Source organism: Bombus fervidus, chromosome 5, assembly GCF_041682495.2.
Source record: "Bombus fervidus isolate BK054 chromosome 5, iyBomFerv1, whole genome shotgun sequence".
Taxonomy (NCBI): domain Eukaryota; kingdom Metazoa; phylum Arthropoda; class Insecta; order Hymenoptera; family Apidae; genus Bombus; species Bombus fervidus.
Window position 1 is genome coordinate 352,756 of NC_091521.1, and position 103,667 is coordinate 456,422.

Consider the following 103,667-nt stretch of genomic DNA (forward strand, 5'->3'; position numbering starts at 1 on the left):
CCATACATTCCGAATTCCGTTACTGTCTACGTCTTCATAGTATTTCCTACGTGGTCTAAAGCAATATTAGTTACACGCGACAAATACAAATTAACGTAGTATCACTACTTTTTTGTAGAATACTTGAAACATGTAACGGAGAACTTTGTTGTTTATGTACTAGTGCAATAAGCAAGCACGTACAATATCATACATCCGAGTACGTGTATTCGAGTTTGACGCTTTCAAACGTCTTTGTTAAGAGATTGTTTGTTATAATTTGTTATTTTCAAAGTAGAATAAAAATTGATACAAACAGAGGTCTGGTTAAAATATTTTCTTTTTCCGACGTTCCCGAATAAAAATGTTTATTGTACCATAATGCATTCTGAGCGAAGCATGTATGACGAAGCGTAAAGGACTTGTTTCATAATGTTCCTTGTGTCTGACTATAGAATGTTCTCAACTACTGCGTGCACACACAATGTGTACTTACGTCAAGCAGTCATCTGTTATAGCTGCGATTATAGTTTCAAAGAATGTTTGAAGAATATATTAAGAATAATATTTATTTCTTTATTTATAAGTTATGAAATTTAATCGAAACAGAACATTCATATTAAAGAAGATTTCCTATATATGAAAATTTCAAACCTTTTACCAAACGATATCGATTGTTCTTTTCTCGGCTGTATCACAAAAACTATAATTATTATTTCATGTTTTAAGCAAAATGAATTTGACGAATTAGTTTAACATTGTACTTCAACATTGTATAAAAAAAATACATAAAATTTATGTGAAATTCGTTATAGTATTTCATAACTTGTCCTAAATACATACTTACTTATTGTAATCGAGCAAATATGCTTATACCTTTGAACGAAACTGTATGTAATTGTTCAATTGGCGAATTAAATGCGTCATGAAAATAATAGTGAAAATGATGTTCTGGGGGTTGAAACATAATAGGTTTAATTTGTAAATGTTTCTATCTTCAACATTATTCCACATTAACATTAACATATTGTTCGTGGTGTTTATGGCGTGCGAAGCTTTAGGCATAGTTGCAGTTCTACATTTTACTAATTTATGAATGTAAATATTAATGTCAACTTGTTATTAAAAATTTAGTCAAGTTATCCATAATACCATCAGAATATCACATGTTATTTTAAACTGATACATTGTGCATACAAAAATTTGTAATAGGACATGAAGCTTTTTTTATAGAATTAATTCACATAAAAAAGATAAGGAATCATGATATTACGATGTTCTATAAAAATTTCAATCACTTTCATACGTATATATGGTTAACATCACGCCTAACTATTTAATATCTGTTAAATAATAAAAATAAGAACAGCGAGTGAATAAAATAGATATAACCATAAAAAGAAAGAGAAGAAGAAATCTTTCATTTCTAAAATAAAAATAAAGAAATGAATGAAAATTATAATTTTCGCCTGGCACAACAGGAATTAGGAAAACACGCTCTCCTCTAGAGGAATAAAGATGCATAATTTGTAAAGCTCTAATGCAAAAGTAAACGCTAATGAGGTCAATTACTGAAGATTGCCAAATATTTCTGGTAGAAAGCCACTAAATATTCTGGCCAATGTTCGATAACAGATATTCGGGCTTTCGATCGAATGGATCGCAATGTTATTTCACAGAAGAAATAATGAACGAATAAAACAACGGACGATAGTTTCCGTTTGCAGATCCTGTGTACATAGATACAAAGCTTTTTTGTACGTCTGATAAGATCGTTGAGATATTTTTCAATCTATCAAACGTCGAACTAACGTTATATTCTACCTATAATAAATGAGGTACTATTTAATTGCGTTAATTAGGTATTGTAAAACTTTTTAAATAGGAAGTGATATTATTAAAAACAGAAATTCGCATTAATAACTAATATTATGATGGGAACTATATTATACGCGTGGAGTGGTTAGAACGATGATTAATCAACTTAAATTCCTGAATGTACGTGTATATTATATGCATTAAATTTGCGTAATATAGCAAATTTATATATAAAACGGTCTCCTTTTCATCTTCAAGGGATTATATTTTTATACCTGTAGTAAAAAATGATCAAAATACTAGCATAGATTTTGTAATTTTATACTTTTGTAAAATGATAATTTCTTAATAAAAAATAGCATTGCTTTCCTAAAAAAAAATTATTAGGTACTTTCCATTGGTAAATATTTGATAGATGGAAAATATAGTTTTGTTGGAAAAATGAGGAAACGTTTATGAAGAAAAACAAGATGGAAAATGTGCATGCAACAATGTTTTGACGTACAGACGAACTATTTAATGTTCCAAAGTATCCGATCATTCTAAAGAACGAATTTCTAGTACTTTGTATATCAATTTTTACATAATAAGTAAAAGTATAAAGCGTTGCAAGTATGTCATAGTAAAATGTAAAAAATCGCGAAAGAAATGGTCCGTGAGAGAAAGGAAAATATATCTTATTACGCGCGTGATTTTTTTTTTAAGGAACCAACCATAATGGCACAAAAAGACACTACGAAGAAGTCGGCGTAATTTATATGTGTTTGCTGCAGCTATTATCGAGCACGTGCGTCTTCCACGTGTACCAGTGATCTTGATGTGGTATATGAAAAACTGGGTATCTACTGCTACGGATTACTCGATTGGAAGATGAAGGATGCTCGATGTTAAAACGATTCGATATCGGGCGGATGTTGGAGCAAGGTATAGCATAGAAAATCAGGGTCGAGAGGAAATAGAGTAGGATAGGGTTGAAGCACAGGAGAGAGGAAAAAAATGGACATGCCAGAAAATCAGCCCGCTGAAGGTAATTCCCTGTCTCGTTTCGACATCTATTTTCATCTCACTCGGCCGATCGAGGCGGTTGTAGCTTTCCGTGGCCACCCCTTGTCACACTTTTGGTATCATCTCCGCCTAAAAAGGTAGATTGGCCCCGGAACTAACGCGGTTTCTTATTGGTCAAGAAGACCGTCCAATCGTTGAGCTCGTTATATTCTAGGATCACGTTGCACGCGCTTATATTGGGAGCCCCCGCTCGTTTCCCTGACAGAACGGCTCTCTAACGTAAGTGCAAAACGTCGGTGTTCGTCCGATTGTTAGATTTTTTTCTCTTTTTGATTACACGACACACAACATTAACGCTCGATACTTGGAACGGCAAATGGAAAAGAAAAGCGAAAAGGGAGACGTATAGAAATCGTAAAGACGAATAGAAGAACTTTAAAGAAACGAGATCGATTCCAATTTGAAGAAAAAAAAAAAAAAAAAAAAAAAAAAAAGAAAAGAAAAGGAAAGGAAAGGAAAGAAAAGAAGGAAACAAAAAGTATAACGAACTCGTGATTGTGAGAGAAGCCTAGGGGATTTCGCCAGGACTCGTTAATATGCAACCTAGTCTGACCCGCAGTGTCTAGTGATCTTATAGTCCACAGTCTTGCAAACCACCCTTTTTCACGAAGGATTTTTTAGGTAAAAAGGGAAAGTGTGATTCATCGTTTAGTAATTACTTTTTCTCTTAGTAGTGGAAAGGGGGAAATAACTGTGGATAGAGTTTAGATCTCGCTAGTGATATTCGAGCTTAAGTCTCGAACGTGTGATTGACGTTAATCTTGAGGTGTAGTCCTTATTTTATTACCGAGGAACTGATATCGTTTCAAGAGAGGGACAATTTTGTGTGTGGTCCTTCTTTTGGTGACAAATGAAACATAACAGGACAGTGATTTTTTTCCATCTTCTTCAAATTTTTCGCTTTCTCTTCGCGATTTTTCCTCGTTTATAATACACGTATCCGTGAGCACAAAACACAGTGGTACTTTCCGGATTTCGCGAGTTTGAACGGTCATCGGTGACGTCATTGGTGATGAATATCCGGGGAACAGTGCGACATTACGGTGTATTCTAACGAAAGGATCCTGAAGGCAATGCAATGCAATTTTCTCATCCAGAGATACGTACCATCCCATACAATACGAAGCGTTCTTTGATTTTCCTCTTCTTTGACGAGCCAGCGCGCCCTTTATAGGCTAAATAGTGCGACGCAATGTGTAAAAATTTCAAGTTACAAGAAATTTCAAGGAATAAGTTTGCATCTCAAGACTTGGTTTTCCTTCTTCTTCCGCATTTTGGAAAATTTCTCATTCTCTATCTCTGATATCACATTTTATGCGAGACAATTTCTTTACTTTACTTTAGGGTAAAGTTCTTTTCTCACGATATTTAGTGTTTTCATACCGTATCGAATCAGAGAGAAATCCATAGTTTTCGAACGTGTGTGAAATTGAAAACACGTGATCCGTAATCGAGAACAAGATGTAGTGCGCCTGCCATCTTATTTCCGTTATGCAGCTCTAGAAGCATGTTACTTTTTTTGGACGGGTTCGAAACCCGGTGTCTTGTTTCAACGGCTCAACTGATTCTCAATTTTTAAACAACATCATTCTTTCATTCGTTTATTCGATTTCAATATTTTCTACACAATGTAAATTATGACTTTCTCAGAATTTCTTTGAAACTTTCTCGAAACTGGAAACAATTGTTTCCAACGGAATTTATTTCTAATTTTCTTCTTTCGCTCGAGTTATTTCCAATACCTAATGCATTTTGTTATGTAATTATTTCTCTTTTAGTTTGATTTTCGTGATTCTACCGTCCTTCTTTTCTACATGCGGATATATTTCGTACGATCGGTCATATCCAAATTTCTGGGTTTTCTTCATCTACCTGTTTATTTCGCTTACCTACTTTTCAAGTAAAAACTTATGCAACAAGATGATTATGAAAAAGTGGAAAAGCATATACATACTACATATTACAAAATTAATTTGAAAATTGAAATATATATGTATATGTACAGGAGTCTCCCTTTTTCTTTCCTTTTAACGTTACGTTATTGCGTGACTTTTCTTCGACTACCGAAGAACGATATCGTTACGCAACCTGTTTATAATTGCAACGTCTTTTAGACGTTAAAAGTTTTTCATACGAATAATAATTACCAATATTAACGGAAACTATTTAACGATATAATAATATAATAACAACAACAACAACAACAACAACAACAATACAATGATAGCACCTACTTTCGATTTAAACAAAACGTACAATAATTTACGTGTTATTAACTATATATATATATATATCAATTAATCTAATAATACTAATAATACTAATTGATCATATATAAGAGGGGAATGTGTGTATGTGTGTGGCTTCGAATATAATTCATACGAGCATCGATTAACCATATTGTCAAATGTTCTCTGTATCGAATTGTACGAGTTATTTATGTTAATTGGCAGTATCTTTAAATTTCTTCGTTATTATATTATATTAGAAAGAACTTTCAGACCTGCAGATAATATTGTACAAAAGTGTAAAGAATCGATTTATCTATCATTCGAAAGAATAATACTAGCAAAATGAAATTTTCATAAGACTGCCAGACGAGAAAAAATATTTACATATTTCGAAATTGTTATCCACATTCTGATAAATAAATCTTCTATATTTCTATATTTCTATATAAACATTTTCGGAAAATTTCCACTTTGTAGTTTGTTTTTATCGAAAACACAATTTCGCGTGAAAAATCAAATTAAAAAGAATAGAAAACGGAGAGAATAAAGAATATAATGCTATTAGCATTTACTGTAATAGAGTAATTACTGATAATATCGTTGTGCCGTGTATGATGTATGGTGTATCGTATATTGTGTATTGTGTACCGTGTACCGTGTATCGTGTATCATATATCATATTTTGCGTCTGTAGATAACAATTCACAAGAAAGACGAAGAGGTCCTCGTGGAAATAAATTAATAATAACTGACGGGACTGATTGTTTGTAAAATAGGGCCGCCCAGATCGTGCCGCCAGAAGTAGTCCGTCCGCCGCCGAATTCTCCGAGGATCGAGAATAAGAGCGAAGAAACGAAGTAACTAGGAAGTTTCTTCCCACCGTGTGATACGTGGGAAAACAACGACGTAAAAGGCACGTAGACCTTCCTGGGAGCGAGAGGAGGATAGAAGTAGAGAAGTAAATTATCCAAATAGAAAGGAAATAATCGAAGATGCCGAAGCCGAAGCCACAAGAAGGAGAGGATCCTGATCCAACCCCGTACCTCTTCGTCTCCCTTGAGCAGAAGAGAATCGACCAGACGAAACCATACGATGCGAAAAAGGCGTGCTGGGTGCCGGATGAGAAGGAAGGCTATGTTCTTGGTGAAATCAAGGCAACCAAGGGTGATATCGTTTCCGTCGCGTTACCTGGCGGCGAGGTAATTTACCTTTCACCTTTTAGTTTTACATCTCTCATATTTTTCACCTTTCCTCGATTTAAATTGATCCAATAGAAAATATCCAATTCCTCTGCAAGTTCGATACAGTAGTCGATACATTTTTTATTACGAACTCGTTGAAACATTTTTAATTTCGTGAAACAGCGATTCGCGAATTACCAAGTAGGAAAGGAAGAACAAAGCAATTATTTTCTTGATTCGTATCTTTTCCTCTATCGCCTAAATTGGATAGAGTTGTAGTATGTATGGCAGGGTAGAAGCCAATGCTTCCTACGTGTAAAAAGAAACCAAAATAGTAGAGGTTCATCGTATCAGACTCCGTCGAAACGCTATTTTTGGCAGAGGTAAAAACCGCTCGGTAGCTATTAAGCGTTTACTATCATTTAACGTTCCGATATTCAAATTTATTAAAATCCAAACCTTTATAAATCAAGGCAGACCTATCGGAAAATGTATAGATGTAAAATTTTAATAATTTATCACGAATCGAGATTACTACCGGAAGTTTTCAAGCTCGATATAAATAGGGAGAAGTGTGCTATATTCATATCACGTATGTACCTATATATGTATGTATATATGGTTTCTCTCTCACTCTCTCTCTCTCTCTCTCTCTCTCTCTCTCTCTGTCTCTCTCTTTCTCTCTCTCTATTAGATTTTTTAGTTGTGTTCTCTGTGATTTCGGGGGTAGCGGTTATTTTTGTTCGGCTCGGGACACAGTGATGTACAAAATGCCTCGCTTCTACATGTTGGATTACATAATGGTTCAGCAAACCCTACCTTCTCTTCGTCAACCAATGCTGAATGCTATTGTTAGCATCCTCGCTACCATTGGTAATAATAAATTGAAACGTCACTTCACGAAACGCGGGTCGACATATTTTTAGAGCATCGAAAACGAGAGAGAGAGAAAGAGAGAGAGGTATTAATATATTTATCGAAAGAGATAGAATTAGGGGATATATGAAACCTTTACTCAAATTGGATTCACGATATATTAAAATAATAACTAAAAATACATTTATATATCTTGAAACCGATGTGAAATATTTTAATCTAACGTTCGTTTAAAATGATTTACTCGATTAAACACGAGTTGATCCGAGAAAAATTTCATGGAAACTAATTACCAACTGTTTGCTTTTACAAAAGTATTCGGCATATCGGTCATTAATGCGAGGAAATTACCAGTTATTTCATAATAATATTCTCTTAATTCTTAACGATAGTTATTCGTAATAAAAGTACTGCTCTTCTTCCTCTTTTATTTTCTGATAGAAAAGATACAAGGTGCTAAAATTTCAAACCAATTTTATCGAAGAAATACAGGTTTATCGTTTAATTACATAGTTATAATAATTCATTAAAATAGAGTTTCGTAATTAAAATAATGAAATGCCAAGTATTACCATTTTATGCGATTAATTAATTGAAACATCTGCAACGAAACATTTTCCAAATAACGTGACGATATCGTCAAATGTCCGTGATAAGTTTTAAACGGTCGAATCGTACGATAAAGAAGATTAGAATGAAATATTTACACAAAAAAGGAATGCCCGTACAGACGAAACAATTCCGCAAGGACCAATTGGCACAAGTGAATCCGCCGAAATACGAGAAATCCGAGGATATGGCTGATTTGACGTTTCTGAACGAGGCGTCCGTGTTACACAATTTGAAACAACGTTACTACAGCAACTTAATTTACGTAAGTTCAATTTCTTCTACTTTTGCTAATCGAGATATCTTTTTTCTCATTAAATTAGAGCAAGGACTTCAAAAAGGACCAGCTGCAGCAAGTAAATCCACCGAAATATGAAAAAGCCGAGGATATGTCAAATTTAACTTACCTCAACGATGCTTCGGTCCTCCACAATTTGAAACAACGTTATTACGCCAAACTCATCTACGTAAGATTATTTCATCCTCGGAGAGATTCCCCTTTGCTGTTTTTCGTGGCATCGTATCTACATTTTCTTTCTTTTTTTTTTTTTTGTTTTTTTGGTTTCTTCATTTTTGCCTTCCTTCGCTTTCCGTAAATGGAAACATTTGTTGCTCGAACATCGAAAACGTTGGATAAAGCACCTGGACGTGCCACCACGTTTTTCCTCCGAGCTCTTCCTCTTTTTTATCTTCTTCTTAGAGAACTTTACCCCGAACTATGATTCGGATGAAACTGCATGTTAGAAGCTGAAGACATCGGTTACAGGTATTTCGACGGACTAAAATGTCATTGATGTTTTCCAATTCGTTTGGTTATCCATCATGCTGGGAATACGCACGAACCTTCGAATTTCCGAGTATTGTATTTTCTTCCAAATGCATGATCCCCTTCGTCATACGCAGCATCGTTTGATAAACGTCGTCTGATAAAACACTTATACGTGTAGCGACGCATTGCTGCTTCCTTCTTTGTTTTCAAGAAAATTGCTAAAAAGTGGCCAATCGAATTTATCGAGTCTTCTTTATGATCGTTCTTTACGCAAATTGTTTCCTTTCTTTCAGAGATAATAAAACAAACGTGTACCTATATATATATACGACAAAGTTCTCGTCTCTAAACACGAGTTATAGATGGAGTAAAAATCTCATTCGCGTTTTTATTCTAAAACAACACTCTTTTTTATTAACGAGTATATCGATGATCGTGTTGTTAAAATCAGTGATGTTAAATATTTTTGTAAATATACATACAAAGTTGTTTTAAATGTAGTTGTAAATTTTGAAACTAACAAAATTAAGGTATAAAATTGGTTAAATCGAGATATTTATTAAAAAATGTAGTTATATTTCACTTGCATATACGAATGCATATATCGATGGACGCATATGTGTATGTATGCGTAAAGAATCAAACACCGATTTCTAAATCATGTAAAATACGACTTTTGCTCGGCTTACGGTACGAATAGACCGAGTTTATTCAACTTGGATGCTGTTTCTTACAAAGCCTTCTGTGATTTAAAATTGTGAAACAAATTTTGACTAAAGGAAATGGTTGTTAAACAGATTTTCTTTATTATATTTTATTATATGAAAAACGTTGTTTTTTAACGATTTATCAAATTCGAATGGATGAAACCTATTTTCGTACAATGTTCGATTGTTATTTTCAGACGTACTCTGGCCTCTTCTGTGTAGCTATCAATCCCTACAAAAGATTTCCCGTATATACTCATAGATGCGCCAAACTTTATCGAGGCAAAAGACGTAACGAAGTGCCACCGCACATTTTTGCCATTTCTGATGGAGCTTATGTGAATATGCTTACCAGTAAGTATTACTCGAACTGTTGCGCTATCGCTACTGGTGGGGTCTCGAAGTATGCCGAAATAAACGCTAAACGATGGTGTTAAAAAATTTCATCCGTGTAACTGTAATTCGTTTCCTTTCACAGACAGTGAAAATCAATCCATGTTGATTACCGGTGAATCTGGTGCCGGAAAAACTGAGAACACGAAGAAAGTAATCGCGTATTTCGCCACTGTCGGTGCCTCGACTAAGAAAGCCGACGATACCTCCCAGAAGAAAGGTTCCCTAGAAGATCAGGTGGTGCAAACCAATCCTGTCTTGGAAGCGTTCGGTAATGCTAAAACCGTCCGTAATGACAACTCCTCGCGTTTCGTAAGTCTCTTTTTATTTTTCCTTTCAATATTAGACGCAACAATAACATTCAAATTATTAACAAATTATTAGAAGCGATATATAGATTTTCAATTTTTACATTTGCATTTAATCACAATTAATCGTATAAAAAAGAAATATAACGATGCATAAAGCTCGACTAATAAGTTGAATAACGTTATATCTATTATCTTCGATCAAAGACAAATTTAAAAAAGGCTTTCCTATTATCGAATAGGGTAAATTCATCCGTATTCACTTTGGACCCACTGGAAAATTGGCTGGTGCCGATATCGAGACCTGTAAGTTTTTACTTGAAATTTTCCATATATATACATACGTCAATTGCTATCGGGGTTCTTCGCACGATAAATAGGATAGAATCTCGAGTTAGAGAGTCCGATCGATCATATTTGTAATAAATCTATACATATAAGTATGTATAAATAGTTTAATTTTAACAGAAACGTAGTTGGCTTCGATCCATTATCGCTTTTTTTAAATAATATAATCGTTGCACGTACGTTTTATCTTATCGCAATTTGCATCATGCATACCATACAGAGACGATTGCACCACGAATGATATTTCCGAATGACAAACGCAATTACAAACGCAATTACAAACGCAATTACAAACGCAATTACAAACGCAATTACAAACGCAATTACAAACGCAATTATCAAGGCGTTTAAACTTCCGTAAAAGCAATTCTTTATCTTCTATAATTACAAATAAATCTATTTCTCTGTGTACAGATCTATTGGAGAAAGCTCGTGTCATCTCTCAGCAAGCTCTGGAACGTTCTTATCACATTTTCTACCAAATGATGTCAGGCTCGGTCCCCGGTTTGAAGGGTAAGATTATTCAGTTCATAATCGAAAGATTATAAATATGCAGAAAGATATTATTTTACGTTATTCTATCGATATATTTAGTAACAGATGAGACTTTTTCATACAGTGACTCACTTGGTGCATCGAAGATCGTTTTTAGGACGAAAGACGGTCATCGTCGATCTTATTTCGGAACCTTTTATTCTGTCGTGATTATGTATTTTGTGCGTGTGAGCATACGCATATTAGGGTGGTAGTCCGATAAATAAAATTGGACAAATACGAGATAGGAAAATTTGAAAACTTCCAACGAAGACCAAGCGAAACTATTTACGAAATTTTAAATTAGCGATATATCTTTAATATCGTTCACAGATAAAAATCGTTTCAGAGACTGTCCTATTCTCTCCTGCCCTCATTTCCCAATAGAAAGAAAAACTCTAGTTTTTAAACTAGAAATTCGAAACTAGAGAAAGCGTCAGGTTGTAGCAGAAACTGTCTCGGAATCGAAAGTATTCGATATATAGTCGGTTGAACCAACGGTATACCAACTATTCTGGATCTACTTTTTTCATTCTGTCAGATTTTTCTTATTTCTTTGATCCTCGTTCTATATAGACATGTGCTGCCTCTCGAATGACATCCACGACTACTACTTCGTCTCTCAAGGCAAGACTACGATTCCAAATGTCGACGACGGCGAGGAGTGTACTTTGACCGACGTAAGAACCTGACAATTATGCCAGGGCTATAGGCATCTTTCACTTTCTGTCTCCCTTGCTACCTTTTCTCCTACCTATTTGCTACACTAGATGCCAATATTCTTTAAGGCTTCTGTTGTTGTTATTTCTGTTTCGATTTTCTTTTCCCAAACAGCCCTTTCTCTTGAGTTTCTTTGACTGTTCGCTGTTTGTAGTACTAGGATGGATAATGCGACTTATTGTAACGTCTCCTATATATCTTCTGGAAAAGAGAAATACTAAGGTGGCGTATATCTCTCTTATTCGATCTGTACCCATCCCACTCCAGTTTTTCGATTGTATTCATCCATTCGATCGCGTATGAAATTATCGTCGATCGCAACCTTTGTATTTCTCTCAGTTAGTAATCCTTGAGTTATTTTCGATAACGTCCTTTTAAAGTACAGGACTCGCCGAAATCTGTAGTTGCATTGTCAACGGAGAAAAGTTGAAAAGGAGTCGTACTAAACGAAAACATTATGCGGTATTTCAAAGAAATATGCCGCACGCTACTCTTACTCTTGTGATTACTTATTAATAAAAATAAAAATTAATATTAGAATCGAGATCTCCTAAATTGTCTTAATTGACCGTAAAAACGGAAATAGAACGAAAGTTCTATCGTATCTATTCGTATCGTTGAAAATCGTTTCGTTTTAGTAGATTTCTCCTCGTAAGTACTTGTTACGCGTGAAATATACTGTACATGTATGTATATAAATAACATATACGTACTACGTGAACATCTGTATATACGAAGAGACAATTTAGGAAATAAGCTCCCCGAAACAACTGCTATAGGGCAAGTTGTTCGAGTTAACAATTCCAGACGACTTACTGGGCGATTATTTTTTTGACAAAATCGTTCTCTTTCGATACAAGTTTATGTATAAACCAGCCCTCGTAGATGCATTTCGAAGGAAAGCCACCAGGAAACATGGCACCCTCACTTGTAGTTAATACCTGCATGTTTGTTTCTGTTCTTTTTTGGTCACCTATAGAAATGTTGCTGCTGTCCAACAACATCCATGACTACTACTTTGTCTCACAAGGGAAGACGACTATTCCTGGCCTCGATGATGGCGAGGAACTATTAATCACCGATGTAAGTGCTTCCCTTTGACCGGTCAAGCACTCTTCTTCGCGATGTTCAAGATCGAAAAGTTCACGTTACATGAAGCTATGAAACAGACATAAACATTGGACATTTGCAACTATCGATTGATCTTAAAATTAACTTTTAATTTTTTTAAGGGAGCAAATAGGTTTTTACTTTGATAATTACCCAAAGCATACGGGTACAGGTTTTATTATATTTTGTGTCCTTTTCTTTCTATTTTTCTAAATTCAAAGGATAATCTAAAGGAGAGAACTAATGCTTAAAAAATTGCATTAGTAGGTATTGTATAGCTAAAACGTGAATAGTTTCATCTTGAAAATTGCCACTAAATTCCTCCCTATATGTACTACTCTATATACTACCTTACTAGCAATCTATTTTTTCTACAGAAGCGAAACAACTCATCAAGCTTCGTGTTATCGTCTTTGGTTTCCGTAATAATTTAGTATATGTGATGAGATTTATCACTGTTTGTCGTATATTCTTCCTCTCTTTCTGTCTCTATCTCTTTCTCTGTCTGTTTCTTTCAGCTCATCATTTCTTATTAAAATGTAACTAATTCATATTCTTTTTAACAGCACATATAATAATATTACCGGCAAGAACGGCAACAACAGAAGAATATCGTTTTTGCTTTTAATTTTCTTATTTCTATGTTCTGTTTTGTTTCTCTCTCTCTCTCTCTCTCTCTCTCTCTCTCTCTCTTTATCGTTGTTCCTATATTTTTGTTTCTTCTTTCTTCTCTCTATTGCTCTTCTTCTTTCAGCCTATCGCAAATCATTTGGCACACGTTCTCATTCTTTTTCTATCCTCTCTCTCTCTCTCTCTCTCTCTCTCATGCGCATCTTGCAATTGCTCATGATATATATTTTGTTAGTCAAATCGTACAGTAACAATTAAAAGGTAGAAAAGATGTGTAGCTTTGAAAGATTAAAAAGAGAAATTGCACAATCGAGAGCGATTGCAAGCAGTAGTGTCAACGATACAACGCTCATAAAGCAGGCAGCTTGAAAATTGTACAAAATAATGCAGAATTAACCCTGCTGAGCAACCGGATCGGGGACTATTGGTACATTAGCCAGGGTAAGACCAGAATTCCGGGAGTCAACGACGCCGCGGACATGGAAGAGACGGACGTAAGTCCAACCCCACGGTGTCTAAAAGATCTTGGCGAACTTTTCGAATCGCTTTGCCAAAATATTATTGTTTGAACTTTTCGAATCGCGAAAGAGGAATGCTTTCTTCAAATTGAAAGTCGTAGTAATAAACGAGGCAAGGTGATGGAAAAGTTGGGCCGAGGTTTTTATCACCCCCTCGCGCCCCGCCTGCGAAAGCTTCCTGCCGCCGCAATCGGGGTGCGGGGAGATTGGGGGAGGAATACTTTCATTCGAAACATTTCCACTCGAGGTAAAGCGAAAACCAGCCCCCAGGGTCCACCCGCTCCCCGATCAGCATCTTTCTTTCTTATTGCGCCAACACTTTTTTGCACATCCGCAACAAAACCCGAAACAACTACCAGAGATAGCAACCGTGGTCTTCGTTGATCAACCAATTCTTCCTTAATCTATCGAGAAGAAATTATCTAAGAAATTATTCAATCGTCGAACGAGAATAGTGTCCAATGCAAAACTCTAATCTTTCTAATCGTTAAAGAAGATCAAATTGAAAGATTTTTCGAATCATTTAGGATTTACGAACGTCGAATAATTTCAAACCAAAGGCCAGTTATATCATGATTTATTTTTTTTCAAACTGCTTCGCAGACATGTGTCTTTTATCCAACAACATATACGACTATGTCAACGTGTCTCAAGGAAAAATCACAATCCCCAACGTCGACGACGGTGAAGAATGTACTTTGACGGACGTAAGTCCCGGAGAAATGGATTCGTCAATCCATACTTTTCTCTACCTTTTCTCTGTGTACTTCCGTGTACAGTCTTTTACATTTCCATGTGTAGTATATACCTTCTTTTTAAATCTTTCTCTTTGTTATATCTATAAAATCGATAAATAGTAACGAATAAATGATTCATTTGATTCGAACGAAATCTATGAAATTTCAGAAAATTATCGTAATTTTCCAGATTCCACGCCTTGTTAAACATAATATTCGCGTTAATGTGCTTTTGATCTTTTCGTAGATGTTCAACATTTCGATATTTCGAGCGAAAAATCGGAAAAATTTCAATTTTTAAGTTATAATTTTAAAACATGGAGAAAAAAGGAAAGACAAGCTAGAACTTTTCGTTACTATTCGCAATTGAGATTCCATGTATATAAAAATTGATCCCGGACTATCCAATTGCCTTTTACCTATTCTCTAAGAGTTTACGAATCTAATTTTGAACCCGGACGTACGTACGTATGTATGTATATTGTACATACGTGCGAAATGTTACTATCGAAATCGATCGTCTGCCCCCCCCCCTTAACCCTTTCGAGACGATATTTTAAACTATTTCAACGAAATATCGTCTAGGTTTTGTGGAAACGCGAATATCTACTGCGTATCAGTTGTATTTAAACCGTCCTTCCAAATATCGTTACGTCGATAAAAGAGAATTTCTTTAGTAGTTTATTCGGTTGTAACCCTTAGATTTAACAAATCCACCATTTGCCTTGTTCTTGGTTTTTCCTAACAATTGAGACGGCCTCGAGATGGAAATTCTCGACGGTTGGAGAAATGTCGGTGACACGGGGTGACCTCAGAGCAGCGTTCGTTTGCAGCTTCAGTCAGGGAATAAACCCGAAGTCGGAATGGGTAACGAATATAGCGAATCCGAATGAATCGAATCTCTTCAGAAATTTTCTCCAAAAAATGTTTACCAGAGAATCGAGCGTCGATCCATCCTTTTTCGTTCGACGAGAGAGTCGATTCGCGATTTTGTAAACTAAACGATGGAAACTGAAAGGAATACGCATCGATTCTCCTTCGCCAATTTCTTCCATCGATTCTTTATTCGATATGATTTTTATTCAATATATATATATATTTTTTTGTATTCGGGCTTTTTTAACGAAAGAGCAAGCTTCGACAAAAAACATGACTATATAATACAAGCTCTGCTTTCGCTTTTTCATTTTTTCGATGTAAATCAGCTTAGTTTTTATGGCTAAATTTTCATCGGCTTTGCAGCAAAAATCTGGCTTACGGCACGAAAATATTATTGTACGAAGGGACTATCGAAGGATTTTTCAAGAATTTCTGTTACGAAATTTGATTTCGGTAGTCTCTTTGAAAGAAATATCTGCTACTATATCTGCCATTATCCTTGTGTGATCCTATTAACGATAACCTTGTATTTTTTCCAATGTGAATATTTTGTCATCGTATCAGAAGTATCTTGTTAGATATATTTGTTACCCGTAAAGAGCTTTTATTAATTATTAGCTTTATTAATTATACATGTACTATCTTTACGGGAAATTTGCATATACAAAACACATGCATAGTGAAAAATATTGTAAAAGCTTCTGTCGTATTTTGTAACTTCTGGTACGACATCGCGTGCGATGGTATTTAATTATTATTTTCCAATAATAGCAAGCTTTCGATGTATTGGGCTTCACTCAAGAAGAAAAGAACGACATTTACAAGATCACCGCTGCTGTCATGCACATGGGTGGTATGAAGTTCAAGCAAAGAGGTCGCGAAGAACAAGCCGAAGCCGACGGAACCGAGGTATTTATCCTTCTTAATATCCTAATTAATTTATCCTACTACCAATTTCGACACAAAAGTGCATCGGCTACTTATTAATGTCTAGATAATTATCTCTTCGATGTAGTACCACTCCCTCACCGAGGTTGCGCTTATGGAATTTTTCGTTGATCTTTCCATTTTTAGGATTAGAAACGAAAACATCGAACTTTGCATCAATTTCATTTACGTTTATAGGATTAGAAATAGAAATAGAAATAGAAATGTCAAAGTTTACCGTAAAGAAAAAGTCAATAACGCTAATCACGAATGTTAAATACGGTAGATTCCGCGATACCATGCAGATGTAATTTCGATAAGGTTAACGCGATTAATAACGTACTATTATATTCTGTACTGCTTTTTTTCTTTTTTTTACTGGTAATCACAAACTAAATGTTGTTTCATCCGACAGGAAGGTGAACGTGTCGCCAAACTGCTTGGTTGCGACTGTGCCGATCTTTACAAAAACTTGTTGAAACCAAGAATTAAGGTCGGTAACGAGTTCGTAACACAAGGTCGTAACAAGGATCAAGTAGCATATTCGGTGGGTGCCATGTCGAAGGCCATGTTCGACAGGCTGTTTAAGTGGTTGGTCAAAAAATGTAACGAAACTCTGGACACGCAACAAAAGAGGCAACATTTCATCGGTGTACTGGATATCGCCGGTTTTGAAATCTTCGACGTAAGTTTTCTTAAATATCACACGCATAATACATGTATACACTATCGAGAACAAATATTTCACGTTGGCGATTTTTTTATCAAGCAAGATCATCCCATGGTTACTAGATCTTGTTTCCGAGCTACGATATTCCATTTATAATAAGATGGTTGAGGAACTCCAAATTGAAATAGAAATACATGTACGTACATATACGTATGTATAATAATACACTTATGTATGGACATATACTCGTACGAAAAATATCGAAAAGCCGTTCATACCTATAGATACGATTGTATCGTAGAGAAAGGCAATTTTCTACTTACATTTAAAAATCGCCAATGTAACTTACAAATAATACTAGAAACAGGAAACACAAACAGATTACTTCTATATATTATATTTTTAGCAACGTATCGTGAATACACGTTGACATCGAGTAACTTACAAATTTAATCGATTAGGTTACCCGTTGTACAACATGCTAGAAAAACACGATTATTATTTGAAAAATCAGAATTACGATAAGTAGTATAACTACAAATATTAATGATAAAGTATCGTACTACACGAATTTGTACACACTTACCAAACAAAAGATATTACTTTTTAAAGGGAAGGAAAACTCAAGATGCTTTTTCAGGATCATTCGAATATTAATTCGCGTTAGCTTTCAAGTCTCTGTTGATTCCCAAATATCGTACGTTTGATTTCATTTCTTAGTATAATGGTTTCGAGCAACTGTGTATCAACTTTACCAATGAGAAACTGCAACAATTCTTCAATCATCACATGTTTGTCCTTGAGCAAGAGGAATATAAGAAAGAGGGTATCGTCTGGCAATTCATTGACTTCGGAATGGACTTGGCTGCTTGTATCGAGCTGATCGAGAAGGTAGCCTCCGAGCGTGAAACTCATAAATCTCCATTTTTGTTACGACGTCTTTTGTAGATTGTTTCCTTTGTGTTACGTCGTTCCACCTGATTTAGTTTAGACAAAATATTCCACTATGCGATAGTTTGTCTCATTAGGAGATTCGTCCTTCACCTTAGTTAGAGTTTCCTAACTCGGACTTGTCATCCAGTTTACGAAACTCGAATGTTATATCCTCGATTGGAGTTTGCATCGAGTATGCATATTTTTGTCTAGATGAATCGTTGAATGTTTACAAACATATTTTGTTTATGATCGTATTTCAATACTTGTTTCCTCCAACTTATTTTTTGATAGCCCTTGACATGGAACCTGTTTTATACCTGTGAAATATTTGACGATGTTCCCCCGAATGAATTTGTGAATTTATACCCGATCCCTTTTGTCTTTTTTACTTTGAGTAGACCCTGTTTTCGTATATGTATTTCCATACTTCTATACGTATGGCATCTTGAAAAGACGGTTTTCTGGTATTGCATTGAAATCTCTTCTTCTATTACGTTTGTCGAATAATTGAAATCTTTACTTTTATATCCTCCGATCGTTTTTCAAAAAAGCGCACGTTCAAAGAAAGTTTCTAAACTTTTCGTTGAAACGAGTGTTTATGCATAGAACGTGGTTGTCCCTTTGGTTCCTATTTACTTGTATACATACGTACTACATCGTCGTCGATACATGGATCATCTTATAAGTGGCATCATTTTCTTTTCTTCTGAAACGATAAAAACAGTGGACTTCACAACAGTGGACTACGTAGAATGTAATTGACGATTAACGTTAACGTTACTGTAGTTAGTATTAACCTTATTATTGAAAATACATACGATACGTGTTCAACTGTCCATCGAGGAACAGGACGGTGAAAAAGCATTCGTCTGAAAAAGCGACTGAAAGTGGTGGTTTGTTGTCAATTGTTGCATAGGAAGTAGACTAATATATTGGACGATTAGTTCGGTGAAAGTGTAAAAGTAGATGGAGATGTTTACAAAGAATGTGTATTGAAACACATATCTACGTACCAGACGATAGTACAACAAGTATTACGCTTTCCTCTAATATACATGTATAGTAGTGTTTTACAAAACCTCTCTGTATAAATTCAAATATTTGCAAAATAACAAATTCCACGAAACGTGACCAAGTTTCTTTTGTCGAATATATTTCATCGTCTAAGCGAATCGGTTTTTTATCCGATCTATAACGTTAAAGCTGTTAGATTTAACGAGTTTTTTATTTAATCATAGATTGAACAACGAGTTTTTTCGAATACAGATACACATATTTGAATTTATCAGACAAACTTCTATCTTTCCTGTAAATAACAACATTCACGATTTGTGAATAATTTTCTATAAACTGGAGAATTTATCCTTCAGAGAAAGTGTTTACGATACCTGTTATATCGATATACGATAATAGGTTGCATATGAGACAATCGACAATTAACATTTTTCACGGTATATTGCGACGAGTATGTTGTCGATTATCGGGGAGAATTTCACGGAATAAACTATGATATTTAATGCGTATGTAACAACACGAAAAGACAATGATCAAGATTAAAAGTATAACGATATCGGAAATTTTTGCAAGCAACGTTGAAAAATTTGTCGATTGACTTATAAAAACGTTGATTAATAACCGGTTCTCGTGTCATTGACGAGATTTACCAAAAATGAGGATAAAGTATGTACGTGTATGTCCTCTAGTGTATGAGATATACTCGAAAAGAAAGAAAAACAAAGAACAAGTGATACAGGTGTAGTACATATTGACGAAAAAGCATGCCTGATTGTTGCTCGAACAGTTCAACAGCTTCGAGCAGCTCTGCATCAACTTCACCAATGAGAAGCTTCAACAGTTCTTCAATCACCACATGTTCGTCCTCGAACAAGAAGAATATACGAAGGAGGGCATTCAGTGGGAATTCATAGACTTTGGCATGGATCTCCTCGCGTGTATTGAATTGATCGAGAAGGTACAAAAAGACAAATGAATCGATCGAATGGCAACGGACCAAACGACGGATCCAGCCATAGAGAACAATAAAATATAAACAGAAAAAAAGAATGCAGCCTAAGGATCCACACATAAAGACCAGTTGGATCTTTAATATACGCACAACTTAACGCTTATTACCGGCAAACTGCAATAGTGATCGTCCACTGTTTTCATGAGTTGATCGCAAATGTTATTTATGATCTTTTTTCCATTTTGTATTGTCCTTTTTTGAATCGTGTGGTTTCGCGTTCCAGTGAAATGCAAGCAATTTTTCATCTCGCTTAGGCATCTTATACCACTGTTTATTACCATTTACCCAACTCCTATAACTTTATCACGAATCATTAATCAAATTTGTCCTCTTTTTAAACTAGAATAGCGTCCATCGTATACTTTTATTACACTATATATTATACGTATATTTACAAGGCATCGAAGAATAATAATTACTACGATCGTTTCATTTCATTTTTATATCCGTTTCGAAATTTCTCAACAGTTTCTTTTGAAATCTATATTCGAGCCTATTGCATATGACATTTAGATCATTTCCATTATCATACATGGATTTACAAGATTTCATATTTTCCATTTTTATAGGATATTACAATTATTTCCGGCAAATTGTGATACAGCTTTATATATTTTATAATATATATATTATACACATTTCACATGGTTCCTAGATGTCTTAGTTGCTCACATTTTCATTACCCTCTACTTATTCTCAGTTCAAATATTCTCCCAAACACTTTACTTCGATATTTCATTATTTCATATCTATATTCTATACATTTTTATACTTGCACATAAACGCAGTAAAGCAATCGTGTAATTAAGCACACACGTCTTAGTACGAATAAGAATACTCTTTTCATGCAAGGAGTTTAAAATTTATCTATTTATTTGTGTGAACACCACAGTTTGGAACTTTAGAACATGTGCAATTTTAACAATGGTTTTCTAAAATATCAAGCGAGTTGATTTCTTACTTTTTATTGTAGCTCCTGCTTGAAATACACGTATACCAAATATACGTCGACAAATACATTATCGTCGGTCTTTGCAGCTTCTTGATTTAATATTAATCCAATGAAACATAAAAATACGAATAAGAGGAAATTCATCGAAGATTCAAAAGACTATTTGGTTTGCAACTATTTTACGATACTCGCTCCCTCTTGACCGTGACCTTTTCGTAATTTCAATTCAATTTTCAATTCAATTTTCGAATCATCGTCTTTCTTTATTGTACATTGATAAAACGTAGAAGAATTTTTACAGTATGGAAATAATCAGAAGCTACAAAGATCAAAAATAAATAAATCACCCAAAATTAATCGTAAACGATTGGTCCTACTCTACTGATTGTGTTCTTTTGTTCCTCTTTGTTTTCTGCTCTCTCTCTCTCTCTCTCTCTCTCTCGGTCTCTTTCTATCTCTTTCTCTCCTCTTCCTTATATCACCTTTGATCCTTCCTGATTCGCCACGCTGTGTCACGCACTACGCTCGTTGCGTTATAACAACGACACGACAGTTCAACGGCTTTGAGCAGCTCTGCATCAACTTCACCAACGAGAAACTGCAACAATTCTTCAACCATCATATGTTCGTACTTGAACAAGAGGAGTACAAGAAAGAAGGCATCGAATGGGTGTTTATTGACTTCGGCATGGATTTGGCCGCTTGTATCGAACTGATAGAGAAGGTATTCCCGCAATTTTCTCAGAAAGATAAAAGCAAAACAGCAAAGCAAAGCAAAACAAACTGACAAACAGACGGAGAAAACGAGAAATTGAAGAAACGGCCAACGGCCTGATCGATGGAAACGATCATCGATGTTTGTCGAGAGCTTTTGACCAAAAATATGATTAGAACCTGTTTGATTGGTCGTCGATATTCTGATGGTAGATCAGCTCGCATTTTCTTCACGCTTATCTATTCTTATCATAGTTTTGGATATTTCTTTTGTTGCCATTTTTTTTTTCGCTGTCACCGAAAACAAAGGTATTCGATACATCTACCTTGTTCTTCTTCGTTTCTCTATACCTTACTTTCCCTTGTCTCTTTTATCTGTGTTTGTTCATCCCTGCAATGGCAACGGCAGTTGCAACACTGTCCGTTTTCAATTCGTTCCTCCCGATACTCATTAAAATCATCTGCTGTGAACAACAAAATTAATAGAGTACGGTTCATGATCGTTATTTTTCCAAATTAAAGTGCATATACAATTTCGGCAAATGCAATTTGCGAAATAAGTTTGATATAGATGCCAATGAGAAAATAAAGAAAAGGAAAGAAGAAGGAGAATATACTTAAAAAAAATGTAGACAATCTTTGTTTATTGGCGAAGAATCTCGTACATGGTATATTTATTATTTAAAAAGTGAAATTCGAACCGGGCTCCGATATACGTAATTACAATAATACGTCATGTGCCTCTCTCGAATGAAAATCTTATCATCGACCGTTATAATTATCGCGATCGATGTTTTATCATACTTTAATCGATCGAAACATAGCCTTTAACCTTTAGAACTACAGTTTATCGATATACGATCGATAAACTTTTATGTCCTTGTGTCATTCGTATACGTGAATTAATGTTACGTCATATTTTCGAACATTTAGCACCTCCCTGATCCTTCGTAGGTCTGCTTCGAATCTAACGACTCGTGCGATCGATCCGATTAAAAGTACCAATTTAACAAACAATAACGGATAAAATCAAGATAAAACCAAAGTCGATGAAAGTGAAAATATTAGTTGTGTCGAAGTAGACCAACGGGAAACGGGAGAATTTTTTCCTTATGAAAAAACATAACGTGTAACTTATGTCGTGCTTAAGCGATATCCCCGTTATGCGTCCTGTTCCTATAAAAAGATAAAGAAAGATTCGATAAGGAATCTCCCTCCATTGACGATTCGCAAAGTATTTATTGCGTAAGCAGCATTAATGACAGCTGTCTTTTACCTCTGTTTTCTGTTCCGTTGCTTTTCCCCTCCTTGGTCTCGAGCAGTACAACAGCTTTGAGCAACTCTGTATCAACTTCACCAACGAAAAGCTTCAACAATTCTTCAATCACCATATGTTCATTCTGGAACAAGAAGAATACAAACGCGAAGGAATTGAGTGGACTTTCATTGACTTTGGCATGGATCTACAACAAACGATCGATCTGATCGAGAAGGTATTGTTGCATCGTCGCATGGAACGAGCGGGAACGAGAGGCGACAGCTTCGAACATTCGATAGCGAGTCGCTGCAAAAGAAAATATAATTGCGAAGAGAATAGCTTACAAGAAAACAGAAATATATCATCAGCATGCGAGTGCGATCATACGCTATTATATTCTGCATTTTCCCATTACACTAACTGTTTTCATAGATTCGTGATGTCGTATATCTTTTGCATACATGTGCGTCAGGTGTTGATAGTCAAACTGCTCGGATTCACGACAACAACGAAATCAAACCAAATTCATTTCGGTTTGAAAATTTCTCCTAGTTTCCTCGTTTCATCGTTTCGTTTGCATGCTTATCGTAAAAATATCGCGAAAGACATACAAAATATTATTATTAAATATTACACAGATTCCGTAGAATACTTTAATAGCTATTATACGCTATCTCTTGTATAAGAAAAACTTGAGAAATTCGAATGAAATTTTATTTTGAGTTTAGTACGGTCTTGAGAGAATCAACCGAATATAAAGGTAGGAGAACTAGGACAAACAGCCAAACGATAACCGTCTTGTTTGATGCTTTTACGCTTTCCTTGTTTTTTGTGGTACCAGCATGCGCATGTGTTTATTTGCGTTTGTGTACTTCTATCGATGAGTAAAAAGAAGGTTGTGTAGCAACGATGTGAAATTGACTCATCGACGACGAATGATTCGATGGGAAAATTCCTGCATGCCCGTTAATTTCCATCGTATGATTCTATTCGAACTTTAATCTATGTTACCCGTTACAGAAACTTGTTTGCCAAGTATCTGTAAGGGCGATTTTAGATTCAAAGAGGAAAGAAAAACAATGTACTTGCGAACATCGCCCACTATCGAATAATTTTATTACTGAAATAATAATCGGGAGTAACGTTTACTTATCGCTAAATAAAGCAGTTGATTAGTTTGTGGTGAAATTATAGTTTTTAGAACGAAACAAAGTTAATTTTTAATTATCGTCAAAAATATCAGATTGGAAGTTTCTACGTGTACCTGCGCGTAGGAAAGTTAAGGATTAAAGTAATAGAATTAAAAAGACATAGTTATATAAAACATTACTGTTAATTGTCATTTGTAAGAACATCGATGAGAACAACTTTAAAGTTTCTGATCGATTCTACGAGTCGTTTCGGCTCGTTTGGATGAAGAAGGAAGCGTTACTCTCGACAATTCTCTTGAGATAGTGTAAAAACTAACTCGAATGATCGCATTTGAATATAGCCTATGGGTATCCTCTCCATTCTTGAAGAAGAATCTATGTTCCCGAAAGCCACTGACAAGACCTTCGAGGAGAAATTGAACAACAATCACCTTGGCAAGAGTCCTAACTTCTTGAAGCCTAAACCGCCGAAACCAGGCCAGCAAGCAGCTCACTTTGCTATCGGCCATTATGCCGGAAATGTATGTTACTTCTCCATTTGTATCGGAAAGCTTTATTTATTTTTCTTTTCTTTTCTCTCTTTCTAGTCTAGAAAATTGTTGCTCAAACGTTTTACGATTAAACTACCAGAGAGGAATATGTATTTCATTATTAAGTAATAAGATCGAACGCTATAGAAGCATTTGAACAACAGGTACCATACAACATCACGGGTTGGCTGGAAAAGAACAAGGACCCGTTGAACGACACCGTTGTGGATCAGTTCAAGAAATCCAGTAATAAACTGCTGGTCGAAATCTTCGCTGACCATCCTGGACAGTCTGGTGATGCTGGTGGCGGCGGCGGTGCGAAAGGTGGACGTGGTAAGAAGGGCGGTGGTTTCTCAACGGTGTCATCGTCCTATAGGGAACAATTGAACAACCTGATGACTACTCTGAGAGCTACCCAACCACACTTCGTCCGTTGTATCATCCCCAACGAAATGAAGCAGCCGGGTGTCATAGATTCTCATCTCGTCATGCATCAGTTGACTTGTAACGGTGTACTTGAAGGCATCCGTATTTGCCGTAAAGGATTCCCCAACAGAATGGTCTATCCTGACTTCAAGCTACGGTAAGAACATGCATTCTTTTACTACACATGAACAATTTTTTCACTTAATATTCTCTCGCTTCAAGATCGACGATAGCCATAAAAATGTCACTTCTTTTATTACATGCGGGATAACAAATACGTCGAAACATCTCGAATCGGAAAGAGGAAATATATTTTTTTACAATAGAACGTTCATACTTTCGAAATATGTAAATGCAATCAGGTAGGAATAGTAACGCGAGTTATACCAATACGTAAAAGCATCGATCGTGATAACGTCGCTAAACATCGATTACACCTTGAAGCTTTTGTTTTATATTACGTACTTTAAGTTCGAGCTGGAATTTATTATGAAATCTTTTTGACGAAGATAAGACGAACGACGTTGATCGAAACCAAAGTAGATCGAGAATTAGAAACGTTCGAATATGAATGATATCATTATAAAATGATTCTTTTATGTTGTGATCGTACAGTTACATGATCTTAGCGCCGGCCGCGATGGCCTCTGAGTCGGATCCAAAGAAAGCCGCTCAGAAATGTTTCGATGAAATTGGCCTTGATCCGGAAAACTACAGGATTGGTCATACTAAGGCTAGTTGCAAATCCCCGAATAAACTGATCTTTTTCTTGGGTTTGATTCCCTTTTTTTATCCATCGTAGAATATCGTCGTATTGTCCGAACAAAATTTTAAACTTTTAAAACTTGTCCTCGTAGTAGAGAGAAGGATACTGTCTTGAAACCTCTCGGATTTTTCTCCATAACGATAATATTTAACATTTTCGATTGGATTGTTCGACGCGACAAACGTCAAGTTATACGTATCGTAGTATTTCACGATATTTTCTTTGTGTAATTTTACCGTAGCTGTGTACGTTATTCTTTTCCATCGGTTCACTTTAATTCGAACTTAATTTTATTTTCATTTGGGATTAGGTGATTGGTTAATTGGTTCGCATTTATTCTTTTTATTCGTTCAACTTTTACTTAGGTTTCTATGGATAATCAAAGTTGACCGAGCGTTTTCAGGAGTATCCGACTCTTCGTTGAATGAACCCTGGTGTCGTGGTAAAAATGCGTGGTCCGTATTAAACACGTGTATCTTAGACAGCCCCGCCCCCTTGGTATTAAATCTCTGCACGAACCATATATAGTTGAAGATACCCTATACGTCTATTAGCGACCATGCCCATTATGTAAACTGCCCTACACCCTAAGTAGTTAAAAACTTAAATATCATTGGCTGGTTACAAATACGGTCGATTTATCTGTATCTGACCCCTAGTAGGTCTCGCGTGACCCCTAGAAAATGTAAAACGTGGAAAGAAGTGGAACAAACGCGGAGTAAATCTCCGTTACGTTTACCGATTCGAATATGATCCGACGCAATACGTACGGACACAGATCGTTTAATCGTGAACGTTCTAGCGATCCTGTATACTAATAACGACCCATCACCTTTTTTTTCTTGGCTTGCGACCCTATTACCATTAGGTACAAGATTCTGGCACCACAAGCAGTCACGAAGTTGGGTGCTGACCCGAAGAAGGCTGCAGAGGCGATTTTGGAGGCATCCGGCCTCGACCCCGATCAATATCGTCTTGGACACACCAAGGCATGTTTCCTTTCGCGGTCACGGCCTGCTCGTTAATCACGCTAATGTCGATTATATTTATTACGCATAACGAGCTTTTTCTTCTTCTTCCTCTTCTTCTTTTTAACGTGTAATTCCTCGAACTCGACCGGGTCTTTTTCATCGTTGAAAAAATCAACGCAGAAATTCAAATTTTTGAAATATGTAAAATTATTCTGTGTACGTATATAGAGAACGGTGAAGCGATACTTTTCAACTTAACGCTTCACCGCGCTATCTGTATCGATCGATCGAACGAAAGAATTATTTCGCAGGAATTACAGTTCTAGCATTTATAATAATCGATGCTGCCTAGCGTAAACGCAAGTGCAAACGTGTTTAACCGAAGAGGACTTGAAAATATATGCGAAGGTTGCCTAAAAAATCGTAATTCCCTTGCAACGTTACGGATTTTTAAAACAGAAGTTGGAAAATTTGTATCGGTTTTGGTTGGATTTCGATGGTAAATCATAGATATTCGATGAAACAGAGAGAAACGGAACGAATGTGTGATTCTTTCAACTTCTATTTTAGAATCGAACGCGGCAAATCCGTAGAACCATGTACATATACGATCGATTACACTGTAATTAGAGTACAGATTACAGGACAGATTCCATACGTTTTCCGAGTTCCAATTTAGAAATATTTAGAGATACGTATAATACCTTATATGAGATCAACTGTAAGACAGATCTCACGTTATCCTAAACAATCCCATTATTAGTACTCTAACAATTAGATTATCTACAAACGTTTAACCATGTGTGATCATTTTTATTTGTTGTGCCGTACCCCAACCATACCACAACCATAAAACGAACCACCGCAGATACAAAATTCTGTGCGCCAATGCCATCAAAGAACCATGCGACCCTCAAAAGGCGACCCAGCTGATTTTGGACGCGATCAATCTGGAGCCCGAACTATATCGCATGGGTCTCACCAAGGTATTAGACGCCTTTGGTTTATTACTTCGATTATCATATCTGCAACATGGAATGCTTTTCCTTCACGACAGCCAACCTTTAATTCTTATGCTTTTCGACATTCTTGGGAACACACGTATATATCGCATATTTATGTAAATTCGTGCGCTTTTTACGAACATGACTAAAAAAATTGAATCTATATGGCGATTCGTTTTATCCTTCGAACGTTATACAGGATGGGATGATAATCGTACTACAACCGGGCAAGGAGCGATCCTACGTGAAAATATAAGTCAAAAATATATTAGAATATATTACGACGATTTGTTTTTGAGAAGGTCGAGTTTAAAAATTTGTCAAGGATACTTTAACTTGGCGAGATACCGACATGTATCATACATCGTACGAGTAAACAACCCACAGGAGGTTATGATACATGTGAAACAATTTTATTCTACAAATGCAATTTATATCTCTATCGACTATTTATACTCCTGTTCAGTCTGGAATTAGCAAAATTTAAGTATACTTGTCGAATATTCAGAGTCGATTTTTTCGAAAACAAAGCCTCGATGAAAACAAATTTTTTTCTTGTTTTACACGTAGAATCACCTCCTTCCCGACTCTGCTACGGTTACCGAACTACCCTGTATAATCAATTATAACATAGTTTCGCACAAACGCGTAAACAAGATCTATCGACCAACGATATCGTGAAATAATAGTATCGCAAACGAATTTACGAAATGTAAGAAAAGTGTAAGGATGTAAAGTTCAATCATACAGCATCGGTAAACGATACTTCTTAATGCTCGTTATAACTGAGATACGATATTATTGCACCGAAGATGCGATTACATCTTCTTTCTTTTGACAGCTGCGAGGTAACTTTTCTTTCGCCTATTAATATTCCAGATCGATTAAGTAACTCTTTGCTTATTCCGCACTATGCCTGTGTTTATCGTCAGATAAGTGTTCCGCTTGTTTAAATTCTGCATTTAACTAACGATAACTTTTACCTTTGGTTACTTTGATTACTTCGGTTCGAAATATCCGAACGTATAATAAACGTTCAACGACAGAATTATTCAACGATGACGATTTTATTCAAGATTTTGGTATTTATTTCTCTGTAACGCTGAACATCGAATCATTGAACCCTTAACGGTCGACAATTTCTTTTCGCTTAGTTTTAGATCAGTAGTCGTATCATAACGTTACTAGTATCAGAGTTATATTTAGAATAAGAATCTTCATTGAAAGCACTATTCGCGTGTACCTACGTTATGTAAATCAAAGAGCCGCTCGTCTTTATTGCTATTAATTTCATTATCGTTGTCTTGATTTCTCCACGGTTTATAATTTGCATGGTACAAACGTAATATACCTGTGTACGAGAAACACGACTGAAAGATTATGAATAAAAGATATACGTATATCGGCGTTTTGTAAATTTCAAATTCTATACGGCGAAACGTCTCTGTCATATCGTGATTGTCAGGAAATTACACCATGCAAACATTTTCGCTTTGTCAATTTTATAGAAAAAATTTGACACTGAAAGTAATGAAAGTGATCAAAGTATAACAATTATGGAAGAATCTCCAAGGAATCATTATTAATTGGAATATTTGTTTATTCAACTACCTAAAAAAAAAAAAAAAAAAAAAAAACAACAGGTGTTCTTCCGTGCCGGAGTCCTGGGTCAGATGGAAGAACTTCGTGACGAGCGACTTAGCAAAATCGTATCTTGGATGCAAGCCTACATCAGAGGTTACTTGTCCAGAAAAGAGTACAAGAAACTGCAAGATCAACGTTTGGCTTTGGTCGTCGTACAAAGGAACTTGAGGAAATACTTGCAAATTCGTACTTGGCCATGGTGGAAATTGTGGCAGAAAGTTAAGCCCCTTCTCAACGTTACCCGTATCGAGGACGAGCTTGCCGTAAGTGTTCCAACTAAATATTTCATCCTGGTCTTATTTTTTTCTTATTATACAGTTTCCTACGAACCTGTTCTCTCTCTCTCTCTCTCTCTCTTAAAATTGTTAATAAAACCAAACATTTTTTTTCTAGAATTTCAAATATACATAGTGCAGTCTCTTTTATGAGAATTACTTACATACACGTCGCTTATTTACTGAAACGGTGATATAACTCAAAATTTGTAGTCTTTCAGTTACTGATAGAGGAAGAAAAGAGTTGTTCCTTGTACTTGCTACTGATAGAGTCCTATAAGTGAATTTAAAAAATTCTCCATGAAACTATAACAGCGCAGAACGTTCAAACTCGTTTTCCATAAAATCATGATTTTTGAGTTATATCATTGTACCAATAAATAAGTAAATAATATATGTAATGTATTTAGCTGAATGTCAAAGGTCGATAACTCCACCGTTAATCGGAATACCTAACATTGAAATATTTTTATCAAATTTAAACGCAGAGTCTGATGTAATTTACATAAAGGACAAAACACTCTTGCATTACGTGGACTATGAAAATTTCGTTATAAAAGAATCAAAGTTAGCTCGTTCCATCTTTTTTTAGTATACTATAAATAGGTTTCCAACATGATTTGGCACGTGCTTTTCCACCGCGATTCAAATATTTCACTCTCCCCCTCTCTTTCTCGTATTTTTTAACGTACGCGTACTTATTTACCCGTGATAATGCAAATAGAACAGAAATATTATTTCCCTCGTAAACTTAGGGCCTAAAAAATTCCAAACTCCCGATTTCATCACGGACATCGTGTCACCGATTATTCATGCTATCTAATTTCATCTTAGAGATGAAATCGCCTTTCGGTATATTTAGTACAATTTTATTTTGGAAAGCTATCTTTGGAGACAAGATACTAAAGATAAAAGAGTGCATCTGATACTTGAATACAAGATGCATCATTTGAGGAAATAAAACGTTAATTACTCCAAATACTAATATCGATAGTTAGGATCGTATAAACTATTTATAGAATAATCGTTAAAAATAAAGGTGTGGAATTATGAAATTCTAATTATTATTCGATCCTCGAATTGGAGATTCTGATCGTGACATTAAGCTACCGTATAATACATATATTAATATCGACTACTTAGCGTAGGAAACTATTCGATAATTGACGATAACTCGCACATATTTCACAATGGACATTGATTTACCGATCGATTCCAAAGCAAAGGTACAGAAATAGAAACGATCTTTTGTAACTAGACCAGTCTGGTCTGTCTGAGTAAGGTCGGTACTCGACGGTAATCTAGCGATTATTCGAGTTTTCCACCGAGTCAACGAAAATAAATTAGTCGAAATCGCATTCAATCGGAAATAGTATCACTCGCTATAAATGATATTACCACGGCATAAATCTAACCACGCGACGCGGTTAAAACGATCTTAGCACCGTTCACGGATCGCTGTTGGGTCGTTCCTAATTACGGGAGAAAGACAACGGCATAGGTTGATCCCGCGAGAATAACGAGGTCGGTATCGGTATTACACTCCCTGGAGCGTAAAAGGAGACTGGAGTTCGGTCGATCGAAGCTTACTGGAACGAGATTCTAATTTGGTCGATCCCCCTCCACTTGCTCGGTTTGTCATGGTAGCTCCTTCTGGTTGCACACGTATAAGTCCCTCCTTCGTCATCGAGATCGGTTATAAATATTTTTCTACGATGAGTATCGCTGGAGTGGGGACGGCGACGATGATTCTCCGCGAGGACTACGAAGGGGGATTTTGGGTAGAAAAGTTGAGCCCCTGGTAAACCGAAGACCAGTCAGATACTCGATCTCGCGTCGGCATCTTCGAAAAATTTTCTATTTCGAACTAGGCCCCTTCCTCGCCTTTTTTTTTACGACGAATATACTATCACGAACACGATCGAAAGATTTCTTCTTTTCATTTTTGTTATCGATATCGACATCGAACACGAACATTAACCGTCCCACGCTCGAGCCGTGTTTTCTTATTCGGTATTAACGATATAGTTTCGAACAAGATCGTAGAATCTCCTCCGATAGCGAGGCATCTCTTTTTAGATTCTTCGATCGATCGATCGATCGTTTATTGATTTTCACGTTATAACCGCGGGGCGACCGTTTAGTTACGATCGATTAGTGCGCTTATCGACAGACCGAGATCTGTGAAATCGAACAAGAAAGAGAAAGAGAGAATGGGTGATACGTTGATCGAGGATACGAATTCCGTGGTAAACGGAAAGAAATCCAACGGTGATGCGGAATCGCAATTGCAGGCGCTCGAGGAGAAAGCGAGAAAAGCTCAGGAAGCCTTCGAAAAGGAAGAGAAACTGCGCAAGGAACTCGAAGAGCAGAACACGAAACTTGTCTCCGAAAGGAATGCCTTGCAGCGACAACTGGATGGTGAAAAAGGTTCCCTCTCGGAATATATGGAGAAATCTCTGAAATTGGCCGCCCAGAAAGCTGATATCGAGTCACAACTTCAGGTAAGCTTTCATTCATCGATGATTATATTATATATTATACATGACGGGTGTTTTCCGATAGAAGAAAAAACAAGAACACAGTTTGCCTAAGATTATTCGATAGAGTATAAACGTATAAAATTTATACGCTAGACTTCTTTGATTTAACAATGTTAGATTCGATTAAGCAATTTTTATGAAATTAGAGGCTGTTATCAATTATCAATTATCAGATTATCAATTGATATTGAGATATCAAAAATTTGCTGTCAATTATCTAATATAGATGCAGGCTCTGCTAAGAAATCCCAATTATTCACTTAAGTAAGCGAAGCAAGGTAATTTTTACTATTATGCAAAAAATTGTGTTACGGTTTTTGTAATCGCGTAGGAAAGGCCGAACGGTAGTTTCCACCTGCACAGTTTATATATCAGAAAGTAGCTCAATTGGCACGATTCATCGATAACGAAACTCATTGCGCGATGATGAATATACGCCCTCCACGAATCGAATTATGAATCAGACAAACGGTAATTATACCTCCTAGACGGACCGATTAGATGTCGAAATAAAGAGGAATGGGGTTATTAATGTCTCCTTAACATTCCTAAAATCATCGGAGGTCGTACATTCGTGGTATTACGGCCGCAGTCGTAAGAAAAGTATTGGAAATGAAAATAATCGTAGTTAAGCGGCAGAGTGAAGCTTTAAATAGATATCCATGGGAATGTAGCACGGCGAAAAAATACGAAAATTTATTTACAATGCAGAACTGCTAGTTTCGATCTGTTTATCTTTCGCATACCGCCCTTAAAATAAATTTCGGCAATTTGTTAGAACGTGTTAGACTGAATCGAACGATTAAAGCTTTTCGTTCGTAGGTTATAGCTGTTCCAGCACCCTGGAACATTGTGATCGGATATTAAATATTTAAAGGATCAACGAAATAGAGATATGCTTACGATTATTTTCCCGTGATACGAAAGTATAGTGTCGTCCGTAAAAAATTTAGTGAAAATTCTGTTAATTTCACACGAGTAACCGAGTAAGATAATTACCTGATGATTTTTTATTTTTCGTTCAAACGTACTTAATAAGGCTTTACAAACGACTGAACTCGTTTCTTGTAATGCGCGTAATCTTTTCGTCGAATGAAAATATTATATGAACTACAATATCAATAAAAAATGCAATTTAAAACTCTGGTAACGCGAACTAACGAGATGGAAAGATTTCGAAAGTAAACAGATTTCGACACGTCTGAAGCTCGAGTTTAAAATTTACAAGCTCGTCATAATTTAAACGAATCTGGCTCGGATTACAGAAAATGATGCACCTGGCAGCAGTTGATACATCGTGGTCGCGTCGTTTCGTAAGCGCGGGCATTAAGTAGCAGAGGCGCGTCATTAGTCAGACTCGTTCGACCACCGCGCCATGCCGCGTTGTATTCGCTTCGTGCGTTCTGTTCCATCTCTCTCCCATTCCGTGCTATTTTTCTTGCGCGACGAATCATCCCTCGTTTCCACATTCGTTCTAAAATTGTCTTACCTTCTAACAAATCTTCCATAACGAATATCAACTCCTAATCCTATTCCCTCGCTATAATTTACTTTTTTTCTTCGAATCGTTTTTATCATTTCATATGGAATGAAATCGAATAATGGTATTCGATTTTATTTGCTCTTATCCCTTGTTCGGATCTTTATATCGATATCTCTTCTTTCGAAATGCAGAACTTAGAAACCGACGAGCTTAACTTTAACTTTAAAACTTATAATCGTATAATCGTGATATGCGAATAAACAACGTATTCCGATACTAAATAAACTGAAACAGACGTATCTCTGATAGAAATGTCTTATGTTTGAACGTAAAACCGAAAAACAAACGCTATTATAGCTGTGAAATAATTTTAATTACGTTAACTCCTACGTTATGAAAATCGTGCCGTTGTTCCTTTCGCCGTTTCTCGGGTGAGTCGTTACGCGACTCTTTCCGTAACGCAGATATCTTCACGGAATGCTTTGGAAAACCAACATTTGGCGAAAGAAATCGGACAGCGAAGAATCTCATCGCGTAGTATAAAAAGAACTCCAAGAATTCCGTGGAGGATATGATTCGTTTCAGAGTACTGGACTATTTTTAACGGGCACCTTTTAAACGACTGACTAACTGGTACTTAATGTCAACGCCAGTCGTACAAGATCGACTTTTTCTTTTTAGATTAAATTTAAAATTATCTCGTGCATCAGCTAAAATACGAATTTTTCATTTAGACGGTAATTGATCATTTTCCATTCGTATTGCAAAGCTGAAATTTTCCAAATTTATTCTATCCGAATGAACTGGTTGAATTTGGCTTAAAATATTCGCGATTATAACATGTATGAAATTATGCGGTGCCATATATGGACAGCAAACAAAGAAGAAAGGAAGAAAGTGAGAGAAAGAAAATGTGTTTAAATCAGCTTAGGGTATCTGCTGTGGAGAGGGACGTTGACTACTTTGCCCCTACCTTCGACACGGCCAAATTTAGTTGCCGTCGATCCCAGATTCCAGGTTATTAAAAGTAGGCGTGGTTATGTGCTGGAATAACTGACAAAACGAAGGAGGTAACAGGTGTATAGTGTATTTATACGTTGGTGCGCTTATGCACGTCATCGCGCAACTACTTCATCGTCGTTTCAGAAATTTTCTGACTTTCAAATACTTCTACGATGTAAAAATAATTAATGAACTTAATTTCCCTTTTTCTTTAAAATATATCGTATATCTTTCATTGTATTTGCTTTGCTCTTCTGTCGTTGGTATCGTAGGCTCTTAAGCAGTCCTACCTACTCTTTGACACTTGTGTTTTAATCAAGAAACTACCGATACTCATATTTTAAATATTATCAAATGGGAATAAATATTGTAAATGACATAAATACTATTATCTATGTATTTATGAAAATGTATAAAAGACGTAAAAGATTATTGTATGCTGATTATAAATAATTCTTCGAATGGTGATAATTATTAACTACCGAGAGGTAAGAAACGATATCAGAAATAGAAAAAAGGATCGAGGCTCGATAAATTAATAATTAACTTGGATAAAACGTTGACTTTCATTCGTTTTCGTAAATATTAAATAAAATTATTTGGAAAAAATTTTTTGCTTTGTGGTACCGTAATATTTCTTCGTAGTCGTTATTCACATTTCCTTCTTCTGAAATTGAAATATTACATCGAATTATTTTCAGTTCGTGAATTATGTCCAGTTTGCAACAATCTGTCGAATTCCCACGTGGACTTTCTTGTCTATTTCGAATTTGATTTACCGATATTTTTTTATTATAACATTAATATTAGAAACAAATACAATACAATAATTGGTCTTAAGCACATAAAATTAGTTAAACGCGATATTACGATTAACTATTATGCGATATGAACCCTAATTTTTAATCTCATAGCCTACTATTAAATATAATTTGCAAAATGTAATTGAAATTAAATCAAATCATATTGTACGATACTATGTTTATAATATGTTATAATATGTTAATTTACTCTACGTAAACAAAGAAGAGTTATCTTTAGAGCAGAGATTGATTTAAAATAAATATTGTTAATTTACAACTACTTCGATAAAATAATTAGAAAGATTTATGAAAAGATATCTCGTAAGTCGGACAGAAATTAAAAGGAGTAAACGCATGCAGTTCGGAATAAAAAGAAACTAATTGAACGATATAAAGCGAAATACACGTGCATACAGAGTGCATATGGCATTGGTAAAGATACAAATATTCTTGTATTACAGGATCTGAATGACAGATTCAAAGAAGAAGAAGATGCCAGGAACAATCTCTTCCAAAATAAGAAGAAACTCGAACAAGAAGTGGCAGGTCTAAAGAAAGACATTGAGGACCTCGAGCTTAACCTACAGAAATCAGAGCAAGATAAGGCGACGAAGGACCACCAAATCCGCAATTTGAACGACGAGATCGCTCATCAAGACGAACTGATCAATAAATTGAACAAAGAGAAAAAGAATCAAGGTGAAGTTAATCAGAAAACTGCCGAAGAGCTTCAAGCTGCCGAGGATAAAGTCAATCACTTGAACAAAGTCAAAGTCAAACTCGAGCACACTCTTGACGAACTCGAAGATTCCCTCGAACGTGAAAAGAAATCACGGTTAGTACAATGTACTAAACTGTACTAAACTATACTACACTAAGTATATGTATATATATATAATAATCATAATATTAGCAACTCAAGCAGTCTCGTATGCTATGTAAATACATATACATATATATATTTATATTTATAAATGCTTAACATTACAGAGCCGACGTAGAGAAAGCTAAACGAAAGGTGGAAGGTGACTTAAAACTTACACAGGAAGCCGTTGCTGATCTCGAGAGAAATAAGAAGGAACTCGAACAAACCATTCAACGTAAGGACAAGGAATTATCGTCTTTGACCGCTAAACTTGAAGACGAACAGTCGTTAGTAGGCAAATTACAGAAACAAATTAAGGAATTACAAGCCCGTATCGAAGAATTGGAAGAAGAGGTTAGCCTGAAAAAAACATATATGTTGCTGATAAAATTACTTTATTTGCTTAAAAATTATCGATGCGATAAATTTGTCTGCACCTCCCGTACAGATCGAAGCTGAACGTGGTTCTCGCGTGAAAGCTGAGAAACAGCGCAGTGACTTGGCACGAGAACTCGAGGAACTTGGTGAACGTCTCGAGGAAGCTGGAGGTGCCACCTCTGCTCAAATTGAACTCAACAAGAAGAGAGAAGCCGAACTTAGTAAGCTGCGCAGAGACCTCGAGGAAGCTAACATTCAACACGAAGCCACTCTTGCAAGTTTACGCAAAAAGCACAACGATGCCGTTGCCGAAATGGGAGAACAAATTGATACGCTTAACAAACTCAAGGCCAGGTAAGATAGGAATATTCCTATCCTAATTGATATCAATTTAATCGATAGAATCGTTTCGAAAAGAAATCTTATCAATTCTGCAAATTTTCACCGATAAAACTTGCACTTTTATCGAAAAAGTTAGCTTTCGATTAAAGATAAAGAAATTTGAAAAGGTAAAATGATTTAAATCAAGAATCGGGGATATAATGAAATGTTTTCGATAGAGCTGAAAAGGGTCGTCATGATATCCATGCCGAGCTGAACAATTCCCGCGCCGCGACGGATCAGGTTTCAAGGGAAAAGGTACACATTTAAGAAACAAAGAGAATGTCCATACGATTTGTCCACATTTGTTTTCAGAATTACATTTCTCACCGTTACCACTGTCACGTTATTGGATATTTTTAATCCATGTTCAAACTTACCACACGATATCGAAATTATCGTCTAGTCGTTCCCGAATGAGTTTGAAGAAAAATGTTTCACTATTTGTTTATTTCTCCGGTGGTTGTGTTCTCCTTTAACCTTATATTTGATTTTTAGAATGTTGTCGCTAATGGAATATCTTTCGAACCGTATACGTTTTGTAATGTTACACCGTTCGTCGTAGTGATTCCAATTTTTCCTGGTCATGTCCTAAATACTAATTATCAATTTCGCGTGTCTGTTTTCATGAAAATTAGAGTTGAAAAGGACAAGGTTCAATACTTCAGCGAATTAAACGACATGCGCGCGTCTGTAGATCAACTAAGCAACGAGAAGGTAAGAATCGTTCGTCGAGAAATCTCTAGGATCCAGCAACAAACTAACGCAACTAACAGCTTTGTTAGGCAGCTCGAAACAGTTCGAGAAACGGAAACGGCGAACGTGCGACGTTTGCGATTACCATGGTGAATGTGTTTACGTGTACCTTACATCGTCGTGGTCGAAAGTATGTCCAGCTTGCAAAGCTTGTTCCTCGTGTGTACCTCCCTCTTCCAAGCTTCTTTTCTTCACTTTTGGACAATTGTTTAATTTATCGCTACATGTTATACGACATTGTTCTAGCGTATATGTATACATGTACCGCGTATTAGAAAATTATTCACACGCAAAACAGTCGAATCAATGAAAAGTATATCGATAATTTCGTGACACGGAATCAGAAAACAAAGTAACTGATAAATGTTAATCCATATTTCTTTTTACTGAAAATAAAACTAAAGATTTTTCGTTAGATTCTCGATCGTGCGAATAATTCTGTGACTGTTGCAATGTTCGGATCGATCAACTAGTCGAATTAGTGTAAATTGTCCCAAAAGTGAATTCACTTGAAAATAATAAAACAATTTGTCTGATACATCTATCGAAATTGGTGACAGGCTGCCCAAGAAAAGATCGTGAAACAATTGCAACACCAATTAAACGAAACCCAAGGAAAACTGGAGGAAGTGAACCGTACTCTGAATGACTTCGATGCTGCGAAGAAGAAACTGTCGATCGAAAACAGTGATCTGCTACGACAATTAGAGGAAGCCGAATCGCAAGTTAGTCAGCTTTCGAAGATCAAGATTTCACTGACAACGCAGCTCGAAGACACGAAACGATTGGCTGACGAAGAATCGAGAGAACGCGCTACTCTCCTTGGCAAATTCCGTAACTTGGAACACGATTTGGATAACATTCGTGAACAAGTGGAAGAGGAAGCCGAAGGTAAAGCGGATCTTCAGAGGCAACTTAGTAAGGCAAACGCCGAGGCACAATTATGGCGCACGAAATACGAATCCGAGGGCGTTGCTAGAGCGGAAGAACTCGAGGAAGCTAAGAGAAAGCTGCAGGCACGATTGGCCGAAGCGGAGGAAACCATCGAATCCCTCAATCAAAAGGTTATCGCCCTCGAGAAGACGAAACAGAGATTGTCGACGGAAGTAGAGGACTTACAGATCGAAGTCGACCGCGCAACCGCGATCGCCAACGCCGCCGAAAAGAAACAGAAGGCCTTCGATAAGATTATTGGCGAATGGAAACTCAAAGTGGACGATCTCGCCGCCGAACTCGATGCCAGTCAGAAGGAATGCCGCAATTACAGCACAGAATTGTTCAGGCTCAGAGGTACTCGTCTACTTTTTTCCATTTTCAAATTTCTTAAGAATTCTTGCTTACACATTTTTTCTATAATATCAATATATCCGTATAGGTGCGTACGAAGAAGGTCAGGAACAGTTGGAAGCAGTGCGTCGCGAGAACAAGAATCTCGCCGACGAAGTAAAAGACCTCTTGGATCAAATTGGCGAAGGTGGACGCAATATTCACGAGATCGAAAAAGCCAGGAAGCGCCTGGAGGCTGAAAAGGATGAACTTCAAGCCGCTCTGGAAGAAGCTGAGGCCGCTTTGGAACAAGAAGAGAACAAAGTATTGCGCAGTCAACTTGAACTGAGTCAAGTCAGACAAGAGATCGACCGACGTATCCAGGAGAAGGAAGAGGAATTCGAAAATACCAGAAAGAATCACCAACGTGCTCTCGATTCTATGCAAGCATCGCTCGAAGCTGAAGCTAAGGTTCGTAAAAAGCCTCTTTGAAGTGTTTATTAGATGATTTATAAAAACGGTAGAGTAAAGTCTCGTAATATGTTGTGAAGCTTCCTCGAGGCAAACATGATATATATATTTGACGAAACTTTTCAGGGCAAGGCCGAGGCTTTGCGCATGAAGAAGAAACTGGAAGCAGATATCAACGAATTGGAGATCGCCCTGGATCATGCGAACAAAGCGAATGCCGAAGCTCAAAAGAACATCAAGAGATATCAACAGCAGCTGAAGGATGTGCAGACCGCGCTCGAGGAAGAACAACGAGCTCGTGACGAAGCGAGAGAACTTCTTGGAATTTCGGAACGCCGAGCGAACGCGCTTCAAAACGAACTCGAAGAAAGCCGTACTCTTCTCGAACAAGCGGACCGCGGACGTCGCCAGGCTGAACAAGAATTGGCCGACTGCCACGAGCAACTCAACGAACTAGGTGCTCAGAACGCTTCCATCTCTGCTGCCAAGAGAAAACTCGAGGCTGAGCTGCAAACCCTTCACGTGAGCATTCTTATCCTTTTAATCGATTCTAATTTTTCACATTTACATTTATTTTATAAAAGCTACAACGAAATATTCAAAAAAGACGACAAATCCGAATGAGACTCGTATTTATTTTGTTTTCAGTCTGACTTGGACGAATTGTTGAACGAAGCAAAGAACTCTGAGGAGAAAGCAAAGAAAGCCATGGTTGATGCTGCTAGATTAGCCGACGAACTTCGAGCCGAACAAGATCATGCTCAAACGCAAGAGAAGCTTCGCAAAGCGCTCGAAACTCAGATCAAGGAACTCCAGGTGCGTCTCGACGAAGCTGAAGCAAATGCCCTGAAAGGTGGTAAGAAGGCAATTCAAAAACTCGAACAACGCGTTCGTGAATTGGAGAACGAACTCGATGGAGAACAGAGGAGACACGCTGACGCTCAGAAGAACCTTCGCAAGTCCGAACGTCGCATCAAGGAACTCAGCTTCCAGGTACGAGTTCGTACAATATATATATATATATCGTATATAATATAATGTACAGTAATAATAATTGCGTTATCGAGATTTTCAGCGATAGCTTATTCTAAATCTATAAATGTTTAGGCCGATGAGGACCGCAAGAACCACGAGCGCATGCAAGACCTTGTCGATAAGCTTCAACAGAAAATCAAGACCTACAAGAGGCAGATCGAGGAAGCTGAAGAAATCGCTGCTTTGAATCTCGCGAAATTCCGCAAAGCGCAACAAGAGCTCGAGGAGGCAGAGGAAAGGGCGGACCTGGCTGAACAGGCAATTACCAAGTTCCGTACTAAAGGACGCGGAGGAAGTGCTGCGCGTGGACTGAGCCCAGCGGTAAGCAAATATTCAATTACTACCATTTTTTTTATTCTCTTCGTTCAATTTCCTACATTTTCTTTTCGTATCGTATTTAAAAATGATACTTTTCTTCCTTTTTTCTTTTTACATTTTTTGATTTGACGATTAATTTCTTTTGTAATAATATAAGGTTTAATATAATTTGATTATATAATATTTGAAGAAATATTCGATTAAAAATTTTCCGAGAAATTCCATGATACGTGTGCTATGAAAATAGATCAGAATGAAAAATGGAGATTTACGTTATCAGCGACGTAGATGAAGAAAAGAGAAATTTTCGTAGAATAGCAGTAGGATCTCTGTTCCGTAGCTCGTGTAGCAATCTCTTATTAAAATGTATCGAGCTACGTGTATATTCCGCAGGATATGTGAAAATCTCAATTTTATAAAAATCAATACGCCATAGTAAATGGCACAGGATTTCCAAGTTGGCGATCGAGAACGAAATTTCCTATAAAACGAGAAGAAAAAGTTGCGTAGAAAGAAAAGAGAATAACTATTGCGTACAAAGAAAAGTAGAGATTGCGGCAATTATCTCTAATTGTAAATCTGTATGTCCCTGTATAGCCCCAACAGAAGGCCCGTAAGGCGCCCTCCGCAATGGAGTAAAGAGTACCGCGCCGGTCCATGTAAGTTTGTGCACGTGTCATAAGCACGTGTGTGTGTCGACACATGGAAAAGCACAATAATCGCAAGAAAGCAATTATACATAGACAGAATTGTTCCGAATCCCCAATCCGCCGATCGTCAATGTCTTATTTTCTTGAACCTGTGTGAAAAGCTGATAACACTTGACGGGGGCATACCTTACGAGTATGAAGCTTGCTCCTAGTCATTGATTAACGTTGTGTATTACCTATCCCAAACAAATTCATGATAGTTCACGAACGGATCACTGTACCGATCCCTCTGTTATAATATAGAATATAGACGAATCGTTGCTTGGTTAGTGACTGGTTAGTTACATGTGAATAGATTTGTTTACGTATATTTTTCGTTAGACATTAGACGGAGGAAAGACGCGACGTGATGTAAAGACATAACTCCATCGATCGTTTTCCGTTAATTCCGATTTTCGACATAATTATTGTTAGATACTTAGATCAGTTCTTGAAATTCGTCGATGTATCATCCACTTTGTGATTCTTTTCACGAAACTAAGCAGACAAAATCATTCCAACTGTTTAAGAGAGGTATTACGACCCTCGATTCATATCCCATTGTTGTCTTTCAATTGCCAACACCAATGATGTGCGATAAACACGCAGAATGAATGAGAAGGACACAAAGAACGTGTCTAAATATTTATCTCCAAAAAATGTTTTTTTTTTTTTTTGAATGCATACAGCGATACTAGATCCTGGTGAAGGATGGGATTAGGGATGGAATTAAAGACTTATGGTATACACTTATAAACTGGCATTGCGATATCATAGCGTTAGAAACGATATAACATCAAATTAACAAGAAACAAATTATTCTCTACCTTTGAATAAAAGATAGAAATCGTGAGTCTGCAATTCAGAAAATTTCATATCGTTTAAAACGTATTCGGTTTTGTTACTGTTATACCAAAGATACGCCAAATAAAAATAAAAACTTCGAACTTGATCCCATCGCTAAAAGCCGAAAAACACTTTCCCGGAAACAACTTGTGTTGTTCGAAAGCATCTCGACCAGAAACGTATCGCGTGAGAATTTTGTTGTTGATCGTGAGAACAGAAATAAACATGCTTTCGAACAAATTCGCTGATCTATGATTAACAGCGATCACAGAAGTACCGAATAAAAATAATAATACTTCTTTTGGAATTTTTCAGCCACACCGACCTGCGTTCAAACCCCAATTGGATGGTTCCGCATTCCCGCCACGCTTCGACCTGCAGCCCGATGGTGAACTGTAAAAATCTATATGACAACGATATACTTGTTACAAACACGATCGTAACAGCTTAACGTATGAATTGATCGCAACCGGCGAACTTTCATCGTGTCATCTCACTCAAATAACTCATCCTATCGTCTTCATACCTACGCACATACACCTTCATACTAAAAGTAAAGAAAGTATCTTCAAATCTTTACTACTTTCGTGTTGACACGAGAATGTCCGTGCTTGGTCTCATCTTGCCAGCTTCGAGATAAAAATAGAAAAGGGAAGATTACAAAAGATTTGAAATTTTTCTTTCGACATTCTATATTTAATTCTAGTATATTTGATTGTTAATTGGCAAAAGAAATCGGCAATACAATAGACGTGGAGGAGAGATTAACCTTCACCACTCGCGCTGACGGTCGAGGAAAGAGAGAGTGAAAGAGTGAAAGTGGAAGAGTAAGAGAGAAAACGAGAGAAAGGAAAGGTGCGAGCGAGCGGTTGAAATGAAAAACGAGAGCCAGCTCGAAATTTTAAACGTTGTATTATGAACACGTGGCAGAAAAGAAAAGTATGTGCAATACTGGCATACGCGCGTATCAAGCGGACGAATCGATAAATATATACGATATACATATTACAGAAACGGAACGATAAAAAGAAGAACAAGATTACATGTTATAAAAAAATAAACAATGAATAAAAATATAACGCTAGTCACGGATTTGAACGTCAGCGCGCATTATTATATACGTCATCGAAATGATAATCCTATCCTATAAAGTTAATTGTAATTTATAAAGAGAGCCGAAGTATGTATTTATTAAAATAAATAAGCAATAAATAAAATTAAGAACCAATCGCAATATTTGTCATTTCATATCCCTTCTACCCTTCTAATCATTTATAATTTTTAGAACTTTTAGAATCTTTTAATCATCACCTTATAATTCGTTTCTTGCCACATCGTCTGCGTTGCAGCAAATACTAACAACTTTCTTTCATTTTATACCGTTGATTTTCATTCGCTTTCAGGTACATATATACCTATCTGTAATTTTTCTTTCATTTCCTTTGTATTCTTCATAAAAGTCCACATACACCCCTTGTATGCGTATAAAATATCTTAGTAAAAACATTAGCTCTACGTGTTACGTCGACCGACTCTCTGCCCAGACAGGGCCACACGTCGCGGGCAGGATAGCAATCAGATGTCCTCCACATCCTTACCGCGTACCCTCAGTAGTCTCAAGTACCTTCCATAAATCCCAGGCATTTTCTATTTAAGGTCCTTCAGACCAACCAAATATTCTTTCACTGAATAGTTTATTGTCTACTACGTACTATTGTCTACTATCTACTAGACCCTTCCTAGTCCACCAGCCGTCTATTATCCAATCAGAAGCAATGTCTATTGCCCTCACTTTCCTAGCCAAAATTGTAATCAACAAATCCAATGGTTCCGTGTGCGAGACACACCCATCCTTAGCTTTCCTCCGCCATAGTATCGTCACCGGCACTGATTTTCCATCTTTCGAACGCTCATCACCTTTGACCGGGTTTCCACCTTTAGATCAGTCACCTACTTTACTTATACATACGCACCAGTGTAACTATATTCATTATAAATGTTGTTGGAATGAACTATAACTTATAATTTGTTATATCAGTGTCACATTCAATTCAACTACCTCTATTATCCTAACCGAAATAGGGGATCGATCATTTCGTGGCGTCGATTATCTAATCGTAACGGGAATTTACGACTCCCGTTGACGTGCTTCCTCGCGATTGCGTCTCTCCGTGAGTGAAAGAAACACTACGAATCCGTTTGGCACATTAACACACACGTTGCTAGAATGTAACATAACTTATTCACTTTCACCTTTAGTAGGAGGAAAGAAATAAAAGTGTATAAAATACAATGTGTTACAAAAATTACATGCACTTGTTATACCTACATGAATTCATAAAAATAACGTGCTTAATAATTATAATAATATTTTCTAGGTCACCTACGTGAACATCAATAATTCCTTGACGTCGAAAAAATGTAAGGTTCTGTCATTTCTGACGCAACTCTATCCCAAGATTTTTGTTAGTCAGATGTTTTGAGTTTTTAATTCCTTTTAAGAAAACATCAATGGCAATTCTATCGCTATGTAGGTATATATAAATATAAATGATATTGTGACAAAGTGCATTTTTAATTTCTTTGGTTAGCCAGATATGCAAAATATATTCGATAGGTGTATGTAGACCTTCGCGACTGACCGTATATATAAAATTTGAAATGTAGAAAGCTTTGTCGTGTTATATTTGAAAGGATGAAAAGGTAGGAGTTACGAAACAATTTCAACGTTAAAATTAAGTTGTAGCAAGATATATGTATATAGAAATTATTTAAAATTACGAGAGCAACATAGCGCAAGACGACTCGAATTAAACTCAACTTCTTTATGCATTACTTGTGCTCTACCAAAAATGTATTTTCAAAATCACGTATTTGTTATACGAATTCACTGATTGCTAATAATATACATGATTAGAGTTTATTTCTTAACTTAAGTAGACGCCGATCCTCCCAAGAAACAAATTATTTTTAATCGTCGCTTTAATCATAGCCTATCCGTTATTTTATCTAATATTCTTTTTCCGTTCTTTACGTAGGATTTGTTTAAATTGTCCCTTTACAAGCTCCCATTGGGTAAACTTCTTAGTACTAACTCCAAATTCCTCGCAAGTTTGTTGAAAAGATTTTTCACAAAGTGGCAAATAACAGTGATCCACTGTTGGCAAAAGATGATGAAGAGCGTGTAATCCGAAGTTAGTCAACACCAGAAAGTCAGAGTCATCGATCACTGTTCGCTCTCTTACGGCATCCAATTCTAGCAAACCCCAGTCGAAATCGTTTCTAGAAAATATTATTCATCTCTGTTATTAACTGTTTCAATTGAGAATATTTTGTTTATACGTTCATATTTCTTTCAGTTAGAAACTATAATTTTGAATGAACCTATTAACAATAAATATGCATATATATACATACATATAAATAGAATTATTGTGTTGATAATTTTTCAAGATCTATAAGTTGCATTGAATTCATGTATACCTCCTATCTCTCTTTAAAAATCTCTAAGAATTTAATCTTCAGAATCTTGACGAGTAATTTCAAATACAACTTGCGCAACTTATATGTAGTACGATTAAAATGTAAAATATATAAGAATATATGATATAAGAAGATCGATAGAAATAATAGAATGTATATAGCATGTATTATCGATACGTATACAAACGAACCTGTATATGTCGCCATCGTGAAAGATATCGGGATGATGATGAGCTGCATTGAAACCGATCATACAATATATAAAACTGCCTGTTAATATAATTAATAACCAAAGTTTCATAGCCAAAAAAATACTTGGCGCGAGAAAGGACATCGATATGGGCAAAAAGAAAGGTACAGCATCTCGAAATTCGAATTTTCTATATTCGAAGAACACAGAGTAATACCTGAAACGAATGCGTATTTATTAATATTGGTTTTTTGTATTTAACGTAACAATATTTCATTTATAATACCATAATCCGACTTCCTGAAAAAAAAAAAAAAAAAAAAGAAAAACAGGAATACAAGGTGAATTGGTGCAGATGGCAAAGACGGAAGGTGTAATGGGAAGGTGGTGAAAGAGTTACCAGAAGTTAAGAGTTGATGGAAAGTGTAGTAAGATGACAAGAGTGAGGGGGAGGAAGAAGTGAGAAAGGACATTTTTAAGATCTCGCGGAACAACAAGCAAGAGAGAGAGACAGGAGAAGAAAGAAGAGGAAAGTATAGTGTTTTGGAATATATCAGGATTATTAGGAAAGAAAAGGATTTCTGCGAGTATATAGAAAGGCAAAACGACGTGGATTTAATAGGAACGTGGATAGATGAAAATAAATGGGAGAAGATCACATACGGACTACCTAAAGGCTCATTACCAGCTTACAAAAATGAAATGGAAGACTTATTACAGAAATAATAATTGGAGTAACAGAGAAATGGGAAAGAGAAGTAGTGAGAAGACAATTAAAAATAAATGAAGTGAGTTGGAAAATATGGACGGTGTACGAAAGAAGGAGTATGTCCGAATTGGAAAGAAATGTGCATAAAATCATACAGCAGAAGGAGAGAGTGTTGATGCGTTGATGAAGATGTCTAATTGCAAGATTTAGATGTGGAAACGAGCTGAAGGTAATGAGAAAAGTCATGGAGGGGGGTAATAAGAAGGAAAGAAGTGGGAAAGATAACCAAAGAAGAGATTTTTGCTGTTGACAATAATTAAATTGGGTACTGATTGTAGAAGTAACGGGAAGTCATCTTCAAGCCGCTAGCAGCTACTAGCAAGAGAGTTTCGAATAATAAATACTATATGATATATTGCATCTATTTATGAAATATTTAGCTGCAGAATAAACAATTTAATATTAAGAAATATTATCTGTACGTAATATGCGTCATTGGTAAATCTCATATTGGTAAATCAATTTGATAAATCCTGATATAAAAAAAATAATAACGAACCTTTTGATTGCTTGTGCGTAAAAAGCTAAAGCCCAAATGATAGGACTCATCAGTTGACTAATGATACCTTTCAGTAATGATTTTTTAGAGTCTGGTAACCAAAACACGTAAGGCTCAAGTGAGTATATTTCAAAGTCCCAAAGGGTATTAGGGTAGATGTGGTGACTCATTACATGTGTTATTCGCCAATCTTTCGACGACAATGTGCCTAAATCAAAGTAGTACATTCGAAAAGTATTCCTCATATGAAAATAATTATGACCAATTATCGTGGTCCACCCGAGAAAAATTCCTGAAATCATAAATATGTATTTCAATTATAGCCATTTGCATCCAAAATAAGAAAAAAAAGAAAATATCGTGCAAATTATACTTGTCATATAGTAGTAGTTAAAGACTAAAGACGTAATTAATAATAATATTTGACCAACCAGCAAGCACGATGATTAAATAAGATTGCGTATAAGCTACTGCGAGGCTAAGTAAAACGGTAGTAGTGACACAAAAATCAGCGATTAAATTTGTTTTTGCCGATGGCCGATGAAAATCCACGTCTTTTAGGGCTTCTAATGCACGCTTTTTGAAAGTAGAAAAGAAACCATTCGGTTCAAACGTTAATGGCAGCTTTCGTGGTGAAACTGCCTCTCTTACCAGGTATTTGGGAAGCAGTTTCACAGCTTTATCAGTTAGATGATGCGACTGGAAAATACAAATTGCATCTATTTAAAATACCGTTTAAAATAACCTGTACATTGAACTAAATTATGTGACTTATAACAAGAACATATAACCAGAAGAAGAAAATATACTTGTACCAATTATTGTACTACACGAAAACGAATTACCTCGAAAAGTTCGGTAATATCAGTACCCTTGGTCAGACGAATCCATTCTGCTCCTCCTGGATGAAATTTTGCAAAACCTTCTAAATCATATAAATTATTTTGAATCCTCCATAAACCTTCCGCACCGTCTATTTGTCTTCTTGCTTCGAGAAAAGAGTATGCTGTCTGAAATTTAGCATCCCTTCCAGGAAAATTTTCGAAACCCGGTATCGAACTTTCTAATTTCCGCATTGCTTTCTTCTTCTTTTTTTATTGATCTGTACGGTACGTAAGATAATTAAATAAAAATTGTAAGTAAATAAGTAACATTACTTAACATCAAGTAATAACTATAACAGTTGCTTAATCGTGTTTCAGGATATAAATCTAAATAAAGAATATAAGGGATCTTATTAAAATGTGTTATTTATTTCGTTATGAACGTTTTAATTTATCCTGCTTCCGTTAAATTTATCAAGTTATTGTTTAAAATCCCGTTTAGAATCGTATCTTAAACTCTGCATTCTGAAAATATCTAAAAGAAGTTAGTAACGTTAAATTACGAGTTTTATTTAAAAACACATTAATCAAATGTTAAGATTATAATACAAAGTGATATAGCAATTGCAAAACAAATTTTTTAATGTTTCAAAATATTGGTAAGTGAATGAAATAATTTCCAAAAAAGATCGCATAAATGAAACTGCGTGTGTTTGTAAATACTATATGTACGTAGTTGTTTTTGCGAATTTAGTGATATGTTAAAAAATGGGTTTAAATTAGTTTATATTAGGATAGGGTTAAAGGACAATAATTATCGAAGTACCCATGCCCTCTTAAACTAAATCTTAATATACCTTACAGTTAGTTAAATTTTACACGTAATTGATTAAAGCTGGGTGAAGTATTTAATAAATAATAAATGTATCATTCGTTATATAACGTCCTATTTCAGATAAGTGTTTCGCAATTCATATTACCATTCACATAGACGACACTTGTCTTAAATTAAAAAATTAACTATCTTATGTTCGTTTCTAATACTAGCAAAATAAATATATCATCAAAGTTTAAAAAAGGGAAAATAGGGGTGTGCGGGTAAATCTGTAAAATAGTGTATCGTTAACAGGGACAGATTTACCATTACGCTAATGAGACTAAAAGCGTCGGGCCCCGAAATAATATGCTATCCTATCAAAAAGAATAATAAACAAATATTAGAATTAGATAAAATACATTTGTTGGTATGGGAAGACTGAGATAAAAGTGTTAGCTTGGCTAAAACGATGTTTGTTGAATCAGTACGTACAGTCGTCCGAATACTCGAGACGCCTATCGAGTACTCGACGGACCCACTCTATAGTGTTCTAGAACATCTTTACGGTTTCTAGGATGCGTGAAAAGTAATTAAATCCTCCAACGAGGCTCGTTTACCATGGGAATTTTAAAGGCAGCTTTAGACTGGCCATGACATTGTGCGGATTTTAATTACTGCACATGATGTTAATATTCACCCTCTAAGGGAATATTAACTTATAGCTATGTATTAACTAATATTAACTCTGACAGATTAACCAAAGAATCTTTAAATGTAAGTCATAATTTTCTATTGGCTTAACGATTTAGCTTTAACGATTTAGCCAAGTTGAACTTTTATAAATTCAGTTTAGCTCAGGAGCCCCAAAATGATTAGCTTCAAGCTTCCAATTAAAATACTGAATAAGTAAGTGCAATAATATACCACGTATATGATACTATATTTTATACGATTTTATATTGATTTTATGTGATTTTATATTTTTACAAACAGAAATTATTTTCAGATTATCGTTTATAGATAAATTGCTTGCTAAATCATAATCAAACAAGATAAATTGAATCGACAAAAGTTAAATTTAGAATATAAACTGAAATGGATTCTCCGTTTTTCACATTTGATTAAAAATAGTGTTATTTTGCGATAGCGTGAGTATATTATAAATTATACGCGTGTCTCATTGCCGCGCGTGCATCTATTTTTGAATGATATGGTTTTGGGCAATATTCGTTGTAAGTTATATTATATTATGACGAATACTTCACGTTCAATGTTTTATGAATGTTATAGTATTTTCGCATATTGTACGCATTCTGTTTTGCAATTTTAAGTTTCTAATAAGTTAACTTTACTACGTCTATTAATTATTAGAAATATTTCTAGTTGCACATTACTATACAAAAAAGAATGTTTATCATATTTTCTAATAATTTTTTCGTACCAAAGATGTTAATCCTGTATAGAGATTCCTTGTAGAATTTTCTAATATGGTAAATTATAATTGAGTTTTCTTATTTATTTCCAAATAACGATGCTGTTTGGACAATATTTTAATAGTTATTGACAAACAACGATATTTACGAGTCACATTACGAAGACGTAACTCACTACACAAAAAGTACTACTGTAATACTACTACTGTAAATTCTACTGTAACACTAAAACTGAGCCTGATTACGTTGTTCAACGGACTGCTTTAAATGAGGTAATTTGGGAAGCACTCTTCTTTCTTATATATGTCAAACAAACATGTATTGAGTAGAATCTGAACGATCTAGTATGCACTTTGACCCTACAACGATAGTCAATCCAACAGACGATAACTGTGTGACACGTTACTTATTATAGAATATCTGACATTATTACACAGCAAAATAAGTATGTGTATATTACTTTTTATTTAAAAATTTAACCGGCATTGTTACAATTTTTATAACTCTTTTGACATGAAGTCGAGTGTTTTTTCAGATTATGAGAAAATTTTGTCTTTTTATAAGCGGCGAATTATATGCGACGAAAATGTGTTTTGCCAGTTATATACAGGATGTACCAGATTTTTTCACAAAATATTCCCATCATATTCCAGAAGTAACATTAAGAAAAAAAAAATGTTATATAAATATAGGCTTTGAAATGCTTTATTGTAGATTAAATTTATTCATATATTAAAAAGCTATAACAACGACACGAAATGATAAAGGACTGCTGTTTCGTCGACTCAGTATGTTGCCCATATCTATTTGATATGTTTGCAAAGACTTTGATATTTACTTGCTGAGGTCGTTGATTTGATCAAATCAGTGCGGCAATGCGTTACCCTCAATGATTAATAGGTCGAGGAGGATCAATTCCCTGGTTCCCAAGTTCACCAGATATCGCTTCAACAAATTTTTACTTGCGGTTAACCATAAAAAAAAGTTCACAAAACACAAATTAATACGCGTCGGCAGTTAATGCAAATGATTCTTATCGTATTTGCAGCAGTTAAGAGAATGAACAAACGATTAGTAATGCAATAGATTCTATTTTCCGTAGATGCTAGTCTTCGTATTCGCAATAACGGACTACATTTTGAAATGGAATTGTAACGTCAATCGATATTATACACTTTATTCCTACGTGATATTGAATAAGAAATCAGTCCGTTGTTATTTCGTACTTTTGTTACAACTTTTTAACAAAGTATATAAGAGCCTACATCTATACAACATTGTTTCTTATGTTTGCTTATATAGTCTTGTAAAGAATTAGGATCTGTATCCATTTCTATGTAAAAATATTGCCGGTTATATATACATATGTACATATTATGAATTTAGACATTTTGACCGCATTCGGAGTAACGGAATATTAATTTTATCAAACTATAGCATAAAGTAATGACAAACTAGTAATGTGTTATTAGTAATTAGTCTCCTCGCGCAATCAACCAATTGTAAACTTAAATCATCTATTATCATTACCGTTGGAAAGTCGTTTAATATCAAAAATTTTCCTATCAGTTTAAGAAACTCTTCCTTATCTGGCTCATAGAAACTAGAAGATGAAGGTATAAGAACCTTACGTTTATGCCATAATTTTATAATTAAATAACATGAAGTATACGCTATTAAAAATAAATAATCACATACTTTGGAGTTGTATGTTATAAAATGAGCGATATCTTCCAATAAAAACGAGATTAAATAGAAGCTTAAAGTCAAAATTACTAGTATACCACACAGATTTTTTAAAATAGGATTGGTTTTTAACCAGTCGGAATTTTTCCATGATCAACCAATGAAATAGTAAACTATACATATGATTATTTGATATGTGGTAGTTTATGAACATAAAAAATAATATTATCTACATTGAACGGATAATCGTAAGCTTATCCAAAACTCCCATTGTGTTTTGCCACAACCAGATTTTTCCATTCAATTAATCGGTATTAAAATGATGATAGTAATCCTGTCCTATGGAACTTATTAGTAAGAAAAATTAATTGATGTCAACGTTGTAGCAATTTAAAATTCACATGGAATATATTTAATAAAATATATAAATGATTTATAACGGATTTATAAGCGACGGAAATACGTACCGTAACAATTTTGTCAATGTAAATCATCCTATTGTATTTACAATGATAAAATATAATTACTATTATATAATTTTTCTCTTTATATCAGAATGTGAGGGATGAACAGCAAATATAAAAAGGAAGAAATTATCTAAAATGTTTAAACGTGTTGCCTTCGTGTTTCTATTATATAAATAATAAGAAAAAATAAAATAAATATTTACGTTTCACTTTTTACTTCTTTTTACTTATCTACCACTTACTTGCGAGTGGTACTCGGTGTACATTATATTCAGGCATGTTTTCTCATTTTTGTCTCCTTTCTCATAATCATATGAATATCAATTCCTAAGAACAATGAAGTGTTTACAATAGAACTTCGTTTACTTGAACTTATTGAGGGATAAACAAGTTATATAATTGGAGTTCATATAATAAGAGCTCACCAATTATGTATTATTTTTCGTTCACATAATAGAAGTTCACATTCAGATAAATAAATTCGATAAGCAAAAGTTCAGTTAATCGGGCATTAATTAAAATTTCGTTCAGATAAGTGGACTTCATATAAATTGAATTCTACTGTATATTAAATATATCATATCGTGCATAGTTTGATAAATAATGAAAAGATTATACGATGAACTTCGTTATTGAAGATATAGAATATAATTGTAAATCGTAGTTTAATTCACATGAACTACATTTTATTTACACTAGCAATAACAGTAAAGTCATTGTATCTATATTTGTATTTGCATTTATGTTTATATTTATAATAATTATAATAATTCTTTCTTTTTACATTAAATATAGCGATATATTTAAATTACTGTCAATTGTAACTCTTTCCTCTCTTACAAAATTAAGTCACAAATTACAGCCATTATTAATGCCTGTACCATTTCATCAATATCAAATAAGTCTTCGAATTCTAATTATTTACGTTTTAGATGCCAATTACCAATTAGATTTTCTTAATTCTATAATAATTCAGACTTCCTTAAAATTTTCTATTTTTATGAGCATAAACATTGTTAAATATCGAATTTTACAAAATATATATATCCGATCTATTCAACTGCGCATAACAGATTATACAGAACGAAGCACATAAATGTTTTTCGAACGTCTGTTAGCTCCATTTATAACAAATTTCTACACGAACTTTTGACGATATAGTTTAGTAACTCCATAAAACAGCAGCTGTTCACATTACATTTTTTTGTTTCCAATAGTTGTAAAATATGCTATAGTAATGTTCCATCCATGAGTTTTCTTATTATTTCTAAATTCTAATTATTACTGAGAACATAGATAATATAACTAATAATACTATGTGATCAGTCGTGTATTTTATAAACTTCAATGTTTAAGTACTACAATCAAGACCTCCAAAAATATTTATATGCAATTTAAATATAATAAGGAAAAGCTTGTATGTTGTAGATACGTTATTTAAGTAATAATAGGAAATATCAATATTTCAAAATTCAAGATGATGCATAAATTATAAATAAAATAGCTCTTTCTGCAAGAACGCGTACGAAACGTTACATTAAGGTACATATATTATACAAGAAACTCAATCATATACGACATTTGCAGAAATCGATTATATCATAATACACAGAAAACCAAGCATAACATTCATTTATTTATTACTTAACCCGTTACCTAAGCATCTCGTTTCAATCTCTTCCTGTTCGTATATAAGCATCGATTTTCTTCGAAATTCGAATTCTCGATATTTCGAGAAATGCTCTATAAATTGTTAGAGTTATTAAAAATGATACATTTATATTCTCAGATAAATATTCTCACAAAAATTGTTATAACGATAATCAGTATAGAAGTCAATTCAGAATTGTGAACGTAACCGGAATTCTCGCCCATTTTTGGATGTTTAGGATAAGCTGTCTGTACTTCTGTCGTAGAATCGTGCGGATTGTTTGTAGTTGAAGATGAATTCATCGAACAAACAGTTCCTTTTATAGCTTCTTTAACCGAACCCGTAACGATTCTAAAATTATAATCTTCAGGATCCAGACGAGAGTACATAAAAGTAGGCAAACGATCCGAGAGTATCCAAATATTCCCATTTCGATCAATCTAAAATTAACAGAAAGTAAATTAAAAAACGGTATTTAAATGGGTTAGCTTATGATTCAGTACTGAAAAAGATAAAGCAAATATAGTAGAATTTGATGTATTCGAAATTATAGGGACACACGATTGTTTGAATGAGAAAATTTTTGGATAGTGGAACACTCTCTATCTTAAGCTATTTATAAGTATTTTTTAATACTAAATGGAAATAAATATCAGTCTCAATACATTTTTCTTTCTCAGAACGCAGGTTAAGAATACATAAAATATTAATAATAATTTTGCATAATGTTATTAATAAAAAATACAGTATAATTTACAAAAGATGAAAAGGACAACAAAAATATAGTGGGCTAAATCACTTTGTTTTAAAGTTTTGTTTTAAACCTATTCAAAGATAGAACTGATCTTTAAACACAAGTCTAATTATATATAAATTTATTTATATATAAATTTTTTAAACAAATTTCAAGCTCAGCTGCGTGCTTACTCGTATATTCAGTCTGTTCAACTTTTGTCGCTATAAGAATAATTCATATCAGCATATGGCGAGTAAAAGAATCGAGAAAGAGCAAGAGAATAGACATTCGTAGATAAGTCATAAATTACAGTATCGCGGTTACGTTTCTGAGAAGTTGACGTTTCCAACACGCGTGTAGCTCAAAGTTAATTGTACATACATACATATATGTATACATATATATAAAATTCCAGTTTCAATATGGAAAGTAATAAAAGTATTTACCTTTAAATCGTTGGGAAAAACCATTGTGACGTTATCTACATAAATAAAACCTTGTTGCTCGATTGTGAACGTATTTTGAGGTTTCCAGCACGCAATAGCATTCAAAACAGCTAATGCATAAAACAGAACTCCGGTGTCTGGATCTAAAAAGCTCACGCTACTTTGACCATTATGTCCGCGAGATCCTAAGGCATGAAATTCATGGAAGTTGTCTGAAACCCATAAAAATCGAATTATAATTAACATCGTAAATATAACGTGAAACTATAGATGTATTTAACTACGTCTGTCTTGACTGAACTTACGAACTTTTAATTACCTGGAGAAGTGGCACGTTCAGGATCTCTTAGTAACTTAGTACTAACTGAAAATTCCATGGTGCTAGAAAGTGGATGGAAATACATTACACTATAGCCATCGTTAGTTGGTGCAAGACCCATACCGAAGAGACCATCGGTCCATTGGAACGAAATTCCCGATACATTGAATTCTTCAGCCTTAAAAGTTACAATGTTAAAAAAATAAGGGAAATGTACATGACAAATTGGATCAAATTTTTTCCTATGATTCGTATCTTCCGAAATGTCGAGATTATTTAGAATTTGTTAATGGGAGGAGTCGGAGATATCGAAGTAATCATTCTAATTACGCATCTTCGTCTATATGAAAAAAACAATTATGACATATATCTAGTAGTGGTTAACAGGTAGAGGAACATAGATAAGAACTTCATCTTATTCGGAAAAATGATATTAGATACTTAACGTTAATAAAAGATACTAACTTGAGAATCTGGTTGAAAGAAATGATGTTTAAGAAGCCACGAATTTTCCGACTTCCATGAATAAACAACGAGTCCAGGACCACCCAAGTCAGCCAGATAAGCAAATGTATCTTCGCAAGAATAATCTTCGACGGCGATATTTGCAAAAAGAGAGTCAGGTGTTTTTTGATCTTCCGGAATAATAAATTTTCGGAGTAAACGATCGTTTGTTAAATCGTAAATGAGTAATGCTGGTGGAGCTTGCTGTTCTGGACTATCCAAAATATCAGTAAATCCTGTATCAAGAACCCATAGTCTTTCGCAGCGATCTGCACGAATTCGAAACGTTGAAATAATCTCTGGGACGTTTCCAGCTCGATATTGATGCGCCTCCCAAGAAGGATACGGGATTAAACTAGGAGACTCGCGTGTATCTAAAATCATTATTTTACGTAATCGAAAATATAAAATAAATAAAGCAATAAGCATATTTTCTTAAAGAATAATCTATTTATACTGCTGTCTGTAATAGAATACTTCGGAGTTAGAGTCATTTAATGACTAGACGATTTTTATAGTTTTAAAGTCATTTGGCTAAGCCCTATTCACTAAAGCTTAACATCTGTGTAATATACGTTTATCCATCGATGGTAATTACCGTTAATGTAAAAGTAATTCAAACTAGCAACTACACCACGTCTCCATCTTGGCACAGTAACGAAGATCCTAGTATTTGTAATCTCAAGGCCAAGCGGAAGATTATCTTCCTGCTTGTATTCTGGGAATAGAAGCTCGGTATCGTTACTTGGCCATTCATACTCAAGCTGTTTCCATTGATAGGTCACACGAAGTTTATCACTGGCTACAACCATTATCCAAAAATAACTCTGAAGTAGTGCGTTGAAAAGAGGTAGAGTCGATTTCCTTCGCATTTTGATTTCCTGATTCTGTAATTAGAATAGACGTTTGCCGCGTTGACACTACAAATTAGCATTACGATAGAATTAATGAATACCGCATGTAAATTATCAGAATTATAATTGCAAATTTTTGTTAAATGTAAAGTACCATCGTATAGATGGAAGAAGTATTACCGATCTAACATCGCAATTAGAACCGTACGCGTTTCATAAAAATATTTACATTCAATCTCGGCTACTAAAACTTCTTACTGATTAATATACAGAATGTTTCACTTTTTTCGGTCAAATTTTATGTTTGTACATACAGCACGAGTTTTACCTAATGTTATCGAAGACTATTACGAAACTAAATTACACCATTTGACATCCTTTAATTGGAGCATACTAATATGTATGTAATGCTTTTCACAAGTAAAACATTCCTCAAAATTGAACGGTCCAAAAATTTGTCTGTAATTCTCTGAACGGGAGTCTAATTTGTCATGGAATTGATGCACATATATATATTTATACTATTGATAATAAACTATACATTAATGCAACAATATGACAGAGGTATAAGAGAATGTTACAACGCAATCGTGTAAATCGGAAACAACATTGTGAACAATATTATATTATGTAAGCACTAATCACGATAAAATATCACATAAATGTTAATCAGAATGCTATAATAATCAGAACGTGCCGCGATAGAAAAGAAATATTTACGAAAAACAAAAATAGATCTTCGGTACAAAGAATTGTATTTATAAACATAGAAGTTGGATAAAGCTATCAAAAAATGAAATTAATTTCTTGTACCTTCAACAAAATGAATATCCAGAGCGATATATCGAAGTTATATATTATTTCAAAATCTTCGTAATAAATCTAATATATTAGTAACTTTTAAACAAAATTATGAAATAAAATGTGTTTCTTCGAAAACTTTCCAGCAGATACATATAAATGTCTGGTGTGATTCCCTCCAACATTCATTGCTATTTATCTGGATTAATATTTAAATACTTGATTAATAGGCACTTGATCGAGTACTTAAATAGTAATTCTATAATAAACGAGGAAGAAATATATGTAATAGGTTTATTTCTATGAGTAAACTTCATCTTTCTTTAAATATTTAGGAAATTTGATATATATAACTACACGCATACTACGGATATTAGGAAAATTAACAATATGACACTAACAACCAGAACTTACATCTTTAATGCAATCATACTTTCTATCGTACAAGCCAAATAATCACACGGTAGTAAAGTGGGTCAACAAACTGGCTACATTTACCGTGAGTTAGAAAATTTTCACAGTTTTAGGTACTTCTATAATGTAATTCTATACATTTTTAGTACAATTTACCTAAATATATACTCTATTGTAATTGATACTAAACTAAATTTGAAAAACTAAATTTTTTGCTAACCATAATCCCTAATAATGGATTAAGCATTGAAAGTAAATGAAAAATTAGAAATCATATAAAGATGTAAGGAAGCTATATTTACGCGTTGTAAACGTTAAATATTATAATTTTTTCAAAATTATTCTTTGTTAGTTAACTTTATAAATATGCAAATCGTTTTTTTCAAACACGTTTTCTTCATTTTTCTAATACCGATAAAATTACTTGACAGTATCGAATGCTTAATTTATTTAAAAGATTGTTATTTTTTGGAGAATATTTAGCGGGTAAGTAAGAAACGCAGATCTAATATATTTTTCTGTATTTTCAATATTACTATCATATAAATTTAAATTTTCGAACGAAATCGTTAATTTTGACATCCTGCGTATACAAAATCGTGATCTACATATTTTCGATGAACAGTCTCGGTTTAAATAGTTGGAAAAACAGAAAAGTTTACTCATATACAATCCAGTTCCTAAGGTCTTTGAACTTCAAGGCATGTTCTATTTTAACAAAACTAATGTTCATGTAAATTATGAATTTAACATCACTTGTGCCGTTTAATAAAATCATTACTATATCACAATGCTATACTTTTTTTGGCACTTAAATATTAAGTTGAGTGATATTTCTATATATCTTTGTTTGGAAGCAAAAATATGATAATATAAATATATTAAGTATCATAAAGATGTTTTGTGTCAATGTAAATTTGATAGGAACGTCAAGTTTTTACAAAAAATATAGTACAAATTGTTCCAATAAGACACTCGGCAGAGTGAAATTAAAAATGTGGTTATACTTTAAACTGTCAATTAGTCTGTTACGCAAGTATTTGTTATTCGCAAGAAGTTTAATGTTCGAATGTTTTTTCAAGGAAAATTTTTACCGTACTTAGATAGTCGCAATTTTTTTGCCAAAATTATCAACAACAAAGCATTATTAATCAATCACTGTTTTCTTTTTGTTATACACGTTAATTGTTCACATTGTTCATTTATTTACCGTTTCCCTGTCGTTCCAGTTGAGAAATGTCGCGACAGACTGAAACACGCAAAGTACTATCGCGTCGACAACACGCGACAAACTAACATAAGGATTCGTCCGAGAAATGAAAGAGACGTTCTCCCGCAGTACCGTTTCGGTGCCGTTCAAGGCTTGCCGATTATTCATCCGCTGGACAAACTTGTTAAAATACCACGATTCGTCGTCGTTCTCCGCTAATCTATTACGTAGCTATATAGTAATAAAGAACAATAACTCAACTCAAGTAAACTGTAGGAAAGTGTCCGGTAACCGTTCATTCGTTTCACTATGTGGATCATACTTATGTAAGTTTGCAAATCGAGAAGCGTTTATAGTCGTAAAAGTATATATTACACCAAGAAATATAACTTATAAAAAAAGAAATTTAGCTCGGTTACAAATATTATTATCACTAACCAAGATTTTATCCTCTAATAAATTATTTTTCACATTTTTAATGCGAAACAAATTTATATTAAAAATTATAACGAGAACCTCGTTATTGGCACAGTGGTGACGAATAATCAGAATATAATTGACGATAGAATGTAATTTTCCTATATCTCATTTTAAATACATACTTCAACTCGAAATGTGTAATTTGAGAATAATCTTAATTATATCGTACAAATTATAAGAAGTATTTTAACTAAATATTGCTTATTCTTTAGAAAATCATACAAGAGAATTACATGTATTTAAATATTGTTTCAATGAAAAAGTAATGAAAAATAGCATGCTTTCTACTTTCTCGAACAACAATACTTCAGGTGCAGAATTGCAACTTGAAATGGATTATTTAGTATTATCAACTCAAGAAACATTGTACAACTTACCTTTTGTGCCTTTTTAAGACGTTCCACTTTCCATGCGTTTCACTTCTTCCGATTTTTTTTTAGAGAAGATTTAAGGAAATTTATTTCGAAATACTTTCGATACATTTCGTTGTAACACATATAAACACAAAATTTTTTTTACATCGATTTTATAGCAGTAATTCAAACATAATTTACTAAACGGTGATGTCTTTTCTAAATATATCTACCAATTAAAAAGAGTTATATAAATAAATGAATAAATAGAGAAATTTTTAATAAAGAAAGAAATTGATAAACCTATAAAAGTCTGTATCGCGTCAGCTAAGAATAATAAGAAAATATTACGAAAGTGAATAGAAAATACGACATGGTAGATTTCTCATAAGGTAACAAAACAAAGGGGAGAAAAGTAATATAAAATGAAATACGAAGAGTGAAATAAAACTTAATTGTAAACTGATTTATCGCTAAGTTAGTTAGTTCACTTCCCTTTGACGTAAATTCCAAGTGAAAGTTGTTAGAACGGCTGAACTGAAGATTGTATGCAAAGCATTTTCGTAGACAATTGCTCTTCTCCGTGAGACTTCTCTGTTATTTATGTTTTGATCAAGCATCGATTAATGTACCCACGACGTAACATAGTTTACACACGTTCATGTGTTTCCTAATTACGTTGTTGGTCAAACTCTGTAATTCTACAACTGCATCCTTTGATGAAAGAATGTGATGACGATAATAACACCAATTATACTACATTGAAACAACCAGGAAGGGAGTATATGAAAAATTAAGTCGAAGATAGAACAAAATCTTTTTAATGATGAAAATAAGCATTTACTTCTTAACTCTTCTATAAAATTTAGCTTCTATAAGATTACTGGTGAAGAATCTATAACGATCGAAACAATTTCGCTAATTAGAAAATTCGTTATATCATTAGACACAACTATGGCTCCTGCACACTCACACAACATGCATTTTTATAGCCTTTAAATAATGCACTCGCTCTCTAACGCTGGTACTCGATTCCTCTTAACAGGTTTGACTAGGCATCGTGCTGAGCGAGCAGTTGCGCGATTTCGAGGTCGATCGAATGCTCCCTATTATACAGCTTGCTTTCACTTTCACGATCGCTTACACCGTAGATGGTTTTACATGACAACACGGAATATGCAACGATATTATGCCCTTTTAACACAAACATTGAAGATAATTTTCTAATGCCATTTTCTTCGTCTGTTGTCACTTTCTATACTACTTTTGTCATTTCAACAGTTTTCAGTTCACAAGATGTAGCATGTACTCTACAGGTAATTTTCAGTAAAAAAGAAAATCACGTATACTATACATTTTTCTTATGTAGCAAAAGCTTATCCTTGTAGGATGTCAGATCCATGTAGCTCGATTAATCAAGTAGTTTGGAGATTTTACACGACTGACAACTTTCATTATTTCTCTATTTATACAAATTCGCAAATTTCATTGGAACCGAAAATTTTGATAGATTCTCTGTACAAGTCAATGGGTAAAATATAAAGTAAATTATTAAAGTTAAAAAATTAATTAAAGTCTTAATCAACAACTCTCGAATATTATCGCTGTTTATTTCTGTATTAGAATATCCCAGAACATGGATACTGATGTACCTTTTTTTATATTTACACAATCCAAATATGTTCACAGATATATGTAAACAGCTGCTATTTGCAGCTGCAAACTTGAACGAAACTATCACTTAACTATACTTCTTAAGACTGCAAACCCTTAAGGTAAGGTGTTCGTTACTAGATTGAAAAATATAAAAGAAAAGGCACGCGTTAACACGATTAATATCATCGACTTCTTAGTTTGCTCAGTGTGCCATATAATTCTTACTACGAAAGAAACGAAGAATCATAATAACTGTAAACCTGGTTTCACACACCAGATATGCGTATCGCGATACGTATATATGAATATACATGTACACCGATGGAAACGTTCACACGACGATTCTCCTGAGATGCAATATCGCGATACTCATTTCGTGTATCTTGGCAACGATACTTTTCGTACGAGAGCGGCAGACAAAACATCGCTATACATGATATATCACGATACACGTATCTCTCTGTAAAACCGGCCTAAAAGTAATTTAGCAAATTTGTGTAAACTTTTTGAAGAGTAACGAAAAGTACGATGATCTCATTCGTGATACCGCGCGATCATTGTGTTATCAAACAATTATCATTTATTGATTATTTCAACGAGATACAGGTGTACGTATCACCTATTGCTCTCTATAGTCCTTTGACAACAATTGTCCATTCTACTCAGGCGCAGTCAGCTGAAAACAACAAGGCTGTAGAAGAGTAGAAACTACTGCTAATTTCTGTAAGCGGTCCGTGCAGGAATAAAGTGCAACCTAAAATTCGATTTCGATAATTGCATCGTACAAATCGTATAGTGATAAACAAATTTCAAAGTAAACAAATACAAATAGATTCAAATAATAATCAACTGAATCGCAGATATAACCTAATTTTCTATAAATTGCGGTTCGACTGAATTTTGTATCGTGTAAAAAAGACTTATACACTGTCACTTGACCATCAAATCCTCATACAATAAACTACTTAATGAAAAGACAAAATCTAGAAACGATAGATACACACAGAAAATATAAGGAAATTATATTATGGTGAAGTGGAAGGTCGGTAATTCTAATATCGTTTTAAAGGTAGCACTTAATTTCCGGTGCTTCGAGCCGCTCTATAAAGATATTAGAATGACAAAGAGCCACCGTGTTACCGGTTCTTCGAGCAAAGCGATCCCCACGAGCGAATCGTGCATCCGCTGTCACCAAGTGGAAAGACATTATTAGCGTAAAAAGGAACAGGATGATGAAGGATTCTTGCGCAACGTAAGATACAGGTGTATCGATATACACACAGAGCCAGCTAAGCATTCTACGAACGATCGAATTGTTGAACGAGAAAAAAAGAAAGGCACCGAGACTTTTATACCGCTTCGAGCAGCATTTGAAACGTTCCAGAGTAAATTATTACATTACAAGTGTCGCCTCGATTGGCGAAATTCTGAAGGCTACTTGACGGAAATAATAAATTTGAAATAATAATAATAATAATAATAGTAATAGTAATGGTGATTGATGATGATAATGATGATGATGACGATGATGATGATGATAATAATAATAATAATCATAATCATAATCATAATAATAATAACAACAACAACAGCAACAACAACGACGACAATAATAATAAAACAAAATAAAGGTCAGGAACGAAAAGGTTTTATTCGCAAAAAGCTTCGGAAGAATTTTCTCGTTCCAACATTTCGAACGATCGAGTCAGTTAACACGATTTACCCACGACTCATTATCGATTACAATTGATATTGTTTCTCGGTCCAGCCACGCGTCCACGCAGCCAAGGTTATGATAGTTCCCAATCTATTTTATCTCTAATTTACCAATTGCATTTTGCAAACTAAACTTTACTTTCAAACATGTGGTCGGTCGTTTAAAAAAATATGATCGACGTAATGTATATAGGATTAACTATCGATTCAACGGCAAAATATTGAATAACATACAGAAAAATATTTCAAAATTCTAATTAATATAATTGGGAATAAAACAAGTACCTCGACTTTAGGACGGTAGGTCCAAACAATCGCCTGCCTTCAGGCAAGGGACCGATAAGGTCCAACAGCGGTCAGAGCTGTGATTGGTTGAAACAATATGTGGCTATCGCCCGCCATTCTGGGACAAAATTTATCAATGTACCTCTTCTATCATTTTTATCTTTTTACCTAGAACTGATATTATACAATGAGAGGAAAATATATATCAAGTGAAATACATACGTAGATTGAACCGTTTCGTCTATGTACAAGTATGTAATAAGATAGTAATAAAAAAAAAACGACAATAAGAAATAATATACGCGTTCATCTATTAGAATCAGTTACATATACGATACACGTATTAAGTATATTTTCGTTCTAGCAGAAAGAGAAATATGTTGAAAGGAAATAGTTCCCAGAATGACAGACTATACCCAATCTTTCGAACTTTCCACAGAACGTCTTTATTCGGAACAAGTTGATAATGTGACACTCAATAAATAACAGAACTTCTACATGTCCAATTCTGTCATCAGATTGTCCTGCCGAATCTCACAATCAAAACGAAATGAAAGAAACAATGTCTGGCCGTAGTTGAACAGCCTCGAGAGACGAGAAACGATTTTCGAGGCTGGGAGTGTTTCCGCAGCACTGAATTCTATCGGCCTGTTAAAAGTAGACACGGTAGATCACCTCTGATTCCGATGAAACGACAGCAGAGCGGAAAGACACGATTCGGAAAGACAACCCCTGAAAATGAAGTATATATTCATAACGATGCGTAGTTGTTTTAGGTACGTACACGTGTTGTACGGCGCGGTATGTTGTTTCATAATTTTTCTCGAAGTAATGATAGAAGTCGAGAGAAAGAATAGACAAACAGGGTGCCTACTGAGGTGATGAACCTTTAGGAAGTGAAAAAAGTGATTTAGACGAATTCGTATTTTCACAGTCAAACCAACTGAATTACAATTAACTTTGTACAATAATTCATAATCTCTATTATCGTCAACATACAGTAAGGAGAAAATATCTCCCCCGTGGCTTTAGTTTGCAGCCTCCTCTTGCACCGTCTTCGCCACACTTTCGTAATACGTTTACGTGCCCGATTTCCGTTTCTCTGAAAGCATGAAACGTATAAAAAGTTCAAGCTGTGGCGATTAAAATCTTCGTAAATAAAGATCCAATCACCGCCAACCTACGATACTATCTAATTCCACAAATAACATATTTTTCCTTTCTCTCGTCTCATAATTTATCGCAAGTTATCGTTGTTAAGATTCTAATATACTAACTTAAATATATCTACAATGGTTTTGCATAAAGATGGTTTCGTTTTCCTATCAATAGACACCCTGAAGAAATGATAAAATGATAAAAGAGAAAATAAAGAAGAAATAATAATAATGATAATAATAATAATAATAATAATAATAATATGGAAGAGACAAAGAGAGAAAATAGGAATTTTTCCGATGAATCGAATCTTATCCGATCGTAGAGAGTTTGTTGTTTATAACGAAACTCAACACTAATATGTTTAATTACTAATATATATACCTGCTGAATCGCTGAAATCACTGCTTCTATACACACATATGTATAAATAACAATGTTGAAACAACTATAAATACTCGACGATCGGAACATCGGTAATTTGGCCTAGGATAAAGTAAAGAAAAACCGGTGTGAGTCGAGTGTAGAGAGAGCTGATATCGGTTTTCCTGAGCACCCTCTGTACTTACCACTCACTCATGTGTTGCCAACACGTTCCTTGCAAAGGAAGAGGGCTTCACAGATCGAATCGATCACTTCTACTTCTTGTCGACACCAATAAATTACAATCATAATTTAAACATTATCATAATTTAAATTGCACAAACTTCGAAAGATAATCATCCCGTAATATTACTTGCTAACTACAAGTTACGTCATGAATATGTTAGCCAGTCACTTATAATTCTATTCTGAATGAAACCAAAACGACAGAAGCAAATACACCTGAATAACGATCAACTTTTTATCATTTCGTTTTCTTCTCAACATGCAAACGTCACAATGTAATAATATCTCATTACGGTTTCTTCTATCATATCTCGTAATTCAATTCATGTAATCAATTTCGGATTTCTATAACGAAACAATTTAAAAGTAATGTCATCAAATCGTCAAATTTTATTTTATCATTTCATTTTAAAAGATTTACGCATGACTTTATAAAGAAGAATCAAAAATATTTTTTGTAATATAGAAGCAGTATACTGTTTCTATGTATGTTAACAAATGAAATAATGAAATATAAACCGGAAAGAAAAAATTGATTTTATTACCACGGATTCGAAATATATAATTTCATTTTATCATATTTTTCGCTTCTTGAAAGGGAGAAGATTTAAGTAATAAAATATTAAATTATACGTTATTTTTGTAAAAGATGACAACAAATGAATTTATCTAAAGTTTCCAGACAGAAGTACACATTATTTAAACAACAAGGTAAAACTATTTGTTTAATCAATATTAGAGTATCTAAACAAGAATTCATTTTAATTTTAATTTCTACTTCTGTAACAACTTTTACAAAAAGATAAGAGAAAATAACTCGTTAGGTATAAGAAATGATTTAATAAATCAAAAATAAAATCATAAAAGATGATTGAATTTTGTTCAAAAATGTGTAAAAATGTGTAAAAATGTATAAAAATGTGTAGAGATAGATATCTATATATAAAAATATAAAAAGTTAACCGCGTTAATTCTTAAAATATTTGCTTCTGCCTTTGCTGATTCTCTCAAAAAACAATTTAGATTTCTGGTTTGCACGAACAAATATTGCAACAACCTTTGTTTAAACCCAATCTTCCAAGATTTCAATTATTAATTTATGAATGAAATTAATTTAATTATAAATATTTAAATAAATTTTTACTTTTTCCTATTTTAAAATATCAAAGTACAGATACTTAAAACAACTATTAGTTTTATGCACTTTTTCATATTAGAAATAAGTTATTTTCTTAAGTTATTATTTTTATTTAAATATTACGGTAGAAATGCAACTGACTTTAAAATGTTATTCTTTGCTGAACAGCTATACGAACGTTATTCAGTATCTAAATCAACTTATATTTTTTCATTACCTTTACAAATATACAAGTAAAAAGATATAGCAGTGTTTTGAAACAATACTAATAATTCTTTGAAATCTCGAGGAAAAGATTTTAAACAAAATTTTATAGCTATAGTTGTTCCCTCATCTCGGTCAATCTAGTACATAAATATTTTTTATGTAGTTAATAACGATGGAAATATTTAAAATATGCAAGCTAGATGATACAGTGGCATACGCACATATATGGATATGTTGCCAAATATTACGAAAATCTACATATCCTTCTCGTGAAAATAAAATATCTTATGAAACTTCACTATTACAAGTAAACAGAACACGAAAGAAACGAATAAAGACATCATTTTAAAAAATATAAACAATATATGAATGAACTTATATCGAAAAAGTAAATCGATTCGATCTGGGGCATTGACAAAATAAAAGTTATGATAAACTAACCTGAGGCGACAGAATATTCACACTGCGGCTTGTATCTTCTAATATTCTTGAAACACGGAAATCAAATAAGACGATTGATGTGTTACAAAGCATATAGAAGTCAAGAGCTGCACACGGTTAGTGTAAGTGTGTGTGTGTTTGCGTGCGCGCGCGCACGCGCGCACGTATGTACATATATGTACATAATCACACTTAGTAAAACGGATAAAACTGGATTTTGGTTTAAAAAAAAAAAAAGAAAAAAGAAAAAAAAGAATGGATTGAAATATTTGAGTCAAGCAATCTCTCTCCCTCTCTCTCTCTTTCTCTCGCACGCATACACACACACACGCGCGCACTCTCTTTCTCACTTTCTCTCTGTCTCCCCCCTTTTCTCAGCTGCAGTGTGAAGCGCCACCTTTCCGCGATCGCGTCTCTCCAAGAGAACACTGGTGCAGAGGCTGAGAAACAGCGCGTGGAAACGGTCTACCGTAAAATAAAAAGACTGCCGAAATTCGTATAGAAATTTGTTCTACTTAGACGAATCAGCCGAAAGCCTACACACCTTCCAGAACTGATTTCACAATCGCGTATCGCGATCGCGATGAGCAACGTAAAATTCCTTATACGTGACTTTGCAACGATAAAGTTTCTGTATTAGTAGCGTACGAGTTTTCTACGCAGAAGCTTTCGTGCTCATACAGCCATTAACAACATTATACCACCCCATCCTTTTCAATAACTACAATTTCAATACCAGATACTCAGATAATGTAACAACAAGTATCCATAAAAAGGGTAATCCGAAGGATCAAACATTTGATGCCTTCTAGACAAACAACAAAATTATTTTCATAATAGAAAAAAAGAGTAGATGTCGTTGCTCACCTGAGATTTTAAACTCCTTCGGGAAGAAGTTACGACGTTGCGCAGATATCACGCGCACGAACACACACCATGTATAAAAGTTAAAAAGATTTGTTATTCGATAACTTTTTACTGGCAGAGAAAGTCTGGAAGAGGAACGACTGACCGTTTCCACTGCACCTGGTAAACCCTCTCAGGCACTGACGTGATGTGGTTTATAATGATATTAGAAAAAAAAACAAAGATTTTGCTAACTTCGTGTAAACTTCGTAGGAGAGGATGCGTCAAGTGCAGCCGCGGCCGATCAACGAAGTGTGCCCACGTGAGCTAACGTGTTTTACGCGTGCTTGTCTCTTCTTCTCAGTCAGGTCCGGACCCTAATAAAATTTAGGGGCGGGCCCAGAGCACGAAGTGCAATGGCGGAGTGGGCCCGTCCATAGGAGGTGATCATCTGAAGCGTGGATGCATCATCGGAGCTAACATTGGTGCACCAGGAAAACCCATTGGAGCTGCGAATGCCGGATGCATCGCTCCTGGCGGCAAAGCTCCGATCATCCCTGTAAACGACAATTTCACCGTCAATTTCATATATCCCTGATAATTCTATCGTTTCTCTCTGCCATTCCCTTTTTTACATCTCTTATATCACAGGTTTTCAACAATCTGTAAAAATCTTCTTATGATACTTACGTCGGGAAAATACTCGTCAAACATAAATAAAATGAAATTACATGTGTGTCTGTGTATCTATGCGTAAGCGCACGCGCATGCGCGTATGTTACGAACACACACATTCTGCTCCTCTCTTTATACTCCATCTTCTTTCTCAAATTCGTTCAAAATTTTATATTTATTTCTAGAGATTTCTTTTTAGAGATCGCGCCTCGTCATTCGGTAGAAAAGTATATCTCGCAAGATAGTTACGAAATTTGTAAAAGATACTTTCAAATTTAACCATCGATTTATTAACGTTATCTTTTTTCAATAAAAATTATATATATATATATATATATATTAATATATATATATATTAATTACGATACGTTCTAATCTTATTTCTTTCAATGCATTTTGAATTAATCTAGAAGAATTATTATCTTCTGGACGGAAAGTTGTCTGACAGCCGGTCGATAGCACTTCCTCGCACAATATTCGCAAACAAATTTCTTAATAAATCAAAATATTTCGACGATAAATTCAAATTTAGGTTAAATTACTAGACAAACTTTTAAAATAGAAACCAAGGTAAAACAAAAAGAAAGAGAGTTCAAAATACCAAGTGATATTGTCCTTAAATTAACTTGTATTTGTCCGATACGTACTCTTTTGCTAAATGATCAAATCATATAGTCTCAAGTTTTCTAGGACTACATTATACACCCAGAAGGGTTTATTATTTGCAGCACACCTACGTCTATCTAACATTTTATCAATGCAAATGGTCAAACTATATGAGGAATCGAGCTCAGCATGCAATGTGCCGCATATGCAATACAAGTCATAACAAAATCCCAAAAGTGATACCACGTAAAACCTCACACCATAAACAAGAAGTTTCACTTGACGATTACAGTTTTCATAATGTAAGCGAATCGCTCGGCTGCCAGCCGAACTTTCAAGGCACTAGATATGATAAAAGAGCATCTACGAATAAATACAGGATGATAAAATAGATATTAAACGATAATTTTTCTTTTCTACACTAATTTTAAGTATGATTTTTATTAATTTCAAAGAATTGTAATAATGTGAATGCATGTTGTATATTTTACTTTGTATGTTTTATATATATAGGGTGACTACAAATCTCTGCCATTTGAAATAACAGCCAAACGGTAAATAACATGAAAAGTTGTATTGTTTTTCACATGAGTTACGACGATTTAAATAAACAAGTTTTCGTTTAAAATTACCAAAATTATTTGAAGGACACTTTGCATTTTTTAAATGGAATGTCATACTTCTGTTTTCATATGATAAAAGAGTAAAAAAACAACAAATTCAAAACGTTACTTCCAAATGACCTTGAATGAATGTAAGGTCGTAATAGAAAAAATGTTGGAACAGACAAGGATAGAGTTTTTTTGTTCTTTTACTCCATTTGTTTGCATTGTACGTTCAAAATTTGCACATCAGTTACTAAACACAGCAATATTATGTTTGAAAACGTAAAGCAACTATTTATCTTGGATACATTTATTCTAACACATGGAAAATCATTTACTTTAAAAGGAAGTAACTACAAAATGGTCCAAAGATATTTACAATAATTTCCAATCTGTTGCGACAACATTCGTTACATTCGCATCACTTTAAGATTATGAATCTAGCTTACACAAGTTCCCAAGCTGTAGACCGGATGTAGTGGAACACAATAATTGGCCTGCGAGATGACCGGGCTTAATACCTTAGATTTTTTTTATGAGGATATATTGAGGATACATGAAAAATATGAAGAGTCGAATTACGGGTGCATGTGCAAATATGTCACAACAAATAGTTATTCTTGCGCAGAAACAAAGTAAATAAAAAGTAATACTTGTCTGTTTCTACATTATCATCTCTATTGTGACTTTGCTCTTTTATCGTAGTATGGCATATGGCGGTCCATTTAAAAGATGCAAAACGAGCTCCAAATAACCTTGAAAACTTTAAACGAAAAATTTATTATATACATCATAATCTACGAAAAAGGAACAATAAAAAAACGTTCCTACATTTTTTGTATATTTCGTAGACACCCTGTACATAATAAGTCTTTTTGTATTATTCAAATTCAATTTCTATTTTTCAGAAATTTGTTTTGCTTAGAATTTCATTCTAATCAACAGTATTCACTCTTACGTGATATAACTCCGAAAAAATTGTAATCCCCTTATTCGTCAATGTTAAATTAGACTGTCTCATCATTGTCTATCATTTGATATACGTATAAGAAATAGCTGCATTTAGGTTTATATACGAGTTATACTTTTGTATATATTGGATAACGTGAAATTATTTACTTACTGTAACTTGACTTGAAATATCTAAGATCATCTGTGTGACACAAAAGGTAGGCTATGGTGTGAGGGAGATACATTACGTTCGTTCTTGTTGCGTCTCTTTTCTATTATAATACACGCAACAATAACAAAAAAACAGTGACAATAACAAATGATCCCTTCCTTCGTCTTTTTTTGTTGTAATATACTATTTCATTTAAAAAATTTGTTAAAAAAGATAAGAGAAGTTTTTGTGAAAAACGATGTAGAACAAATTTATTGGTATCAACAATGCTGATATAATAATAAATAATAAATAATATAGAACCATCGAAGTAGCAATTCATATTTTACTTTTAATCTGAAACTAAAAAAATTTGAAGCCCTTGAAGAAATATAAAGAAGGAAGGAATAGTTATTATTGAAATTATGCATCAGCATAAACAAACAAAAATGTTTCTTCTGCTTTTTCCCCCTTTCTTGTTTTCCTTATCTTTTACTTAGAATAACAACTTCGAACGACTGTCAGTACCGTGCCCAAAAAGCGGTTTTTTCACTACTATATCACAACACCAGGATTTCATATATAAATATGAGAAGGTAGGATGATAAAACACGGTTGGCGAGATAATGGCAAGTGAATCCTAAGAAGAATATGATTAAGTCGAGATAGTGAATAATGAACAGTGGAACAGAAAAGAAAAAAAATTGTATGTATGATGAACCAGCCGAGCGGCCGAAAATCGAATTAATTTCACGTTGCTTTTACCGGTCGATGAATATATATGTATATATATAACGCGTATTTCTCTATCGTAGTTGAAAAGCAGACATATGCGTATAATATACATACATATACATATGCCTGCTTTTAACCATAAATCTAGTGTGATCGTGCTTCTGATACCGAGTACACTAGTTTCAAGAAGAGGCATTTCACGTCCAAAGAGTCGTGTGTCCAAAATTAAAGTGTTGCTGTCCGGCGTTGAAGGAATCAGAACAGATGCAATATCGTTGGCCGCTCGACCCACCTGCCCAGTGACAATAATATAAATATACAGAAATATATATATAGATATATTAATGTGACAATGATGACAATAATAATAACAATAATAATATTAATTAATAAGAATAATAAAAAATATAATGATGTATATATAGATATATATAAAGAGAAATAGATAATACATATATATTATATATATGTGAATATGAGTATATATCATATATATTATATATGTCTGCGTGTGTATACATATATATATGTATACACAGATAGATAAATAGATAGATATGCCAGTTCACTGCATGCTAATTTCTAAGGACCAACCTTGTTGCGTTTGTATAATACACGGTTTTAGTAACCAGACTGGGTTCGTTCAACACTCACCAAGGAGTGACTGGGCGCCCTGCAAACGCACCGTTAAAACATAAACGTACAAGACACGCTGTCGTTGATTTTGGCATACGGATGAATTCTAAACATGCTAATATCAGAACGATCATATGTAATTTCTCCTCTTTTTTCCTTTAATGTTCTTGTGTTTAATATATTTTTTGTATACCTGATAAAAATTGACCCCTTTCCCCAATACTATTTTTTGTCTTCTGTGACTCTCATTCATCTATAACACATTCTTAGCCGTCGGGCAAGTTTAATTTTTTGTTGGGAACAGAGGGTAAGGGCTGCATAGTAATGGATGATGTGCAAAGGTATAATATTTATACTGCATGTCAGAGGAAAACATTTTGTCTTAATGATCTATCTATATGTCTACTAAAAGCAACCTCCAGCTTTTGGGCAAATTTATTGTCTGAATAAAAATTTATTGTCTTATCCCATTAATTAAAAAACATTTAGTGTTTCCTATATTAGTGCTAATATGATCATTTTATAGCACAAACAAAAAAGTTATTGGCTTAAGCTGTTTAGTAAAATCTGCTATATATTTGTGACTAAGAATATATATTGTATATATATATGTATTCCATAAGATGTATATGCAATACATTAGATACTCTTGATATGTTAATCCTATTGCATTTATACATAGATATTTACACATTAATGTTTTACCTCAAATACTTTAAATATGGTTCCACACCATTTTGAAAGAAGTAAATATCGAAGTGTTAAAGAAATATTAATTTATGTTAAAGACTATTATGAAAAAAGAAATAATTTTTTATCTTAACTTCACTTAATGTAGTGCAATAAAATCGCATTGGACAATTACTCAACACATCTCCAATAATTCTAAATATGATACTGGAAAGGACACATAAAAATAATTTGGTACAAATTTGATAATATTTACGTAGATTAATGAATATTGATGAGGTGCTCTCGTTGAAATAGAGATGAGTATTTAAAATTATAGAGACTTACCTGGTGGTAGGCCCATGGGGGGCGGTCGCATCATGTTACCTCCATGAATCAGAGCAGGTGCAGCTAGGGTCATAGTGGGCCGCATAAGCGGTGCCATCAGTGCAACAGAACTAACAGGCATTGCTGCAGATGCAGGAACCATTACTGCTTGTGGAGGTCGCTGAAATCTCTGCTGTTGCTGCTGAAGTGCATTTAATGCTGCTTGTTGTCGCTGTTGCTGATCCTGAAATGCAGCAGCTGCATTAGCAACAGCAGCTTGTTGCTGTTGTTGCTGTTGCTGTTGTTGTTGCTGCTGCTGTTGTAATACAGCAGCTTGCTGATTGGCATCAGCAGTTTGCACAGTTCGAGTTTCTTGCGTTTGTCGCCGCTGATATTTTGGAAGTCTTGCTCTAATTTCCTCCTACAACATATAATTTTTGTTTTCGCTTTCTATATTTACTATTAGCATATAAGTAATAAAAATAGTCAACATACTAGGCTGAGATCTTCTGGCGGATGAATGATTTTAATGGCAGCACTAGTAGTGGCTATAAGATTTACTTTTTGATCACTACCAATATTATTGTTAGTAGTGGTACTACTATCTGTATTACTATATGCAGGGAATGTTGGCTTCACAGGTCCTATAGATCCACCAGCCACTGACGTAATTGGTTTAAAATCTGTACCCAAAGGAGAAGTCACAGATGTAGACGCAGTTGTTGAAACAGCTGCAGCACTTGGAAATAATGGTCGTGTTGGTGGTATAGATGCACCAGATACTGGTGGTTGTATACCTGGAGGCATACCCGGCATTCCAGGCATCATACTATAAAAAAAGAAAAAATTTATTGCTTTATCCTATTATTTCCATATTTTTTCTATTATATATATATATATATTTATATATACACATATATATTTATATATATATTTATATATATATATGTCGGAGATGAAAGGACAATGGGGTCACCCATTGGAATTACTTGGAAAAACCTCAATAGCATTCACGAAATAACCCAGACACAGTCATTCGAAACTTGAGACAATGATCTTGGGCTCGAGGCGACGACCGGTCGCCGAGTGTAGCCACGGTCACGGGATGAACGTTCCACCTAACAGAGATATGAAGTTACATAGCTTTCCTTTAAAGAATTGGCCGTACCGACACTTGACAATGAAACATTCCAGCGGCCACACACAGACCCCATTCTTTGGGTAAGATGATCGCCAGATGCCGACGCATCATTCGCAGTTTATGTTCAGATAGCCTGAGGAACCGTTACAAATCTTAGGATCTGGTTAACTAAAGTCCTTTAGATCGGCAAACAGTCTTTATTATATCAGCCCGTATATCTGTCACCTATTGCGGCAAGATACGGGAGATCTGCTTTCCTCACGTACGACGCTTCCCGCTAGGAACTCTCTCTCAAGAGTGGCTAGCATCCTTTTCTAACCGCCAACATGGAGATTAACCAATTAACAGCAACGTCTATTTCCCTCACCCTCCGAGCGGAGGCTTTCTTTGACGAATCCGATAACCTCGTGCCCTTAGGCACATCCCACCATAGTTTTCCTCTGCAGCGTCGTCGCGACGGAAAGTCATTCTCTTTCTTACAGTCGCATTAGTTAGATACCTAGTGTGTTTGTACAGATCAGTGAATAATCTACGTCTTAGCAAAGAGTTAATCAAGTGATCCTTGTATCACGAGGAGTAAGTCGAATTCGACTTAGACTTTGAAGTAAAGTAGATCAGTTATCCCGTGGGCTGTGGATTCGCTATATCGACTCCACGATCATTGTCATTATCGTTCGAGTATTGAGGCCGGTATTTTATCTTGTATTTGTGACAATAAAGATATCATCGATTGTACACCGACGATGAGCGACCCTGGCGCAGATTCTTTACACGCCCCAAACCCAAGTGTTAACGCCAACCCGACATATATATATATATGTATATATACGAATTTAAAAACTTTAGATTGTATTTACCTAACTTGTATTAAATTAATATCAGATATTTAACTCTTCTTTCGCGTTGTCTGGTTTTAAAAGAATAAGTTATACATACCCAGGACCCATGAAAGGTGGACCTACAGGACCCATAGGTCCCATCATATGATGCATGGGTGGTGGGAACGATCCCATTGGTGGCATACCAGGATGAGCTGCCATACCTGGCATTACACCTGGCATCATGTTGGAACCTGTAGGCATTGCTCCTGGTGCAGAACCTAATAAACCTTCTGGTTTTGCTTTTTTTCGAACTGGTTCATCTTCACCAGAACTTGGTGAACCAGGTCTACCTCCATTTCTTTGTCTTTCATGCTCTTTCGCATCGTTTGGTGGTATGCCTTCCATACCATAAATTTCTATTTCAATATTGCTTCGATTCGGCAAAGAATTAGGTACCTTGTCTATCGCTTCTTTATGTACCTAAAAAATTGAGACAATATTGTAATCTTTTGGTATCTATGTACCCTCGAATTTTTAAATTATATAACAATATATTCATGTATTATATAGCTAATAATATTACCTGCATACAATGTATACTAAGTCCTGGTCCCGTATAAAGCTTCTTATGACATATATGGCATTTAAAATGTTTTGCTTTCTGGTGTTGTATAAGAATCTTTTCATCTTCAAATTCTCTATTACAATACCTTAATAAATTGATTAAGGACAATATGAAAGTATAAAAATAAAAAGATATTAGTCAATAACCTGGATAATTAATATATATGTATTCGAAATACATATCTGTTGTGTATTTTTATATCCTCAACCATTTTTAATTCATCTCTAAAATTGATACAAATACAATGATGTATAACAACAAAAATAATATAATTTGCCATGTGTTTAAACATATGCAAATGTCTGACATTAGTATTAATTAAATGCTAATGTCAGTGCATAATAATAAAATGAAAAATAATTTGAACTGATATATTTTTAAGTCTTCAATAATTTAATTTGTATGAAATTATGTAATAAATATGAGTTATTTATGAAGCTATAAATTTTATTATTTGTCATATAATTCTCCAATTTAATTTAATAATTTAATGAAGATCGAGAAATAATTTTTTTTATACTTTTATAATAACATCTTAGAAGGTTAATTCTCTTTAAACAAGATATAACATAGGATTGTATATAGGATATATAGAAAATGAATGATATGATTAACACTTAATTCATTATAGCTAGCTTCAAATCCAAATTTTGTTTCAATGATTAAAAAAAGATATATATATATACACACATATAATCTACATATAATCTTCCAGAAACATATCAAATATAACACAGGAATATATAATAAAATATATGTATATAAATCTTGATTTTTAATTTAATTCTTTTTGTTGTATTTGATGAACGTAATCGAAATAATATAAAAATAATTTTCTAATTTTAAATCTTTTATTACTCAAATTCTCTTAAAAAATAAAAATAAAAATAAATATTTGAACATTATATTTCATAGTAGCAATTAAAAATTTATATCTTTTCTTTTATTTTCTAAATAATATAGCAACTCGCCCAAAATAAGATATTAGAACGAGCATTTATAAGATTTTTCTCAACAAACACTTTACTAATATGAAATTAAACAATCTATCATATTTCGTATATATAAATACCTTCACAATTACGAAAGAAATATAGTCAAATATAGTTACTAACGAAATATCGATTTCTCATGTATTCAGCCACTTTAACTCGTCACAGGGTTTTACTGAATGGGTTAAAAATGTTCTACGATAAATTAGGTACTTTCGAATTTCAAACTAAGATGTAGCAATAAGATATGATACAAACATTAGTAGAATGTTAGAATACTTAAACTCATACGATTATAAAAATAATGTAATTGTAATTTTGATTTATGATCTAAAAATATAGTTACGTAAAGTATCCTCTAATAAAGGATGTTTTAAAAAAGGATACCAACACCAGGGTCTTGATTGCTTCTTCTTTTTACGTCCCATATTCTCTTATCAACTTTTGCCAATTAAAAATTAATAAAAATATGCCACTAAATGTTTTATGCTCACGTAGTAAGAATTTAACTCGCAAAGTAACTGCAGTGCACACACACGATGTAAAAATCGACGATGTAAAATGGCGACTGCATCTTTTCCGTATTTGACGGAAGGAACTATAACCAATAGTATTACTTAAAAATTACTAGTTTATACGACTAAATTTCCCCTAACGATATTCTAGTTTGAACATGCTTGAACAGAGAGGAAATTTTCTTTCTGGCTTGAATAAGAGCAATCACGAGCATACTATAGTACTAAACTACTAAAGTATCTATTGAGTAGACACGAAAAAATCATTGTTAATAAGCAAAAGCTTTTTCTTTGTAAAATTTAAAACCGTTTTATGTAAACACATTATGACCTGAAAAAACATTATATTTGCATTTAAAAATAAATTTTTTTCTAATTTCAAATATTGCTTATTTACAAATTTTAAACATGTAGTTTGTCAGAACAATTATTTAAGTCGAAATTTATCATATTATTTTATAATAATCATTTCATAATATTTCAATTTCTTTTAAGTAGGTTTTGATATTGTTATATCCTATTTATTCCATCAACTATGTTATATATGTTATAATATATAAATGTATATGCATAAAATTATATACAAATATTTATGGAGATATACAAACTACATACATATATACAAATCAATGTTTCATATAGTAACATGAACACATTCTACATAAATGCGGATAATATATATATTTATAATTATTAATTTAATATCGTGAAAAGCAAAATAGCGCTAAAAGGGCAAATTAAACAAATGAAAAAATAAGTATATATATCAATCTAAAAAATATTAATATAGAAATTATCACGTTATGTTTATGTCAAAATAAAAAATAAAATCTGCATGATAATTTTACAATGACGATCATTTTAACATAGTTTCAATATTTTAAAAATATAAATATTGAAGTATTTTATAAACAATAAGAGACCTCCGTTAGCTGCAAATCCTTTGTTTTAATGGAAGATCACTTTCTGAATCACTGGATTCATTAGTAGCACCAGGTTCATCATCTGAAGAAGAATAATCCTTTTGTTTTACTTCTACATTCTCTTGTGTTCTCTTAAGCTATAAAATAATAAATTTCATTAATTGTGTTGGTAAATTCAATCAATATACATGATTGTGGAAAAAATAAATTTAATTGATACCTTTGGCCAATTTTTAGCAGGCCTTTTTGTAGTATTAATTTTTGGAACATATTTGTCAGCAACTCCTTCGACACGCCTAATATCAAAATCTTGATCTACTTTAGTTACAGTTTGCAACCTTTGTTCTTCTGATGTTACATATAGATCATCTGGTTGATGATAACTGTTATGAGTTTCATATGCTCTTTTACTGCAAAATAGAGCAGCGCATACTGTACATTTTATTAAATCTTCTGGAACAGCTTCTCTTTCTTCCTATTAATTATAAAGATAAAATGTTAAATATAATGCACCTGTAACAAAATTTGCTTATTTAATATTTATTTATATTGCTTTACTTGAGTATGAGCTCTTTCCAAGTGTCGTTGCAAATTGAATTTTATAATATATTCAGCACCACACAAATGGCAGTAATACACGCTGAGAGCATCATTCATTGAATTTACTTTGATTTTATTGCTAGGAGGTGGTGTTGCTATTGGTTGAAATAAATGTACCATCCTATAAATTAAATTATTAGATACAATTTAAAATTATTTAAAAATAAAAATCATACAAAAATATTATAGGAAAGGTTTACAACCTTTTATGTATAGAACGATAATGATAATCTAAAGCTTTTTCATTATAAAACAATACATCACATTCTTCACATTTCTTATGTTGTTCTTTTCTCTCACTTTCAGATGAATCATGCGATGCTTGATGATTATCCCTGTGTGTCTAATAAAAAATGAATAGTTCATAAAATTAAAGAAGAAACATATATTATGTAGAAATAGAAACATACTTTTAGAGGAAATTGCATCCCACAATAATGACAATAAAATTTTGTTGGTGAATTAGGGTGGACTTTAAATCTATGTCGTATTGTTGCACTAATTGAATCAAATGCTTGACCACATACATCACATTGGGTATCATCGTTTTTGCTTCTTTTGACGGGTTTACCACGAGTATCTATTTCTTTGTTGGCATGTTTCCTATATACACAGTATATTTACATGTAATTAAATTTTTTATTTCTAAAACATCATTTCAATAACAAACTCAATAAAACTTGTTTTAATTTTGTTTTCTTCTTTTTCTAGTAATGAGTTATTAGGAAATCTATGAACAAAACAAAATTTGACGTATTGTATCAAAATTATATACTAGAATTTAGGGAAACTGAACAATTTCTTTTCCTCTTCTACATGCATGTATAAATTTATCTTATAATAATACAGTATTAAAAAAAAATCTTTCCCTTATGAATATAAAATTTCAATTGTTAGTAATAAATAATAGCTAAAATATAGTTAAGCAAAATATATAATCCAATATATAGCCAATGTCTAAATTACTTAATAAATCATTTTTTATAATAAAAATAGATTTAAGGAGCTTCACATTCTTTGATAATACTGTTTCTGTTAATTTTCTAACTTGCTAACATTCGTTTTGCAATGCAACTAACAAAATGACATGAAGAAGTAAATGTATCATAAACTAATGTGTGAAATATATTTCACTTCTATTTAATGGAATAAAATATAGAATATAGTAATATTTCATGTATTACATTTTGCTTATATATTTATTTGATCATAAAATACAAGATAATTTTTAAATGAAATAAATATTTATGAATTTTATCGGCCTAAAACTATTAAAATCTGCAAAAACGAAAATGCAAAATTTAAAATTAAGTATATTATTTTAAAGTAAATATAATTTTAAATATTATTATAATAAAATTGTTCTAAACTTAAATATTATTTTAATCTCTAGATGATGAAAACGAAAGTATAATTAACAATTATAATTAACAATATAATTAACAAAATAATAATTAACAAAATAAAATATACTTTTCATATAAAATATATTGTTGACTCATCTTACATTATTAGTTATTAAATAATAACTATACTAAATTTTAAATAATCTAACAATTATTTAAAATATTTTCCAAATATTTACTATCAATCCAATTAAAATTGTATTTACACAAAGAGCAAATTATATATATTCATACAATGTTTCTCCCGAAAAATGTTACATTTTAGTAAATGTATGAATAATCTAATAGAATTCATCACAATTAGTAAAAATTTGTTTAATTCTATGTTCTATATAATTATTTGTAATTACATCATTGTAACTTGTGTTATTATTATAATTATTATCATAATAAAAACACTTTTATACCGAAAGCAAAAAAGAAAACGCAAGCAATTGGAAAAATAGCGCGAACAATACTCTATCGGTAATATAGCTGAATATTATCATTAACGTGTTTAAAAATATTTTTATTTATTATAATGTTTTTATTTCGGAATGTGCATTGGAATAGGATGGAAAAATAGGTTGTACGTATAAAAATATCCTTCTTTTATGAAATTGCTTGCTTGGTTATGAACATATCAAATAGAATAGTTTCTTTTAGTACCTAAAATGCTCCTGCAAAGCTTCCTTGGATTCTAATTTTGAGTCACACAAAACGCAATTGTATTGGCCTTTAGCACTCATTTAGGCGCGAATTCTTATTTCAAAAAGACATTAGAAATTACCGGACGTCTTTGCGCCAGGTAGTATAACATATAAGTTCTTCACGTTTTAGTATTCTGTCGTAATAGGTATATGCAATTGATCACGATCCGTAACAATGTAATCTTCGTTTTTTTTTTTTTTTTTTTTTTAAAACATTATCATTTCCCAATATATACGGCGTTCATTCGTGTTTGAATGTAAAAAATTTTATAGAACTCACGTCCGCGTAGAAAAATCAATTTTCGGCCATTTTATTGGATTGAAAGTCGCGCCACCTATCGTATACTACTAAAAAAAATACAAAACGATCTGTTTCTTTGAATGAATGTTAACATATAGTAATTTAAAATTGAATAGCAGTAAATTATAAGAATATATAATTATAAAGGTCACGAAATTTTTATAAATATATAATTTTACACAATTCAATTCCATATAAAATATATGTATTTTTCTTATTTTAGAATACATATGAACCGTATATTCGTATTTTAATACACTTATCTCTTATAGAGATTCATATTCATATATCCGTATAATTTCTTTTCTTTAGTACATTACAGAAAAACTAATGTTTATATATAAATATTTACTTTTTTTTTTTTAATCATTACATGAAACAAAAATAAACTAGCAAGTAAAGTTAAAAATATGAATATAACGTAATTGTCTGTCGCGTTGCGCAGTGTATGTGCATCACAATTATGTTACACATAAGAAACTAAAATTGGCTTTGGACAAATTATAAATTTTTAATACTATTACCTTTGCATCGTTTGATTACTTTAGAAAAAGTGATATTAACTGAACACACAGTGCGGAATCTACGGCATTATATTAAATTATAAGTATACTGAATATTTAATATTAATTGTAAAATTTGATCTCATATAATGTATTAAATAGAAGCCATTACTTCATTGTAATTCCTGATACAATGTAGGTGATGATTGCCCATCTGTTACGCCCTGAGCTGCTAGTTCAGCTAATGTTCTTTCGAGGTAACTTTTATCAGGATAACCATGACCAGTTGTTGATGGTCCCAGTTCAGTCTTATGATGAATTTCATTCCATGTTACTACATCTTCTCTTCCAGTAGTTATCGATCGTCCGATTGTAAATATAAGTTTTCGTTCAAAAGCAATTTGTAGCAATCTTAAAACTCTACGACCTAAATTATTATCTGGAAGGTAACATATACGTGGAAAACCTACAGCGTAATAAGCTTGACCAGGATTGGGATGTTCATTTCCTTGAATTCCTGATGGAATACTGAAATTGAGCATTTATTTAAATGAAATAGTTATTTCTCAAATATATTGGGTGATCTGTAATTGCTGGACAAAGTCCCTAATCTACTTACTCATAGGTTATCTGAATTGTATTTGTATTCGGAAAACCAGGCAGCGCTCGGAGTATTCTTGTCCAATTCATAGTTCCGGGAGGTTGATTTCCTCTTTTTTCACCGTAAATTAAACGACAAACAGGGCACTGTATATACATAGGAGGTTGTTGACAACTAAGCATTGCATTCAAACATGCTAAATGTAATCTATGTTTACAGCGAGTTAACTCTACTGTTAGTGGCTCTGGCGTACCCAGACAGACAGGACAAGAATCGCAATTATCACTTTCTACTACTTTCACATATTGAGAAATAACATCAGATTCAGTATCTACACCTAAACAAAGTAAATTCATGTAATATGTTATATAAAACTATGAGAAGGTATGATAAGGGTAAAAGTAAATTAAAAGAAGTATGATAAATTACTCAAAATGGCATCTTTGAAAGCATCATCACTTCCTACACTGCTGTCTAATAAATCTATTGGATTTTCATGACTCAAATATGTAGAAACTGTATCAACGCTTGGCCTTCGTCCACTTTTTGTACTACTAGAATCTACATCCAATGCACTATCCCAAGTTTTTCTTTTTTGTCCAGATTCGATACTTGTAATTGAATTATTATTTTCTACTCCATGTTTGTTACTAAATATATTAAAATTACTCAAAATAACACGAGCTATGTTTGATGGACCGGTATCTCCACTTTTGCTCTAATAACATATGTAGAATTATCATCATATAATGATAATATAATATCATGTTTATAATATTAGTAACAACTGATCTTTTTTACCTTTTTATTGTTCTTTTTTGTATTTCCAGCAGATGACTTTTTATGTGTGATTTTTGTAGTTAAATTTTTAACAATTGCAGATGTCGCTTTTATTTCAGAAATAGCTTGTAATTCTTCTAAAGCAACTTTGACTAAAGGATAAGGAGCTTGCTGAATACGTCGTATCGATCTTACATATCCAGTGCAACAACGAACTTGAGTCAAATTACAAAAATTTATGATATAAGGAAAACCTAAATAAGTCTTAGACACATCAATAGTTTTATCACCCTAAAATAAAAAATTAATACAATTTTTATAATTATGATTAATTTACAATTTTTATTTTTCTTCATAATATTCTTATTTACTCTTGCCCATGCTTCTTCTATCAAGCATTGCACTTCCATATCATATGTATGCCAATCATCTGTATCTCCAGCCCACTCCCATTTAGCTCCTTTACCAGCTGGTGAACTTGGAAGATAAAATTTTCTTCTAATATTATGCGTTTCATTTCCATCCTCACTACATTGTGTTTTAGTTTTTAAATTTATATAGTACCTATTTAAAGCAATAGAAATACATTTTTTGTGTATACAAATAAATGTTTTTTTGTATATAAATAAAGATAAAAGTTTATTATATGTATACATTGATATTCAAAACATTATCATATATATATACTAAAATTATAATATTATATAAACTTAAGTATAAAATGTTTCTAACTTAGTTCTTTTTCAATTTCAATAATAGTCATATGAATAATTATAATGTTAAGTTATTTATGTTACCATTATCAATTATCAATATCTTGAAATATAAAACTAAATGAAATTATATTTCTTTTATGCTTTATACTTTTTGTTTTTTATAATCTTTTCCTGACACAAACTTTGACTTAAACATGTTTTATTTATATTTGTAGAAAAATAAGAAAGTTTTCAAGCGGACTTGGGTATATCAGAATCTTTGGTTACATATATTAAATTCAAACCTATCCAAACTAGGATCTGCATCATTCAGGAAGACCCGAGTTAATTTTTTGCAATGTGCTCTCTCAAGATGTTGCGACACCGCAGGACTATAAGGTCTCCAACGTCCGTGACGATTTTCCCACTCCCACACAACAACAGCATGACCATGTTCTTGCGCCTGGGCGTTCATTTTCTTAAAAATTTACTGAAGAATCTCACATGCACGCGCAACACATATTTGCGCAGTCAAAACGTGAGAACATTTTCAATTTTTTTGCATTCAGCCTAATTTATCTCACTACACAAACACACGCGTCAACGCATATGTACATACAAATATAAATTCATGTATATCACACCATTCATATTGTAATCTAAATTACAATATCAAAATATACAAATGAACTGTAATAATGAATTTAATAACGAATAACGATTTATCTACTGAAAGAATTATATCAAATAAATTCTATTCCATACTTCATATTATCTTGTTTGTAATAAATTAACGATTAATGAATAACGAATATAAGGCGAATAACATCGCCTGAAGTACGCGCAATTTTAAGCATCGAATAATCGCAATATCGATGATCGACTTTGAATAATCGTATTTAAAAATTTTTGTTACTTAAATTTACGTAAATGTTATAAAAGTTGGTTTAGGATACTTTGAATCATATATCTTACTATTTTTAATTAAAGTCATCATAATAGTTTAAAACATTTACACACACACACACACACACACACACACACACACACACACACACACATATTATTTATTGTCTCATTTATCTTTAATGATATCTTATAATAATACTTTATTACTTACAATATTATACAATATTACTTCTATGAATCTAGAAAAAATTTTTATTGTTAACATTTATATAGTCTTCATAAAAATCTATATCTACTTGCATATATATGTATTATGTGTATTCATGATGTCAAACGAATGTTTGGTCAGAGCCTCGTGTGTATACAATTATATCGTTTATGATTTATAAAACTGTGATTTTTTATGAAGAAGACATTAATTTCAAATCAATACAATCGAGAGTAACACATAAACTTGTATATAATAAATGAATCATATTTCTTTCATGAATCATATTATTATTGTGTAACGGTTGTTCAAAGCATGATTAAATTATTCTCGTAAATGCAACTTACAACTTGCTGTAATAAACTTTAAACGAATTATGAAAATACTGAGAAATTAATTATTCGTATTACGAAAGATTAATAACTTGAGAAAGATATGCATATGTGTTAATGGATATGTTTGTTCTCTGAAGTAACGTGTAGGTTAGCTTTTGCAGTTTTTCAAGAAATTTCTAATTTCAACGAACATTCCAAGAATATGGATGTAGAAAAAGTTGCTGTATTTGCCAGTGTAGGATTTGCAATAGCCATTGCAGTATTTGTTATATGGGGTCCATCTCCTAAACCTCGAAAAAAAGGTATAGTGTGAAATATATTTAATTTCTTACAATTGTCCAGGAAAAAGATATTATATATTATAATTTATGTATCCTTTTAGGAACAGTTATTGGAATCAATAATTTAGGATACACTTGCTTTTTGAATTCTCTTTTGCAAGCTTTGGCAGCTTGTCCAATTTTTATTGGATGGTTAAAGAAACAATATGAAGCAAATGGGAAAGTTAATTTCATTTCGACTTCATTATCTGTTTTTGAAAGTATGTTGCTAATTTTAACAAAATGTTCTTAATTTTATTAATTCTTTACTATAAAAATGATGACTGATATTTTATTAAAAAATAAATTATAGTAAGGATTTTTAATTCATTAAATTTAATTTACTAAATTTAAAGATTTATTAATTCAAATACTATGAATAATATATATATTATTATGGAATGTATAATATCATAAACTTTTTTGGATTAGAAATCAATGGATATACGGAAGATTTATATGGTGATGTAACACCAATTGAAATAATTTCTTCACTTGGTAGTCAATGGAAATTTGCACCTGGTCATCAGGATGTACATGAGCTATTTCATGTAGTTCTCAGTGCGTTACAAGCAGAAATTCAACATGGAAATAGGGTATGCTTACAAACTAAAAGTTATCAAACTAAAGTTATATTGAATTGTTAAAAATACATTATTGTTTGGTATACCACATAATATATTAAGTAGTTTGAGAAAACTTTCAAATTTATATGACATATTTTTAAATCTTTAAAGTAAAAAGACTAAATAACAAGTTAAATATATCTACAACAAATGATTTCAGAAAGGTTGTTTGTCTGATGCTTTACCACAAAGTACAATAATGATAACAGATACAAAGAAATTGGGCGATCCTTTATCATTTAGAAGTGTATCTTGTAATGATATTGTATCAGCTAACAAAAGTCCTAACATTCCAAATGGTTTTGATAGAAATTGCAACAGTCATGTAATATCTTCGACGACGTCCATATCAAGTATTCCTATGGCATATAATAAGCCAGGTATAATCCTTGCTAGGTCTTCAGAACTACTTTCAGAGAATATTGGAGTTGAGGAAAATAAAGAATCTTTTAAACCGTGGAACTCCTTATGTGCTATATCATTTTCTATTGCTCCACCAATATCGATAGTAGTACATCCATTTTCTGGCTTATTAACTAGTCAATTGCAATGCAGTTGCTGTAAATGGAAGGTTAGTCTTTTATTTTAATTAGAATTTTACTTTACTTTAGTACAACATATTTAATTATAAAAAAACAAATAAGAATATCTTTTGTAGTCTGCAGTACATTATGACAAACTTGAAACAGTTTCTTTACCTTTGCCTCCTTTGGGTCCACATATTAAATCATATCACACATTGGAAGAATTATTAACGCGTTTTGTAACCAGTGAAATTGTCCAAGACGTTTCATGTGACGGATGCGGAATGCGTTGTTTAGCTACTAAAACCTTAACTCTAGGCAAACTCCCTAAATGTTTATGTTTACATATATCAAGAACCACATGGAGCTCTTCAGGAATACCGATTAAGAGAGATGATCCAGTAAAATTTCCTGAAGTACTAACTTTAGATCCTTATACTTTTATAGAAACAAAAAAGCGAAACGCACGGGTATGATATACAATATAATGTATCAAATATATATGTTTGCTAGTCACAAATTTAATATGAAATATGAATTGATAGGGTGATCCTGAAGCAACAATGTTACTTACTAATCGAACAACACTACAAGATAAACATAAGTATCAATTGCGTGCGATTGTAGAACATCGCGGACCTGTTGATTCTGGGCATTTTGTTTGTTATAGACGAGGAAATAAAGCCAATCAGTGGTTGTATACTTCGGATAATGTAGTTGAGAGCATATCCTTGATTGAAGTTTTATGTGCCACACCATATCTTCTCTTTTACGAGCGTATTAATAGCATATAAGAATAGTTAGTAATCAATTTTAGTAACCGCAAGAAATTTAGGAATGATGACTCAGTATATTGAAATGATATAATAATTATAATGGAATTTAAGAGACTGAATGTGTTTAATAGTAGCTTTTATGTTCCTATTGCAAAACAGTTTAAATTACTTCAAATTATTCGTTAAACAAAGAGAACAAATATTTATATTTATGTGAATTTTTTATTTAGTAGATTTCACGTTTTCTGTATCACTTTATTTTCATACAATGGTACATAAAAAACAAAAAAATATTTTTTGCTTATGATTTTCTGATTGAATGAAATAGTGCAAAATTTTAAACAAATTTTTAAAAATTATACCTACTTAATAATTTATGTACAACAAAACAAAATAGTCGACATTTAAGGGTAGCATCATAGGATATTGTGTATGTAGAATACTATAATTATAGTTTATAGAGGATTGCATTACTTGCTTGATAGATTGCATTGTAATAGTGAAACAAAATCAAACTGTGCCAAATTAATCAATCGTTTTTATATATGAACTTATACTATTATTTTCTACATCTGGAGTTTGAAAGTTTAATTCTGGATATGTACTTTAAATGAAATACATTTTCGTGCAATGAAAAAGTAATAAGTTGAGATTTTCAATAACTTGAACAGTGATAAGTTTCATACCCTTGTATCATTTAACTCAATCCTTTGTATTATACCTAACTCTAATCTACTGTTAAATAAAAGTACAATTATGTTTTTATACTAATTAAATTGCAATGTTACGTTAACGCTTGTTTATTAATAAGATTCTTTATTTCTCCATCTGAAGCACAAATGTTTTGGAGAACCCACTCTGGAACAGGCGTACAACTGCCCATAAGTCAAGCATGCAGGTTTTAAATTAATACCTGTGCCTTATAGCCATTCTGAATCCAGAAGATTAAATAAAAAAATTACAATAATATCCATCACAGTGGCTGATTATATTTATTTTATTTTAAATTTATTTTAAAATATAAACTTTTATTATATGGTTGAAGATAAGGCAATAGAAGATACTAAATCTTAAATATTCAGATTTCAATTTCATAAGAAAATAGAAAAAATAATCTTGCAAAATTGAAGTTCAAATAGCTTTCAATCCAATCGTTTTCTCACCCAATAACTTAATATTTTTGTCTAGAGATTTAGAAACGCATTGATCGATGTATAAATAAAAATATGTAGTTCAATTTTTAAAATTGCAGATAATTCTGAAATTTTTCAAATGCCCTTACATCCAGAGCAACTACTGTACCATGTAGTGCACTATTACTATTTTAAAAATATTTTAACTTTGCCTAATAAAATTTTCATTTAGAAAAATTCTATACATATATGTATGTAAATAATTATATGGTACTTTGTACAATAAGTATATACATGAATTTTCGATTCGCTACAATAGGAATAAAGATGAAATGTTAAAAAGTTGAGTGGAGTTAAATAAGTATAAAGAGAATCGATCTGTTATGTATTGCTAAAGTATGGCGTTATGACATATTGACATAACGGCATGCAGCATGGGCACGGTTTCGGTCGTAGATACAGGTGTGCAAACTTTCCTGGTAGGGTAAGACTCTTTGTGACCTGGTAATGTTGGTCGATTTGTCCGCAGCAAGGCGCTTCAATCGAGAAGTTTGAATCTGTTGTGTAACGCCATTATGTAAATATAGCCTGGGTCTAGTTCTCTCTGTCTGTTCCTTTCTCTTCTTAATGCATGTATAACTGTTACACTGAGACAAATTGAAAAAGACTTTATATGCCAGCGCCGTCGATGTATTACGAAAAAATAGCGCGAAGTTAAAAAAGTTATATGTATATAGACTAAAATAATAGTGTTAGTGAAATAAATATACAAGTTTAATATGAAAAAATATGAATATATGAAATAATAATTAATGAAGTTCACAAAAAGGCAAGGTGAATTTAAAATATTTGCAAACATTTTTGTCATTTGTTTTATTCTTATGGATAAAGAAGATATAGGTATGTGTTTCTTACGTTTCAAGAGAAGCATTAAATTAAATTAAATTCAGTCATCTATTATTAAAATAGATTTATTAGTTTTTTTTATAATTCATAATATATTACTATATGAAGAATAGAAATATGTAGAATAGAATTGATATATTTTACGTACAATTGAACAAAATCAATACAATGTTATTCTAATATATGAAGTACAATGTAGAATTAAATATAGCAATATAAAAATATTTTATGTACAATGAAACAGAATTAATACATCACTGATGTGAGCAATTAATTTACATGTAGTTCGCAGGCAAATTAAGAAAATAGTAATGTTTATAAATAATAAATAAATAATAATATATATGTAATGAAATAATAAAATTTATATATACATAGCTAATCTTAATTTTGATACAATTTTATTTGCATTCTTCTCTTAGGAATCCACGTAGTTCTAAGTCAGCTGTAGTTACTATTGTTTCTATTTCTCTACATGCAGTTGAATAATTGTAATGAAGCATATTCATGCATGGAAAGATAATAGCATGCAAAATTGGGTAAAAGTTTTTCTTGTCTTAGGTCTTTCACTATATCCTTTAAAAACTCTACTTTCTTTCAAGCATCCAACTCATTGTTTTAATGTCTTATTTTCTTTTGTGTTGAGAGTAGTTTTCTTTTGAGATTGACTAAACTCTTTTTTGTATATTGTGGAGTTATGGGCATAGAAAATTATCTCATACACAGTTTTGGATTATTACTTCTTTCTTGGATTTGTACTCTTTGGTATATTATATGGGAACCAATACTTATCAACTGCAATAAGAAATAATGTTCAGTATTATATATAAAGATTTTAATCCTTAAACATTAACATTTTATATTACATAGTCATGCTTAGTTAGATTATTCATTAATATCTCCCATAAAACTCTGTTTATCACAATAGTATATTCAGATAGAAAGATATATCCATAGGATTGTGTAAAAGTAAAGTAAATAGTATATTTGAAACTTCTTTCAACTTATGTATTTCCTTGATATTTATAGGGGAGTCATTGCATTTTATAGCAAAATATTCAGGTTAGGGAATTTTTCCTATTGTTGAAGATGACGCAGAAACATGTTCATTATTATCTGAAAACAATCACGTTTCATATTATTGCAGTACACTATAAAATTGTTTTTAGGGAAATGAACAGAACATATAAAACTGCTATTGCTCAGTTTCTATCCTTCCAGACCTATTAGTTTGATTTATAATGGTAATCACGATGCTTTATCTCGTGGAAATTTAGACATAATTATATGCAAATTAAAACAAAAAATATCAAGGCTATTGTAAGTTGAATAAAGGTTGTGTACCTGTTCAATGTCGCATTTGTTTAATTGTTGCTCAGATTATCGTAAATTACATATTTAGCTCTAGTTAGAACTAAACAGTAAACTTTACTTGTATAAAACATTCGTACAATAATATATTACAATAATAGTGAGAATTGATATTAGTGGGAAAGGGGAATAAAATACACCGGTTAACCTATGGTGGCGCTATGTACCAAAGTCCAATATAGCCGTGATCAACTCGACATCATGCTCGTACGAGATCGCGTATTCATAGAATATATATTAGTGCGTGCGAGTCACTTGCTTTTGGCTCTTGCTAGTTCAAGTTTATCACTTTTGGCCTACAGTGTTTGGTATGATTGAAGAGTAAATGGAGTGTAGTGGTAATTGTTATGTTTTTATTAAAATGCAAGATGTTAATATTCTAAAATAATGTTGATATAAACTTTGTTATGGTGTTAGTATATAATGCTATATTAGTATACGTTGTAACAGTATGTATACATGTCTCTGTATGTGGAATAAATTTGACCGAGTATAAATTTATAGGTTATACTTGCATCTGCAACCTTTTGTAAATATCCGATTTTTTGAAATTTATTACTTCATATTTTATTTCCTGTAATGTAAATGCAAAGATGTCTCATTTTGTAAGCACCAAAGACGAAATTGTGAGTATAACTGAATAATAATATTATAAACTTTTACAGTTTAGTAATATTATATTTTGATCTTTTGGCAGGTACAAAATATGGAGGATATCGCTTCTGATTTTGCTTGTCTTAAAGTATCTGCTTTGCAAAAAGCTTCTCGTATATCAGGTGAAGTGGATAAAATTACAATTGGTCTCGGTTCAACAATGAATGAAGTGGAAAGTGAAAGATCAGAAAATGTAGAAAATGAATGGAATTCTTGTAATATTACAGTTCCACAAAAATCTGTCTGCTCACAGCATAAAATTTATATGCAAAGTGGCATTACCTTCTCAGTTAAAAAAATTCTCTTAGAAAGCGAATATCAAAGAAAAGAAGAAGTTCAGGTAATACAGATATATTTTTATTTTATTTTCAAATAAATATAACTTCTGTATAATATAATTTGCATGCAACATGTAGCTTAATCAATAGATATTATTTTGTTTCATTTAATTATTTAGAAGTTCGTTTCTCTCATCGATTTTGATGATTTTTGAATATGTTGTCAGGGGCATGACTGTGACCAACTTTTTCCTATGTATATAACCACCGCTTGACCCTAGTTTCTAACCTACATATTTGCAAAAAAAAACTGTTGGTATCACTATAATGAATTCTGCCTATAACTGTGTATCCATAGCAATGTATGCGTTAGTTTAGTTGCCGGTCGCCTTATGGCAGCGGCCGGATACAACTTAATTTAGACCTATATCTTACCTTTTGTTTATAATATACAGGGTGTTTTATGTAAGTGGAAACGCTAGAATATATCACGAGAGATTAAAGATATAACAAAAGTTATTTGGTTCAAATGGATATCATATCTCTTTGCGGATGGAACAGTCCTAAGTCAACCGTACCGTGGGACCAAGTTGCTGCCGCGATAGTCATCTAAAATTGCCAGGACACATTCCTGCTTTGACGTGATTTTCGTTCATAGCACTCCAAGATGTCAAATTCTAGACATATGTACGTACACAGATTCTCCACATGATAAATAAAATGACACACATATGAGTCTTTTATATATACGCATATATGAGATATATGAGTTTCTCGACCATAGCGACGCGTTTACGTATGACCCATATATGAATCTTTTGACTCTATCAGTTGTTTTCGTCAAATTCATATATGAGTTCCTCGGCCAAATTGATGGTTTACGCAGAACGCGTATATGTGGTGGTAGTCCGCAGAGGGATATGGTGCAAATTATATTTTGGCAGGTTGTGGGGGAGATTTTATGGTCAACTTCATTTTTGTAGGTAGAGCCATATATCTTTTAATGTATTAATCCATCGTCGCATTTTTTGTAAAAAAGTATTAACCTATTAATGAAGAATTATTAGTTTAGCAGATATTTTAACATATGAAAGACAAAGGAAGACGCAAAGCAGTATTCTTATGTTTACATTGTCTTTGTCTTTCATATGGTAAATTGATTCATTTTATCGTTATATATTATATGTTAAATTACATACGTTAACTTTTGTTGAAATATTTCCTTTTTTGATAACTTTAATCCCTCATGAGATATTCTATTGTTTTCAGTCAAACGAAACACTATATATATATAAACTCTATATATATAAACGAGGGTTGGGCGAGCATGGGTATATTGCATGGTTCCTTTAAATGGAAGCTCATCTGCATATGTGAGGTTGCAAGAAATATCTGTTATAACTCAATTACAAGTAAATAGCATCAATGTATTGGTTTTGAGTTACATTTTCTAACCCGTTGACTGGCAATCCTTGTATAAAGTAGTAATAAATTACCTAAAAGATAATAACAGAGAATTATGCTCAAGTAAAATTTTTGAAGACATTTCTTACAGCCTCACATATGCAATTGTAAACAAGGTTTTCATAAAAGCTGTTTATTTAGATTTGTAAAGTATAGTACAAAGATAATGAGATCCATGTAATAACTGATGAATATAAACAGATTGTCAAATGGCGAACGTGTCAACTACGCTTGTGACTATGTCACAGATACAAATATATATGCAGGATTCATTGTCTTTTTGTTTTTTGCGAATATCTCAGAAACTAAGTCAGAGCAGTGATTACATGTATAAGAAAAAGTTGTTCAGAATCATGCCTCCAACAACATATTCAAAAATCATTGAAATCAGTGAACAGAGCAAACTTCTAAATAATTACCTTTGTTTCCTATGGAATTTTTGAAAAGCAACATTTTGTAAGTGAATATTATGGACAATTATGTGTGCAATCATCCTTTTTCAACTGTGCGATAATTATACAAAATATACTTAATGAAAATGTTGTGCTATGGAAACAAAAAATATATGGGATGTATATAACAGATGAGGACAAACTTTAGAAGCATATAGTACTCATCAAAACAAGCAAAACGGTTTTAATAAACATGAATTCAAAAATCATCAATTTCTGAGTTACAAAGTGGTTTTTTCAATAAGACATTATCTTTACAGCATATGTTTAATATGCCTCATGTTCAGTTTAATATACACCCAGGCATGTTTTCTCATTGAAGCATATCACACATTGAGAGATCTCTGGCATTTTATTTATCTCTTAGCAGCAGTTTTCAATTTGTTGTATCAACTCATTTAACAAAGCAACTGGTTTACTATACACTATACTTTTATACACTTGTATAAGTGTATAAATATCTTGCAACTCCGAAGCTAATTGTTTTTGAACTCATGTTTATTAAGATCAGTTTTGATGAATACTACATATTTTCAAAGTTTGTGCACAACTTTTATATACACATCTTTAGTAGTTAAAATGATGATGTTTGGTGAAAATTGAAAACTTTTGCTAGGCAAATAAAATATTTAAAAATTAATCTATGAAAAGATATATATGTATAAAGCAGTAATATAAATTATTCTATAAATAACAAACGTATAAAATCATAAAAAATGTGATTTTTCTTTAGAAAGAAATTGCACGTCATTCGCAACATATGAAAGAAAATGGGAAAGTTATAAAGAAACGTATGGCAATGTCACGTTCACATATGGCTAAAGAACGTGAACGTAAAATTAAGGAGAACTATGCATATATACTAGCAGAAGAAAGAAAGGCAGAACAGGAAGAAATACGTAAAAGACATGAACGACAGAAAGAAGTTGAAGAATACAGAAAAGAAATGAAAGAGAAAGAAGAATTGATCAAAGAAATAATGATTTTAAAAAATATATATGACCAAAAAGTTAATGATTTTAAGAAATATGCATTGGAATATCATGATATCATAGCACTTTCTAAAAATTATGAAGGCAAACGTTCTATTTTCATGATGTTATCTTCTCAAGATGCAATCAACTTCCAAGTGGGGTTTATAAATGAACAAGCTAAGGTAAAAAGTAAAACAATAAAACTTTATTAAATATAGTATACGAAAGATACAAAAATACATATATGTATATGTATTTTATCCATAGATAGGTGAAATAACACCCGCCGATTTGAATATTATGGTAAAACTGGTTCAACAAATTGATGAAATGATAAGTATATTTAAATCAGAAATAGGTAAGTTTTGTACTGTATATTATGTCTTTTCTTGTTAGATTTTGTACAAACACACAGTTCTTTATTGTTTTATATTATGTGTTTTATATATTGTTTTTTATATAGATAAAACAAATGTTCGGTGTGAGGTAAATTCAACTGGAGCAGAAAATACAATACATTCTCATACGACACAATTGTCAGATTCACAACAGGCATTTAGCAACAGTCAAACAGTTCACGAGCCAATTATTTCAGAACAAGAAAGTACTGATAACGAAGTACAAAAATATGAAGACGAAGAAAAAAGGGGAAATGTGCAAACAGAGAACATGATTTCTACAAATATTTCACAAGAAACATCTCTAATTGTTAATGTAGAACGAAATGTATCAACGACCGAATCAGATAAAGGTAAAATAAGTTTGTGCCATAATTGTAATTTATGTTCTTAATAAATTAGTGATAAATACATACCATTTTATTTACAGATCATTTGTATAAATATGTCGATAAAGAATTGTTAGAAATATATGTGAATAATAAAAAATTTTTAGAAAATTATGTAAAAATATTTGATGAGATTTTACAATCTCCAAGTATGAAAAAATTTAGATTTGAATGTCAAAAAGCAATAAATATACCTGTAAATGCAATATCTGGTATTAATCAACAACATCTGACAGATAAATATGAAAGATTACATATTCTGCTTATAGGGAAATCTTGGCCAAATGTTAATGAACATCCATATGGGGCAGATTTTTGTAAAAACGTTCTAGCTAAAAAATTAGTTGTATGTAATTTCATATAAATCTTATATTTGTATCAAGTATTTTAAATTATAACAGATTTCATATATGATCCATTTTAATAGAATCAAGGTGAGACGCTTGTTTCAAGTAAACCAAAGATGGCATTTCCTATCGCTGCTATAATCGTAGCTCTTTGGAGTGATCATTCCGATTTCGGAGATTTGCTTTTATCACATTTTTACAATGTTTGTCCATTTACGGTTCCTATCTTTATGCCAAGAATGGTAGGACAATCGGATGATGATTATTATAAATTAATGGGTTATAAATATGCTGAAGATGGCACAGTTGAAAAGCATGATAAATTTTTGAAAAGAATGTCTGGTTTAATGAGACTGTATGCTTCTATTACTATCACGACTCAAAGGAAAGGAATTGCTAAAACTAATCCACATGGACTCCAAAATGCATGGCGATGGCTGGCTGCTATTTTAAATTTTGGTAATATAGATATCTAGAAAGTTACAGAAAATTGTATTGGAATTTCAGTAATATTTTGTAATTTTGTTTCAGAACCGCGAAAGGAAATATCAGATCTTTGTGCAACTTTCTTATTGGATATGCTTGAAGTTGCTGGAAATACATTATGGATTGCTTATCCAAAACAATTCTATAAGTTGTTAATTTTATTGTTGGAAGAATATTATCCACGCATGAAAAATGTAGGATCTATCGGCAGTGGTCCATTGGTACGACTTGAAGAATTTTTGAGAAATAGCTTAGCAAAAGGTTCTATATCCCCTCCTGATGGTCAACTACCTCCAAATTTTTGGTGATGATAATACCGCCGAATCAATTTCTTTAATTTCTAATTATAAATTTCTGACTGTTATCGATACTCGTAAAACATTATTGAATATTGCAAGAATTTGCTCGTGCGAAAATATTTTAAAGTAATTTTTACATATGAAAAATCATTATTTGAATGTCATTTATTAAACTTTCAATGTGTGAGGAAAGAATGCAAAAGATGTAAAAATAATAAGTGATGTATGTATAATTATGCGTATGCCTATAAATAATACGAATAACATAATTTTAGTAGTATGGTACACTTGTAATTACAGGTTTTACACTGTCGAGGTTGTATAATTTTTCAAAATTTGTAGCAAATCTAGTAATCCCAAAAGGAGCGAATCTATCTATCCATTCTCTGTCTTGATTTATATTTAGTAAGTAAGTTGTAATTTTTCTTTTGAGGACGTCTACAAATATAATGAAAAGTAAAAATCATAATTTATTGCATAAAAGAATTATAGCATGAATGAAATACGTCCTATACATTTTTACGCCTAAAACTTTTGTACCTGAAAGTGTTTTCTTTATCATGATGCGATAAGGTGGTAAAGGTCCTAAACTTGTTAAAATATGAAGCGAATTGATTCCTGGTAATGTGTTTTTGTGGCACTTAATAACAGGAGATTCTAAAATTCCAACTTCTGCTTGTTTTCCTGCAACCATTTGTAAAGCAGCAATCTGTGTATCAGCATCTGAAAATTGAATTTATAATTCATTTATTAATTTTTAAAATATACTGAAAATAAAAACCATGCTCTTAATGTAATATACGAACCAAGCGTGTTGCCGAAAAAAGCTGGGCTTTCACCTTTCGTGTATAAGTAATTAAATAACAATGCTGCTACTCCACTATTTTTCTTTCGATCTGGGAGAGAACATCTATGACCGCGAAGATCTGTAATATCCTATAAAAACCTTTCTCAAATCAATATACTTGTACTTTTATTTAGTTGTAACTACAATTATATATTTGAATTTGATATTTACTTGTACGTGTAGCGCGCGGTCTGTAGCTACAACAACATCAGCATAAATGCATGATGAATTGTCTTTATTAAGATGATGTTCGAAACAGAAACTCACAGGTAGAAGTTCACCATCTTCCCAGTCTGCACTTGCTGATAAGATAGCTGAAAAATATGAATTTACTCTATTATTTGATTACAACTTAACAGTTTTCACATACATTACATACGTATTTATGTAGGTAGAATGATAGGAAAGAAAAGAATTAACGGAAAGGTCGTTATACACTATTACATATAAAAATTAGATTGAGATAATAATAATAACATACCAATATCCACAACTTCTTTTGCAACTGGTCTGTCACTTCTGGGTTCATACAACAGTACTACAGGTTTTTCGGTAGCAACTTCGATTGCTTCTACAAGCACTTCGAATAAGCTAATTGGTAGCGAAGGTACAAGATGCGTTGTTAAAACAAGTGAACGTTCACTCAATAGCGGACTAGAAAGGGGAGGACATTTTCGAGGAACAGCAACATTCGAGGGTTTTTGAAATTCCTGAAAATACGTTAACAGTATTTGATTACTTAAATGACTTAGTACGTATAAGATTCGTATATTATAAAAATATTACGAAAATGTTGGCAAATATGATAAATACAAATCTATATAAAGGCTTAAATTTAGATTGTCTTTTACCATTCAAAAGAAAATGTCGCAATTATTAGTAAAATGATAAGTAATTATCATGATGCATTATGTATGATTGAAACTTACAAATTTATCAGCAATGGGAATGATTTTGTATTCTGGAACATTGGTTTGATGTAAAGTAATATCGCTAAAACTTTTTGACTCTTTGTCTTCTGTTTTAAGTTTTTCCACTCTGAATTCAATATTTTTTGATTCTGCGATTGAAGGCTTCATTTGCTGGTATTCTGATTTTGAAACTTTTGAACTTTCAATTTCTATTTGCGTTTTTTCTTGTTTTTCACTTTCTTTCAACTTTTTTTGTTTTGCTTTGATTTCGTAACTGTCATTCGTAATTTGACAATTTTCAAGAGAAAAGACTGCGGTATTTATTGATTTTTTCATGATTATCGAAGTATCTTTCGATTCCAAATGAACTTCACTCTGAACTAAGTTATCCTTCGATGCTTTTGTCATAGAAAACATTTTGTCGTATGATTTTGTATTTTAATCTGGCAACAGGAAATTTTTAAAAACGATTAATTCTACAAAATACAAAATAAACAAAAATATTATGAATTAAGAAATAAAGTAAAATAAAGTACAGAAATGACAAAATAGTGAGAATTTAGCGTAGCTCACAGCAACGTTGACTTCGATGAAACTTTCAGCATATACATAATTGAGCTTAATTTACAAAATGTATTTTTAAAATTTTTATTACAGGATCAGGTAAAAAAGTTGTAAAAGGCGATTTTTATTATTTTCTTATTTTCTTATTTTATTATTTTAACCAATTATAATTTTTAAAAAATTTTTTTATATGTCATTTAATAAACTAATTCATCTAATTTCTAAAAAACTCAAATCGTCTAACCCAATTTTAAAAAAGTTATTCTGTTTTAAAGAACAGATGATCTTCAGTGTGACCGATTCATGTATATTTTATGATAACGCATAATTTAAAAAAGAAGTATATTGTTAGCAATATGAATCAAATATAAAACAAAGTTAGAAAAACATAGTGGATTTTATAAATATAATAAACATAAAAATAAATCGTGATAAATAAATATGTATTAATGCTCCTTTAATAACGATCACGTAGGGGAAAATTTATAAAATATGTACATAAATTTGATAAGGTTCCTGAAGAAAAATTGTCAACAAATTATTAATATATGCCATATAAAATAATGTTTACAATTAAGAAGTTCATTTTTCGTTTTACTGTACTGTAATTAACTTGTACGGTTTCGAATTGAAACATGTTTCGATTACATGGAATCTTATCGGTATTAATTTCTTTTCTTAATTAGTGATACAAAATAAGGCGGTGAAATTCCATGGTAATTATTTTTATATATTTCATCAGAAGAATACATTTGTATATTTCACTTGTAAACAATAATTATAATGATATTAGATTTGTAAATAGTGTACACATGAAGCTTTTCTGAATTACCATAAATATTTCTTCGGTAATTTTAAACGAGAACTGAAACGAAATAGGAAAAATAAAATAATCCAATTATAAAATACATATATATAATATATAATATAATTAATTAATTATATGTATACATATAATAATTTATAACGAAAGAAGTTTAAAAAAATTTCGGATAATAAAATTTGTATTTTTACATAGAGTATCATCTCCTGCTTACTTATATTGTACGTATAATACAACACATAATATATTGAAACAGTTTGTCAATATTGTATCTGATATTTTCATACATCTCAAAATTATAAGTGGTGAACCATATACAGTGATGAACAGAAGTATTAGTACAGACGTGAGATAAAACTCTATGTAAATCTCTAAAGCATAATTTTTATCAAATTCTTTTGAAAAATATAATTTTTGGTCTAAAGTTTAAATATATATATATGTATTACACCTTATTATTGTTAAGCAACTGTATGATAGAAATAAATAACGTCTGTTGTTACAGAAAATTAGTTACTTTTAAGGTTTCAATTACTGTAAAATCGGCACAAAAATTGATTCTAGGATCGTTTTGAAAGTAATTTCGTGGAAAATGAAACGTTATACGAATAAACTTCAGTCTACATTAATATCTTTTATTTTCTTTTATATAGAATTACTGTCTCTCCGATTGTACCATAAAAATACACATCGATGGTCATGCGCATATTAATCTTGACAAAGTTCAATAATTCGATTCAATATAGTAGGTACTGATCAAAATTTTTTGTATTTCGATAGAAATTTACTTATACGGTATATAAATATATATATATATATATATATGTACTAAATGAAACTTACTCTTATTTGCGCTACTATTAAATCAGTTAAATGGAATTCACTGTATTGAGAGAATAGTTCAAGACGAAAACTGTGAAATGTTCGAAGGCAGAATAATGAGAATGTTACTTACATACTTGGAATGGTTTATGTTTATGCGACGAGTGTTCGGGGGACGTCATGCATTCGTGGATAATCTTCAGTCGATTGCCGCGTGATGGCTGCGTGTTCCAAAGAAATGATACCATTTTAGTGCAGGTTCCAGCGATACCGATGGGAGAATAAAGATATTGCACGGTTCCGCACTTTGCGAATTTCTGCTGCAAACTTTTCGTCCATGTTATATCACAAACGATCTATGGTTGTATTAGATATAATAATTCACGATAAAAACCAATCAGTATGTTTTCTCAAATTTAATTCAATGTTTAACTTTCTTTAAACTATAATTTTTTAATTTAAAACAAATATATGCATGTATATGTATTTAATTTGTTTCCATTTATAAAAGGTACGTAATATTTATTATAATATAAAAAATAAGCAGTATTTTTCCATAAATTATATAATTAACAATATTTTTCAATGAAAAATGATAAGTTTCAATTTATTCACTTTCACACAAATCCGATTCTTTTAATATAATTTCTTGCAGGGATAGATGTTAATCATTTTAGCTATTAGTCATAAAAGATTAAGTATTTTTTAACATCTGCGATTATTTTTGAAATACCTTTCCTTAGATTCATCTTAATTTTTCGTAAGACTCATTGCTTATCGCGATATTTTAACGTTTTTTTTTTACGCTTTTCATTTTATTGGATACATGATTATCCTTTTTGTTTCTTTCAAAGAGATATTGCACCGTAATGCGATATCTATTCATAATCTATGTATAATACGATTTCACGTTGTGCTTTGCCTTGCTTATAACAGAAGATGATTAATTTACCTCCAAAAACGTACTAATGAAGAATGAAACAATGGAACTGTAATAATTTAACGCTCACTTAACGAAAAATGTTTAAAAGCAATTGAATTCTCACATTCATGTTAGGTGGAATCACAATATTATAGATGTATAATTTGTAGTCTAATCATTGGTATCATCGTATATTTTTATTGTTCATTAATACAACATACAAGTATTTTCCAAATAAACTACCTAGGAGATAATGCATTTTATATCAGAAACTGGTCTATGAATTTAAGTACATATGCCGAAAGATAGTATATATACATATATACGTATGTACAGGGCGATCGGAAGGGATTTGTCACGAGCATCGGAGCATTATTCTACACCTCCGCATTGTTTTTCACACATCACGAGGGTCAAAAATCTCAAAGGAACCATAGATCGCAATTCAACCGTTCTTTTGGGGAAGAAGTTCCATTATATCTCGACACATTTTATTCGTAACGTACAGAGAAAAATAGCATCTACTGTTGCGCGTGGGTACTCCAGATCTCCCGAAGATTACGTATTGACTTTAAACGATGAAAAAGTTGGTGAATCGATCGATGATGACTTTCATGATGATGATATTTACCTTTAATTAAGTTATAAGTTATAAAATTGTAACTGATTTTTGCAACCTCGCATATGTACATTGTGCAAAATGCCTTTAAACTCGCTCGATCCTAGTTTATAAACGGCAGATAAGTGGCCGGCGGCGGCAACCAACACTGACGCATACGCTATAGGCATAATTCACTGTAGTGGTACTAGCAGTTTTTCGCAAATATCTCGAAGACTAAGCGAATTCATCCCTTCTGTATGTAGGAAAAAGTTATTCAAAATATCGATTTCTACAATGTATCCAAAAATCATTGAAATTGGAGGGTAGTTAATCTTTCTACAGATTCGCCCATAAAATAATTCGACTTTGAATTTTAAGCTCGAAGCCAAGTTCGCTGCTACTTTCTTTCGCAGATCTTCGCCGTTCCAGAGGTTTAGAATAACGCTACGATGCTCATGACAAATCAGTTTCGAATATCCTGCACATATATGTATATGTATATGCGAGAATGTCACAAAACAGCAATCTTTACTTACTTGTAACCAATTTGTTATGTTGTTGTAACCAACTGGTGATAGTATCGAATATACATGGATTTATATAATTTTTTTTCGTTTATTTAATCTCTTAAATACCCTATATCCAATTTAATACCAAGCTAGTGAACTAGTGAGTAATTGCTAATAAACTTATAAATATACATATACATATATACATAATACATGTGTATATAATTCGTAATAAATTTGATTCCCAATAGATGTTTTGAAATAATGCAAAATTATCGTTGAATTATCATTGATATTTTACGCAAGAAATAGAAATTTATACGTGATGTACTCATCGAGTCTTGCAAACGGACGAAAGTCCCACCGACCTTATGAAATTAAA

General features: G+C 32.9%; 9 protein-coding genes and 2 long non-coding RNA genes across 57 annotated transcripts; 3 read left to right on the top strand and 8 right to left on the bottom strand.

Moving 5' to 3' along the window:
* The first annotated feature begins 2,978 nt into the window (after positions 1-2,978).
* Mhc (myosin heavy chain) lies at positions 2,979-43,726 on the top strand. 36 transcript variants are annotated; one of them, XM_072004455.1, is made up of 27 exons: positions 3,063-3,081; positions 5,870-6,292; positions 8,083-8,226; positions 9,433-9,589; positions 9,714-9,940; positions 10,179-10,242; positions 10,699-10,797; positions 11,395-11,498; positions 16,184-16,321; positions 16,755-17,024; positions 19,747-19,917; positions 24,388-24,567; positions 24,741-25,159; positions 26,637-26,757; positions 29,387-29,650; positions 31,957-32,166; positions 35,955-36,328; positions 36,484-36,712; positions 36,807-37,090; positions 37,756-37,834; positions 38,434-39,163; positions 39,249-39,610; positions 39,737-40,132; positions 40,259-40,603; positions 40,718-40,966; positions 41,561-41,622; positions 42,814-43,726. In XM_072004455.1, exons 2-26 carry the CDS (start codon positions 6,086-6,088, stop codon positions 41,600-41,602), a joined length of 5,865 nt encoding a protein of 1,954 aa, XP_071860556.1. In that variant the 5' UTR covers positions 3,063-3,081; positions 5,870-6,085; the 3' UTR covers positions 41,603-41,622; positions 42,814-43,726. The 36 variants fall into 36 exon arrangements, with proteins under 36 accessions (XP_071860555.1, XP_071860536.1, XP_071860554.1 ...); XM_072004454.1 differs by lacking the exons at positions 11,395-11,498; positions 19,747-19,917; positions 26,637-26,757; positions 37,756-37,834; positions 41,561-41,622 and adding exons at positions 14,400-14,503; positions 17,730-17,900; positions 25,618-25,735; positions 37,297-37,375 and having other exon boundaries at positions 2,979-3,081; XM_072004435.1 differs by lacking the exons at positions 11,395-11,498; positions 19,747-19,917; positions 37,756-37,834; positions 41,561-41,622 and adding exons at positions 14,400-14,503; positions 17,730-17,900; positions 37,297-37,375 and having other exon boundaries at positions 2,979-3,081.
* On the bottom strand, positions 22,258-23,050 carry LOC139987799 (uncharacterized). Its single transcript, XR_011799939.1, has 2 exons — positions 22,914-23,050; positions 22,258-22,813 (listed from the first exon to the last, which is right to left on the bottom strand). It is a non-coding gene; the product is annotated as an uncharacterized lncRNA (long non-coding RNA).
* Positions 43,727-45,233: 1,507 nt separating the features above from the next.
* Positions 45,234-50,896, bottom strand: Cyt-b5-r (Cytochrome b5-related). 2 transcript variants are annotated; one of them, XM_072004485.1, is made up of 6 exons: positions 50,751-50,896; positions 48,285-48,541; positions 47,871-48,138; positions 47,440-47,731; positions 46,173-46,388; positions 45,234-45,780 (listed from the first exon to the last, which is right to left on the bottom strand). In XM_072004485.1, the coding sequence occupies exons 2-6, from the start codon at positions 48,513-48,515 to the stop codon at positions 45,504-45,506; spliced, it is 1,284 nt and encodes a 427-aa protein (XP_071860586.1). In that variant the 5' UTR covers positions 48,516-48,541; positions 50,751-50,896; the 3' UTR covers positions 45,234-45,503. The 2 variants fall into 2 exon arrangements, with proteins under 2 accessions (XP_071860586.1, XP_071860585.1); XM_072004484.1 differs by lacking the exon at positions 50,751-50,896 and adding an exon at positions 50,522-50,697.
* A 3,082-nt stretch (positions 50,897-53,978) lies between these two features.
* On the bottom strand, positions 53,979-59,865 carry Yellow-b (L-dopachrome tautomerase yellow-b). 2 transcript variants are annotated; one of them, XM_072004477.1, is made up of 6 exons: positions 59,602-59,865; positions 56,921-57,209; positions 56,284-56,696; positions 55,819-55,996; positions 55,500-55,711; positions 53,979-54,757 (listed from the first exon to the last, which is right to left on the bottom strand). In XM_072004477.1, the coding sequence occupies exons 1-6, from the start codon at positions 59,767-59,769 to the stop codon at positions 54,452-54,454; spliced, it is 1,566 nt and encodes a 521-aa protein (XP_071860578.1). In that variant the 5' UTR covers positions 59,770-59,865; the 3' UTR covers positions 53,979-54,451. The 2 variants fall into 2 exon arrangements, with proteins under 2 accessions (XP_071860578.1, XP_071860579.1); XM_072004478.1 differs by having other exon boundaries at positions 56,921-57,242; positions 59,602-59,701.
* Positions 59,866-64,521: 4,656 nt separating this feature from the next.
* Positions 64,522-78,014, bottom strand: Bugz (Bub3 interacting GLEBS and Zinc finger domain protein). Of its 8 annotated transcripts, none has more exons than XR_011799936.1 (7): positions 77,812-78,013; positions 76,391-76,517; positions 75,923-76,287; positions 74,341-74,674; positions 73,867-74,266; positions 72,808-72,886; positions 64,522-72,505 (listed from the first exon to the last, which is right to left on the bottom strand). XR_011799936.1 is itself a non-coding variant. In XM_072004482.1 (6 exons), exons 1-6 carry the CDS (start codon positions 77,850-77,852, stop codon positions 72,411-72,413), a joined length of 1,362 nt encoding a protein of 453 aa, XP_071860583.1. In that variant the 5' UTR covers positions 77,853-78,014; the 3' UTR covers positions 64,522-72,410. The 8 variants fall into 8 exon arrangements, 3 of the variants coding, with proteins under 3 accessions (XP_071860583.1, XP_071860582.1, XP_071860584.1); XR_011799935.1 differs by lacking the exon at positions 72,808-72,886 and having other exon boundaries at positions 64,522-64,823; positions 68,746-69,047; positions 77,812-78,012; XR_011799932.1 differs by lacking the exon at positions 72,808-72,886 and having other exon boundaries at positions 64,522-65,193; positions 68,746-69,047; positions 77,812-78,012.
* A 683-nt stretch (positions 78,015-78,697) lies between these two features.
* Positions 78,698-81,967, bottom strand: LOC139987795 (uncharacterized). Its single transcript, XM_072004490.1, has 6 exons — positions 81,517-81,967; positions 79,873-80,065; positions 79,666-79,805; positions 79,421-79,583; positions 79,083-79,337; positions 78,698-78,999 (listed from the first exon to the last, which is right to left on the bottom strand). The coding sequence occupies exons 1-6, from the start codon at positions 81,594-81,596 to the stop codon at positions 78,868-78,870; spliced, it is 963 nt and encodes a 320-aa protein (XP_071860591.1). The 5' UTR covers positions 81,597-81,967; the 3' UTR covers positions 78,698-78,867.
* A 79-nt stretch (positions 81,968-82,046) lies between these two features.
* Dx (deltex E3 ubiquitin ligase) lies at positions 82,047-85,270 on the bottom strand. 2 transcript variants are annotated; one of them, XM_072004476.1, is made up of 7 exons: positions 84,743-85,270; positions 84,114-84,306; positions 83,764-84,033; positions 83,392-83,680; positions 82,981-83,299; positions 82,534-82,889; positions 82,047-82,441 (listed from the first exon to the last, which is right to left on the bottom strand). In XM_072004476.1, the coding sequence occupies exons 1-6, from the start codon at positions 84,910-84,912 to the stop codon at positions 82,535-82,537; spliced, it is 1,596 nt and encodes a 531-aa protein (XP_071860577.1). In that variant the 5' UTR covers positions 84,913-85,270; the 3' UTR covers positions 82,047-82,441; position 82,534. The 2 variants fall into 2 exon arrangements, with proteins under 2 accessions (XP_071860577.1, XP_071860576.1); XM_072004475.1 differs by having other exon boundaries at positions 82,047-82,889; positions 84,743-85,269.
* A 389-nt stretch (positions 85,271-85,659) lies between these two features.
* Usp30 (ubiquitin specific protease 30) lies at positions 85,660-88,928 on the top strand. The gene is made up of 6 exons (XM_072004480.1): positions 85,660-86,191; positions 86,272-86,430; positions 86,642-86,805; positions 86,996-87,406; positions 87,494-87,829; positions 87,905-88,928. Exons 1-6 carry the CDS (start codon positions 86,092-86,094, stop codon positions 88,151-88,153), a joined length of 1,419 nt encoding a protein of 472 aa, XP_071860581.1. The 5' UTR covers positions 85,660-86,091; the 3' UTR covers positions 88,154-88,928.
* Positions 88,929-90,517: 1,589 nt separating this feature from the next.
* LOC139987797 (uncharacterized) lies at positions 90,518-91,687 on the bottom strand. The gene is made up of 2 exons (XR_011799937.1): positions 91,041-91,687; positions 90,518-90,969 (listed from the first exon to the last, which is right to left on the bottom strand). It is a non-coding gene; the product is annotated as an uncharacterized lncRNA (long non-coding RNA).
* Positions 91,688-91,808: 121 nt separating this feature from the next.
* On the top strand, positions 91,809-97,755 carry Gle1 (Gle1 RNA export mediator). 2 transcript variants are annotated; one of them, XM_072004457.1, is made up of 9 exons: positions 91,809-91,957; positions 92,050-92,171; positions 92,243-92,539; positions 95,127-95,549; positions 95,635-95,725; positions 95,831-96,118; positions 96,196-96,500; positions 96,582-96,960; positions 97,033-97,755. In XM_072004457.1, the coding sequence occupies exons 2-9, from the start codon at positions 92,139-92,141 to the stop codon at positions 97,293-97,295; spliced, it is 2,079 nt and encodes a 692-aa protein (XP_071860558.1). In that variant the 5' UTR covers positions 91,809-91,957; positions 92,050-92,138; the 3' UTR covers positions 97,296-97,755. The 2 variants fall into 2 exon arrangements, with proteins under 2 accessions (XP_071860558.1, XP_071860559.1); XM_072004458.1 differs by having other exon boundaries at positions 91,866-91,883.
* On the bottom strand, positions 97,493-101,436 carry LOC139987793 (uncharacterized). Its single transcript, XM_072004486.1, has 7 exons — positions 101,275-101,436; positions 99,063-99,487; positions 98,615-98,843; positions 98,305-98,447; positions 98,093-98,222; positions 97,827-98,009; positions 97,493-97,724 (listed from the first exon to the last, which is right to left on the bottom strand). Exons 2-7 carry the CDS (start codon positions 99,459-99,461, stop codon positions 97,558-97,560), a joined length of 1,251 nt encoding a protein of 416 aa, XP_071860587.1. The 5' UTR covers positions 99,462-99,487; positions 101,275-101,436; the 3' UTR covers positions 97,493-97,557.
* Positions 101,437-103,667: the final 2,231 nt, after the last annotated feature.

Coding starts and splice junctions, on each gene's coding strand:
- Yellow-b (XM_072004477.1), bottom strand. CDS start 59,769: ATGAATAATCGGCAAGCCTTGAACGGCACCGAAACGGTACTGCGGGAG. Junction 56,697..56,920: donor GAATTACTTTTACATTAACG/GTAATTACCATC, acceptor TAATGATTTTAG/ATACACGCGAGTCTCCTAGT. Junction 55,997..56,283: donor TCTTTCAACCAGATTCTCAA/GTTAGTATCTTT, acceptor GTAACTTTTAAG/GCTGAAGAATTCAATGTATC.
- Bugz (XM_072004481.1), bottom strand. CDS start 77,852: ATGGGACGTAAAAAGAAGAAGCAATCAAGACCCTGGTGTTG. Junction 74,675..75,922: donor CCACCTTTCATGGGTCCTGG/GTATGTATAACT, acceptor CTTTTTTTATAG/TATGATGCCTGGAATGCCGG. Junction 69,048..73,866: donor CCCCATGGGCCTACCACCAG/GTAAGTCTCTAT, acceptor TGTCGTTTACAG/GGATGATCGGAGCTTTGCCG.
- Mhc (XM_072004435.1), top strand. CDS start 6,086: ATGCCGAAGCCGAAGCCACAAGAAGGAGAGGATCCTGATCCAACCCCG. Junction 9,941..10,178: donor ATGACAACTCCTCGCGTTTC/GTAAGTCTCTTT, acceptor ATTATCGAATAG/GGTAAATTCATCCGTATTCA. Junction 39,164..39,248: donor AGAATTGTTCAGGCTCAGAG/GTACTCGTCTAC, acceptor ATATCCGTATAG/GTGCGTACGAAGAAGGTCAG.
- Dx (XM_072004476.1), bottom strand. CDS start 84,912: ATGAACGCCCAGGCGCAAGAACATGGTCATGCTGTTGTTGTGTGGGAG. Junction 83,300..83,391: donor TTTCAAAGATGCCATTTTGA/GTAATTTATCAT, acceptor TACTTTGTTTAG/GTGTAGATACTGAATCTGAT. Junction 82,890..82,980: donor ACAATTCAGATAACCTATGA/GTAAGTAGATTA, acceptor GCTCAATTTCAG/TATTCCATCAGGAATTCAAG.
- LOC139987795 (XM_072004490.1), bottom strand. CDS start 81,596: ATGAGTGCTAAAGGCCAATACAATTGCGTTTTGTGTGACTCAAAATTA. Junction 80,066..81,516: donor GCTTTGCAGGAGCATTTTAG/GTACTAAAAGAA, acceptor CTGTGTATATAG/GAAACATGCCAACAAAGAAA. Junction 79,000..79,082: donor CTGCTAAAAATTGGCCAAAG/GTATCAATTAAA, acceptor ATTATTTTATAG/CTTAAGAGAACACAAGAGAA.
- Usp30 (XM_072004480.1), top strand. CDS start 86,092: ATGGATGTAGAAAAAGTTGCTGTATTTGCCAGTGTAGGATTTGCAATA. Junction 86,431..86,641: donor TTCATTATCTGTTTTTGAAA/GTATGTTGCTAA, acceptor TTTTTGGATTAG/AAATCAATGGATATACGGAA. Junction 86,806..86,995: donor AAATTCAACATGGAAATAGG/GTATGCTTACAA, acceptor AAATGATTTCAG/AAAGGTTGTTTGTCTGATGC.
- LOC139987793 (XM_072004486.1), bottom strand. CDS start 99,461: ATGTTTTCTATGACAAAAGCATCGAAGGATAACTTAGTTCAGAGTGAA. Junction 98,223..98,304: donor ACCGCGCGCTACACGTACAA/GTAAATATCAAA, acceptor AGGTTTTTATAG/GATATTACAGATCTTCGCGG. Junction 98,010..98,092: donor TTTTTTCGGCAACACGCTTG/GTTCGTATATTA, acceptor TTCAATTTTCAG/ATGCTGATACACAGATTGCT.
- Cyt-b5-r (XM_072004485.1), bottom strand. CDS start 48,515: ATGCGGAAATTAGAAAGTTCGATACCGGGTTTCGAAAATTTTCCTGGA. Junction 47,732..47,870: donor TTTAATCATCGTGCTTGCTG/GTTGGTCAAATA, acceptor TTATGATTTCAG/GAATTTTTCTCGGGTGGACC. Junction 46,389..47,439: donor TACGCACAAGCAATCAAAAG/GTTCGTTATTAT, acceptor CATTCGTTTCAG/GTATTACTCTGTGTTCTTCG.
- Gle1 (XM_072004457.1), top strand. CDS start 92,139: ATGTCTCATTTTGTAAGCACCAAAGACGAAATT. Junction 95,726..95,830: donor TATATTTAAATCAGAAATAG/GTAAGTTTTGTA, acceptor TTTTTTATATAG/ATAAAACAAATGTTCGGTGT. Junction 96,961..97,032: donor GGCTGCTATTTTAAATTTTG/GTAATATAGATA, acceptor ATTTTGTTTCAG/AACCGCGAAAGGAAATATCA.